Below are 144,179 nucleotides of genomic sequence, written 5' to 3'. Positions count from 1 at the left end.
TCTAAGTTTGTCATAGCTTTTCTTCCAAGGAGTAAGCATCTTTTAATTTCATGACTGTAGTCACCATCCACAATGATTTTGGAGCCCAAGAAAATAAAGTCTGTCACTGTTTCCCCATCTATTTGACATGAAATGATGGGACCGGATGACATGATCTTAGTTTTCTGAATGTTGAGTTTTAAGCCAGCTTCTTCACTCTCTTCTTTCACCTTCATCAAGAGGCTCTTCAGTTCCTCTTTGCTTTTTGCCATTGGGGTGGTGTCATCTGCATACATGAGGTTGTTGATATTTCTCCCTGCAATCTTGATTCCAGCTGAGTTTCATCCAGCCTGGCATTTTGCACAATGTACTCTGCATATAAGTTAAATAAGCAGAGTGACAATATAGAGTCTTCATGTACTCCCTTCCCAATTTTGAACCAGTCTGTTGGTCTGACTGTTGCTTCTTGTCCTGGTTTCTCAGGAGGCAGGTAAAGTGGTCTGGTGTTCCCATCATTTAAAAAATTTTCCACAGTTTGTTGTGATCCACACAATCAAAGGCTTTGGTATAGTCAATGAAGCAGAAACAGATGTTTTTTTCTGGAATTCCCTTGCATTTTCTATGATTCAGTGGCTGTTGGCAATTAGAAATTAGATCTCTGGATGTACAAGCTGGATTTAGAAAAGGCAGAGGAACCAGAGATCAAATCACAGCATGGAAGGAAGGAAGGAGTCGCTCAGTTGCGTCCGACTCTTTGCAACCCCATGGACTGTAGCCTAGCCTCTGTCCGTGGGATCTTCCAGGCAATAGCACTGGAGTGGATTGCCATTTCCTTCTCCAGGGGATCTTCCCGACTCAGGGATTGAACCCAGGTCTCCTGCATTGTAGACAGATGCTTTACCATCTGAGCCACCAGGGAAGTGTGCCAAAATTACTCAAGATTTGGGCATTAACGATCTGAAAGGATTAGAGGAACTCACACAGGGCCAGGAACTAGGCCTGTTCCTATTAGCCAAATTGGATAGCCTCATAATTTATGGCACACTGGGTAGAGTGCTTAAAAGGATCTTACCTCAGGAGTAAAAAATAATTAACCTTTGACTACACATGGCCCTGGTCTCACCCAACAATTGTAAATTGAAAGGATCAAAGTGTTTCCAATTATCTTAACTGCATTCCAAAACAAAATTCAGAGATATACACAAGGATAAAAATAGCCACCTCCCAACAAGGCAAAACTCGTAATGTCTGGCATCCAATCAAGAATTACTACACATACAAAGAAGCAGGAAAATATGACCAATGATGATGAGGATTGAATCAATAAATCAAAACCAAACCAGAATTTACAGTTGTTAGATTAGCAGTCAATGACATTAAAGAATTATTATAACTGTGTTCCATATGTTCAAAAACTTAAGTTGAAACATAAAATAAATTAAAAAAAATACCTAATTGAACTTGTAGAGATGAATACTATAGTGTCTGAACTGCATGTCGTTAATGGCAGATTATAAACTAACAAAAAGATTAGTAAACATCAAAGCATAGTAATAGAACCTATCTAAACTGAAGCATAGATTTAATAAATAATTTAATAAAAAAGGAACAGAAAATCGGTGATCTTTAGGGCATCTTCTAGTAGCCTAATATAAAAGTAACTTGAGTCCTCAACAGATAGGATTGGGGATCTACAAAATACTTGAAGAAGCATTGGTCAAACATTTTTTTTCACATTGATGAAAACTATAAATTCAAAGGTTCAAGTAGCTTGACAAACCCCAAGCACAAGAAATACGACAATAACTGCACCAAGGTACATCACTGAAGTGAAGTCGCTCAGTCGTGTCCGACTCTTTGCGATCCCATGGACTGTAGCCTTCCAGACTCCTCTGTCCATGGAATTTTCCAGGCAATAGTACTGGAGTAGATTGCCATTTCCTTTTCCAGGGGATCTTCCCGACCCAGGGATCGAACCCAGGTCTCCCGCATTGTAGACAGACACTTTACTGTCGGAGCCACCAGGGAAGTCCTAGGTACATCATTATCATTTTACAAAAAAAGGAAAAAAAAGTGATTAAAAACAACCAGAGAAAAGATACAAGTTATGTAGAAAGAAACACCAGGTTTCTCTTTGGAAACAATACAAGTTAGATGGCAGAGAGAAGCATGTTTAAAATACCGAAAGAGGAGCTTCCCTCGTGGCCAGTGGTAAAGAAAGAGGTTAAAGCGTCTGCCGGCAATGCAGGAGACCTGGGTTCGATCCCTGGGTCAGGAAGAGCCCCTGGAGAAGGAAATGGCAACCCACTCCAGTATTCTTGCCTGGAGAATCCCATGGACGGAGGAGCCTGGTGGGCTACAGTCCACGTGGTCGCAGTCAGACACGACTGAGCAACTTCGCTTCACTTCACGTCAGTGCTGAAGACAAAGGTTCCATCCCTGGTCCGGGAAGATCCCACGTGCTGCAGAGCGACTGAGTTGTTGGGGCACACTACTGAGCTTCAGCCACTGAGCCTGCGTGCCCTAGAGCCCAAGAAGCCTAGGCACAACAAAGAGAAGCCCCTGCTCACTGCAACTGGAGAAAAGTCACGCAACCAAAAGTAAATAAATATAAAGAGAGAGCTCTCCTGTACCATGACCTAATCTCAATTTATAGCTGAGGAAACAAAGTCACAGAGAAGTAAATGTCTCACCCTATGCGAAGGGCCAACTCATTGGAAAAGACCTGATGCTGTGAACAGTTGAGGGCAGGCGGACACGGTGACGGAGGATGAGATGGTTGGATGGCATCACTGACTCAATGGGCATGAGTCTGAGCAAACTCTGGGGGTTAGTGAAGGAGAGGGAAGCCTGGTGTGCTGCGGTCCATGGGAACGCAAAGAGCTGGACATGACTGAGCAACTGAGCAACAACGACAAAGGCCCAACGAGTGGGAGAACTGGGCTGGAACCCCAAACTTTTGACTCATGTTCTGTGCCCTCTGTACTTCTTCTTCTTCCACTTTCAACTATGGGCTCTCGATTTCTTTTAAAAGGCTCTCTGCTTAATCTCTCCCATGATTTGACACTGATACTTTCATTAGTTTTTTTTCCCCCCTTTTATTATTTGCTATGTTGCTGCATGGGAGGAGCAAACCCATGTGGTCTGAAGAAAATTTTAATAGCCTTTCCTCCCATCCTGAACATGACTTGTTACAATGACCTCTTTTGATAAGACCACCCTATCCTAATTTATAGTTCTCAGGTCTTGTTTTGCTTTTGTTTTCTTCCTGTGGATTGAGTTGCTTCAATATCATTGTGGTTCTTATGATCTTTTTTTCATTTTTTCCCTTTTCTTTGGGCCCTTGAGGATAAAAATTCTTTCCCTCATCCCTATTTTGCTTTGTAAATTCATGTCTTGTTTAAGTTCATTTTGCTTGTTTTCCGTATTCCTACTGTTATATTAGTGGATTTTTTTCAAAACATTCATATTCATTCCATTTTCTTTTTAGAACCCTCCTGCTTACAAATTTCAAACTATCATGTGAAGTAAATCATGAGTAGAAATTGCAATGGTGATGCTGGTCTAATTCCAGTTAGTGAACCATCTCACTGAGTTTTAATTGTCTCCCTAAAAGGATGCAAGCTTTTTGCCAGGCACAGGAAACAAAACTGATACGACATCAAATAAAAAAATAAACTTGAAAATAATTGTTTTAACTTAAAAAAATACTGGACAAATAAGACATCATCATCAGGATTATCCATTAACTAGCATTACTGATTAATTAACTAATGTTGAACTTTAAAGTAAACCATAAAGGATGGTTACATGTATATTATAGTTAAATTAAATGCTGTTTTGTTGGTGACACAGAGTGGATCACTGTCCTAGAATTCCTTTCCCAGAATCACATTCCAGAAGATAGTTTTAAAAGTTAGAAAACAATTGAAATGATAATAAAACGCATGATATATTCTGATTAATGTAATGTTCATGTAAAATAAAACGTGCTTACTTTCTTGCAATATATAAATTATATGTATATAATTATGTATATAACACATACATATCTATTTTGTTGTTGCTGTTTAGTCATTAAGTGGTGTCCAACTCTTCTGGGATCTCATGGACCTTAGCCTGTCAGGCCCCTCTCTCTATGGGATTTCCCAGACAAGAATATTGGTCTGGGTTGCCATTTCCTTCTCCAAGGGATCTTCCTGACCCAGGAATCCAACCCGAGACTCCTCTAGTGCAGGCAAATTCTTTACTGGCTGAGCCACTGGAGAAGTACCGGCTGGTACTTCAGGAGCCTTGGGTTGGATCTCTGGGTAAGGATGATCCCCTGGATAACGAAATGGCAACCCACTCCAGTAGGCTATAGTCCACGGGGGTGGCAAAGAGTCCAATTCTTTGCCACCCCCACGGACTGCAGCATGCCAGGCTTCCCTTCACTATCTCCTGGAGTTTGCTCAAACTCATGTCCACTGAGTCAGTGATGCTGTCTGTCTCATCCTCTGCCGCTGTCTTCTCTTCTTGCCCTCAATCTTTCCCAGGGTCTTTTCCAGTGAGTCAGCTGTTTGCATCAGGTGGCTTCAGCTTCACTGTCAGTCCTTCCAGTGAATATTCAGGGTTGATTTCCTTTAGGATTGACTGGTTTAATATCCTTGCTGTTCAAGCGACTCTCAAGAATCTTCTCCAGCACCACAATTAGAAAACATCAATTCTTTGGCACTCAGCCTTCTTTATGGTCCAACTTTCATATCCTTACATGACTGCTGGAAAAACTACATATATGTATATGTATATACATATACATATATATATATAAATATGTGTATATATATATGTGTGTGTATTTATATATATATATAAAACTTATTTTTAAGACCCTAAGCCAGAATCATCCAGTTAAGCCACTCCTGGATTATTTAACCACAGAAATTAAGTGGAACAATTAATGTTCGTTGTTTTAAACTCTTAAGCTTTCAGATAATTTGTTATATAGCAGTAGATAACTAATACAGCACCTCTATCATGACACTTCCTCCTAAGCCCTTCTGGGTCCAGGTGTCTGAGTAACAGAAGACCAGCCCAGGAAATTGTTGCAGAGTTGTCATTCTTGGGAGTTTTTGGATCAAGGCTTTATCACTTCTTCTCTAACAGTGTGTTGAGTCTTGAATTTTACTGTTAGTGTGAAAGCGTTAGTTGTTTAGTCATGTCTGACTCTTTGTGGCCCCATGGACCATAGCCCACCAGGCTCCTCTGTAGATGGAATTCTACAGGCAAGAATACTAGAGTGGGTTGCCATGCTCTTCTCCAGAGGCTCTTCCTGACCCAGGGATCAAACCTGGGTCTCCCACATTGAAGGCAGATTCTTTACTGTCAGAGCCACCAGGGAAGCCTCCTAAGGAAGGCAGATGCCAGGTGTAACACTAATGCCCTGACTTGGAGTTGTGGCTCGGCCGGTAAAGAATCTGCCTGAAATGTGGGCGACATGGGTTCGATCCCTGGGTTGGGAAGATCCCCTGGAGAAGGGAATGGCAACCCACTCCAGTATTCTTGCCTGGAGAGAATTCCATGGACACAGGAGCCTGATGGGCTACAGTCCATGGGGTCCCAAAAGTCGGACATGACTGAGCAACGAAGCACAGCACAGCACTATACTACGTAAACATTGTGCTAAGTTGGGAGAAGTGAAGGAAAGAGAAAATTTAAAAGAAATCTGTAATTTAGTTATGGAGTATGATGAAATCAGCTATTTTTCTGTTTCCCAAAAGGGATACTGTCGCTTTAAATGTAGTATGATGCAAACCACTGAAATCACACACACACGTACAAGCTCAAGTGCTATAACTTGCCAAGGAAAAAAGTTGTTACACTGGTAACTTAGGTCAGTAAATAAAAATTGCCAAACAGACTCCCTGCCTGAGATGGCCATGGGAAAGGGTAAAATTAAGATGAAGTTTTCTAACTGGCTGAATATCACCTTCTGTTTGGTGGGAAATATATAAGAAGTTATGGCTGCTGACTATAAAAGTGTCCTATGTATATTATACAGAGAAATGACTGGAGAGCAAAGTAAGAGCGAGGTTGAAAAATTCTGGAAGAAGTTTCCCAAGAAAGAGGAATAAAACCTGTCACCATTATAGTTTACTTCAGAAGTTTGTAGATGTTTTACTTCTGAGCCCAGAAGTAGTCACATAGAACCCTTGCCAGAAAAAAGTAGTAAACTTGACAAGCTGCCCATAAAAGGACTTTAGTGTAAGCAAAACTCCAGGGAAATTTGAAAATTGCAGAGTTTCACAAGTAAGAAACCACAAGGCAAGGAATCCTCATGTATCATGGAATACAGAGACACAAATGTATACACAGGCACATATACTATATATAATATTTTTAGTAAGATATGCTCTAGAAATATCAACTCTAGGTGACTTGAATTTGAAGCTGTTTTAGTTTATTTCTGCATTGTGATCTGGATGTCTAATTTTAATATTTCAGGCAGAAACCTACCATGTAATTCAGGAAAGACACATTCTTCTGCTCCTGCCGCCTTCGACTTCAGGAATACGCAGCACTGTTCACCACCACCTGGTAGCACTGTACAGCATCTGCAGAAAAAACTCCCACTTTACAACCTGCTCATCTCCATGGGCTTTGAAAACTGAGAGCAAATATCATGACAAGATGGCTTTATGATGGACACACAGAAAATGTTAGATGATAACTTTAAAAAGAATATTTGTTTATGAACCAAAATAAGCGGTGACAAATTTTATCTGCAAGAGTAATCCGCAGGTGACCTACTGTGGAGCACAGGAAAGTACCCTTTCCCACCTAAATGGGGAGGAAATCTTAAGAAGAAAGGATGTATGTAGTGACAGATTTTCCTTTCTTGGGCTCCAAAATCACTGCAGATGGTGACTGCAACCATAAAATTAAAAGATGCTTGCTCCTTGGAAGGAAAGGTATGATAAATCTAGATGGTGTATTAAAAAGCAGAAACATCATTTTGTCGACAAAGGTCTGTACAGTCAAAGCTATGGTTTTTCCGGTAGTCATGTATGGATGTGAGAGTTGGACTATAAAGAAAGCTGAGTGCCAAATTGATACTTTTGAACTGTGGTGCTGGAGAAGGCTCTTGAGAGCTCCTTGGACACAAAGGAGATCAAACCAGTCAATCCTAAAGGAAATCAACCCTGAATATTCATTGGAAGGACTGATGCTGAAGCTGAAACTCCAGTCCTTTGGCCACCTGATGCAAAGAGCCAACCTACTGGAAAAGACCCTGATGCTGGGAAAGATTGAAGGCAAAAGGAGAAGAGGGCAGCAGAGGATGAGATGGTTAGATAACATCACTGACTCGATGGACATGAGTTTGAGTAAACTCTGGGATAGTGGAGAACAGAGGAGCCTGGCATTCTGCAGTCCATAGGGTCACAAAGAGTTGGACATGACTTAGCAACTGAACAACAACAAATAGCTGATTCACTTTGCTGTACACCTGAAACTAACACAACATTGTAAAGCAACTTTACTCCAGTGAAAAGTAATTTTTTTAAAAAAAGAGTAATCCATAGGAGACAGAGATCCAAGAGGGTCCCCATGGTGTGGGGAGGCTTCAAGGAAAAATCGTCATATAAGCTATTCTCTGAAGGGTAGGCTCAGACTTCAGGGGATTAAAAAGGGCATTAGATTAGCAGAGAGGTGTGGGAGGAAGCAAAGACAATGTGAGCAGAGAAAGTGAGGAGACCCACTTAGATCAGAACTGAAGGTTCATTCTGGGAAAGAATTTCAAGAATAAGCGGGTCAGTAGTGAGCAGGACAGGAAGGTTATCAGATTTAGTAAGTGGGCATTGCTCAGAAATTCCTAGAAGTGTTATTTCAGGAGACTGGCAGTCATAGACAGAATTAGTTATTATTTATAATATATCATTTGGTTTTTCATAAATTATATTCTTCATTGCTTCTCAGGAAAAATAAAACTACTATCCTGAAGATCTCTATAGGTTTTTATTCCTGTGTTTGGGAAGGAGTAAATATGGACAGGGGCTTTCCAGGCGGCACTAGTGGTGAAGAATCTGCCTGCTAATGCTGGAAACTCAAGAGACTCGGGTTTGATCCCTGGGTTGGGAAGCTCTCTTGGAGTAGGAAATGGCAACTCACTCTAGTATTCCTACCTGGGAAATTCCATGGCAAAGGAGCCTGGCAGGCCCCAGTCTATGGAGCTGCAAAGCGTCAGACACAACTGAGCGACTAAGCACACACAACACAAATAAGAACAGGGTACCAGGACCTTTTTCTTTTTTTTAGTTATTATTATTATTATTTAACAGAAGGGAAATTTTAAACTGAAGTGACTGTAGAATTTAAGAAACCATATTCCTTTTCATCTAATTAGAATTTTTAAATGGTTTCTTGTATCAAAGCTAAACTCTCAAAGCTAAGCTAATACGTCTCAAGGACAGAGAGCAAGTTATGTCACATACCTACTTCATGCTTGTTTCGTATCACAGGTGAATGAATGCACTTATAGCTAGAGATTGGAGAAATGCCCTAGAGACGATTGAATAAGAGTTGTATTTGTTTTTATAATTTTATTTATTTATTTATTTTTGGCTGTGCTGAAACTTCTCTTGGCTTCTCTTGTTTAGGAGCATGGGCTACATGGCATGAGGGCCTCAGTTGCTGAGGCACATGGGCTCGGTAGTTTCAGCTCCCCGGCTCAGGAGCACAGGCTCAGTAGTTGGGGTGCACAGTGTTAATTGCTCCGAGGCATGCAGCGTCTTCCCGGATCAGGGATCAAAGCTGTGTCCCCTGCATTGGCAGGCAGATTTGTACCACTGAGCCGCCTGGGAAGCCCAAGAAGAGTTCTATTTGAATGCAATGCTGTGTTTTATTTGGTTGTACCTTCTTGGACAACCATAATCAGGAGTTGTTTTGGAAAAGAGAGTTTAAATTATCCACATTTCTTGGCATCATGAATCCAACTATAAATAGACAAGATAAAAATTACGTGGATGAGCTTATTGAAATTTAAGATGTAAAATTAAATTTTACCTCCTGATCTCTTGGAATAGCAACACACTCAAACCAAATATGAGAAAAAAATTAAAATGATGGATGTTTAAAATTTGTGTAATTAGAAAATTCTCCCAAAGGTTTCAGGGCACTCACAATAAAGACTCAGAAAAATCTTGTTCTTTATTACATTTTTATTTATAGAATTTTGTTCTAGCTTAAGTTTTAGTGACAAATGATTCTATACTTTTCCTTCACAACACAGAAGAAAGTTTTCCTTTTGTTTGAATCTGTAAGAAAATGTGGCTGTAGTTACAGTCCCTGCCTGTAATGAGATGAGACTTAGGGAAATAACGAGTACAATTTGTACATGGGAAGAATGTGAGTCACTGAACAGGCAGCCTCTAAAATGGGCTCCAGGGAGCCCTGCCTCCTTTCATTCTTGCTTTTGTGTAATCCCCTCACCTTGAGTGTGGGCTGGACCTAGTGTTGTGCGTCTAACAAATAGAAGGCAGGAAAGGTGAAGGATGTCACTTCTGAGATTAGCTTAGAAAATCAGGGTGAATCCTCTTGCTCAGCCTATCTCGCTGGTTCATTCAATGAAAGCCAGCCACCGTGTTGTGAGCTGCCCTGTGGAAAGGAACTGAAGGTGGCCAACAGGTAGTGAGGAATGAGACCTGGGTCCAACATCCATGAAGAATTTAATTTTGCCAACAACCACAAGATCCTCCCCTAGTGGGGCCTCCTCCAGCCGAGCCAACACCTTGACTTCAGCCTGGTAAGAAACCTTGAACCAGGGGAGCTACCTAAGTGTTTCCAGATTCCTAACTCACAAAGCCGTAAAATTATGTTTGTTGTTTTGATCGTAAAATTTTGGTAATTTGAATATAGCAATAGATAACTTACACTGCCCTCAAGTAGTTTATGGCCAATTAAACATATAAACATATAAATAAAATAAACATATAAATAGGGAAAGAAAATAGGGACTTCATCAGTGGTCCAGTAGTTAAGATTCCACCTTCAAATGCAGGAGGCTCAGATTCAATCCCTGGTTGGGGAACTAAGCTTCCACATGTCATATGGTGTGGCCAAAAATTTTAAAACAGAAAATAGTTAACACATAGTGCTTATTACTTGCCAGATGCTTTTTAAAGCATTTTACATGTATTGTTTAATTTCCTTCTTACAACAACTCTATGAGGTAAATATTATTACTATCACCATTTTATAAAAGAGGAAATTGAGGCAACAAGAAGTTAAATAACTTGGTCGTGGTCACACAGCTAGTGGAACTGAGATTCAGTCAGTTTGGTGCCAGAGTTCAAGTTCAAGTTCTTGATCACTGTATTGCACTGTTTCTGTTCCACTTTTTGTGCCACAGTAGAGGTATGTTGCTTCTGCAGGAGTAGCATTTCATTATCATCAACACGTGCTCAACCGTGTCCGATTCTTTGCAGTCCCATGGACTGTAGTCCCCCATGCTCTTCTGTCTGTGCTATTTCCCTGGCAAGAACACTGGAGTGGGTTGCCATTTCCTCCTGCAGGGGATCTTCCCAACCCAGGAATAGAACCCGGGTCTCCTGCATGTTTTGCTTTGCAGGTGGATTCTTTACCACTTGAGCCATCAGCATAGGAAATGATTATATCTGTAAGATCAAGAAAGGGGTCAGAAGGATTCAGACACCTGGGCAGTGTTTGAAAGATGGAAGTAAGGCATTCCAGGCAGATGGAATAGCATGTGCTGAGGTATGGGGCCAAAAGACTTGCCCCCAGGACACATTCCATTCAAATGTTTCAAATCAGTATATGCACTTCCTTATATCCTGACCTTTATTTCTACTGGTAAACATTAGTCTCTTGGAGTTTTAATAAACTGTTACTCTTTTCCAAAAAGAGTAATGCCTGATTCTCAACCAAAGGTAAAGGCAGGAGTTCAGAATAAATTGAGCTTGTTTCAACAAACAAGATGATTTAGGGGATTAGTAACCAAGTCATTGGTCTTTAGCAGCAACAGAAACTCACTGTTTACATACTTCCCACATGCTGTCCACTAGGGAGTATGATGCTCTCCCTGCCCTTGGGACAACAAGGAAAATCAATTATAAGTTTGAGAACTGCAATCAGAGTTTCTATATTTAAATGTAATAACTTTAAATAACCTGGGCTTCCCTTGTGGCTCAGCTGGTAAAGAATCTGCCTGCAATGCGGAAGACCTGGGTTTGATCCCTGGGTTGGGAAGATCCCCTGGAGAAAGGAAAGGCTACCCACTCCAGTATTCTGGCCTGGAGAATTCTATGGACTGTATAGTCCATGGGATCGCAAAGAGTCGGACACGACTGAGTGACTGAGCTGAACTGATGCAGTTATAAGAAATAATGCAGAGAGATCCTACATAGTGCAATATCACAACCAGGATACTAACACTGGTTGCTGCTGCTGCTGCTGCTAAGTCACTTCAGTCGTGTCCAACTCTGTGTGACCCCATAGATGGTAGCCCACCAGGCTCCCCCGTCCCTGGGATTCTCCAGGCAAGCACACTGGAGTGGGTTGCCATTTCCTTCTCCAATGCATGAAAGTGAAAAGGGAAAGTGAAGTCACTCAGTCGTGTCCAACCCTCAGCAACCCCATGGACTGCAACCCACCAGGCTCCTCCGTCCATGGGATTTCCCAGGCAAGAGTACTGGAGTGGGGTGCCATTGCCTTCTCCAACTAACACTGGTACAATGTATCAAATTTACTTAGTTTTAACATGTATGTGTGTACGTAAATGTGTACATATGTATGATGAATCCTATTTCTATGCTAATTTATCACAGAAGTAGAGTTGTGTGGCTACCAGAAGCAAGGTCTAGAACAGTTCTATCGCAAAGGCTCCTTAAGGTCTCTTTCATAGCCACAGGCACCCTTGCCCCTCCCACTATCTCCAGTCCCTGCCATCTCCAATCAGTTCTCAATCTCTATAATTTTGTCTTTCAAGAATGATATATACAAATAACTTTTAAGACAAACTGAGTTTCAGCAAACTCAGGGAGATAGTAAAGGACAGGGGAGCCTGGCGTGCTGCAGTTCATGGGGTCACAAAGAGTTGGACACGATTTATCAACTGAACAGCAAACAACAATTTTTGAGACTGGCTTTTTCTTCACTCAGCCTAATTCACTAAGATGTATCCATGATGTCATGTGTATCAACAGTTCAGTCCTCTTAACTGCAGAGTAATATTTCGTGGTATTGGTGTACCACAGTTTGTTTAATCCATCATTTGTTGAAGGGCATTTGGGTTGTTTCCTATTTGGGGCTATCACAAAAGTAAAGCTTTATGAACATTTGCATACAAGTTATTTTTTGTGTGGATCTGGAATAAATGCCCCAAGGTAAACTGCTGGGTCACAGGATAAGCAAGCTCAGTTTATAAGAAACTGCCATAGTCTGGTCCAGAATGACTGTACCTTTTTTCCCATCTTCAGTGTGTGGGTGATCCAGTTTGTCTTCATCCTCACCCGCATCTGACATTTTGCTACATTTTGTTTTAGCTATCCTGATAGGCATAAAGTGATACCTCATTGTGGTTTAAATTTGTATTTTGCTAATTGCTAGTTTTTCCTCTTTCTTGTTTTTTTAAAAATTTTATTTTATATAGGATTAACAATGTTGTGTGAGTTTCAGGAGGACAGCAGAGTAAAGTGCTCAATTCTCTGCGATAACCTCCATAGGAAAATAACTTGAAAAAGAATAGATACATGTATATGTATAATTGCTAATTATTTTTGAACAGCTTTTTATTTGTTTATTTTCCATCTGTAAATCCTTTTCAGTAGCATGTATATCCATGTCCTTTTCTTCTCTTTAATATTTACTTTATTTATTTGGCTGTGTTGGGTATTCTTTGTAGCATGGTCATGAGAGATCTTAGTTACAGCATGCAGGATCCAGTTCCGTGGCCAGGAATTGAACCCAGCCTTCCTGCATTGGGAGCAAGGAGTTCTAGCCACTGGACCACTGGACCCCCTTTGCAGTTTTTCTGATTGGACTGCTTTTTCTTTTTAAAACTGATGAGTTCTGAGAGTTCTTTATGTATTCCAGAAACAAGTCCTTTGTCAGATACAAGGTTTGCAATTATATTCTCAGTGTAGTTTGTCTTTTTATTCTCTTCGCAAGATCTTTCCAAGAGCAAAAGTTTTTAATTTGATGAAGTTCAATGAATAATTTTTTAATTTTATGAATTATACTTTTGGTGTCAAATAAACATTCTTTGCTTATCCCTGTGTCCCAAAGATTTTTTGCCAAGTTTTTCTTTTTTTTTAAGTTTTAGATGACCTGTTTAACATTTAAGTCCAAGATCCATTTTGAGGCAATTTTTGTAAAAAATATTTGACTTAGATTGAGATTCACTTGTGTTTGGCCTATGAATGCCCAATAACTCCAGCTGTATTTGCTGAACAGGCTATTCTTTCTCTTTTGAATTTTTCCTAAACCTTTGCTAAAAATCACTTGGGCATATTTGTGAGTCTATTTCTGTTCTCTATTTGTATTTCCTGAACTATCAGTCTATCCCTATGCCAGTATCATACAGTCTTGGTTACTATAGCTATATATTTAGACTTAGCATTGAATAGAATGATTTATCCTAGTTCATTCTTTGTTTTCAAAATTATTTTAACTAATCTAGGTGCAGCACTTTTCCATATAAATTTTGTAGCAAGCTTGTCTATGTTATACCGTGCTGAGATTTTGATCAGAAGCACACTAAATCTATAGTAATCAATTTGGAAAGTATTCATATCCTTACTGAGTAATCATACATTACACAAACACAGTGTGTTTATCATCATACAAACACAGTAAAAATACATACAAATATATCATACAAACACAGTATGTTTATCCATTTGTTTAGGTAGCTATTCAGTTCAGTTCAGTTCAGTTGCTCAGTCTTGTCCGACTCTGCGACCCCATGAATCGCAGCACGCCAGGCCTCCCTGTCCATTACTAACTCACGGAGTTCTCTCAAACTCATGTCCATCGAGTCAGTGATGCCATCCAGCCATCTAATCCTCTGTTCTCCCCTTCTCCTCTTGCCCCCAATCCCTCCCAGCATCAGGGTCTTTTCCAATGAGTCAACCCTTCACACGAGGTGGCCAAAGTACTGGAGTTTCAGCTTCAGCATCAGTCCTTCCAATGAACACCCAGGACTGATCTCCTTCAGGATGGACTGGTTGGATCTCCTTGTAGTCCAAGGGACTCTCAAGAGTCTTCTCCAACACCACAGTTCAAAAGCATCAATTCTTCGGCACTCAGCTTTCTTCACAGTTCAACTCTCACATCCATACATGACCACTGGAAAAACCATAGCCTTGACTAGATGGACCTTTGCTGGCAAAGTAATATCTCTGCTTTTTAATATGCTGTCTAGGTTGGTCATAACTTTTCTTCCAAGGAGTAAGTGTCTTTTAATTTCATGGCTGCAATCACCATCTGCAGTGATTCTGGAGCCCAAAAAATAAAGTCTGACACTGTTTCCACTGTTTCCCCATCTATTTCCCATGAAGTGATGGGACCAGATGCCATGACCTTAATTTTCTGAATGTTGAGCTTTAAGCCAACTTTTTCACTCTCCTCTTTCACTTTCATCAAGAGGCTTTTTAATTCCTCTTCACTTTCTGCCATAAGAGTGGTGTCATCTGCATATCTGAGGTTATTGATATTTCTCCCAGAAATCTTGATTCCAGCTTGTGCTTCTTCCAGCCCAGCGTTTCTCATGATGTACTCTGCATAGAAGTTAAGTAAGCAGGGTGACAATATACAGCCTTGACGTACTCCTTTTCCTATTTGGAAGCAGTCTGTTGTTCCATGCCCAGTTCTAACTGTTGCTTCCTGACCTGCATATAGGTTTCTCAAGAGGCAGGTTAGGTAGCTATAGGGCTATTCAAATGATCTGTTTAGGAAATTCCCTTGCTGTTCAGTTGTTAGGACTCTGCACTTTTACAGCTGAGTGTGGGTTCAGTCCCTGATTGGGGAACCAAGATTCCACATGCCAGGAAGTCAAAAACAAAAAAGAGAGAAGAGAGAAACATAAAACAGAATGATCTATTTCACACTGCGCAAGTTGTGCTAGTCTGTGTGTTTTGAGGTTTGTTTCATCTAAGTTGTTAAATTTATATGTATAGAGAGTAGCATTTCCTTATTATCTTTTTTGAGGGGGCCGCACAGCATAGCATTTGGAATCTTAGTTCCCTGACCTGGAATTGAACCCACGTCACTTGCAGCGGAAGCTCAGAGTCTTAACTTCTGGACCACCAGGGAAGTCCTCTTACTATCTTTTTAATGTCTGCAGAGTCTTTAGTGATATCCAGTTTCATTCCTGATACTCTAATTAGTGTCTTCTTTTATTCCTTGTCAATTTTATTGGAGGTTTGTTAATTTTCCTTTATGATTTTCTCTATTGTTTTCCTATTTTATTCATATCTGCTTTTGTATTTATTATTTTCTTCTTCCTGCTTGCTTTCAGTTCATCTTGCACTTCTTTTCCTGGTTTCTTGAGGTAAGACCTTTTTTTAACCCTGTATTATTTAGAAGTGTGTTGTTTAGTTTCTGAGTTTTTGGAGATTTCCTCTTATCTTACTGTTATTCATTTTTAGTTCAATTCCACTGTGTTTGGATAGCATACTAGGTATGATTTCAACTCTTTTAAATTTATTGAGAATTATTTTATGGCCCAGGATATGATCTATCTTGATAAATATTTCGTGGACATTTCATAAGAATGCATATTTTGCTATTATTGAGTTCAGTTCAGTTTAGTTCAGTCGCTCAGTTGTGTCCAACTCTTTGCAACCCCATGAATCGCAGCAGGTTGGGTATCTATAAATGTTGATCAGATTCTGCTAGTTGTCAGCAGTTTGCTAGTTGTAAGTTCTTTCATATCTTTGCTTACTTTCTATCTAGTTGTTTTACTAACTATTGAAAGAAGGTTGCTGAAGTCTCCAGCTATTAATGTGAATTTGTCTATTCCTCCTAGTTCTATCAGTTTTTGTGTCACATAATTTGTAACTCTGTTGTCTGGTGCAGGCGTATTTTGAACTGCTGTATCTTCTTAGTGGATTGATCTTGTTATTATGATATAATGCTCATCTCTACCTCCAGTAGTTTTCTTTGCTCTGAAATCATCTTTATATGATATCAATATAGCTACTCTTACTTTCTTTCAATTAATATTTGTATGATAGGTCTTTTAAAATACTTTTATATTCAGCCTGTCTATACGATTATATTTGAAATTAGCTTATTGTTGATATCATATAAGTTAGGTCCTGGTTTTTAATCCACTTTGCCAATCTTGTCTTTTAACTGGTATATTTAGACCATTTATATTTAATGTAACTAATGATATGCCAGAGCTTCAGTTCAGTTCAGTTCAGTTGCTCAGTTGTGTCCGACTCTCTGTGACCCCATGAACTGCAGCACGCCAGGCCTCCCTATCCATCACCAACTCCCGGAGTTCACTCAAACTCACGTCCATTGAGTTGGTGATGCCATCCTGCCATCTCATCCTCTGTCGTCCCCTCCTCCTCCTGCCCCCAATCCCTCCCAGCATCAGGGTCTTTTCCAATGAGTCAACTCTTCGCATGAGGTGGCCAAAGTACTGGAGTTTCAGCTTTAGCATCATTCCTTCCAAAGAACACCCAGGACTGATCTCCTTTAGAATGGACTGGTTGGATCTTCTTGCAGTCCAAGGGACTCTCAAGAGTCTTCTCCAACACCACAGCTCAAAAGCATCAGTTCTTCGATGCTCAGCTTTCTTCACAGTCCAACTCTCACATCCATACATGACTACTGGAAAAACCATAGCCTTGACTAGACGGACCTTTGTTGGCAAAGTAATGTTTCTGCTTTTGAATATGCTGTCTAGGTCGGTCTTAACTTTCCTTCCAAGGAGTAAGCGTCAAGTTTGCCATTTTATGTTTTGATTTCTGTGTCTTTGGTTTTCTATTTCCCTAGTTTCTTTTCTCCAGCCATACAGTGGATTACTTGAACACTTTTAAAGAATTCCATTTTGACTTATCTACAGTATTTTTCCCCAGCTTCATTGAAATATAACTGACATATATAACATTGTGCAACTTAAGAGGTGCAACATACTGATCTGATACATTTATATGTTGCAAAATTATTACCACTGCTATCTTTTTAAATTAATTATTTTAATTATTTGTGTTTAAGATTTTGGCAAAATATACACTAACATAAAGTTTACCATATTTAATCATTTTAAGTATGCAATTGAATAATTCACCGTGTTGTATAGCCATCATCTCTATCCATTTGAGAACTTTTTCATCATTTCAAACAGAAACTCTGTACCCCTTAAACAATAATTTATTGTATTTTTAATAGTATTTTTAATTTTACTCTTTGCATATATTTTTCAGTCATCACTCTAGGTATCACATTATACATCCTATTAAATTCTTGTTTGTTGTTTAGTTGCTAACATGTGTCCGACCCTTTTTGTGACCCCATGGATGGCAGTCCACTAGGCTCCTCTGTCCATGAGATTTTCCAAGCAAGAATACTAGATTGAGTTTCCGTTTCCTTCTCCATATCACAGTTTACTTGCATCATTTTATCAATTCAACTTCAGCGTAGAAACCTCACCTCCCTTTATGTCTTTGTCCTCCCTGTTAATACGATTGTCTTAAATATTTACTCTACCTACATTTAGAACCACATCAAACAGTGTTATAATTTTTGCTTTCAGTGCCAATTTAGAAATTTAGAAAACTCAAGAGAAGGGAAGTCTATTGCACATACCAACATTTTTGCTTATTATATTCTTTCTTCCGTATGTTCCAATTTTTTTTTGTTTGGAAAATATTATGTATGTCTGTGGGTGATTTTCAATGGACATAGAATTCTGGATTGACAACTTTTAGTACTTGAAAAATGTGCCACTTCCTTCTGACCTTCATGGTTCAGATGAGCAATCTGCTGTAATTTATATTGGTTTTCCTCTGTACAAAATGGTGTCATTTCTTTTTGGCTGTTTTCAAGATATTCTCCTTATTTTTCAGGAGTTTAATTGTCACGTGTCTTGAAGTGGAATTCTTTGGGTTTATCATACAGTCTTTGGTATTTGTTCAACATCTTGAAATTATAGGCTTATATCTTTGCCAAATTAGAGAAGTTTTCAGCTATTATTCCTTTGAATACATTTTCAGTCTTACTCTCATTCTCCTTTTCTTCTGTGACTACAATGATAGGATTGTTACTTAAAAAATAATATCCCACAGTCCCTGAGACACTGTTTATTTTTATTCCAGACTATTTGCTGTTGTTCAGATTCAATAAGTTCTATTGGTCTGTTCCTCAAGTTCACTGATCCTAACCTATGTTATCGTCACTATGTTTTTGAGCCCAAACAGCAAGTTTTTAATTTTACTTATGTATTTTTCAGTCTATAATTTGCTTCATTCTTTTAATAATCTCTATATCTTTGCTGAATTGTCTTTGTTTCAAGAAACTTTGTCAGTGATTGCTCAAGTATTATCATAGATTTAATGTAATTATCATGGGCTTATCCAGGTGGCGCTAGTGATAGAGAACATGCCTGCCAATGCAGGAGATGTAAGAAATCCAAGTTTGATATCTGGGTTGTGAAGACCCTTTGGAGAAGGAAATGGCAAGCCACTCCAGTATTCTTGACTGGAGACTCCTATGGACAGAGGAACCTGGCAGGACAGGATTGCAAAGAGTCGGACATGACTGAAGCAACGCAGCACTAATGTAATTATCAGATAATTCCAACATTTGATTCATTTCGTTGGCATCTATTGATTGTCTTTTCTCATTCATATTGTGATTTTTCTAGTTGTTGGATGAGTAATTAAAAAAAAATCACATCGTGGATATTCTGGATAGTATATATATTAACAGTGCTCTGGATCCCATTTAATCTTTTTTCCTTTAGAGCAGGCAGTCCCCTATTGAGATTTAACACATGGGCTGCTGGGTATGCATGTTTAGCTTCCAAGCCCTACCAACACACTTTGGCAAAAGCGGAGCCCTGACTCATACTGCCTTGTTGCAAAGAGGTGGGGTGGAAGTTCAGCATTCCCCTTGCTCCCAGTGGAAGGGTGGGGGGTGACAACTCCCACTGTCTTGTTGCCTCTTAACCAGGGGTATAAACTCAGCTCCCTGCTCAATCTGTTGGTACCACCTGCTGGGGGAACTGGAGCACCACCTGCTTTTGCCAGGCAGGAGACAGAAGGTCAGCTCCGTACTCTGACTTGCCAAAACCATCCTGCAGAGGAACTGGAGCGCTGCCTCCAGGTCCCTGGATTAAGGGGGGTTGAGTGGAAAATTATGTCCCTGCTTAGCTCTGCTGATACCATGCTGGGGGGAAAGGATGCAGTTTTTCGTGTTTGGCTGGAATTGGATGGATATTGCCAACAAAGGTTTCAGTGTTAGGCCATCCCTTTTCCCATGCTTTGGTTAGAGAAAATAGGCTTTCTTGGAGCCTTTATTGTGTGTGCCTGTTTGTGGTGCTGAGTGGGAGTCTTTTGCAGTACCCCATCTGAGATATGGGGGCTTCCCTGATAGCTCAGTGGTAAGAACACACCTGCCTATGGAGGAGATGCAGGTTTGATTCCTGGGTGGGGAAGATCCCCTGGAGAAGGGAATGGCAACCCACTCCAGTATTCTTGCATGGAGAAATCCCATGGACAGAGGAGCCTGACAGGCTACAGTCCATGGGGTTGCAGAAGAGTCAGACACGACTTAGCAACTGAACAACAACGACAACAACTGAGATATTGGAGAAAACCTGTGAATTAACCACCAGGTCATTTTTCAAGTCCTAAGATCCCTATACTGCCCAACTTGTTTCTACCTTTCAAAATATTCCTGTTTGTGTTCTGTGCTACGTCCAGGGTTGTTTTTTTTTTTTTTTTTTTTTTTTTAGAAACAACCTGGAGGAATGGGATTAGTTTGTGTTTGTGGAACTGGAAGTCTCAAAAGGCCACGTTTTAAGCACTTGCTTAGTTTACTATCTGGAGTTTCCCCCAGGTTGTCAAAAGTCATGAATCTTGTACGTCAGCAATTTACAGCCTAGACTCTGCCCTGCATAGATGTGGTAGGAAAAGGCAACCCACTCCAGTATTCTCGCCTGGAAAATTCCATGCAGAGAGGAGCCTGGTGGGCTACAGTCCATGGAGTGGCAAATAGTCAGACGTGGCTGAGCATGCACGCATGCACACAAGATACATAAACAGATGCATCAAATAGTATCATACGTAAGAGGAAATAACAGCACTCTGGATTTTTATAGGGCTTCATGGTTTATAGAGAACTTTCTGTGAATCTATACATATATATTCTTATACATTTGCTAATTACATGTATACATTTACCGTATAAAACACATTTAAATTACTTTAGAAATAAATATATATAACTCAGTGATGTTGCAAGGTAGGTGGAGTAGAAATTGTTATTAAAAAAAAATAAGACTGTTAGGTTAAGATTGTTGCCAAAGGTGTAAAAGCTGGCAAGTAGAAGTGTTACAATTTCTGTGAATTTTAGCCCTAGACTCCTATTACCTAACCACACTACTTAGAGTAAATGATCCTTTGTGTTATTAGGAACCACATGCTTAACAAGTAATTATGTAGCATAATTTTGCTTTTCGTAGGTAGAGTGCTAATGGGTTTTGGAGTCAGACAGATTTTAATTCAAATTCCAGCTCCACTGTGTATTAGCTGTCTGATCTTGCAGAAATCCCTCTCTGCTTCAGTTTATTCCTTTGTAAAACAGAGATAAAATAATATTTACTTCCAAAGTTGCTTCTGATAACCACATATTTAAAGCAAAGTGCCTGGCATACTGTAAGCACTCGATAAATGGTAGGTATTATTATTACTGGAATAAATGAACAAAGCCAAAGGGGGGAAAAAACACCCATTACATTTTTGCAATGAGGAAGTAGTGATTCAGCATCAAAATTTTCAAAAGCAAGGAGGGGGAATTCCCTGGTGGTCCAGTGGTTAGGACCCCAGCTTCCACTGTAGGGCACACGGGTTTGATACCTGGTCTGGGAACGAAGACCCCACAAACCACAGGGTGTGCCCCTCCACCCCAGAAAAAAAGCAAGGAGGGTGTATCTATCCATTCCTGCTTGGTTGTGTAGTGCCTCACATGTTGTCTAGTAAACACTGGCATCTCTGTAACTTTAGAACTGGAAGGGACTTAAAGGTCATCTATTTCAAGCTTCTTATTTTATAAACAAGGAAACTGAGGCCGGGCGGGGCTGAGTGAATTACTTCAGAATTACAGTGCTATCACCCTTCCTGCTATACCTGTAAACCACACAAAAGGGTGAGCAGCAAACAAAGTAAAGAAAGACACCCAGATTCCAGAAAGGGTCACAAAGGAGTCAGACACAACTCTGAGACGAAACAACAACAAAACCAGAAGGCAGCCAATGAGAAGTGCCCTGGCTTCCAGAAGGGGTGAAGACCACTTTGGGGATGGCTTTGCTGTTGAGAGAGGCTGTCTTAAACAATCTTTAGTGGTGCTGAAAGAAGGTGGTAGTGGATACAGAAGAAAAGGCATTATTGTCAACACTGCCTACCAGTAGGTCATAATGGCAGGCAAGGTATAATCCAGCCAGCCAGCAAACAGGCATTAAGTGGCAATATGCCCCAAACCACACAGGAGATATAAAAGAACTGAAAAACATTCTGATCAATACTTTTGCTGGTAGTTATGCTTTCACCCATTTCTTAAATTAGTCTTAGCAGCAATTTCCAGAAATGTCTCATGTGGAGATTTCTTTTTTTTTTTGTAATGGCTTGAGAATGATGAAAATTGATTTTTAAATAAATGATGAAAAGGAGTGTTATTTTCAAAATTTGATATTTCATAATAACACATTTTGTCAATTTAACCTTACTTTTTTGTATTGGCTGTCAGCTAGAACAGTTAGGAAATTAGCAAGGTCTCTTTCACAAAGTTAGTTTTTTTTTTTTACAATTATAAACATAGTCTTTCTTACTCATATCTGAAAGTGCATTTTGCATAAAAAGCATATTTTAAAAGTTTTCTTTATAGATTCTCAAATTTGAAAGATGAAATTTTTACTTTTTCTATCGGTGTCTGTCTACTTTCAAGCATCTAAGAACAAGTCAAGAGGAAAAAAAATATGTATAAGATCTACTGAATAAGGGTGAATGCTAAGCTATAGTTATGTATAACAGTTACTAAACATTTCGAAAAGATCTCACGAGCAGTTCTGAAAACTTTTGTTAGAGAAATGTGTGTGCTTAGTCACTCAGTCGTGTCTGACTCTTTGTGACTCCTTGGACTGTAGCCCACCAGGTTCCTCTGTCTGTGGGATTCTCCAGGCAAGAATACTGGAGTGGGGTAGCCATTTCTTTCCCCAGGGGATCTTCCTGACCCAGGGATTGAACCCAGGTCTCCTGTATTGCAGATAGAGTCTTTACTGTCTAAGCCACCAGGGAAGCCCCAAAGAAATGTTGAAGACAATAAAAACAGTCTACAAAATAATTCTAAATAATGAGGAACATCCTTCACCTATGGGCCTATCTGTATATTCAAGAAAAAGTCTGGAAATTCATCCCAAGTGTTAAATCTAATTTTTTTTTCTGGGTCTTGGGATTTCACTGGATGATTATTTCTGTTAACCTATTTGTATTTTCTAATTTTCTAACAAAGATGTATTTTGCTCATAAAACAAAAAGGGTTTTTTCTTCCTTTCTTTGGATTGTTTTCTTAAATGTTACAGAGAATGGAGTTTGGGGTGGAGGGGAGGACCAATGCAAAGTCTAGAATGATTGCAAATGAAATGGTCCCTAGATTGAACAAATTATGGGGGCAGGAGCTCAGTTGATACTGGATGGGGTTTTTGTTTGTTGGTTGGTGTTTGTGTGGGTGATTATTTTTTGCTGTGTGGTAAAAATGTAGTCATAGAAAAATAATTTGCAGTTGTTCTGAAAATGGAATTTTTCTGCTGTTACTTCTGGAGACTTTTCTCTGAGAAATCAAGGTTTAGGCTGAAAGCAATTATGCACTAGGTAGGAAGGGCCAATACAAAGGAAGAAGGTAACAAAGATCTCTGCCCTTACAAGTACTATTTTTCTTTCCCTGGTTAAATTTGCATTCTCTTCTCCTCTTGTTGGGCTTCCCAGGTGCCACTAGTGGTAAAGACCCTACCTGCTAATACAGGAGTTTGATCACTGGGTCAAGAAGATGCCCTGGAGAAGAGCAGGGCAACACACTCCAATATTCTTGCCTGGAGAATCCCACGAACAGAGAAGCCTGGTGGGCCACATAGGGTCGCAGAGTCGGAGAGGACTGAAGCAACTTAGCAAGCACACACTCCTCTTGTTTATCTTCTTTCCTTTAACAAGTACCTAGGGCACTTTTTCTGCGCTGATTAAATCATGGGAGAGAAAAGAAAATCATCTATGACCTAGGAGCTAACAATCTAGTTAGAAAAGAAGGTACATTTTGGAAAAGTTAACTAAAAATATGAGGGCAGTATGCACTTAAGCATTAAATGGCTTAACAGAGAAGTCCTCCAGCAGTTAAAAGAGCGGCTGGTAACCCTTAGGGTCATGGTCTAGATTAGAACTTTTCAACTGAACTTTCTACAGTAAAAAAAAAAAAAATGTTCTGTGCTGATTAACACAGTAGCCACTAGCACCTGTAGTTACTGTGCAGCTGAAATGAGGCTGGTACAACTGAGAAAATGAATTTTAAAAATTTAATTTAAATAGCTACATAGGGGGACTTCCCTGGTGATCCAATGGCTAAGACTCTGCATTCCCAATTCAGGGAGACCAGGTTTGACCCCTGGTCAGGGATCTAGATTCTGCACGCCACAACTAAGACCTAGTACAGCCAAATACATAAATAAATCTTTAAAAATATAGCTACATATCGCTGATGATTACCATACTGAGGAGTGGCAGACCAAGATCTAGAAGGTATCAATAGCAAAAGAGATTAATAGTAATAGGATTTGTCTTATTACTTGAAGAAAGGGAAGGATTTGAGTAGCTGAGGATAAAGAAAAGCATTCTAGGAGAAGAAAGAGCATGACGAAGCTGTGCTTAATTCACCCTCAAAGTGTGAAAGTGCCCAGTGTTTGGATGGGGGATTGTGATGTTCTGCTATGCTGGGCAGACCACACAGCTAAGATTCAGGATTTGAAGCTGCAGGTAATGGGAAGTCTTGACTATTTCTCATTGAAATTGAAGTTGCTCAGTTTTGTCCGACTCTTTGCGACCCGTGGACTGTAGCCCACCAAGCTCCTCCATCCATAGGATTCTCCAGGCAAGAATACTGGAGTGGGTTGCCATTTTCTTCTCCTTTCTCATTCAGTTCAGCTCAGTTCAGTCGCTCAGTCGTGTCCGACTCTTTGCGACCCCATGAATCGCAGCACACGAGGCCTCCCTGTCCATCACCATCTCCCAGAGTTCACTCAGACTCACGTCCATTGAGTCCGTGATGCCATCCAGCCATCTCATCCTCTGTCATCCCCTTCTCCTCCTGCCCCCAATCCCTCCCAGCATCAGAGTCTTTTCCAATGAGTCAACTCTTCGCATGAGGTGGCCAAAGTACTGGAGTTTCAGCTTTAGCATCATTCCTTCCAAAGAAATCCCAGGGCTGATCTCCTTCAGAATGGACTGGTTGGATCTCCTTGCAGTCCAAGGGACTCTCAAGAGTCTTCTCCAACACCACAGCTCAATTCTTCGGCGCTCAGCCTTCTTCACAGTCCAACTCTCACATCCATACATGACCACAGGAAAAACCATAGCCTTGACTAGACAGACCTTTGTTGGCAAAGTAATGTCTCTGCTTTTGAATATGCTATCTAGGTTAGTCATAACTTTTCTCACAAGGAGTTAGTGTCTTTTAATTTCATGGCTGCAATCACCATCTGCAGTGATTCTGGAGCCCAAAAAAAATAAAGTCTGACACTGTTTCCACTGTTTCCCCATCTATTTGCCAGGAAGTGATGGGACCAGATGCCATGATCTTCGTTTTTTGAATGTTGAGCTTTAGGCCAACTTTTTCACTCTCATCAAGAGGCTTTTTAGTTCCTCTTCACTGTCTGCCATAAGAGTGGTGTCATCTGCATATCTGAGGTTATTGATATTTCTCTCAGCAATTTTGATTCCAGCTTGTGTTTCTTCCAGTCCAGTGTTTCTCATGATGTACTCTGCATAGAAGTTAAATAAGCAGAGTGACAATATACAGCCGTGACATACTCCTTTTCCTATTTGGAAGCAGTCTGTTGTTCCATGCCCAGTTCTAACTGTTGCTTCCTGACCTGCATACAGATTTCTCAAGAGGCAGGTCAGGTGGTCTGGTATTCCCATCTCTTGAAGAATTTTCCACAGTTTATTGTGATCCACACAGTCAAAGGCTTTGGCATAGTCAATAAACCAGAAATAGATGTTTTTCTGGAACTCTCTTGCTTTTTCCATGATCCAGCGGATGTTGGCAAATTGATCTCTGGTTCCTCTGCCTTTTCTAAAACCAGCTTGAACATCAGGGAGTTCACGGTTCACGTATTGCTGAAGCCTGGCTTGGAGAATGTTGATCATTACTTCACTAGCATGTGAGATGAGTGCAATTGTGCGGTAGTTTGAGCATTCTTTGGCATTGCCTTTCTTTGGAATTGGAATGAAAACTGACCTTTTCCAGTCCTGTGGCCACTGCTGAGTTTTCCAAATGTGCTGGCATATTGATTGCAGCACTTTCACAGCATCATCTTTCAGGATTTGAAACAGCTCAATTGGAATTCCATCACCTCCACTAGCTTTGTTCGCAGTGATGCTTTCTAAGGCCCACTTGACTTCACATTCCAAGATGTCTGGTTCTAGATTAGTGGATAATAATAGCTCTTATCATATACCCAGCATTATATTGAGTGCCTTACATGGACTGTCTGATTTAATTCTTATAACAACTTTTTCAGGAGAATAAAGATTATTATTATTTTTTAAATATTCATTTGATGGCACTGTAGAGGTAAGAGAAGCGATTATAATCTTGGAAGGATGACAACAGTACTTATGAAGGGACTTCTCTGGTGGTCCAGTGGTTAAGAATCTGCCTGCCAATTCAAAGGACATGGGTTCGATCCCTGGTCCATGAACTAACATCCCACCTACCATGGGGCTACTAAGCTCATGAGCCACAGCTCCTGAAGTCCACACACTGTAGAGTCTGAGTTCCACAACAAGAGACTCCACCTCAGGGAGAAGCCCATGCACCACAACTATAAAGTCTGCTTGTAGCAACAAAGACCCAGCACAGAGAAAAAAAAAAAAAAAGTACTAATGAAGGTGACGCTCAGATGGTTAAGAATCTGCCTGCAATGCAGGAGACCTGGATTTGATCCTTGGGTTGGGAAGATCTCCTAAAGAAGGGAATGGCCACCCACTCAGGTTTTCCTGAGGTTCCTGGTGACTCAGACAGTAAAGAATCTGCCTGCAATGCAGGAGACCTGCGTTCGATCCCTGGGTTGGGAAGATCCCCTGGAGGGCACAGCAACCCACTCCAGTATTCTTGACTGAAGAATCTCCATGGACAGAGGAGCCTCGTGGGCCATAGTCCATGGAGTCAAAGAGTCAGACATGACTGAGCGACCAAGCACAGTGGGGGTGAAGGAAGTAGAAACTGAAAAGCCTCATTTAAGACATTAGGAAGTTAGACTCAATACAGAACATGCGGAGAAAATGTGGAGGGTGGATGGAAAAGGGAGTGAGACAATCTGTATCCCTAGGGAAACTGATGAGGACATCTGGAGAGCACCAATAATTCTGGGGTGACTGAAGGCAGGTTACTTAGTGAAGGGATCTTGAGAAGGATACAGGTGGCAATGGAAACAGGTCAATGGAGTCAAGGAATCTGATGAGGGAAAGGTTTTCAAGAACCCTAGAGATAAGTTGAGGGCTTCCCAGGTGGTGCAGTGTAAAGTATCTGCCTGCCAACGCAGGAGATGCAAGAGACATAGGTTCAATCCCTGGTCAGGAAGATCCCTGGGGGAGGTAATGGCAACTCACTTCAGTATTCTTGCCTGGGAAATCCCCATGGACAGAAGAGCCTGGTGGGTTGCAGTCCATTGGGGTCGCAAGGAGTTGGACACAACTGGGCAATTGGGCACACACACATGCGCATACACACACACAGAGGTAAGTTAAAGATGAAGATGGTGAGGTGGCACAGGAACATGGGAAAATTAAGATAATGCTGACAAAAAATGAAGAGTCAAGAGGAGGAGAGTCAGTTTTGGAAGGGAAATATGGATTCTGTTTTTGACATGTTCATTGGAGGTAACAAGTTCTCTGGATGATGATGTCTTGCTGCTGCTGCTAAGTCGCTTCAGTCATGTCCGACTCTGTGCAACCCCATAGACGGCAGCCCACCAGACTCCCCCATTCCTGGGATTCTCCCGGCAAGAACACTGGAGCGGGTTGCATCTTGCTAGTTGGGGGAAATGTGAAGCTAGTTTGTGAGAACAGATCAGGACAATTTTAATTTTAATGTGCTCTCACAGGACAGCAGGTAGAGAGAAAACAAGGTTGAGAATAGAACCTGGGGCAAACGCCCATCCATATAGGTGACTAACTGAGAAAGAAGAGCCAGTAAGAGAAAAGGGGTGACTGAACCATACCATGGCAATGCCCTGGAGGTCATGGAAGGACTTTAAATGGGATGGTGATTTGTAATTTTCACGTGTTGCAGTGAGATCAAGGGAAACAAGAGCGAGAAAAGGGTGACTGAGCTTATCAAGGTGATCCTTGGAGAAACAGGAGGAACACATGTAGAGGCTCTGTTTGGGTAGTTTGGCCTTGAAAGAACTGAGGAAAAGGGAAACAGATTGAGAAGGGTTAAATGAAGGTTCCCCCTACATGATCAGGTCAGGCGGCAGCTTAGGAAGGGAGAAGGGACTCTTCTTCCTTCTGGCACTTGACAACAGTTCACCAAATGGACGGTATCAATAGACATATTTTGAGGAGAGGATTCTCAGGGAAGCAGGACTCAGGGTCACCTGCCAAGAAAGAAGGGAAAATGGGCAAGGGAGGGAAGAGAAAGGAGGTATGTAACAGCCACAGTTGGGGCTGCCCTTGAGAATCACCAAGAAATAAAGGATTGGGTGCAAGATCAACATGATTCCCTGACTAAACTGCCATCTCAGATTTATTCCTGGGAACTGACATCAATAGTAACAACCACCACCACCATTCATCATGTGGTTATCATGTGCTGCTTTCGGGGTGTTTTCATAAGTTACTTCACTTAACTTTCCTAACAATGGAGTTCAGTATTATTAATCCTAATTACTTCCGAATTATAAAAAAAGGAAATTGAGGCTCAATGAGGTTTTACCTAAATTAAAAAAGGAAGATAGTATACCATGTCTCCCGGCAGTGTTTCCTGCACAGAAAACACAGGCAAGGGGGCTGCCTTATTGGAAATCTATAGAAAAGCAAACGAATAAAACTAGGAAAAGGTCTTTTTTGTTTCATTACGCATTCTTTACTTGAGAACCAATGGGATACAAATTATTCCCCATCAGCACTAAAAATAAAAGCATGCTGTGAGCATGTTTTCCCTTCTACAACTGGAACAATTCCGGGAATCGGTTAGTTGCTTGTCTGAGTTAATAGTTTCCAACTTAAAGAGTTTAATTTTCAGATTAAAGAAATCACTGTCACCTAATCTGCGGAATAACATTTTAAGTTGTTAAAATGATAATATACTAAATAAAAGTGAAAAAGAATAAGCCATTGAATAAGAATAAAGGCTCACCTATGTAAAAAAAAATTGAATCAGATCATTTCAGATTTTAATAATGGTGCGCAAAGAATAAAACTGATGATACAATTGGTATAATAAATGACATATCAATAGAGGAGGGAGTGCGGTCTTGGGAGGACCCTCAGTGGGACAAGGGAGCTCATTTTAGGACGAGAAGGTAGAGAGTTTTCCAGGTCAAAGAAAATGCAAGTACAGAGGCCCCGAGGCAAGCAGCAGCGTGGCTCCTCCTCAGCTGCAGCTCAAGGAGCGAGTAGGTTTAGGCCAAGGTTGGAGGCACCATCGTCAAGTCAGGGAAGGATTTACGCAAAGGGGTAATTCCAACCTACTCAATGGAATAAGGCGCCGCAGAGGCGGGGGCGAGACTGCCCCAATCTCCGACTAGAGTTTCCTGTCCGCGAAGCTGCCCGTCTTACACGCGGGGTGAAGCAACCTGTCAGGAAAGGCTCCAGGCCCAGGGGCCAAAGGGCCGAGGCCTGCGGGGGTGAGGTGTGTGTGTGTGTGTGTGTGAGGCGTGTGACCTCCTAGTGTCGCAAGAGTCGAGGGAGCACCGTAGGCTACGCCCGGCCACCCCCTTCTCCAGCCCCACAACCACCCCCGCCTTTCATGCTCGTTAGAGACCCTCGTCCGTAGCACCTCCCACCCCGTCCGGCCCAGCTGGATTTCCGCCTCCCCCCCCCCCCCCGCCCCGGGGCGGCGAATCCGTTTTCCAAAACTTCGGAACGACCGTACCCCCTTGAGTGATGGGGAGAGGAAATAATACAAGGCTAGGGCGAGGTCCTACAGGAAATAGACCTCTTTATTTCTGCCTTGTTTTTCCTTATGGTTTCCCCAAAACGCCTAGCTTCCCGAGATGCTCTTCAAGTCACCCCCTCCAACAACGAGTCTATTGGTTTGGCCCTTAGTCCCGGATTGGCTTAAGGGTTACGCCTCGGCCTGGGATTGGAGAAAGTTGGGTCCTTACGTGTTCCCGGCGCCCATTGGCTCGTTTTCCCCGTTTCTGGGCGGAGTCGCTAGGGCCGGTTTCCACCCACTTGTTTACGGAGCGCATAGTTGTAACGCTCTCGGAGCTCTGGGGCTGTCTCTAAAGTTCCCAATTTAGCTCTTTGGACCAATTGGGCGCTGGCTCCACCCTCTCCCGCTCCCTCGCACGCCTCCCGCGTGGTACGGCCCACACTTTTAGAGCGGCGGCGCGAGCGGCTGTGTTCCTCCGCCCGCGCTCGCCTGGCTGACCCCCCTCGACGGTGCGCTTGGTACGACCCGCGCCGCCTCCTTCTCTAGCTGGGGTGGTTGCCCCCCTTGGGTCGGCGGCGCTTGGTGCCGCCCGGGAGAACCAGGTCATCGGTCGGTTCCCTTGAAAACAAAAACAATCGGCGGCGCCGCGGCGGGCAGCCGAACGCGGCGAGCGGGGAAGCCGGGGCGCGGGGCCGAGTCTGACCAACTAGCGAGAGCAGCGGCTACGCGCCGGGGCCGGGGCGCCATGGGGCAGGCGGGCGCGGGCTTCGCGAGGCTTCCCTGGCGTCGGGGCTAGCGCCTCCGCCGCCTCGGCCTCTCGCGCCGCCCGCCTGGGGGACGAGGAGCAGGACGCGGCCTCGGCCGGGCCCGGGCCGAACGGCTGCGGACACTCGGGAGCCGAGGAGCAAAACACCGCCACCGCCGCCTCCGGGATGGATCAGTGCGTGACGGTGGAGCGCGAGCTGGAGAAGGTGCTGCACAAGTTCTCGGGCTATGGGCAACTGTGCGAGCGCGGCCTGGAGGAGCTCATCGACTACACGGGTGGCCTCAAGCACGAGATCCTGCAGAGCCACGGTAAGGCGGCCCGGATGGTCGCGCGCGACCGGGCCCACCCACCCCGAGCCCCTCGGGCCCAGGCGGGCCAGGAGGGTGCCTCCGGGAGGCCAGACCCGGCCTTCCCCGGGGCGCCGAGATCCCCAGGCCCCTGTGACTTTTCCTTCTCCTCTCCCCCCGATCTGTCTTGAACCTACCCAGACCTTGTTGTTAATTAAAAGTGAGCGGGAATCCATCCGGAAACCAATTCTGGAGCCACGGGTTCCATCCAGGGTTAAACCCGGGCGCGGGGCCGGCTCGTCGCACCTGCAGATTTCCTCCCTCCCGGGGTGGGCGCCCCTAGTTAATTGCCTTGGGCCGGAGGATCCGGCGAAGAGAGGGTCAGTGCAGAGAGCCCCACCCCTCCTCCTCCTCCTAGCCCCAAACATTTAGCCAGGGACTGACTTTGCTCGTCTTTCTTCATTTTTTTAAAATTAGAAACTCGCATGTTATTCTTAGCTGTGGGTTAACAAAACAGCCGCTGCTTCAACTCCATAATTTGACTCTGTAGAAGAAGCCTTTCTTTCAACTCCGCAGCGGCACTAATGTGATTCCTAAGAAACTAGCTAAATCAAACTTAAGCTCTCCCAGTTGCATTCTGCGATGAGACGGGAGGCAGCCTCCCCAGAAACACCTTGTGGAGCAAGTTGTTAGTTACATGCCTTACCTGGTCAAGTTTTTACTTGTTTTCCTTTCAGAAAGCAGGTTTTCAATGGAAGGTGTATCTTCTCTATTATTATAGCCCTAGGCCCTGGGGGAAGATACTTGGCTGCATTAACTGGTGGAAGCTGGGTGGGATTCTTTGGGTTTGGGTTCTTTAAATAACATGAAAAGTCTGGTATTCTTTAGGTTAAAATGTCTCTAGTGACGATTCTTTCTGAGCAAGAAGTAATGGACTTCATGGAATGGATTTGTTGAGTTTGGGGGCCCTGCTCAACTCAGAGGTTGAACAGAAATCTTTGATAAGGAAGGTTTGGTAGCTGGGGTCACATGTGGATACTGGAGCAAGTGTGGTTGAGGACAGTGGCACTGGCTGAACTTCTCTCCACCTCTCTTCCTTCCTGTACACTTTCCTTTCCCAGGCTGTTTTCAGTTGAGATTTAGTGCTCATCCATGGTGCTTGTGTACGTGGCTCAGTCGTGTCTTGACTGCGCCTCCATGGACTGTAGCCCACCAGACTCCTTTGTCCATGCAGTTTTCCAGGCAAGAGTAATGCAGCTGGTTGCCATTTCCTCCTCTAGGGAATCTTTCCGACCTAGGGATCGAACGCACGTCTCCTGCACTGGAAGGTGGATTCTTTACCACTGAACCACCTAGGAAGCCCCATCCACGGTGAAAGAGTCTTATAACAGCATCTCATCCTGGACACGGCAGTCACTTGTGAACTCCAAGAAAGAAGGAAACCCAGTGACCATAGTGGGGTTAGGACTTGAAGTATGAATATGGAAAAATGAGCAGACCTAGACGGCTGCCTGCAAGGGGGAAGTAGATGTGGGGTAGGATGGGTCTCCTGGGAAGGCTCTGGTGAACTTGGTTTGCGACAAGTGAGAAACTGACGGACTAATGAAGATAGTCAAGGGCATCATGTTTCCTGTTGGCTGAAGATGCATAGATGGAGTTTGGGAGCAAAGAAAGGTTTAAGATGGTGTCCTGGTGTCCTTCTACAAAGGAGAGTGAAGGAGATCATTAGGTTACACAGAGGAAAGACAGTAGGGTCTAACCACAGCCTTGAACTCCCCTTGAAGAGCGGAGGTCCTGGAGGTGCCAGCAGAAACAGAACGGGCAGGCTTAGAGAGGTTGGTCAACTGGTGTTTGGCTACTGGGAATCAGTGACCCTCTTTGCAAGCAGTTTCATAGAATTGATAAACTAGATCACTAGGAGTTAAGAAAAATAATAGATTGAGGTGAGAGAGGCTGCTTAAGTAAGGGAGCTGAAGGTGTGCCCCTTCCGCCCCTCATCTGGAGAGGCAATCTTTTTGTATCGTTAAAGACTGAAAAGGGACTTCCCAGGTGGTGCTAGTGGCTTCTGCCTGCCAATGCAGAAGACAGAAAAGCTGCAAGTTAGATCTCCGAGCCAGGAAGATCCCCTGGAGGAGGCTATGGCAACCCCCTCCAGTATTCTTGACTGGAGAATCCAAGGAGCTTGGTGGGCTACAGTCCGTAGGGTCCCAAGGGCTGGGCCTGCTTCACATGCAAAGACTGAAAAGGGTAGGAGTAGGTGAAGGGTATAGACTTGGAGAGGTTGAAGGAAGGATTTCATTTTTAAGGAACAGGTTGAATATTGAGGGCTTGTAGAGTTTGAGAGAGAGAGAAGACAGAAACTATTTAAAAATCCCTTTCTTCCATGAGAGAGAGAGAGAATATTAATTGAAGGCGAATGATTTGAATTTCGTTTTAGGGGATTTCGGGCCCATCCCAGATGGATAAAATAATTTTGAGAACTTGCTGAAGCAGAAATGTGTTTTAGACCTCTTTCCTTGGGACTTTTCGAGGAACTTATGGTCAGAGGGATATTAGCCACAGAGTTTGCTGTGGTGTTCAAACAGTCTGATGTGAATTGTGGCGTTCTGCCTATTTTTTACCTTCTTATCTAACAAATTGCAGTTTTATATTGATAATCTCTTTGATTTTCTGTAATTTTTTAAGAATAGGATTAAGAGACTAAGGAATTCTCCAGGCAAGAATACTGGAGTGCATTGCCATACCCCTCTCCAAAGGATCTTCTCAACCCAGGGATCGAACCCTGGTCTCCTGCATTGCAGGCAGATTCTTTACTGTCTGAGCCACCAAGAAAGCCCCTAAGAGACTAAAGGCAGCAATAAAACATGAAAGAAAAATAAATACCACAAGCACTAGGTCTAGTTTTCAAAATAAAATCTTTCTTCTTATGATGTTCTATTGTATGAAGACAACAGATATCATGCCTTAGTGTCTGGAAGATGGTATTTTTCAAAGCAGATGATTTCTAAAGTTCTCTGCAGACAATGTGGGTATTATACTGAGTCTTAAGTATACCCTTCTTAAAGCTGTATGCACTGAAATCTGATTTTGGAACTCCATTTTCAAGTCTAAAGGAAGTTTTCAAAGCTCTGAATATGCCTGTCTGGGCAAGTGATCTGGTGGTTTCTCATGACCTGATGGAGGGGCTCCAGTTGGCACCCTCTGTAATTAGGCTTATTATAATAAGCTTATTCTTTGGGTTCATTTGTGATGATATTCTTGTAAGAATGTGATATTAATAAAGTAGAATCATGGGGACTCTATAGATCCCCCAACATTGCATCACAGTGTTGGTGAGTGACTGCCTGATTCAGTAGTGTTCTTTAGTGAGGGCCAGGGGGTCAGGTTAGTTTTTGAGGTTGAATTATATTTTCTTTACATTTAAATTTCTCTTTTCTAAAGTTGTGAGCAGACAGCTATACCACGTGAGGATGGTTAGGATGGCTTGTGGTAGAAACTGATCAACCATCAAAGGAAACCCATTGACAACTGTGGTCCACTCACACCACCCTTGTTGCAGATCGTGACGTGACCTCTGCCCAAAGGGGGCTTGCCTGATCTCCCCTAAGATCCTCTCATCTGCTCTGAATTGCCCCACATGACATTTCCCTAACTCTGAGGGAAGAGGAGAGCACTCTTGTCATTTAGTGTATCCTCCTTTCAGTGAGAGTTTCCCTATGAGCGTGAAGTTTGCTGTAAGGTTTAATACAGTCGATGCTGTTGGTGATTGTTCTCACTCTGCCCTTGATCTCATTTGGATGATGCCCTGGTTCTTCTCAGACTTCACTTACACATGCACACTCATTTTTCAGGTAGATTCACAGTTTCCCTTCAGTAGATTTATCCTCATTCTGGGCAATAATTGCGAAGTCATAGATTTGGTATGTTAGGTATAATCAACCTTATATTACCTATGTTAAAATACTTCACATACAGCTAAAGTCACCATTTACATCATTGGTAGGGGAACCACACTTTGGACAGCCCTTGATTAACAGATAAGTGGTATTAGATACATTTTGGTGATTTGCCTTGTGGGTTTTTATTGTTAACTTTTGGGGGAGGGCAAGTGTATGTATATTTTGTTAATCATTAGCACTTCTGTGGTGTGGAAAGGAGAACATAAAAGAACCATAAATGGTGTATTGCTAATATTCTAAATTCATGTTTGGTGATAGAATATTAGGCTGGAACAACTGGGTAACTGTTTTATTACGTGTATATAGTATACTTGAGAAAAAATTACAATGTTTATGAGTGTAAAGGATGTCCAGTATTTAATGAAAGTGTTACTTTGGAGCTGTTATTAAAGGGAGTTCGAATATGGTTTCTGAAAGTGATTGTCAAGGAATTTTCTAAATTTAAAATTGTATTTCTTTTGAATGGATAATACATTTAAATGGTATAAATTCACATGATAAGAAGGATGTCCAGTAAAAAAAAAAAATCTCCCTCTCAGTCATTCTTATTCTCGGACCACCTAGTTGTCCATCTTGCAACGAAAGATTTGGCTGTTTGCAGAAAAAATTTAAGAAGATTCAGGGAAATGATAATTTATCACTGTTTATTTTTTCTCTAAAGCATTGGACATGTAGTTCTACATACTGTGATTTAGGCTTAGTATTATCACAATTTGCAAGTTGGTAGAGATTGTTTCATTTGTGGGTGCAGCCAATATATATTATCAGCTAAAACTCCATGTGTTTCTGTGTGGTCTAACACTTAGAGTATGATCTTCTACCTTCATCTCTTTGGTGAATCAAAGAGAATTTAATTACTAATTGCAGAATTGCTTCTTTTTTTTTTTTTAACTTGAGAGTGATGAGAAGTAAGCAATTAAACATGAAAGAAAAAGCAAAGTAGATGGTCACGTTTTAAACTAATTTTTGTGATATAGTATTGGGTCAGTAGACAGAAAAACCAGAGGTCCAGGGTTACATGTTAGGTATAACTAACTTTACATTCTAGAATTTGAATTGTATATATTACATATATATATTGGAAAATATGTTTATTTATGTATGCAGATTCTCTGCTTTTCACCGTCTACCAGTGTTGAGTGTCTGTGTTGAACTAATTGTAAAAGGATCAGGGTTTGGTGGACTAGTGGTATGTCTTAGTTCAGTTCAGTCACTCAGTCATGTCCGACTCTTTGCGACCCCATGAATCGCAGTATGCCAGGCCTCCCTGTCCATCACCAACTCCTAGAGTTCACTCAGATTCACGTCCATCGAGTCAGTGATGCCGTCCAGCCATCTCATCCTCTGTTGTCCCCTTCTCCTCCTGCCCCCAATCCCTCCCAGCATCAAAGTCTTAGTTATCCTTATTCTTTGGCGTACTTTGAGTAGGCTGCATAGCTTGGTCCCTCATTTGTTAACTAAACATTTTGCTAAGTACAAGACACTCTTGAAAGAATTAATGCCGTTCAAGTTTTAAATAAAATTTGGTATCTCCATTTAGCATTTAATCTGGAAAGTAGCAAGATAAGTAGGTCAAAAAAGTTTGTGTGAATTAGCCATTATTCAGAAACTCGAAGAAGGGAATAGACCAGTCACCAATCTACTTGGGCTGTTTTATAGATGGTGAGAATCATGATAATAATAGGCTAGCGTTGGTGTTTCCAGTTGGGTTTAGAAGCAGATTTAACTTTGTCAGCCCTTCCTTTCCAGGCTCATTTAGGAGGTAACTCTTGTCATCTGGCACCTTACTCATTCAGACTGCTGTACCACTCAGGATCCTTTTGGTTGCAGGTGGCAAAATGGTTTTAATTAAAATGGAATTTGTTTACTCATAACTAAAAAGGCTGAGGATAGGCCAGCGGCTCCCGGGGCACAGAGGGTGTCATGAGGACTGGTTTTGTTCTCTTCCTCTCTTGGCTGCGCTTTCCTCCACGGTTGGCTTCATCCTCAGCAGAGCTTTTTCCACATGGAAGCAAAGATGGCCCGTGGACTCATGTCATTCTTGTGCTGCTTGTAATCCCAGAGACAGGGACGTGCCTGTTTTCTGTATTTCCAGCAGAATTACTGGGGAATATTTCATTGTCCTAGTTCAGATCAGTAGCAGGGGCTGCTGGGTGGAGTCCATCAGCCACCTTGGGCTGCGCTTCCCAAGTGCCGGATGATTCATGACCCTGTGGCGGGCTGTTGCTCAAATAAAGGAGAGAGTTCTAGAAGGAAAGCTTGCGCCAGACAGAAATGATAGATGCCCATTGTAGTCGAGCCAGCTGTAAGTTACATCGGTAACAGCATTCTTTGAGATGGTTTCTTGATTAGCCCAATCTTTACTTCTCAGCTTTCTCCTTGACTTCTAACTGTAGTGTTCAGATAATTCAAGCCCTGAGTTGCTGGTAATGACTTCATGTGTAGACTCTGAGACTACAGCTTGATTCATGTTACCTTTGGGAACTTACTTGAAATTACTTTAATGCTTGGTGTAATAAAATCATTTTTCCTAAGGTTATCTTATCTCCTGAGTAGTTTCTAATTCTGGATAATAACCTCGGTAAGGGGGAAACTTGCCAACACTTCTGTGATACTGTCTTACTAGAGTTAATAGAGAAATTTCTGTTGTTTTCATGTTGCGGTCACTTAGTAGCTAGCAGAGTGAAAGTGGTGTTTTAGGCAGACTGCTATTCACTTGGGATATTGAAACTTACTTGTTTTTATTTGGGGCCCTGCTTCTTCATCTGTAAAATCTTTGAAAATGACCCCAAGAGGCAGTTGTGGGGAGTCCTGGCCAGAAGCTATGTACTTGGAGGCCTGTGGTACTCCTATGTTACTCCTCAAAGTTGAATACTGGGGAGGTGATAACTCTCAACCAAGCATTTCTTCTGGCCTTCTTAGATTACGTGCTAGTCTAACGGCTCAGAGAACAAGAGACTAGAATCTCTGGCAGCACTTGAGGCTTTTAGAAATAAGCTTCCATTCTGTCTTGGTTTAGTGATCGTATGGCTGAGCTCAAAGTGGTTCTTTGGGAATATTGTTTGGGAAATCCATATGTCTTCTTTTGCCGAGTCTTTCTCCACCTAAGAGGCCTGGGGCGCAGTATGTGCTGTATCTGTACAATCCATATAGATTTAATGTCTTATTATTGGTCTGCGAAGACGTTTGGGAGGACATAAAGGGAGACTTTTAAAAAGAGAAGCATGGTGTGCATGGCCTCAGTCCTCCAGGAAGGTAGAGGCTAGTTGAGGAGATAAGATGTGGCTGTGTTTGTGGAGAAGAACATAAAGTTTTGCCCTTGAGCTCAAGAGATCTGGATTTGAGTCCTTGTTCTATCACTTCATTGCGTCTCCGTGTGTGTGTGTGTGTGTGTGTGTGCCCCCGCACGTCTGTGCGCACGCACATCTGTGCGCAGTTGCGTCCAACTCTTTGCCACCCCATGGACTGCAGCCCATCAGGCTCCTCTGTCCATGGGATTCTCTAGCCAAGAGTACTGAGTGAGTTGCTATTTCTTCCTCCAGGGATCTTGCCGACCCAGGGATGGAACCTGCATCTCTTGTGTCTCCTGCGTTGGCCAGTGGATTCTTTACCACCAGCACCACTGGGGAAGCCCTCTGCTTCTACAGTCTCACTTAACCTCTTTGCTCCTCAGTAGACTGATAGCTTATGTCATGGGTTGTGGAAATTAGATGGTATGAATTGGCTTTGAACTCTGTAAAACAAGGTTTACTTGTTTTTAAGGTCCGTACCTTTAAGCAGTGTCTTAATTGGGACCCTGGGTTTAGATATCTTTATTACTGGTGTATGTTAACTGCCATTGTGTCCAGTGGTCCGCTTAACACTCTTAGGAATATTCAAAAAGTATAACACAGCAGTCTTCAAGGAACTTTATTTGGATAATGAGGCCAGAGTTTTACAATTGAGAGGGGAAAAACCATGGCTGTGGAACAGTACACAGCATAATACTAAGGGCTTCCCTGGTGGCTCAGACAGTAAAGAATCTGCCTGCAGTGCGGGAGACCTGGGTTTGATCCCTGAGTTTGGAAGATCCCCTGGAAGAGGGTATGGCAACCCACTCCAGTATTCTTGCCTGGAGAGTCCTCACGGACAGGAGCCTGGGGTTGCAAAGAGTCGGACATGACTGAACGACTAAGCACACAGCACACTTAATGTTACGAGATAACAGTGCTTCTGGTTGGTGTAAATACTATCAGTTTAGAAAAATGGGAAGAGAAGGAGCCCTTAGAACGAACTGCTTAGAGGTGGGCTGTTTCAGTTACACTGTAGAGCACTTGGTCAGTAGTTACTAATCCCCAGTTCTATGTGAAACTGGGCTAAATCTCGTGGGAGTTACAGAGGACGAGCAGTCATCCTCATGCTCCAAGCACATTCTGAGTAGTTGGGGAGGTGAGCCCAGTATGTTTTTACAGTGCGAGGCCATGTGTATCCGGTAAATGCTGATTGAAGGATACCAACAGCAGGGTGGGATTTGAGACAGGGACAGGCTCCTCCAACCTGTGGGCAGTTTCAGGAACAGAGACTGAGTGAGGAGAGGAGAGAGATAGGATGAGGTGCTGGGAGAGGAGCTGGCAGGAACAAAGATGCAGAGGAGTGAGAGTACAGGAGGCATCCTGGGAACAGTGAAGCATCAGAGTGGGGAGGCAGGAAACAGAAGAACGAAAAGGAAGCTGGGCTCAGGTTCTGTATAGTCAGGGCTGTCAGGGAAGGTGGTAAACTGAGAAGATACTGAGAGACTTGGGTTGGAGGCGGTGAACAGGGAAGGACAGGGACATAATCTGAGACCAGTGAGCATTTTGGGTGATTGGAGTGGGAGTGAAGTTTGACTAGAGGCAAGAAGACTAGTTAAGGTTCCTTGTCAGCGTGCGACTGATGAAATAGGGGCCTGTTCTGGAGTAGTGGTAGAGATGTAGAGACCCAGCCATGGAGTCTCCTGCGGGAAGAAATTACCAGGACATGGTGCAGAACAGGAGAGAAGGCCCCCAAAAATCAAAGGTTCATCTAGGGTTCTGAGCATGAATGACAGACAATTACAGAACCAGGAGGGATATGGGAAGTTCAGGAGAGGGGAAGGTAGAAATTTGGGCTTGATTTTTAAATAAGAAACCCACATTCAAATGCTATAAGAAGCCCTATCTGGTTCACCCATTCATTTCAGAGATAAATAGATGTCTCGATTAATTCTCTGTATTTCGAATTTGAAGGGAGTGAACAGGCTCTCTCAAAATACCTTGTTTTTAGTCACTAAGTCTTGTCTGACTCTTGCAACCCCATGGACTGTAGTCCGCCAGGCTCCTCTGTCCGTGGGATTCTCCAGGCAGGAATACTGAAGTGGTTGCCATTTTCTTCTCCAGGGGATCTTTCCAACCCAGGGATCGAACCCGGGTCTCCTGCATTGGCAGGCAGGTTCTTTACCACTGAGCCACCTGGGAAGCCCCTGAAAATATCTAGCAGACATTTAAAAACTTGTTCCCACGTCTTCTTCTCTTCTTCTCTGGCCATTTCTTGCCTCACAGACTACTGTAGAGTCCTGCTTTCTTCCCCGTGCCCGTCACACTGGTCTGGCTCTCTGCTCCAGGAGGACTGTTAGTCTGTGCCATGTCACTTAGCTCTTAAAGATAAACTGAGGTGATTTGTTTTCTCTTGTGTTTGGACTTGCACCCCCCTCGGCTGTGACTTGGTGCAGTGGATCCGAATACCCATCTGTGACTCTGCCATTGGGGTGGACGAACAAATGCTATACTTTCCTTTACTGTGTACATTTGCCAGCTGTTAATTTACCAAAAGTTTATTTTGTTTTCAGGTTGTACTGCCTCTAGGGGGGAAAAAAAAGAGTGTTTTCTATTTGTGCCTTTTCTTGCTTCCTCTGAGTATATCTCAGTTGAGTGGTCACTGTGTCCTAAGTGCCAAGATAGCTCATGAGAAGCCCAAAACCTCAGTAGGCCATAGTTTGGCTTGCTACTCGGGTTTCCCTGGTGGCTCAGACAGTAAAGAATCTGCCTGCAGTGCAGGAGACCCAGATTCGATTGCTGGGTTGTGAAGATCCCCTGGAGAAGGGAATGGCTACCTACTTCAGTATTCTTGCCTGGAGAATTCCATGGACAGAGGAGCCTGTTGGGCTGCAGTCCTTGAGGCTGCGAAGAGTCAGACACAACTGAGTGACTGACACTATGGTTTGCTACATACAGTGTGAAATAGCCCTTTATTATTATTATTTTTAATACCAACCTTTTTAGAGTTTCAAGTTTTTCTGTTTTAATATCTTGCAAGCATATCCATGTTCACCTTGTCAATGACTTTTAAAAAAGTTTTTAATGGGAGGATAATTGCTTTACAGTGTTGTGTTGGTTTCTGCCATACATTAACACAAACCAGCCATAAGTATACATATATCCCATCCCTCTTGAACCTACCTTCCAACCCTGCCCTCCATCCTACTCTAGGTCATGACAGAGCCAGAGTACCAGGCTGAGCTCCCTGTGTTATACAGCAGCTTCCAGTTAGCTTCCTATTTTACACGTCAGTGACTTCTTTAGAATCAGTCTTATCCTTGAAATTGAGACAGTATAGTACACAATCTATTATTTTTCTACTCATTCAGTAAATAGTTATTGAATGCCTAATATGTGCTGGTTTCCATGCTAAACATGGGAAATTAAATACTTATGTTTTCTACCTTCAAGTAATTTCATGGGAGTGATAAATAAAATATTTACAGTGTAGTGTGAAACCCTGGTAGAGAAGTACAAGAAGCTATGCAAGCAAATATTTTTCTAATTTACTGTTGCCAGGTAACTAATGGACATAAATCCTGAAATGGATAGGCAGTGAAGCTAAGAGCAGAGCTTGAAGTCTTAACTGGGTTCTATAAAAACAACTTAATGTTGTATGCTTAGTTGCTCAGTCGTGTCTGACTCTTTGTGACCCCATGGACTGTAGCCTGCCAGATTCCTCTGTCCATGGGATTCTCCAGGCAAGAATACTGGAGTGGGTTGTCATTTCCTTCTCCAAGTAATCTTCCTGACCCAGGGATCAAACCCATGTCTCTTGTGTCTTCTGCATTACAGGCAGATTCTTTACCACGGTACCACCTGGGAAGCAAGGTAAAATGAATTTAGGAGTTAGCTCACATATGTGTAATTTAGTTTGACAGATGTCTGATTTTGGAGGAGACTATGCCTATTCTAATTTCTGAGACTATCATGCTTAAATTTTTGTTTGTAAAGGGTACTATTCTATTGCACTAAAAGGAAAAGTATCTTTAACTTAGACCAACTGTGTATGTTGATTCTTTGCTTGGATTTAAGATTGATTATTGCCATACTAATTGTTTTGCTTGTTGACTCAAGTCAGATAATAAAAGTGACCTTAAAAATAGTACTTTTGTGTTATAGCCACTTTGAAAGATGGTTTGGTGTTTTCTTACAAAACTAGACATTATTCTTACAATAAAAGGCAACAGTCAGTGTTCCTTGGTATTTACCCAAAGGAGTTGAAACTTAGCTCCACACAAAAACCTGCGCCTGGATGTTTATGGCAGGTTTATTCATAATTGCCAAAACTTGAAGACAGCCAAGCTGCCCTTCAGTAGATGAATGGCTAAAGTGTGGTTATACCCAGACAATGGACTAAATAAAAAGAAAAGAACTTTCAGGCTGTACATGTGTGGAGGCGGGGTATACTGGGAAATCTCACTGCCTCCCTCTCAATTTTGTTGTAAGTATAAAACTGATCTTGAAAAATAGTCTTTGGGAAAAAAGTATTTGTGGCGGCAGTAAAAGGTGAGTGATTTCTTTCATACTTGTGTACGGGTCCTGAGTCCAGGGAGGTTATTGCATTGCCAGACACACTTGGCACCGGACTTCATCCTGGGTAAAAAGTGACCACTCTGCTAGTGGCCAGCATGGCTCCCAGCGTTCACCTTCCGCTCTGGTTGTTATGGTAAACGTGGCTGTCACAGGAACTGCCCAGTTTTACTTCTAGGAACTGAATCCTATTAGTTTTCTTCATAGAGAAGCAGATTTCTGTTTCTCTTAGAGGCAGGTTTTGTTTTCAGACAAGTAAATGGAAAGAACATTAGGCCTCTCCCTTTAGGACTTAGAAGTTTGGTCTCAGTCCGTTTGGTGATTACAGTGATTTCCAAACCTGTTTTTACCTTTGGCTGCTTTCCACCAAATCCATTTGAAAATGCATTAGTGGAATCCTTTTCTCTGAACAGGGCTTTCCTGGGGTTCTCTTTCAGATTATGCCATTATACTTTTCTTGTGCTTCCAAATACTTTGTAGAAATTATTCTCCTTGGGGCATACTGAAAACCGTGTTAATTAATTGACCTTATATTCCTCACATCTATGATTTATAAACATAGCAAACTGAGTCACTAAAATTCGAAAATGTCAATGGATTTTGAGGTTGGGGCATAGAGATTCAACTGGCAAATCCCAAATGACCTCTCTCCAGCTTGAGCTTTGCTTTTGTGTTCCTTAACCTTTTGTTTGTTGTCTCCTAATTGTAGAAATAAACATGTCCAGCTGTTAGGGTTTGCATTTTTAGGCTTTTTAAAAAATTAAGTTAAAGTTCACATACCACAAAATCACCCTTTGAAAGTGTCAAATTCACTAGCTTTTAGTACATTCAGATGGTTGTGTAGCCATAACCATTATCTAATTTGAGAACATTTTCTTCACTCCAGGAAGAAACCTCCTCTTATTCACAGTCATTCTCCATTCCACACTTCTCCAGCTCTGGCAACTATGAATCTTCTTGCCTGTTCTGGACATTTCATATAAGTAGAGTCAAACAGTCTGTGGCCTTTTGTGTGGCATATTCCAGCTTAATCTTTCCAGGGTTCATCCATGTTGTAGCATAGATTAGTGCTTCCTTCCTTTTTACAGCTGAATAATACTCTGTTGCATGGATTTGCCACATTTTGTTTATCCATTCATCATTTGGGTATTTGAATTGTTTCTATTTTGAGGCTGTGAAAATGCTGCTATGAACATGTACGAGTTTGTGTATGGATATATGTTTTCATTTCTCTTGGGCCTGGCGCGCTGCAATTCAGGGGCTCGCAAAGAGTCGGACGGGACTGAGCGACTAAGCTGATGTACCTACATGTGGAATTGTTGGCTCATATGGTAACTTTGTTTAACTTTCTGAGGAATGTTTTCAACAGCTTTTGCACTATCCCTCAGCAATATATGTGGGTCTCAATTCTCCACATTCTTGCCAACACTTATTATTGTCGTCCATCTTTTTTCATTATAGCCATCCCAGTGGGTGTGAAGTAGTTTCTGACTGTAGTTTTGGTTTGCATTTCCCTATTGATTAATGATGCTGACTACCTTTTCCTGTGCTTATTGGTTACTTGTATATCTTTTGTTTTGACCATGCCACACGACTTGTGGAATCTTAGTTCCATGATCAGGAATTGAGCCTGGCCATGGCAGTGAAAGCACCAAGACCTAACCATTGGACCACCAAGGAATTCCCACTCTATCCTGTTTGGAAAAAAATCTATTCAAATTCTTCGCCTATTTTTAATTGGATTGTTCATCATAGAACAACAGACTGGTTCAAATAGGAAAAGGAGTACATCAAGGCTGTGTATTGTCACCCTGCTTATTTAGCTTATACACAGAGTACATCATGAGAAACACTGGGTTGGAGGAAGCACAAGCAGGAATCAAGATTGCTGGGAGAAATATCAATAACCTCAGATGACACCACCCTTATGGCAGAAAGTGAAGAAGAACTAAAGAGCCTCTTGATGAAAGTGAAAGAGGAGACCTGACCTGCCTCTAGAGAAACCTGTATGCAGGTCAGGAAGCAATAGTTAGAACTGGACCTGGAACAACAGACTGGTTCCAAATAGGGAAAGGAGTACGTCAAGGCTGTATATTGTCACCCTGCTCATTTAACTTATATGCAGAGTACATCATGAGAAACACTGGGCTGGAAGAAGCACAAGCTGGAATCAAGATTCCCGGGAGAAATATCAGTAACCTCAGATATGCAGATGACACCACCCTTATGGAGGAAAGTGAAGAGGAACTAAAAAGCCTCTTGATGAAAGTGAAAGAGTGAAAAAGTTGGCTTAAAGTCCAACATTCAGAAAACGAAGATCATGGCATCCGGTTCCATCACGTCCTAACAAATAGATGGGGAAACAGTGGAAACAGTGTTAGACTTTATTTTTGGGGGCTCCAAAATCACTGCAGATGGTGATTGCAGCCATGAAATTAAAAGACGCTTACTCCTTGGAAGGAAAGTTATGACCAACCTAGATTGCATATTAAAAAGCAGAGACATTACTTTGCCAACAAAGGTCCGTCTAGTCAAGGCTATGGTTTTTCCAGTGGTCATGTATGGATGTGAGAGTTGGACTGTGAAGAAAGCTGAGCGCTGAAGAATTGATGCTTTTGAACTGTGGTGTTGGAGAAGACTCTTGAGAGTCCCTTGGACTGCAAGGAGATCCAACCAGTCCATTCTGAAGGAGATCAACCCTGGGATTTCTTTGGAAGGAATGATGCTGAAGCTGAAACTCCAGTACCTTGGCCACCTCATGCAAAGAGCTGACTCACTGGAAAAGACTCTGATGCTGGGAAAGATTGAGGGCAGGACGAGAAGGGGACGACAGAGGATGAGATGGTCGGATGGCATCACCGACTCAGTCGACATGGGTTTGGATGGACTCTGGGAATTGGTGATGGACAGGGAGGCCTGGAGTGCTGCGGTTCATGGGATCACAAAGAGTCAGAAATGACTGAGTGACTGAACTGAACATCCTGATATTGATGCATTCTTTTTGTATACTAGATACTAGATCCTTATCTGATGCATGATTTGCATATTTTTCTCCCATTCTGTGGGTTCTCTTTTCACTTTCTTGGTAGTGGTAGTGTTTGGTAGTGTTTGAAGCACAAAAGTTTTAAGTTTTGATGAAGCGAAAATCACTCCGTCGTGTCCAACTCTTAGCGACCCCATGGACTGTATAGTTCATGGAATTCTCCAGGCAAGAATATCAGAGTGGGTAGCCTTTCCCTTCTCCAGGGGATCTTCCCAACCCAGGGATCGAAGCCAGGTCTCCCACATTGCAGGCGGATTCTTTACCAGCTGAGCCACAAGGGAAGCCCTTGTTTTGATCAAGTCCAATTTAATTATGTTTTTGTCTGGTTGCTTTTGGTGTCATATCTAAGAAACCATCACCCAATCCAAGGTCATGAATAAACCCATTTTCTTCCAAGAGTTTGATAGTTTCAGCTTTTAATTTCTGTCTTCATTCCATTTTGAGTTAATTTCTATGATATGATTTTTTTGCAAATGACTAGCTAGTTATTCCAGCACCGTTTGTTGAATATGACTTTCTTTTTAACTGTTTTCTCCCCCTTACTTTCTTTACCATCAATCTGTATACTTATATTAATAGCACCTGCAAATGTGTAGGGTATATAAGACTGTGGAGGATACAGTTTAAGAACTTGTCTTCCCTTTGGTTCTTACATCTAGTTGAGGCTGATGATGGTGTATATATCTGAAATTGTTAACTGGTGTTTGATTCTGTGCCAGAGGAGTGGTAGAGAAAACAGAATTCATTAGGAATTGAGAAGACTGAGTAAGTCTGTGGGCATAGAAGTTCAAAGAGAAGATAAAGCCATTGAGGTTAGATAAGGGTTAGATACAGAAAGAGCAGAAATGGCCAGAACAGAGCTTACTGAAGCAATTAGGTTCTTTTGGCCCAAAGTATGTATAGGACATGTTTTAGACAGATTTAAATTTTTTTCCTGGATTATCAGGTCTTTCCTTCGCCTAACCTGCATCACTAGAAATTGGAAGCACCTGATACATACTTTGTGCAGTTGTATTTAGAAATAAGGGCAATTTCTGTTTTGGCCACCCCGTATTGAATTGGGTACCTTACGGATACATTCTTCTGCTTACTTCTCTCAGTGGTTGTCATAAATGCTGGAATGCTTTCCTCTGTAGGGAAGGAAAAGTAATTTTACATCTACCCTTGCAAGTTCTTGGCTGAGAGACTCCTATAATAAAAAACAGACTGACTAGAGAAAAGCAGTTTGTTTACACGTATACCTCATGTGCGTGTGGGAGGTGCACTCTGTATTCCAGGGAGTAGTGAGTGACTCAGAGAGGTGGCTTAGAACTCAGGCTTACAGACCAGCTTCAGCTAAAGACAAAAGAAAGGTAGGTGTGGGTAGGCCAGTAATGGGGAGGTTAGCAGGAAAAGCACAGTAAACAGGGGTTAGGTTTTTTATGTAAATCTAAGTCTGAGCTTTCATAAAAATTTCTTGTGATTTACGAGGAGGTAATGGCAACCCAGGGGTGATCTTCTTTAGAATGGACTGGTTGGATCTCCTTGCAGTCCAAGGGACTCTCAAGAGTCTTCTCCAACACCACAGTTGAAAAGCATCAGTTCTTCGGTGCTCAGCCTTCTTCACAGTCCAACTCTCGCATCCATACATGACCACTAGAAAAACCATAGCCTTGACTAGACAGACCTTTGTTGGCAAAATAATGTCTCTGCTTTTGAATATGCTATCTAGGTTGGTCATAACTTTCCTTCCAAGGAGTAAGCGTCTTTTAATTTCATGGCTGCAATCACCATCTACAGTGGTTTTGGAGCCCCCAAAAATAAAGTCTGACATTGTTTCCACTGTTTCCCCATCTATTTTCCAGGAAGTGATGGGACCAGATGCCATGATCTTCATTTTCTGAATGTTGAGCTTTAAGCCAACTTTTTCACTCTCCCCTTTCACTTTCATCAAGATCAGCCCTGGTTGTTCTTTGGAAGGACTGATGCTAAAGCTGAAACTCCTGTACTTTGGCCACCTCATGCGAAGAGTTGACTCACTGGAAAAGACTCTGATGCTGGGAGGGATTGGGGACAGGAGGAGAAGGGGACGACAGAGGATGAGATGGCTGGATGGCATCACCAACTCGATGGACGTGAGTTTGAGTGAACTCTAGGAGTTGGTGATGGACTGGAAGGCCTGGTGTGCTGCAGTTCATGGGGTTGCAAAGAGTCAGACACGACTGAGCGACTGAGCTGAATGGCAACCCACTCCAGTTTTCTTGCCTGGAGAATCCCAGGCTCCTAGAGGAGCCCGGTGGGTTGCCGTCTGTGGGTCGCACAGAGTCGGACGTGACTGAAGCAGCAGTCACTCTTCTCTTCCTCATATAGAGATACCCTTAAAATGGAGGGTTATTTGATACATTCAAATTTCCCTTATAAAAGGGTCACTTCTACTCTGTTTTCAGAGCTTCTCCTGTGTTTGTTGTTTTTCAGAAATAATCAGCTCAAGATCATCCTTGTGCCAAAAGGCTATTTGGGGGTGACATATTCTGCTACCCTTCTCCCCCTTCTTTCAAGTTTTTGCCCAGGTGTCACTTCCTCAGTGAGGCTTACCATGTCCACCTGTTTAAGATTACAGTGGCTCAACCCACAAACACTCTCCATTTGTTTTACTCTGGTCCCCCGCCCCTGCCAGGAGCACGTATCCTCTTTTGCAGTATTGTGTAATTGACTGACTTTGTATTTATCTTGCTCACCAGAAGTTATGGTTTGCTGGGATTTTTGCCTGGACACAGCTGTACCTGTCACATAATTGAATGCTCAATAAATAGCTGTTTGATGAATGAAGCTCCTAAGACTGCTTTTACTTTGGGGCTATTCTCTTTCAAACTCTTGGGCCCTATTCCAGACCTCTTGAATCAGAAACTCTGGGGGTGTGGATCTATCTACTTTGTCTTAACTAGACCTCCAGATCACTCTGATGTAAATTTATCTTTTAAGAACCACTCAGTAAGATTTCAGGAGCTAGGTCTGTTGCTTATAGGTGTGGATGTGTAGGTCTGTGCTTGAGGTAACTGACAAGTATTACTGAATACAAATTCAGAGATAAAGAGAATACAAATAAAGAGAGCAATCTCTTTTTTTTGAGGAGATGGCACAAGGAAAGGATATCAGCTGTAGTAACTTTCTGTTGACCTATCAAGGAAGAAGTGTCCCCACAACTACTTTGTTGTTGTTTAGTCCCTAAGTCGTGTCCGACTCTTTGTGACCCCCATGGACTTCTGCACACCCCACTTCTCTGTCCTTCACCATCTCCCAGAGCTTGTTTAAACTCATGTCCATTGAGTCAGTGATGCCATCCAACCATCTCATCCTCTGTTGCCCCCTTCTCCCGGCCTCAGTCTTTCTCAGTATCAGGGTCTTTTCCAATGAGTTGGCTCTTTGCATCAGTTGGCCGAAGTATTGGAGCTTCAGCTTCAGCATCAGTCCTTCCGATGAATATTCAGGGTTGATTTCCTTTAGGATTGACTGGTTTGATCTCCTTGCAGTGCAAGACTACTGTAGATTCCACTAATACAGGAGGAGGCACTGGACTCAATAGGTAGTCACACTCATACTCATGGCTAACATTTGTTACAGCAAAAAGGTACAAGACAAACAGCAAGGGGAAAAAGCACACAGGGCATTGTCTAGAGGAAACCAAGGGAAAGCTGCAGAGAGTCCTCTCCCAGTGGAGTCACACAGGGCAGCATACTTAATTCCTCTAGCATCAAACACTAACAAGTATGAAGTGTTACGGTATTCCCCTGGAGACTCAGTGGTAAAGAATCCAGCTGCTAATATAGAAGACACAAGTTCGATCCCAGGGTCAGGAAGATCCCCTGGAGAAGGAAGTGGCAGCCCACTCCAGTATTCTTGCCTGGGACATCCCACAGACAGAGGAGCCTGGCCAGATACAGCCCATGCGGTTGCAAAGAGTCGGATACAGTGACTAAACAACAACAACGTGAAGTGTTTATCTCCGAGGGACGCTCATTTGGAGACATAGTCTTCTGGTGTTTACTGGGTACTGTCGTGTAGGCAGGCACCCTCTGTCTAGCAGATACCAAAATTCCAGACTCCCAGAAGAAAAGCAGTTCAGCACAAACCACATTTTACAAACAGTTTAGGCACAACAAGCCATCCTTAACCAGTTAGAGTAGTAGGAACCCTCCTGAAATCCAAATTCCCAGATGCCCACCAGAGACCAACCTTGCAAGCCAGTCTGAGATTGCTAATCCTTACAAAGACCTGCTTGCAGGGTGGGCTCTTGGCCAGCACCTGGGAACTCGAAGTTCTAGAGAGTTCCTCCCACCCTGACTGGTAGGGATGGCTCACTGAGGCTTACAGGTGGGGATATGTAAACTCTTTTCTGCTGTGTTCACTGTTTCTCCATGTTATCCAAAAAAGTTTGTTTTTTCTTCTTTATGTAGAACATAAAGCAATTAGACTTCTCTCTTCTTAGGAAATTTAGTAATAAAATGTTGTGAGAGTGACTTGGACAGTTTACGTGGATTGAATAAGTGAGTTTATTCACTTAGACATATTTTCTTAAAAACGCCTTGGCAGTATTATTCAATTTAGTAATTACATAAGTGATTTATGTCATAGTAAAATTTTTAAATGTATTCCAAATGATGCAAAAATTAAAATAGCTTTCTTACTGTTCCTTTGAAAAATATCGCCTATGGCTGTTACCATCGGTTTCAAAGTGGACAGCTGATTTTTCTTCACATCTACCTTTTCATCTTCCAGAGGGCGAATGTGATAACTTGCCATCTTTGGGTTTGCTTTTTTGAATAGCCAGTCGTCTTTCTTTCTTTTTTTATAGGTCAAGATGCTGAATTATCAGGGACACTTTCACTTGTCTTGACACAATGCTGTAAGAGAATAAAGGATACTGTTCAGAAGTTGGCCTCTGACCACAAAGACATCCACAGCAGCGTTTCTCGGGTTGGAAAAGCCATTGATAAGGTATGGTGTTGTCGGGAGTGTTCAGTGTGTTCTAGCATCAGCCACCATTTTCCCATGACCGCTTTCGCCACAGTAGCTTTCTCATTGTTTATACTATTTCTTTTGTCCTTGCTTTCAGTAATATGGTTTTACTATGGTACTCTTAAAGTCCCGTGTTGCTGTTATTTCAAAAAAAACCAAGAATAAAAGCAAACCAAAAACCTTCTCTTTTTATAGCCCTTTTTTTTTTTAACCCATTTTCTTGTGTGATGACCACTCCTAATGTCAAGGTGAGTCAGTTTCCAGTTTCTAACTTCCTCTGAGGGAGTTTGTTTATAGAAGGAACTTTTCCTCCTTGCTGAGTAATTCCCGGGGTGTGACTCGGCCTCTGTTACAGGATGACTGGGGTAACGAAGCTTGCGTCTGCCTGCCCTGCATCATCCTAGTCTCCTTGTCCTCCTATGAGCTTGCTGGTCACTTTGTTGCTTGCTGTGTGAGCGGGTTGGTTGCTAGCCAGCAGAGCCGGTCACTTGAGTGATTTTCTTGTGACATGTCTTAAATCTTTGACTTGGAGGTTTGCTTATAAGCAGTTACTGTTTTTAGCACTGGGCCAGTTTTGCCCTTGGAGTTCTTGTTCTTAGTAGAGCCCAAGAGAAGTGGCTTAAGGTTACTGTGTGATGCCTCGGAATGTTTCATCTGTTAGGGAGTGTGTGACTGGTTGTGGACATTTTTGTTCACACATTGTAAACTTTTGGGAGAGTAGGAAGAAATTTTGGGGAGAGCTTTTTGTAGCAAAACATGTCTTATGAGCTGCTCCATCTGTGTGCATGAGGACAGTAGCTGTAACATGGAAACTCGTGGAATCCAGAGAACGGCTCTTAACTCATGTGCAAGCCTAACTGTCAGAAATAATCTGACAGAGTGGTAATGTTGGCCGGCTAGACTCAGGGCAGCCCAAGTGAGAACTATAACACGGGTGCTTTTAAGGAGGTCTTGCCGTCGTGTAGGTACGGTATGACAGGACTGAACGGCTGGGGCTCTGCAGATCGTTTGGGTAGCTGGGCCTTCAGAAGTGTTAGTGACCTTTGGGAGAGCTCTCACCACTCCCAGTGTGCTGAGGGCTTCGACTCGGTGAGAGAGGCCAGAGAAGTGGTGCTGGCTGCAGCGGCCCCATTTTTGGGTCTGTGATGGCAGTTGCCAGCAGAGGCTGGAAGTGTTCTCTGAAATAGCTCTGAGGTTGGGGGGCCTGTCTGTTAACTCTGAGGATGGAAACAGAGCTTTGGAAGTGGCTTTGGCCTCAGACTTTTTGGAGACTGTGGTGTCGTATGTCTTCAGTTGGTGCCTGAAGAGATTATTAGTGTGAACTGATTCAAGGACCTTCTGGAAGAGTGGGGTTGGGGGTGCTTTAGAGATGATCTTAAGTCACTGTGAGTGAGGAACCCTCTTTAGGGTTCTTTAGGGTGAAGTAACTACTGGTGATGTTTAGGAAGCTTCAGATATTGGCGGCTGCCAGTGACCAAGGTATTCTAGTGAAGGTTCAGACCCCAAGAGGTTCCTGGCAGTGACCATTGGGCTACCCGCAGTTATGATGGTGTGGGGACAGGCGGGACCAGAAGATGCCAGGACAGCAAGAGTAGTTGAAGCCTCCGAAGCAGCCAGTCAGAGAAAAGATCCCAGATTCCAGAATAGGTGGGGATGGCCTCGCAGTCATACCTAGTGGGTGTTTTCCTGGCTACCAAGATCTGGGATACAGGGCTTTGCATGGTGCCGCTGGTAGGGGGCCATGTGTCCTCATTTCCTAGCTTATGTCTTGTCTGATCCTAATTACCATCGGTGTTAGTCCCTCCATCTTGTCTGACTCTTTGCACCCCCATGGACTGTAGCCCGCCAGGCTCCTCTGTCCATGGAATTCTCCAGGCAGGAATACTGGTGTGAGTTTCCATCCCCTTCTCCAGGGGATCTTCCTGACCCAGAGATTGAACCCAGGTCTCCTGCATTGCAGGTGGATTCTTTACCGTCTGAGCCACCAGGGAAGCCAGTTATCATCAGAGCCCTCTTTTACTCTTGTCCCCCAGCTGCTGGTGACTTGCTAAACACGTCTTCTTCCAGATGTGGCAGGTCTTTATACACATTTGTAAGGTTGTCATGTTTTGGCTATTTTTTGAGACAAAAGCATTTAAATGTGTTTGGCACTGGAAATGGAAGTATCTTTTTGAAAGTGGACGACAAGGGATCCACATAGTGAGTAACCTACATTCTGACCTTTTTAGTGGGGAGGTATTTGAGGCGAATATTGCTGATTAAATATTTTAATTTATTCATTTCCCTTTGGGTATATTTTTCATGTACTTGGAAGTTATAAGGACTTTTACAGGTGTTTTGGGGGGAGGGGGTAGTTTTATGTGTTCCTGTGAAAGTAGTTTAGTTTCTAGGTGACCTGGCTTCTAGATTCTTCTGATCTATCATGAAATGACACCGTTAAGTTGATGCTGGGGTAACTTGTTGAATTATAGTTCTGAGGCACAGCCGAAAGCTTGGATGTCTTAGCGGAGTTCTATAACATTTTTCAGTGTATTCTCTTCCCTTTTGTGGGGTTTAAGGGGCGGCATCTACTTAGCCTTAGCTGTAGAGGAAGCTGTTACCCCACTAGAACTACCTAGACCTGGTGCATGAGCTTCTCGCGCACCTGAGGAATTCTGTGTTGACTGATGTTGTCCAAGATTCCATTGGTTTGTAAAGTCTTCCTGCCCTTCTAGCTTGCACCTCATAAGTTTGTGCAAGCTTCCGGGGCCACCTGTCATAAAGGCTGGGTGGACTCGTGGGTTGGCGAACAAACAGGATGAAGCTGAAGCCACTGTGGCTTAAGCCTTTAAGTATCACAGTAAACAGCCTTGAGTAATAAACTGGAATGTCGTCCAGCAGCCTGTGAGCACCATGTTATGGGGACGTGTTCGCACCATGTTATGGGGAAGTGTTCCCACCCTGCTGAGAGGAGGGCAGTAAGGAAGCTGGTGACTCGTATATGAGCAGGCTGGTGGTTGAGTGAGGAACTTGAGTAAATTTTTGACATGCTTAAAAAATTTATTTTTTCCTTTAATGTTTCAGTGCTTCCTTTAAACTTTTTGGTCATCACTTCCCTGAAAACGTATGCAGAAAAGTTTATGATGTTAGGCAGGACACTTTCTGGCTTTTAATTATTGCCAGCATAAAAAATTATTGAAGATTTCTGCTTTAATGTGTTGACAGTTTTCAGATGCCTGTAGTATAATCACAGTTTAAAATAAATATCAACTGCTGGGTTCTGTAGCCAAAAAAATGTTTTTTGTTTTTTTTTAGTAAAAACAAATGTTTTTTATTTCCTTCTCTATTTTTAAGAAAATCTAGAATTCTTTCCTATTTAGGATATTTTATTTAGTGTTTTACTTAGTCTTTTGACCTTTTTTAAGTTTAATTCCTAAGTAAGAAAAGTCAGTAAAAATAATTACTGCTTTAGACTTCTGTGTGTGGGTGGATGAAATAATGCTAAGATTTAAGTATCTAACATTTGCTGTGGGACAGTTGAAAGTGAAAAACATAGTACATGTTTTTTAGAAAATTGAGGCGTAGTTTATTCGTTTAAGGGTGCTTTTTGTACACGTCAAAGAACTGGAAAGATTCTGAGACAACATAAAGTAAGTTTGCTTAGGACAGACTCTGCTTACTAATAAAAAGTAAAGAGATGATCATTGAATTCTTGATATAGAGTTGATATTTTATTTATTCATTCATTTATTTTGGCTGCTCTGGGTCTTCGTTGCTGTGAGTGGCTTTCTCTAGTCGCAGCAAGTGGGGGCTGCTCTTCGTTGTGGTGTGAGGACGTCTCACTGTGGCGGGTTCTCTGGTTTCAGAGCACGGCCACTCGGCGCACAGGCTTTGGTGGGTGCAGCATGCAGGCTCAGTAGTTGTGGCACGTGGGCTTAATTGCTCTGAGGCATATGGAATCTTCCCAGACCAGGGACTGAACCTGTGTCCCCTGCATTGGCAGGCAGATTCCCATCCACTGTGCCACCAGGAAAGTTCCATTTTGTTGTTTTAAATTTTAAAAAAATTTTTTATTTTTTTGGCCACCCCACAAGGCATATGGGATCTTAGTTCCCTGACCAGGGATTGAACCTTTGCCCCCCTGCATTGGAAGGCAGGGTCTTAACCACTGGACCGCTGGGGAATTCCCTGGAGTGGATGTTTTTACATTTGACTTGTGAGAGTGGGTAAGATTTAGTGCAGCAGAGCAGTGAGTTGTGGTCTTCCTTGGGGTCAGGCAAGGAACTGAACAGTTGAGAAAATGCTTGACTCCAAGACTCTCAGGGACTGACTTGACGGGAGTGGCTGCCCCTGTCAGGCAAGGTCAGGCTGGGGAAAAGGCAGTGATGAAAGGCATAAAGATTTGATCCAAGGAGATTAGGCAGAAAAGGGAGGGAATGATAAAAACATTTGAGGATTTGCCTACCTCCTTAAATAGGATGAAATTAGACTAAGGAGAAGGGAGAAAATATAGCTGTCACTTATGGAGTATTGACCATGTTTCACATGCTGAGCTGAGAACGTTACATACATTTAGAGGGCTTCCCAGATGACGCTAGTGTTAAGAGAATCCACCTGCCAATGCAGAAGACAGAAGAAACTCCAGTTCCATCCCTGGATCAGGAAGATCCCCTGGAGGAAGGCATGGCAACCCACCCCAGTATTCTTGCCTGGGAAGTCTCATGGACAGGGGAGCCTGATGGGCTATTGGCCACAGGGTCGCCAGGAGTCGGACATGGCTGAAGCGGCTTAGCAGCACATACACACATAGCCCGCGATGTGTGTTAGTCGCTCAGCCGTGTCGGGCTCTTTCCAACTGCGTGGGCTAGTCTGCCAGGCTCCTCTGTCCATGGAATTCTCCAGGCAAGAATACTGGAGTGGGTTGCCATTTCCTTCTCCAATAGCCCATGATACAAGCCCATGATACTCCCTTTTCACATGTGAGGAAACTAAGATTCAGAAATATTAAGTAACATACCTTAAGGTATGCAAGTGGTAGATCAAGGTTTGGGAAAAGGTTTCACTCAAGAGTTTGTTCTTAAACATTGTGCTGTACTAGGAAATCAGGCCATTGCAGGGCTGGTAATGTTTTAAGGGGGCAAATAATGGTTTAAAAAAAACCCTTTTTGTAAACCACTTTTCCTAAACTGATCTTCTGCCACTAGATGGAGCATATGCATTGGTGAGGCAAAATGATGACTGTGTTAAAAAAAAAAAATGGTGTAAGGCTATAAAAAATGAAATAGAGAACATTGTAAAATAGTTCTGAGTGAGCCTTTTATATAGGTCTTGCTGGGGTGTAAGAGGAGGAAAAAGTAATGGCAGGAGAAAATTTTTTGCATTTAGCCTTAAACAATAGTTAGAATGGGTGAGGTCAGCTAACTCTGAAGTACTATTATTATATAATGGATAAATCCTTATGTAGTAGAGAGATGTTACTGTTCATCAAGGAGGGAAATGAAGAAGGCTAGAAAACTTACTCTGAGCAAGGCAAAAAAGAACTGAGTTCTGAAATATAGGCAGACAATTTGATACATGTATTGGGTAGATTTTCAGAATTACTGAAAAGGAATGGCTAACAAAGCTGTAAAAAGATCACAGTGATTGGAAGCTAGGAACCAATTCCCTAAAAATAAAACATCAGACTAACCACACCCCCTAAAAAAGTTACTAGTAAGACATTTAGTAAAAGTCTCATATTTTCTCCCATTCTGAGGGTTGTCCCTTTGTTTTTGGTTTCCTTTGCTCTGCAAAAGCTTTTGAGTTTAATTAAGTCCCATTTTCATTACTTTAGGCAGTAGATTGAAAACCATCCTTCTGTGATTTATGTCGAGTGTTTTGCCTATGTTTTCCTCTTTACTGTAAGTTTTATAGTATCTGGCCTTGTTGCATTCAGGTCTTCAATCCATTTTGAGTTTATTTTTGTGTTTAATGTTAGAGAGTGTTCTAATTTCATTCTTTTACTTGTTGCTGTCCAGTGTTTGCATAGTATCTTTTTTTTGTTGTATGTGAAGTAGTAGATAACTTTAACCAGGCTGCATGGAGCCAGAGCCCAGGTCGTCGTCTTCTCAGTTAAATGTCCTCTGCAGTAACCCTTTCACTTCTGCTAAGTAAACCAGATTAACTAGGTGCTTGGATGGGAAATTGATTCCTGGTAGGTGCAACAAGAGCACATTGTTAGGGTCACATGCCAGTTTTTCTACCAAAGTCAATGGAGAAGTTTTAAAAAAATTAGCAGTATTAAAGAATTGGCAGGGACTTCCCTGGTGGTCTAGTGGGTAAGACTCCTTGCTCCTAATGCAAGGGGCCCAGGTTCCATCCCTGGTCAGGGAACTGGATCCCACATGCCACAACTTAATAGTTCTCATGCTGCAACTAAGACCTGATGTAGCCATATAAATAAATATTAAACGAAAAAAGAATTGACACTTAGGCGTTAAATCAAATACTGTGTTTTATCATGTACTTCTTTTGTCAGTACTTACTCAATAATTATAATTTCATACAATGTATTTCAGAAAGGGATTGATTTTGGATGGTGAGCAGTGAAAGCCAGTCCTTAAGTCTAATCAGTTCATAAGCATGTTTAAGCAAACAGGTAGGGTGGTTTGTTTAGATTTCATAGTCTTGTAAGTAAGGATCGTCTAAGTTATTTACTTCTCCTCTACCTAGCCTCCAGACTTTAAAACCTTTAATCCGTTAAAAATGTGAAGGATACTAAAAGTACATGAGATGGTATACAGATTTGTGTGTCCTGGATTTCTCTTTTTAAGCTGTAATATCTTCTCTAGACAGACACACCCTTGAATATGTGCTTTTTATCTTTTGAGAATGTGCCTTCACATTTAAGAACATCCATCCATGCTTTTTCTTTTCTTTTCCTTTATAAAAGGAAAAATGGAGTAAAACAGAAGTGCTAATAGACAGGTGTTTGTCTTCACTATCTACTTCTTGGCTGGTTTGCGATGCTGCTGATTTCCTGGGCAGCCATGCAGATGAGTTTGGTCACCTAGCAACAGGGCCTGGAACTGATCCTTGCTCTGATGCAATAGTAAGAACGTGCACTTACAACAAAAGGAGTTCTCATATTATATTGCATTTCCTCGACTTCTTTTTACAATTTAAGCTTTAATTTTTCCTACATGTGAGCAGAAAATAAGCTATGAAAAAAATTTACTCATCCACTTTAGTGGTTTAAACTGTAAGATCTAAATGATAGAAGGGAGCTCAGAAGTTTTCATCTAATGTTTTGCTTAGTCATGCTTAGTTGTGTTTTCCAAGACTAGCAAATAAGTTCTAGAACTTGAATGTCGTACAGATGTCTTGAGTGTAAGGGTTTTTGATTTTTCTTACCACCAGTATAGTAGTGAAATAAAATTATATGAAGAGCATCCTTGTAAAAGAAAGTGTTTACATTTGTTTCAATGTTAGACTGTTTTAAATTTTTCTAGATGATCAAAATTTACTTTTGGTTTAAGTATGTGAAGGAAAGATTTGGAGGAATTGTTTTGTTTTGAGTTTTCATATGATCTGTCCTTTGGAGTTGACCATGTGTCTACTTTCTTTCCTGCTGAATAATAGATACCTAATTTGTTGGAGGTTGATGCGATTGGGGAATAATCAGTAAATGAATCATTAGAAATCTGAAGGTTGTGTTTGGATTGAATGAGGTTGATAGATCAGTGAGAAATCTTAGTCTCAATGATTCTTGCCTATAGAGTGCATGCAGACATTTAGAGAGTTATAGACAGATTCTTGAGTTGGTAATAAATTCTGTCATCCTCTGATACCATTCCTTTATTCATTTGATTAGCTTTTTATCTGGGGGAATACAATATGGGAGAAATCTGTGACATTGTTACTGAACCCAGCTCTGACTGTGTCCCAACAAAGAGGTTTATGAGAAGGAAAGTTTGGTTTATTTTAGATGCTGGCAGTGGGAGGTGGGGATTGCTTGTCCAAAGGCTGACTCCCCACCCCCAATCAGGGGCAAGAGCTTTTATAGACAGAGGTAGGGGCTCCATGCAGAAACAGCGCAATCAGCTCTGACAGTCATCTTGGTCATCGGTGGTCTAATCAGCGTCATCTTCATTGTTTTAGGAAAAGTCAGTCTTCCATTCCAGGATTGGTTGGTTCCTGTCTTCTTGAGGCCAGTTCTTGGAATTGTGCAGCTGTGTCGTGGTTAGTCTGGTCATCATGTAGTTAACCTCTCTACCTGCTAGTGGTTTCAGTATCTACAAGGACAGCTCACAGGATGTGGCTCAGAATGTTATCTATAGCCTTTGAGAAGAAACTAGCGGTCCCTGACTGTGCTTAATGACTAAACTATTATCATTCGGTCGCCTTTGACTGTTTTCCTCCATTTCTGCATTTTCTCGCTTCTCTGATGAAACTTAATTCTTTGGCTAAAGTTTTTCCATGGGCAAAAGGCAGGCTGAGGACATGGGGGGGCGAAGCCCTTGGGTCCTGCTCCGTTTCACCATCAGTCACCCTAGTAAGGCCTGTATCCCACCCAGTCCAGAGGAGGAACAAGGTAGCAGCATCTTTACTTCTGGTGTTCTGATTGTCATAGACAGCATAAAGATGTAATAATTAGCTTAAAGGTATTGATAAACTGCTATAAAGTCATCTCTCAACAGGCAGAATCTGGTAAGCAGATTGGATGAGGAAAGTAGAGAGTCACAACCAAGCAATCCTGATTTTTTTCAGGGCTAGATACAGTCTCTTCAGTATGGCCATGGACGCTATTGCCTTAGCATCTAGGTACTCTGTATTATTTCATTCTTTAGATTAAGTACTAGGCCAAGAAAGAGGTCTATAAAAAGAAAAGGAATAAAAATTTTAAGATTCTGAGAGTAATTTTCCTTTTTTGTTTTTTGTGTTGAGTAATTCCAAATGTTAAATGTGTATATTTAGTTTTAGGCTACTGACTTGACATCTAAGAATAGAGAGATCTTTAAAGAAAAGTGGGCTGAGTTTTGAAGAGGAGAGCTGTGCTGTGTTGTGATGATTGTAAATAGCATGTGGTTTGGAGTTCTATTGCAGGATTACTTACCACCTGTTCTTATGTGCACTGTAAAATAACCCTGTGTTGCTTGTACCATGCTTAAGCAATGATTAAGGATTGAATTAATAATTTCAGTTTAATCTAAACATTAATTAAATTTATGTGCTTAAAAAACAATTCAAGAGGCTTATCAGGTTAACATAGGTTAACACCTGTGAAAGATAAGGGAGTGGAAGTGAAATTGGGCACAGAAAGCTTTCAGAGGTAGATTGGCCAATTTCTTCACTCTTGATGTTTCGAGTTGCCTTCTGCTGAGGTGATTTCCCCTTTGTCAGAAGAACTTCAGCAGTTCTTTTAGAGCAGGTCTTCTTTCAACAAATTCAGCTTCCCTTCATCTGAGAATGTCTTTTATTTCATCTTCATTCCTGAAGGGTATTTTCACTTGATATAAAATTCTGGGATGTCAGTTCTTTTCTTTTAGTACTTGAAAAATGTGTCACTTCTTTCTGGTCTCTGCATGGCTTCTGTTGAGAAATCTGTAGTCCTTTTTTGTTTTTTAAAAATATGAAAGTATGATAACACATTTACAGGAGACTTGGAAAATACAGAACAAAGTTGCATATGGTTCCTCTATATATTACAATTATTTTTAAAGTATGTAAATTAAGATTTTTAGTTGAGAAATCTGTAGTTATTTGAATTATAGTTTCCCTATAAGCAATGTATCACTTTTTCCTAGTTACTTTCAAAATTTTTCTTAGTCTTTAATTTTTAGCAGTTTGATCCTGAGATGTCTGAGTTTGGATTTCTTTGAACTTATCCTTTTAGGAGTTTGCTGAGCTTCTTGAATCTGTAGATTTCTGTCTTTTAACAAAGTTGGGAAATGTTAAAAAAATTTTTTTTGTCCTACACTACACTCTTCTCCCTCTAGCAATCCATTGACTTAATGTAAGATCTTTTGTTATTTTCCTACAGGTCCCTGAGATCCTATTCTTTTTTTTTTTCAATTTTTATTTGGTTGATCAGATTAGATCATTTCTGTGGATCTCCACTGACTTGTGCTGTTCACCTCTATTCTGCTGTTAATTACATCCTGTGAGGTGTTTTTTTTTTTTTTTTAATATTTATTTATTTGGCTGTGCTGTGTTTTAGTTGCAGCATGGGAGACCTTAGCTCCCTAGCCAGGGATTGTACCCGGGCCCCTTGCACTGGGAGCAAGGAGTCCTGGCCACTGGACCACCAGGGAAGTCCCCATCCACTGAGTTTTTTTTTAAGTTTTGTTTTAGTGGTCACTACCTTGTTGGGCTCAGACTACAAGTTCTGACCAGTCTTCTCTGAGTTGTAGTTTCAATGTCAGCTTATTTCCAAAGCCATTACAGAGTTGTTCAGATATGTCTTGTTAGTGTGCAAACCAGTGGCCATTCTAGGACCTGGAAGCTAGGTCTGACCCCCCTAGTTCCTCTTTCAAAGTCTGTGCTGTGCCGCCGAGGGTCAGACCCATGCCTGTGCCACTTGAGGGCAAGCCCAGGGGTTCATAACCAATCTGAGTTTCTTCCCCTCTCTCTGATCTCCCTGCTACTTTAGAGTTCTCTGGAGCTTCCTGTTTAGTCATCCAGCCAGAGAACTGATCCACTCAGTCGTGTTTGACTCTTTGTGACCTCATGGACTGCAGCACGCCAGGCTTCCCTGTCCATCACCAGCTCCCGGATCTTAACTCAAACTCACGTCCATTGAGTCAGTGATGCCATCCAGCCATCTCATCCTCTGTCGTCCCCTTCTCCTGCCTTCAATCTTTCTCGAAAGCATCAGGGTCTTTTCCAGTGAGTCAGTTCTTTGCGTCAGGTGATGTACCCTCATCCCCTGTATTTTATCATAATTCTGCCTGTGTCTGGGGCTACAAGGTAGAGGGACAGAGAGAAAAGATGCGAGAGGAGTTTTGGCCCCTCCTTCTTGGGACCATCGCTCCTCTGATTGGAGAGAAAAGATCCCTTCCCTCAGAGTTTTAACTTGCCTGCTGTGGTGGATTTCCCAGGTGGTGCTAGTGGTAAAGAATCCACCTGCAAGTGCAGAAGACATGAGAGAAGTGTGTTCGATCCCTGGATCAGGAAGACCCACTGGAGGAGGGCATGGCAGCTCCAGTATCCTTGCCTGGAGAATCCCCATGGACAGAAAAGCCTGGTGGGCTACTGTCCATGGGATTGCAAAGAGTTGGACATGACTGACTTAACACGTGCAGAGTTCTGAAGATCTGCCGAGTCGTTTCCTGCTTATTCAGTCAAACATAATCTTGGTACTGCTGTGAAAATTACACCATTTCTTTTTTTAATGACACCATTTCTGTTGGGAAAAAAAAAAAAGAAATAAGAAATAAGAATGCTTCTTATTCACAACAGAAGCTTAACTGCAGACTGCCTTGTGCTAGGGGTGCAAGAAAATGGAGGGAAAAAAGCATGTGATTTCTTTCCATCCCCTTCTACATGATAGGAAAACCCGCTCCTGTTCCTCATGCCAGCCCTGGAGGGCTTCTCCTGGAGGTGCCTGCCCTGTTGTGGGTTTCGGTTGTACTATCTCCAGAATGAGAGATAGATGTTGGAGGGAGGAAAGTAGTAAGCTCATCTTTGGTTCTTTGCCTTCCTCCCCAATCCACTTACTGCTGTTCAGAGTTGCCTCAAGTAGCCACTCCGTTCGGTCCTGATCTGGAACTGCATTCAGAGAGACAGGGTGGGGTGTACTTGCTTGATCTTACCCAGAACCAGAACCTTCAGCACTCTCTCTTTTTGTAATAGATTTTGACGAAATCCTTTAGCTTGCTATAAAAGGAATGTTTGCTCTTTGTGTAAGAGTGGTTATTATCTCCAGTGATAATCTCTGCTAGTACTTTATATATTCTTTTCACATTTGTTCTGTGAGCATTTGTAAACTCTTTTTAAACAGCAATGGTGTCATTAAAAAATAGAAACGGTGTCATAATTTTTGTAGAAGTTGCTTTTTTTTTTTTTTCACTTAAGGATAAGAACATTTTTCCATGTTAGTAGATACAGAGCAATGAACCTTTACTTCTTAATTGTGAATAGTAATACTAACAGAGTAGTAACTACCATTTCATTGCACTAATAAGGGAGCATATTAATTTCCAAGAGCTGCTCTGACAAAGTTCCACAGACTGGGTGGCTTACACAGACATTCTTTTCCCCACTGTTTTGGAAACTGTAAGTTCCTGATCAAGGTGTGGCAGGCAGGGTTGGTTTCTTCTGGGGCCTTTCTCCCTGATTTGTAGATAGCCATCTTTTCTTCATGTCATCAGGTGGTGTCTTTATCTGCTTGGGCTGCCAGGACAAAATTCCAAAATTCCATTTAAACAACAAAAGTTTATCTTCTGGTTGTAGAGACTGGGAAATCCAAGATCAGGGTGCTGGGCAATTCACTCCCTGTTGAGGGCAGGCAGCCTTCTTCCTGGCTGGCAGATGAGCACCTTCTCCCTGGGTCCTCATGTGGTGGGGAGAGAACAAGCGAGCCCTGGTGTTTGTTCCTTGCCTCATAAGAACACTGGCCCTACTGGATGAGGGCCCCACCCTTACGACTTCATTTAACCGTTATTACCTTCTCCCAGACTCTGTCTCCAGACAGTCACACTGGTTTCCAGGGCTTTGATGTAGGAATCTGGGAGGGACACAGACACCCGGTCTGGAACAGGTGGTCTTCCTTCTGCACCTGTCTCTGTCCTGCGTGCACGTGTGCTTGGTCGCTTCAGTCATGTGCGACCCTTTGCAACCCTGTGAACTGTAGCCCGCCTGTCCGTGGGGTTCTCCAGGCAAAGATACTGGAGCGAGTTTGCCATTTTCTCCTCCAGGGGATCTTCCCAACCCAGGGATCAAACCTGTGTCTCTGAGTCTCCTGCATTGGCAGGCAGGTTTTTCACCCACTAGCGCCACCTGAGACATCATTCGTATTGGATTAGGGCTGAAAATGGTCTCATTTTAACTTTATAAGGTGCTGGGAGTTAGGACTTGAATGCTGGAATTGTGAGAGGATACAGTTAAGTCCATAAAAGTATTTTCTCTACTTAAGCTGAGGCTCAAATATCTTGAGTGATTTGGCCAAGATTACACAGCTAGTTAGATGGAACGAGGATCCAGACCCTGGTGGATTGGCTCCAGAGCCTGCTCTCTGAGCCATCTGTCCAGTCTCTTTTTCCCCAACACCCACCTTGGCACTGCAGTTGTTGGGATGGGCCAAGGATTATTGAATAATCCTGTGTTGGATATAATGGCTCTTTTTTTTCCTATTAGACGGCTCTGCATTGAACATGCTTTTACAATTACCACTGCACACCTGTGAAAATATTGCTGTCATATAATGCCTAGAAGTCAGTTTATTTACAGAATCATTATAAAGTTTATTTTTCCAAAATACCCTCAAAAATGAAAACATTTACCCTTGCAGCAATAATGAATGAGAGTGGGGGTTTCAGAAAAGAACAGTGGAAAAGACTGCTTCCTGTCATAGGCTGCAGACAAATTGGAATTGGGGACTTATTGGAGGTGTCACAGAGTTTAAACAAAGATGGTGGTTTCTGTTAAGATAGGTGGGGTGAAAACGTATCAAGTGATGCATCCTGGTCAGTTCATGACTCGCTCTCTTGCCTTTCAGAATTTTGATTCCGACATCAGCAGTGTGGGGATAGACGGCTGCTGGCAGGCAGACAGCCAGAGGCTTCTCAATGAGGTGATGGTGGAGCACTTCTTCAGACAAGGAATGCTAGATGTTGCTGAGGAGCTCTGCCAGGTGAGTGAAATGAAAACAAGGGAGATCCTTGTGGTTTTTAAGTCTTCTAGCTGTAGGTAGGTTGTTACATTTTAATCACCAGTGCTGACCTCAGTTTACTAGGAAGTCTCTCTCTTTTTTTTTTAAACTTGGTTAAAAATTATAGTCCTAGAACTTCCTATTCAAATTATTTCCTTATTCTTGCCCCAGAATGTTGGTCCCAGGTCATCAGTCAAGGGACAGAAGTGGTGCTACTTTTCCAAATATCTCCTCTTTTGTTTTTTGGGAGGGAGCCAGTGCATTTTACTTAATTTTTTAAATCAGTTTTGTTTTTTAATTGTACAGTTGATTTACAGTGTTGTGTTAGCTTCTGCTGTACAGCAAAGTAAATCAGCTACATATATATCTCCACTGTTTTCTAGACTCCATTTCCATATAGGTCATTACAGAGCACCAAATAGAGTTCCTTGTGGTATGCAGTTACTTGTTACCTCTTACATATAGTACTGTGTGTGCTCAGTCATTTTAGTCACGTCTGACTCTTTCTGACCCTGTGGACTGTAGCCCACCAGGCTCCTCTGTCCATGGGGATTCTCCAGGCATACTGGAGTGGGTTACCATTTCTTCCTCCAGAGGATCTTCCCGACCCAGGGGACTGAATCCTTTTCTCTTACATCTCCTGCATTGGTCGGGGGGGTTTTTCACCACTAGTGCCACTTTGACAGGAAGGTTAGTATAGCAGAGAAGAGGACAAAGAGGATTATATTTGCTCTAATCTGGCCCAGCTTAAAGAACTTTATCAAATGAATTTCAAGCTAAAATTTACTTTAAGTGGGCAGCTTTTGTCTTTTATTCCTATTAGACATGAACTTAGAACAGTTTACCAGTACCACATAGTCATAATATCAGCAATATGTATTAAGTATTTACTGCCAGCCAAGCCCTTACTGCAACCCTGTGAAGAAGAAATTATTTCCCCCATTCTACAGATGAGGAATCTGAGGTCTAGAAAAATAACCTGCCCAAGGCCATACAGGTTCTTTGTGGAGGATCTTGGATTCAGTTCCAGTTCATGTGTCTTCAAACTCTCTTCTGTGGCTTACACTTTGTGCTGTTGTATTTTTCATTTAGAAGAATGAAGGACCATAAGGTTTAAATAATTTAAAGCTAGTCTGTAAACCAGACCTCTGATCTAAGACTTTGCTATTTTAAACAATTTAGATAAGTATTAACTCAAGTCTTTCTCTATACATTACAGGATTCTGTGTCCGTATAAATTTCCTAAAATAAATTGTGTCATTTAAGATTGTTTGTTTACAAGTATCAGAGACCCAAAATACCAATGGCTTAAACAAAAATGAAGTTTATTTCTCTTACACAAGAATAGGAGATAGTAAGCCATCCGTGACATATATGGTAACCACACACCATGAAACTCTTAGGGATCTCAGCTCCTTTTAGCTCTGCTGTTTCTAAGGTGACCCCTGACCTCATGGTCCAGGGTAGCCAGAACCCCAGCTTGACCTCTTTGTATTCCAGGAAGGGACAAAGACATATGTTTGTGTTTCATTGGCCAGAACTTACATTTTGCAAAGCCCAGCTTTATTCCATATGCTTACGTGCCCAGCTAAAATATGGGGTTTACTACTATCATAGGAGGAGGAAGAGGGATACTGGGGCTTAGTCCTCAGTTTCTGCCAGAGAATTATATGTTAAAAAGAAACTATCTTTAATGATTTACCTCACATTTTATAATGTAGAATATGCTTTTACCATATCTCTTTACTCTGACTTTTGCTAACAAAAGTTCTTTTGATTTTTTTCAGGAATCTGGTCTTTCTGTAGACCCAAGCCAGAAAGAACCATTTGTGGAGTTAAATCGAATATTAGAAGCGTTAAAAGTCCGAGTTCTGAGACCTGCTCTGGAGTGAGTTACTGAGTTTGTTTTCCTTTTAATATTTTGCGAGAACTCTGTAAGAAAATGGAATTAGCAAACACATTGAAGATTTTGAGATCTCTCTCTTAATCTCATGTGGGGTAGACTTCAGAGTAATCAAGGGAGAATTATTTTATTTCTTTTAGTCAAGTGAATTTGGGGGATATGCAATTTGAGAAAATGGTTAACACTCATTTCACTTACCAGTTAGTCTGAATTCCCATGAGAGAAGAGGGTTTCTTGTAGCCAGACTAGCTTTATAACTGAAGTACTGTTGTTCAGGGCATCTGAATTTGATATTTGAACTTGCATAATGTGTGGGGTTTGGTGTACATGAAGAGAACAAACGTTGTGGAGTTTTACTCTAATTACCATCATAAAATAGTTCACTGTGAACTTGTCATTGATGTGAATTCTATGAAATTACTGGGTTAGCTCTGTTAAGTATTATCCTAGAACAGGGTCAAGGGAAGTTTTTCATAAAGAGCCAGAGAAATATTTTAGGCTTTGCAAGCCATGTATGGTCTCTGTTGCATGTTTTTCTTTATTTCATTTTATAACCTTTTAAAAACATTAAAAAACAACAACAACAACAACAGAACCCACCTTGGCCAGGTGGTATATGAAATAGGCAGCAAGTCCTGTTTGGCCTGTGGCCATGGTTTGCTGACCCCTGTCCTAGAATTTTTTAATGTGATGATAATCACATTATTTGTTTTAAAAAGGAAGAAAGGAAAGTTACAAAGTGAAAGAAAAAATCTGGGTAAAAGCAGTGATATTGTTGTGAGGGCGCAGCCTTAGAACTGTAGTATTTTAAAACTGGAAATATGTGAGCGCATTGTTATCAGGGGGGAGATGTAGTTGGGCAGATCCTTGATGAGTTTTATAAAATACACCTTTTTTCCTTCTGCTAACCCATTTAAATCTTCATAGCTTAGTTTTTTCTGTTTCTCATCATTTCTCAGTTCTTAGGAAATTCAGAAAGTTCTAAAACCAGCCTAGATGAACAGGCAGAGATAGTAAAAGTCGCTCAATTGTGTCCGGCTCTTTGCGACCCCATAGACTATACAGTTCATGAAATTCTCCAGGCCAGAATACTGGAGTGGGTAGCCTTTCCCTTCTCCAGGGGATCTTCCCAACCCAGGGATGGAACCCAGGTCTCCTGCATTGCAGGCAGATTCTTTACCAGCTGAGCCACAAGGAAAGCCCAAGAATACTGGAGTGGGTAGCGGATCCCTTCTCCAGCAGATCTTCCTGACCTAGGAATTGAACTGAGGTCTCCTGCATTGCAGGTGGATTCTTTATCAGCTTTCCCTGAGCTATCAGGGAAGCCCCGACAGAGATAGAGTCCTATGTAAATTTATAAATTACAAATTTCTATATTAATTATAAATATCAGGTAGCTCATTTATTTTAATTCTTTAAAGATATAAATGTCACCCAGCACCACTGTGTACTATGCATATCACTTTTCAGTTTATTTTTATAATTGATTTTTTAGCAGGTTTTATTGTGATACACCCTTATAGGATGAAATTTAATCAAATGCCTCAAACACCCTCTTAAATATGGCAGTCACTCTTGTCTCTACTTTCATACTCCACCTAAATGGTTAAAGTCTAAAGGAGAGTGAGGGAGCCTAAATATAAAAATGTGATGGGTTTCTCAGTTGTTTTATAGTGATTTAGAAATGATATGTAAGTTGTTAATTGAGGTAATATTCATTCATCCATTAATTTCTCAGATTTTTCATCAGACTTTTGTTGAGTGCTTATTACTATGTATCAGAGACTATACTAAGTATTTGGACTGCCTTAGCCCTCAAACTACTCAAGGTTTTTACCTTTTGGACTGAAGAAAATTCATAAGACTCTCTTAACTGTGTACTTTTTCTTTAAGAGCTCAAGTTTCTTACTGATAACTATATTATATATATCAGTTATTTTTGTAAATGTCTTTCGTTATTTGTAGCCTTAAGCAGTGCCTCTCAGGCAAAGGAAGGACTCATTCCATCTGCCTGGCAGTAACAGTGGAAATTTCTCTGCAGTCGTCTCAGTATCCATGGGACATTGGTTCCAGAAGCCTCTGTGGATACCGAAACTCACAGATGCTCAAGTCCTTTATGTAAAATGGCTTGTTACTTTTGGCCCTTTGTATTTGAGGTTCTGCAGCAGTGGATGCTGAGGGCCAACTGTACAATAAAAATGTTCCTGTTACATTTTTCTGGGAATAGTGCCACATTAAATATCTGCACGTGGGATATAGTGATAATTACGGTTACCTCTCTTGGAGTGCTTATTATTAATATATGCCTCACGTTGTTCTAAGCAGTTTGTATGTATTAACTTATCAGTGCTCATAATAACCCTATGAAGTAAGTACTCAGTTTACAGAGGAGGAATTGAGCCTGGAAGATGCTCCATGGGAAAAAAAGGATGTGGGGTCAGAAGGTTAACTGAGGAAAGCTTCATGTGATAGTCTCTAGTACTCTCCTCTAAAAGATTCACTTTAGCATACTAGATGGGCCATCTGCAGTCCTACGATAAAGAAACACATTTAACTCTGTGAAATCCGTGTTTCCCGTGCATATTTAACCAAGGAATCCTTCTCTCCTTTCACCCGCAATAACACCTACTGCATAAAACTCACAAAATTGGAGATCTGTGGGACTGTAGGGGTTTCCTTAGTGGCTCAGATGGTAAAGAATCCACCTCCAAATGTGGGAGACCATAAATTTGCAAAGTGTTCATTTAACACAAATATCCATTACAGAAACTCAAAATTTTCCAATTCTTGCCAGTTATTGGTGGATGCAAAGCAGACATTTACTCAGCATCTTTTATGGGCAAGGTTTGGACTTCCCAGGTGGCTCAGTGGTAAAGGATCAGCCTGCCAATGCAGGAGACGCATGAGATGCAGGTTCGATCCATGGGCCAAGAAGATCCCCTGGAGGAGGAAATGGCAACCCACTCTGGTATTCTTGCCTGGAAAACCTCATGGACAGAGGAGCCTGGTGGGTTACAGTCCATAGGACTGCAAAGAGTCAGACACCACTGAGCCTCTAAGCACGTAGCACCCACGTGGGCAAGCACACACGTACTCAACTTGAATCAAAAATTTAAAAATGTGGGACATGAGTTTCCAGGATTCTGGTTCAGAAACACTGGAGAGAATCTTTCATATTTCACGTGTGGCAGCTTCTCTTTGTGCCTGGAAGCATCATGGAAGCACCCAGGAGAGGAAGAAGAAGGTGAGAGACTGCACCAGCTCCTTCAGGCAGCCTCGGCAGTTGAGGCAGAGGCCAGCCAGAAAGATTAACATGGCTGGAGTTGACTAGATGGGAGGACTAGATGAGGAGGAAGTCTGGTGAGCATTGTTAGCTATTAATTGCAACCAGGAAAAGACAATGGAAAGAAGGTGGTACAGAAGGATGATACGGCAGAGAGAAGCAACAGAAGAACAACCAGTTATACATACAGTCGGGATCCTGCATAATCTTTTGTTCCTGCCCCTGTATTTCTGAGTTTGTGTGCAGATTTTTCGCCTCATTCAGATCACCCTATTTTTTGAGTTCCTCTTGGCACCTCGCAGAGTGCTTATTTCATTGTAGGCATTCAATAAATGATGGAATAATTTGAAGAAGAACTTTGAACAAACATGCCCTCCTCCTTCATGTGGCAGATAGAAGCAAAGTCAAAAATAACTAGAGTGGATGGGAGAATAACAGTAACTTAATATGACGAGATGGAGAAAATTAGAAAAATAGAAACTGTCCTTGTAGACATGTACCAGTTGTTGACATTTTGAAAGTGCTATCTTGAGGGGAAGCCAGATGGTTGCCTTCCTAAAGAAGTTTCAGAAAGTAATACAGCCTTGGTAGATTTGCCATGGTCTAGAATATGACTTTCAACCTTGCATACTTGGAAACCCATTTTCTTTTTCCTCGAACACCCAAAGCAGGCCCAGGGGGCTCATAGCACTTGCTTAGAGGAATTTGAAGTTCTGTTTGCAAAGCTTCAGGGAATGCCATAAGGAAACAGAAAGTAACTGAATGATTATAATAGAGATGTTCTAGAATTTTTTTCACAGAAGAAAGAGTATTTCATTAGTCTAGACCACTGCAGAGTTTTAGATTGAATAGACCATGAACAGTACAGGCAAGCTTTGAAATATGAGAGGACTCCACCTCTAAGCCTAGCAATTAGGTGGAAACCACAGAGGGGTGTGAGGTGAGCTTGCCGTTGTGGTTTCTCGGCGGTGTGTGTGAACAATGCTTTTGAAGTGAAGAAATTACTTTCTGGAATTAGAGAAATTGTGGTGTCAGTGAATAAAACACTGTTTATAAGCAGAGAAAAGTTTTAGAATATGGAGGTTTTAGAAAAGTTTTAGAGAAGCCAGCAAGGATGTCTGGTCATGGAGCCTTGGCTACTAGAAAAGAGAGTGGCAGTGATTAAGCTGTTTCTGGTGTCAGTTCTGTTATTACTTTTGTCTTCCTGCAGGTGGCAGTCTTGCTGACTCAGGTACTTTTAATAGCCACATAGAACCGCAGATACAGGCTCTGATAGGTGTTGCCTGTACCACTGGAGAAAAGGGATCAAGGTTTAAATAAGTTGGGTCTTTCTCCCCTCTGTTTGAGCGTTTTTGGTTTTGTTTTCTTCGTTTTTGGTTATGTTCAGTAGTGTGCGCATGCTTAGTTGCTCAGTCACATCCGACTCTTTCCACCCTCACGGACTGCAGCCTGCCAGACTCCTCTGTCCATGGGTGTTCTCAGGCAGGAATACTAGAGTAGGGAGCCATTCCCTTCTCCAGGGGATCTTCTCAACCCAGAGACAGAACCCGGGCCTCCTGCATTGCAGGTGGATTCTTTATCGTCTGAGCGCTGGCTCTTTTTAATTCTGAATGGGCCAAAGAGGTAAGTTGAGGAATGGGGTGCAGTTTTAACTCACTGTGTCCATGCATTGAATCCAGTGGAAAAAGAGCAACTCTGTTAAAAAGAAGCTAATTGAAAGTGGAAAGAGGTACCCAGTGGAAAGAAGACAGAGAGAAGAAAGGTCAATGGAATGTAAAGGCCAAAAGGGGGGAAAAAAATATCTGGTGTGAGGACATCATTTTCTGTTGTCTGGCCAAAGTTTGCATGAAGTTGCAAGGACAGTCAGTGCTTCTCAGGAGGAAGAGGAGACATCTCTTATCTGGATCCATCGTCACCAAGGACTTGAGGATTATTGGAAACAAATGGGCAAACCATGGCTACAGAGAGACTGAGAATCTTCTTTTTAAAAAAAGGGAAAATTGAAATAAATTATCCCTGAGAGGAAGTGTTTAAAAAGAACAAGGAGCTGAACTAGGCCAGGAGGGGAGCTAAGGGAGACTCTGGAATTTGTTCTTATAAAATGCTGATGTGTTATTAATTTAGGCTTATCAAACACTTGGTTTTGTGGTGGAAATTAGCATTAAATAAGGCAATGTCATATTTAAGTACTTTATTAAAAAATCACCAGTCTGTAGAACTGTGCTGTCCAACATGCTGGCCACACATGATGTCTGTTAGGCATGCCCGCCACAGTCTGCGTGACTAAGACCTCTTGTAAAAGTTAAGTGTGAACGTGGTGGTTTAAAGAGGTTCACATGTGAATCATTGCCCTTTGTGTGGTTTCTTAAATAGCATGTAAGAAGGACAGAGATTCACACCAGCTCTGAGATGAGTGAAATGTTAGTAGTTCCAGTGATGGATTCAGCTTATACCTGAGGAGCTACCATTTGCCAGTAACCTCAGAAATGAAATGTTTAGCTATCCTAAAGCAAAATGATAGGGTTCCTCACTGTTTGGGGCTGAACTTTGGTTTTTGCCAATCTCTGAATTTTTTAACCCCTTGATTTGGTCACCAATAACATTCACCCAAGTCTACCCCTGTGGAGTAAACGCCTGCCACTCATTTCCCTGACTTTCTGCTTTTACCCCCAGGAAGATAGCCCCGAGATAGATAGAAAAAGAAGATATTTGTGAGCGTTTTAAAAAATGCTGTGAGACTTAGAGAATGAACTTATGGTTGCCGGAGGGGAGGGATAGTTAGGGAGTTGGGGATGGACGTGTACACACTGCTATATTTAAAATGGATAACCAACAAGGACCTATTGTACGGCACATGAAGCTCTGCTCAATGTTATGTGGCAGCCTGGATGGGAGGAGATTTGGGGGAGAATGGATACATGTGTATGTATGGCTGAGACCCTTCACTGTTCACCTAAAACTATCACAGCATTGTTAATCAGCTCTCAGTTCAGTTCAGTCACTCAGTCGTGTCCGATTCTTTGTGACCCCATGAATCGCAGCACGCTAGGCCTCCCTGTCCGTCACCATCTCCCGGAGTTCACTCAGACTCACGTCCATTGAGTCCGTGATTCCATCCAGCCATCTCATCCTCGGTCGTCCCCTTCTCCTCCTGCCCCCAATCTCTCCCAGCATCAGAGTCTTTTCCAATGAGTCAACTCTTCGCATGAGGTGGTGAAAGTACTGGAGCTTCAGCTTTAGCATCATTCCTTCCAAAGAGATCCCAGGGTTGACCTCCTTCAGAATGGACTGGTTGGATCTCCTTGCAGTCCAAGGGACTCTCAAGAGTCTTCTCCAACACCACAGTTCAAAAGCATCAATTCTTTGGCTCTCAGCCTTCTTCACAGTCCAACTCTCACATCCATACATGACCACAGGAAAAACCATAGCCTTAGTTGGCAAAGTAATGTCTCTGCTTTTGAATATACTATCTAGGTTGGTCATAACTTTCCTTCCAAGGAGTAAGCTTCTTTTAATTTCATGGCTGCAGTCACCATCTGCAGTGATCCTGGAGCCCAAAAAATAAAGTCTGACACTGTTTCCACTGTTTCCCTGTCTATTTGCCATGAAGTGATGGGACCAGATGCCATGATCTTCGTTTTCTGAATGTTGAGCTTTAAGCCAACTTTTTCACTCTCCTCTTTCACTTTCATCAAGAGGCTTTTTAGCTCCTCTTCACTTTCTGCCATAAGGGTGGTGTCATCTGCATATCTGAGGTTACTGATATTTCTCCCGGCAATCTTAATTCCAGCTTGTGTTTCTTCCAACCCAGCGTTTCTCATGATGTACTCTGCATATAAGTTAAATAAGCAGGGTGACAATATACAGCCTTGACGTACTCCTTTTCCTATTTGGAAGCAGTCTGTTGTTCCATGTCCAGTTCTAACTGTTGCTTCCTGACCTGCATACAGATTTCTCAAGAGGCAGGTCAGGTGGTCTCGTATTCCCATCTCTTTCAGAATCTTCCACAGTTTATTGTGATCCACACAGTCAAAGGCTTTACCCCATTACAAAATGAAAAGCTCAAAAGGAAAAAAAAAATGCTGTGAAAGATTGTAGTGGAATGTGCCGTAGAAACTGGCAAGAGGCATTTTTCATTGGAAAAGACTCTGATGCTGGGAAAGATTGAGGGCAGGAGGATGAAGTAGTTGGGTGGCATCACTGGCTTAGTGGACATGAGTTTGAGCAAACTCAGGGAGATAGTGAAGGACAAGGAAGCCTGGCGTGCTGCAGTCCACGGAGTCCCAAGAGTCAGACACGACTTAGCAGCTAAACACCACCACCAGCCAGAAATAGAAACCAGCGCAGGCCGGCAGGATGGTGGGAGGAGAGAGGTAAGCAGACCAGTGCTGTCAGTTAGTCCTGGGAAAGAACAGCTAGCTTGAAGGTGGAATCTCGTTTTAATTATTTTGGATTAATAGGAAATGCTAAACATGGAACGAGCAATGGGCCAAGTCCCTTTGGAGGCCTGACAGTGAAGATAATGAATACTTCCCGTTTCTGTGTGATAATTGTGTGGATGTGGGTTGCCTCTGACTCCATCGCCTAAGTGAATGGTGGTGTTTTGGGGTCTTTTTATGCGCGAGGCCCAGAGGTCTCCTGACTAGCGCTGCAGTGAACCGGAACTGTGACACGGGCGACCTTACTGGGTGTCATTGTGTTTGGTTTGCAGTGCTTCTCTAAACCCGGAATGGTTCCACAGTTGCCGGTGCTCTTGTGGTGAACACTGGGAGACTTGGGAGCAGACTTTTTTTTTTAGAAACTACAGTAAAGCTAATAATTTACCTGAATGTTTACATTTAGCTTGCTGCTCGTAGTGTGCGTGCGTGTGTGTGCTGGTGTGTTAATGTTAGTCGCTCAGTCGTGTCCGACTCTTTGTGACTCCATGAGCTGTAGCCTGCCGGCTCCTCTGTCCATAGAATTCTCCTGGAAAGAATACCGGAGTGGGTAGCCATTCCCTTTTCCCGGGGGTCTTCCTGACCCAGGGATCAAACCCCAGACTCCTGCATCGCAGGCGGATTCTTTACCGTCTGAGCCACCACGGAAGCCGGCTATAGTGGAGTGGGTGTTAGTGTTTTAAAAAATGAGAGATCAGACATCTTCTGCCAGAAGTGCCATGAACCAGAATACAGTGCCCCGTTCCTTCATTAACTGTTTCGTTTTTGTTTGTTTGTCTTTCTGTCGTGTGTCTTCGGTGCTGTGTAGACAAGCAGTTTTTGGTGCCGATGTAGTTTTGTGCTTTTGTGGTTTCATGTGCTTCATTGTTTTTGGATTTGATGATTTTCAGGTTAATTAAGGTGGTAACTTTCTTCTACCCCTTACTCCTGCTCAGTGAATCAAACACCCACATGTTCAGTGTGAGCTTCTAGCGAAGAACACTTCAAAAATTTTTAAAGGGAGTTAGCTGATACATGGAAAAGGCAATGGCAGCCCACTCCAGTACTTTTGCCTGGCAAATCCCATGGATGGAGGAGCCTGGTAGGCTGCAGTCCATGAGGTCGCTAGGAGTCGGACACGACTGAGCGACTTCACTTTCACTTTTTATGTTCATGCATTGGAGAAGGAAATGGCAACCCACTCCAGTGTTCTTGCCTGGAGAATCCCAAGGATGGGGGAGCCTGGTGGTCTGCCGTCTCTGGGGTCACACAGAGTTGGACACAACTGAAGCGACTTAGCAGCAGCAGCAGCAGTAGCTGGTACATGCTGATTCCCAGAGAGTTGTTTTTAGAAAAATCAAAGTAACACTGAGTATTGTATGGAAGTGCCCAAGTAACTTTTAGATTGTCACTTTCTTGTTAATGATTTTAGAGAATATTATGCTTATCTATTCAGTAAACACATATTAAGTAGCTGATTATTGTCGATTTGTGCCCGTCTCTGGGCTCACTGCTTTAACTGGCCCCCTCATTTAATGCTCATAACACTATGAGTTGCCCCCATTTTATAGTAGGGAAATGGATGTGAGTGCATTAAGTAACAGGTTGCCACGATTCACACCACAGAGCCAGCATTTAAATCCATGAGTGCTTGGAGAAGGAAATGGCAACCCACTCCAGTAGTCTTGCCTGGGAAATCCCATGGACAGAGGAGCCTGGCGGGCTATAGTCTATGGGTCGCAAAGAGCCGGACATGACTTAGCAACCATAACGACATTTGGCTCTACTGACCTGCTCTACCTTGTGCCCCTTCAAAGTAGGTGGGGTACTGAGCTGAGCAAGGCAGAACCCCCACCTTAAGAGACCATCTTCCCAAGTGGACTGTGAGAGGTTCGAATAAAAAACATCTAGAGTTCAGTGGATGAAGAGATTATTAGGAAACTTACAGAAAATGTGGTAATTGAGCCTGGGCCTTGAATTTTTCAGTTCCGTTCTCAGCTACTCAGTTTGTTCCATTGTACTTTTGTTAAAATACAACTGCCCCGTACACTGGGAGAAGGGACCATGGCTTCTCATTTCATGGAAGGAACAAGCATTCTCTCCACACCAGCTGTGTTTCACCTAGATGCATCGCTGTTGATGGGATGCGGGTTGCGAGTCAGGGTGTCTGAACATGTTTGCATGTTCTTCTTGGCATGCGCTTCTCTCTGCCTCCATTCTGTTCTCAGCAGCGCTCTTAATTTCCTCCTTTAATTCTTCACGCCACATCACACATGCCTCCAGCTCACCCTATTGGCCCGCCACTGGGTTCTCCTCCTTCCCTACGTTACGTAACCTCCCCTCTGGGTTTTTCAGTCTCCCATCCTCTCAGAAAGAAGAATGGATGGGGCAGAGACCTCAGTGATGATAGACCCAGTTCCTCAAACTTCTTTCTTCATTGTACCACTCCGGGCCATCTTTGTCTTTATAAAGTAACCTCTTGCCTCTGAAATCCTTATCTTTTTTCTCTCCTGTTTCTTTTCTCTACCGAACCTATGGGCAGTTCTCGCTGCACAATTCCCAGTATGCCCAAATTTCACCACAGTTTAGTGAGAGGACACCGATTCCCCAGCAACACAGTTCAGATTTCAGTCACTGAGGTATATTGCGAGTAGGCACATAAAGTACAGACTTCCCCGCCAGCTTTTCAGCCGTGGTCACAACACAAATGAGAGCTGTGCAGCCCGGCCACCGCTCCTCAGTCTCGTGGCGCTGGGCCACAGCGTATCCGTAACTCAGTTCACCCTCAGACAGCAAGTGTGGGGCCCTGTTGCCTCCTCGGCTCCTGGTAATAAGCCCACGCGACATATTACAGAAAGGGATCACTGAGAGACAGGCTTGGACAATAAGGGTGAGTCACTAGACGTGAAATTGGATGCATTGAGGATGGTTTGAAAATGATGACAGCAAGGGGAAGCTGGGACGAGAGCTGCTAGACTTACATGGAGCTGTGGTATGAGGCATATTGAAAAGTCCTATGGGGACTTCCCTGGTGGTGCAGTGGCTAAGATTCCATGCTTCCAGTGCCGGGGGCCTGGGTTCAATCCCTGGTCAGGGCACTTGATCCCACATCCAGCAACTAAAGATCCTGCATGCCACAACTAAGATCTGATACAGCCAAATAAATAAATAAATATTAAAAAAGGAAAAAGTCCTATGAATGTAAAAACCAAGTTGAAGTTGCTTCAACACCTTTTAATGTAAATTGCACTAGGAACAGAAAGCTGCTTGTGGTTTAAATGATGGAGCATTTACTTCTACTTTGGGTTGAAGACTGTAAAAATAAACAAACAAAAACCCCAAAAACCTCTCCATTCTGGGGACTTCCCTGGTGGTCTAGTGGTTAAGAATCTCCTTGGTGTTACAACTGGACTGCATTAACCTTAGTGCCAGTTAAGGATCCAAGGCTTACTTAAATTTAAGTAAATATTTCCAAGATCCAAGTGATTTTTAAAAATCACTTTGATTTTGAGGTCAGAGGCACCTCATGATTAGACTCTGAGAAGCGGCTGCATCAGCAGATTGGTTAGAATATTGATATGTGGGTTTGCAGCCCTTTGGGGAAGGATGGGATCCAGTGAGGGCTTCCCTGGTGGCTCAGACGTAAAGAATCTGCCTGCAGTGCAGGAGACCTGGGTTCCATCCCTGGGTGGGGAAGATGCTCTGGAGAATGGGATGGCTACTCCCTCCAGTATTCTTGCCTGGGAAATCCCATGGACAGAGGAGTCTGGAGGGCTACAGTCCAGTAGGTCGCAGAGAGTCGGACGTGACTGAGCAACAAGCACACATACAGGATCCAGTGAAAGTGCCGTCTGTGAAGTCTAATGCCAGTCAACTGATTCATTACAAGTAACTTGAAACATTTTACTCTCGTATTAGGTTGACCCATAAGGTCATTTGAGACTTCCATAGCATCTTAATGGAAACACCCGAACAAACATATTGGCCAACTCAATAGTAGAGTAGCTCAGTTTAGATTCTGAGGGTCCTTAGTGAATTGGGTTAAATGGGGAATATTTAAATGGGGAATGTCTAACTGAAGATCCGATTAGAGAAGAATGTGATACTGGCATCTTCTACATATTAATATGTTTAGAGAAATAAAGCAGTGTTTCTTACCACTGGCTTGCAAATTTGATTTTAACAGCTGGCTGATAGATCTTTCTGCTTTAGTGCTCCCCTTTAACTGGTATTCCCGGCTCAAGATAGTTATTCCAACTTTTGTACTACAGAGGGCTGATGTCACTGAACTTTGGATCATTCAGAACTGCATATTGTTCTTTCTCTCGTTAGCACTGCTGGTACAGACCTTCCTGGCACTGTGACACACTACATGGTATTTTTATAGCTTTGTCTGCCTGATTAGATCAAAAGCATGTTGAGGGTGAATCCCTGTGTTTACTGTTTTCAATCTGAAAGCAAGTAGCACAAAATTTGGCAGCAGTGCAGTGCTGTGTTAGTTTCTGCTGTTCAGCAAAGTGAATCAACTCTGTGTACACATATCCCCGCTTTCTTCATTGAAAATTTAAACATAGATGATTCTCCTTCAGAATCTTCTGATACATTTATAGACGTAACAGTTGAGCAGGACGAGTAGTGGATCTAGACAGCCAGTAGCGAATCTCATGAGTGACGTCGGCTTCAGCGTGTGGCCTTGTACAGTTCCAAATATGTCAAATCAATCTTGTCGTGATGTAAAGACCTTATTAAATAGTAATTGTCATCTAATTTAATGTTTTTCTTTCTTTCACTGGCTGCAGAGCATCTTTTGGTATAGTTTCTTTTCTTTACAAAGCCTCTGGTCCTAAGGGTTGATGTTACCACCAACTTCCACAAGATGGCAGACTAAACCCATTTTTGTTGTTAGGTTTCAAACCACTTTTAACATACATGCCTGTGCTTTTTATCACCGTTAAATCTTTTTTTGCTTTTTCTTTAGATGGGCAGTATCAAACCGAGAAATGCTCATAGCCCAAAACAGCTCCTTGGAATTTAAGCTACACAGACTCTATTTTATTAGCTTGTTAATGGGTGGAACTACAAATCAGCGAGAGGCGTTGCAGTATGCTAAAAATTTTCAGCCATTTGCCCTAAATCATCAAAAAGGTGAGTCTAGAGTCTGAGGGCTTTAATGGTTGAAACAGGGCTAAAGCTGCCACTGGAATTTGTTTGTCTTAACTAGATGTAACATGTATTTGTAGATGATGATCACTTAATTAAAAAGCTCTTGACTGGCTCTAAAGCCTCTTGATTGAGGGAATTCCCTGAAGGTCCAGTGGTTAGGACTCCTTGCTCTCACTGCCAAGGGCCCCAGGTTCAATCCTAGTTGGGAAACTAAGATTCTACAAGCCGTGCGGCAAGGCTTGAAAACAAAAAGTCTCTTAATTGAAAAGCCAGAAAGAAACTTAACATTTTGGAGGATTCTGTTAAACTAAGAGGAAATAAAGTGTGTTCTTGCTCCCCCGCTCCCCCGCCACCCGCTGTGCCGCTGTTGTCACACAGCCAGACGTCTGAAGGCCCACCAGCGTGGCAGCACTTAGCCCCAGGGATCGGTGTAGGGGCTGGCTGGTTTCACAGCCAAAGATAGTAATGGCCCCATTTTACGACACAGTGGTTACCCCTCCGGATGATGGTGATCACGCTGTGCTGTAAGAATAAAATAATTATACATTCAGTATTTAGTGCTTTCCTTTTCTTGTTTTCCTCTGTGCTGTTTCTTTAAAAGACAGCGAGCTTAAGGACCAGAATTTTTAAAAGACATTGTTAATAAGTTATTTTATGCCATGTCCACTGGGGAAATTCTTGCCTTTTTCAGTGTATAACTTGCAAACTCTTGTTTCAAGTGTGAGCATTCATACCTCCAAATCGCTGCTGCTTCTGTTTAGACATTCAGGTCTTGATGGGGAGCCTCGTGTACCTGAGACAAGGGATTGAGAACTCACCATATGTTCACCTGCTTGACGCAAACCAGTGGGCTGACATCTGTGACATCTTCACCCGGGATGCCTGTGCCCTCCTGGGGCTCTCCGTGGAGTCCCCGCTCAGTGTCAGGTATGGACACTGTCCTGTGTAGTTTTTTTGTTGTTGTTGTTTATTTTTGAGGGTTCCCTGTGCTCTATAGTTGGTTCCCATTTGTTAACTATTTTTACGTAGTAGCATGTATATGTTGATTCCGATCTCCCAGTCCATCCCATCCCCCATTCTCCCCTTGGTATCCGTAAGTTTGGTCTCTACACCTGTGACTCTTATTTCTACTTTGCAGATAAGCTCACCTCTACCATTTTTCTAGATTCCATATATATACATTATATACATAGTATATTTATATATAATTATGTATAATATATGTTATATATAATATATATAAATTACATATAATGCATTATTTATATATATACCATATTTGTTTTTCTAACTTACTTAATTCACTCTGTGTGACAGTCTCTAGGTCCATCTGTGTCTCTGCAGATAGCACAAGTTTGTGCTTTTCAACAGCTGAGTAATACTCCATTGTGTATACGTGTCCTGTCTGTTTTTGAAACATTCATCACATCAGTCAGTTCTGCTTAATTTGCGGTCTAGTTCCTGATGTTTAAAGCTGAGAGAACGTTTGTCTTTCTAAAGAAGAGTATAGTTGGTATTTCAGGAGATGGTCACACTTGGCAACAGTTTTAGAGGAGCAGTTAGCAGAGTGTGATCCTTTGGGGGTCTCCGAGAGCCTTTCCCACTGTGTTTACATGGTGGGTTAAATAAACTCCTCCAACCCTGGCACAGATGAGGGCAGTGGTCCCAAACGCCTCAAAGACTTGCTGTATTCCTCACCACTCACACTTGCAGATATTTTAGCTTTACTTAAGAATGTTCTTGACAAAACGTTAAAAATCATTCACTTTATTTGTGTGCCTGAATAGGAAGTTCAAATAAAGCTCTTCAGCTCATGCTGGGTCATGAGATAATATGATGATGTCTCAAGAAAAAGTATGTGTATGATGTTTGAGTTATGAGCTAAAGAACTAGTTGCTTTTTCCTAGAACACAGTTTTTACTCGAAAATACTGAAACACTACAGTTATTCACACTCAGGCTTTTGGCAGACATCTGTTCAGATGAATGAAGTGGGCCTCTCATGTCAGGGAAGGCAACTGATGGTGTCTTTTGCCACAGTGATGGAATTTTTAAGCTAAAATAGAAATTTGGGGAAACTTGAACCCACCACTGTGAGGTTGACAGCTTCCCAGTGCTTAAAGACATTTCTGATGAAATTGGTGGTGAGGATAATTTTAATTTTTCCATATATAATAAAACGTAGTAGCTCTTAGAAGAGTAGTATGGTCTTACAAAATCATGCATGAGTCAAGGATTCATTCAGAGTTCAAGACCATTGGGTTTTAGTAGAGCAGAGTAAAAAAAAATACTCTCATAACAGCAAGGATTCAGATTCCATTTCGCAGCTAACCTTTTTAACAGACTGCTACTTTGTGGCATTTTAGTGAGGCATTAAAGAATATCCGCAATTACATGAAAAGGCAGTTAAAGTGCTACATATCTGTGTGAGACTGGATTCTTTTCCACTTCAACAGAAAGAATGCATTGCAACAGACAGTGCAGAGAGGGTGTAAGAACCCAGTTGTCTTCTGCTAAACCGGAGGTTAGGAAGATAGGTGAAAACAGAGAACAGTGCGGCTCTTCTCGCAAGGTTATTTTTGGTTTGGAAAATATAGTTATTTTTTGTGAGAATCTTATCTATCTCATGTAATATATTTATTATTTTCAACATTTAAATTTTAAACATTTCTCAGTTTTACTTTCTAATACAATAAATAATGGTGGAACTCACAAAACCAAACACCCTTTGAGATCCTTAATGTTTCCGCCTGTAAAGGGGCCCTGAGATCAAAAGGTTTAAGAACCTGTTTTAAGAACTGACCCTTGCAGCTCTTTGATTCCTTTGATTCCTCTAGTGTTTTGAATCCCTGCTCCATCCAGGCGTCGTGTGGGACACGGAGATGAATCAGGTGCAGCCTGTGTTCACAGGGGTCAGAGTCCTACGTAGGAGACAGTGCAGCTCACTTTAACGTGCTGTCGGGCTGCAGGGTCAGGTTCCCTGGGACAGACTTGAAATGGGGGGAGACAGACGTGCAGGAGGTCAGGATCAGGCAGAGAGGAAGGCTGAACTCTGATGCAGTGTTGCTAGAGGCCTCAGCCCACCCTTGTGGCACTCCGGAGCTCTGGTGGCTGGTGGGGTCATCCCAGTTGGGACAGCTTTTGTGTCATCAGGTGGAGCTGTCTTAGAATGTGACCCTGGTCAGGTTGCTTCCTTCAGGTGAGGGCAGTCTTGAAGAGGGACTCAGCAGAAAGTTGACCGCGAGCACTTGCAGATCTGAGAAGTGTGTACTTCTGCCCTGGCTCTCCAGGGTGATCCAGGTCTGGAAGGGGCTGTGCAAGGAAACGTTTCAGAGTGTCATTAATGCTAAGAATTCTGTGGGGGGGCCGCAGTTCCTGAGGCACTAACCTGCCGTTTCCCCTTTGCGTGGCAAAGAAATCTACTCTCCTTCTCCTACACTTGAAATGTGTACGCTACTTTAGCAAAACAGATGGCTTTATCGTACCTAGAATCCAGTGGGACCCTCTGCACACAGCATGCAGGCTGGAGGAATTGGTGTTGCCCGGGACCAAGCTTTCTGCCACCTGGCCTGGCTTTAACATTTCCTCTTCTGCCCTCCAGTTTCTCAGCAGGTTGTGTGGCGCTGCCGGCTTTAATTAACATCAAAGCTGTGATCGAACAGAGGCAGTGCACTGGCGTTTGGAACCAGAAAGATGAATTACCTGTGAGTGCCATTTCCTGTTGGTTATTACCTCTCCCGTCAAGATAAGAACGTGGATGCTATGGATTTTAAATGCTTATTTTGCCTTTTAATCAGGAAATATTACTGTAGCCATTTGACAGGGATTCTTTTATCTGTACGGAGACATGATTAAACAGTAAAAGCAGAGTAGGTGGTAGTGTTAGCCACTCAGTCGTGTCTGACTCTTTGTGACTCCATGGACTGTAGCCTGCCAAGCTCCTCTGTCTGTGGAATTCTCCAGGCAAGAATACTGGAGAGGGTTGCCATTCCCTTCTCTGGGGTATCTTCCCCACCCAGGGTTTGAACCCTAGTCTCCTGCATTGCAGGCAGATTCTTTACTATCTGAGCCATAGGTACATTTTGGAGGCACTGGAGTTTTCTTACCATTTTGACTTAGAGCAGCAGCGACAGCTGGTGAAGGAAAAGGTCAGAAGGGGGAAAGGTGGATATACTGAAGCATGAGCGGTGTTCTAAGTGCTGTCGACTTCAAAAAAAAATGTATGAGAGTTGTGAGTTAAGTTTTACTGGGAACAGAATGAGGACTGCAGCCTGGGAGACAGAACCTTAGATAGATATGAGGAGATGCAAAGACTGGGCTCATAAAATCAATTTCTGAAAATATTTAACTATCTGAAGACCTGTTGCACCAGTTTTCCTGGAGCACAGAGTGCCTCACTCCTGTTCTCCACCCTGCACTACCCTTCAGAGCGTCTGGAAGGTCAGCATGTACTGTAGTCAGTTGCTAGCTCTCTCTCTTCTCAGAGTGGTAGTTTGTCCCTGTCTAAAATGGGGACCATCCTTCTCTTTATGAGGCTGTTAAAGGCTAGATAGAGATAACAGGAATGCTTAGAAAAATACGGGACACACAGTAGGTAGTCAGGTTTTGTTGCCATAGGAGTTATGACATGGAAGCATAACATAGGTCATCGTGTGTGTGCGCGCGCGCGCGTGCGTGCGTGTGTGTGTGTGTTTCTACTAGGCCTCTGACAGTAGGCACTGGATCTTTGACAGGAATTCTCATTCCTGCGTGACTCCTGCCACCTCTGTGTGCAGGTTTATCTGCAGTTCCCTTGTAATTCCAGCTGATAACTGTCAGTTGGTTGCCCTAGCTTCTCAGAGATCAGTTCTGATGAAAGGCGCAGGTGCACACCCAGTCCTGAGTGTGGTCAGGACGCAAGCAGTGGTCCACGTGGCAGCTGCTTGTTGAAACAAGTGAGAAGAACTCGTGCCTTCCCTCTCTTTGCTGAGGCAGGTGCCTGCAAGAACTGGCAGTTTCCCAGCTGTGTTGTCAGTGTCTGACGCTTGCATCCTAGAACAGAGCACACTGAAGTCTGAATCCACCCAGCACCCGGGTGTCAGGGGAATAAAGCAGTTGGGGGTGGAGGGGAACGAGCTGGTTGTTTTATCTCGGGATCATTGTTACACTCTGCCAACTTGTTTGGAAGAATCTGGGCAATACAGACTTTTCTGTTGTTAGCCATTTGAGATTTAGAAGAAAAGAAAGCAGAAAGAACTGCTGTTTGTGAAGCCTGTCACATGCTAGCCACTACGCTACGGTGATTTCATAGCTTTTGTTTTGTTAACTGCAGAGAGAGAGAGCTGATAGAGTGCTATGGGCGCAGATGGATGGGGTGTGAATTCTCCAGCTGAAATTTAGTTTGAAGCCCTTGTTTCAGGTGGTTTCTCTGGACAGTTGCATACAAAACACCGGAAACCCAGATCTAAAGCCCACACAGCAATAAAGAATATTTAGTCTGCCTTTAATGAATTAGCACCCTGAATTGTATCGATGTGTTGTGAAAACCATCAGCATTTCTGGTGAGTTTATTTATTTGGCCATGCCATGCAGCATGTGGGATCTTAGTTCACTGACCAAGGATCAAACCCCTGCCCTAGCAGTGGAGGTAAGAGCTCTAAGCACTGGACTGCCAGGGAAGTCCCTTGGTGGGTTTACTCTTTCATATATCTTGATGAGTCTTTAAGAGTTTGACTTCCAGAGTATTGCCTTGCCTTTGACCTTTGCTTTCAGGCATTAGAATTTGGTTTGCTATATCGTGTTATAAATAATTTTGAAGGTTGATTTAGAATGATGAGGTAATACTTTGTGTCCCTAAGACTGTCCATCTTTGAGTTAGTTTAGAAGAGTGCTGTAAAAAGTTACCTTTGTATGAGCAGGTTTGATAAATGTTCTTTGCTGCAGAGTACATACTGGCATGTGGATGGTTTCCTGAAATATAACGTGAGTCCTTTACCTTTTTAAAAACAGATTGAAGTGGACCTTGGTAAAAAGTGCTGGTATCACTCGATATTTGCCTGTCCTATTCTTCGTCAGCAAACAACAGATAACAATCCACCCATGAAATTGGTCTGTGGTCATATTATATCAAGAGATGCCCTGAATAAAATGTTTAATGGTAGCAAGTAAGTGTCTTGAATTTTTAAATGTTAGTGATATATATATGTGGAACTTGTTGGGACAATAAATAATAAGGATAAATAAACATAGCTAGAGTTTAGAAATATATATCTTTACTTGTTTAGTGGGTGGTATGTGATCTCTCAATCTCAAGACTGAGAAATTTGTTCAAGAGTTTATTAATTAGATTTTAAAAAACAGTTTCAAAACCCTATTTCTAGCATAGGCAGCTAAAGAATTTCTCATTGGAGCTCATTTCAGACCCATTACAGTGAAGTCTTTTCTTTGAAGAAAAGGCCCTGAAGCTGTTTGTGCCCTTCTCAGCAGCTGAATGCAGGTGGATGACAATTTGGTTCAGACCATGCTGGTTTCTGATGCCACCGCAGCATGTCGTGTGCCACCACGGGCATGTAGGCCACTCTGGGTTGGCTGCGTGCTGTGTAGGCCTAGCAGCTGGCACCAGTTTTGCTGCACGTGTGTGGATTGTGACTCAAGTACATCTGAAAGTCATTCTGAGATGGGTGCAAGCTAAACCTTGGAGAAAAAAAAATTGAATTTGCTTCTGAAACCCCAGAAGCAGTTTTCAGAACAGTTGTCTTTGTTTTGTTTTCAAAATACTTTTCACTGATTGCCACTGAAGAAGAACTGTGCAATTTAGGGTCTGGCTTGGACGTGTTTATTTTTAACTCTTCATGGCTGTTCTATTAAGGGAAAGCACAGTTATAGATGTGCACAAGCAAGCATATCTGTGAGTGTAATTGTTACAAGATACTCTGTAACTAGACAAAAATTGAATGCTCAGTACTGATCCTGTTTCTTGATTCAATGTTTTCTTTCTTGTCTTTAGATTAAAGTGTCCATATTGTCCAATGGAACAAAGTCCAGGAGATGCCAAACAGATATTTTTCTGAAGAAATAACTTTAGTTTGCAATTTGTAAGTGAAACTGAATCGAGGGTGCATTTCAGAAGAGAACGTTCCATTTAATGCAGCTAACCAAGGACTCCCATGTTTCTATAAGCTAATGCTCCAGAAACTTTGCCAACATCTTAGTGTGTACGCACGGTGGGGAGTGCTCCAGTTGGATATTATCATAGGGCTTTATTATATTCTTGGTCTTCATTTCTGATCAAGTAAATACACCAGCAGTTGTCATTCAATGCAGGTTTTTGTACTTAATTATATGGTGATTTTTTTACTTTTTAAGAGCAGAAACAGAAATTTACCTTCCTGCCATGTGTTTAGTAGTGCTCCTGCTTTTACTTTTGCCATTCTCCCGATAACTGTAAGCCTTGAGAATGTTTGTGAAGAAGTTTTATTTCCTGTTATGTAACATAATTAAATGAAAATCCTTCAGAAAAAAAGTTTGATAAACTGAATTGTGGTTATGAAACTTATCTGCAGGGTTTTGTTTTTGTTTTGCTTAAGGAAGAAAGCTGTGATAAATTGCGAATTTGCTTTCTGATATTTTCCTCTGCTCTAGCTCTCACTGAGAAGTCAGCAGACCTGCGCCTGAGCTGTGCTGGTAGCCCCAGCAGGCTGCCTGTTGCAAAATTCCTTAATGAATTTACTGGCAGGTCGGCGTGACCAGTCTTCCACTAGAACAGAGTGGAAGCAGTACTTTTGTTTCTTTGCTTTTATTGCCAAGCGATGCTTGTTTTAAGAGTGTGTTCAATAAAACAACATTCTGATGTTAGAAGTGTTAAGTTGACATTTGCTCTCTTGGTCTTGGTAGCCCTCTTCTCTGAAATCTGCCTTCAGGACTTGGCTGTGTATATTGCATTTGTATATCATTGCAGACACAGTGTTGTGCATGTGTGTGTACATATATATATACATGTGCACCAGCATCAAACATTGTGTATCTGGAAGGGAAGAAGCATGTTCAGTCCTCAGATGCAGTTATCAGACTCATCACTTTCAGTCCTTAAAGTTAGAAGTTAGCAAATTTTCTGTTTGCTAACTGTTAGCACAGAATGTTTATTGCTGTTTTTTTGTATTTGAATAGCATCCTGTTCAATGCCTCTCTTCTGCAAAACGTATCATCTCATTGACTGTGAATCTGTATATTATTCTGATGGATACAGATAATGATCGTTTCTCTTGTGAGGTATCGTCATTTAATGCACTGTCCGGAAATAGCCATGCGTGAGAATCTTTCTCTGTATGATGAACTACAAGGAAAAGACGTCTGTGGACGCACTTCTGACTTAAACCCATGAAATTACTTCATTTTGAGGAGAATGTCATATGGAAATCACCAAATACTTTGCAACTCTATATCATCTGACTCAGAACTGACTATCAATATAGGAAAACTTCCACGAGAAAATGAAGAAAGGAGACGACACAGAAGCAAAGAGAAACGTGGCGCTTCACATTTTAAACTGCAGACTGACTTTGTTTGCACGGGCGGGGAGGAGGGTGATACCGGATTTGGTGCTCAGTTATTGGAAACTGGCAGCATTTGCTGTTATATACCAGCCGGGATGGTTCGTCCTGAAATGTTTACCAGGGAGAGCTTGGATTTATTTGTAAATGAAGGGGATACTGCTTGGCTGCTGTGTGTGGTCAGGCTGACGGTGAGGGTTGTTACTGTATGCTGTGGGGCTGAGCCAGGATTTGATTGGCCGGCTCAGTGCTCGCTTTGCCTGACTTCCTGCTTTGGCCAACTTCCGGCTCAACTCCACAGCTCTCCTGTTGGAACCCACTGTCTGCTAAAGCAGTGAAGGAAGAGAGCAGACAGTAGCTCCTTGGACTCCAGGAGAAGGTAGAGAACTCCAGGCAACGCTTGGGCCAAGGATGTAAAAGTGATTTATCTTTTTTTCTTTCAGTTAAACCCAGAGTGTCTTTTTATTTTAATTTTTTTTTAATTTTTTTTTACCTTTTGCTCACTAGGCCAGATTTAGTTTTAGTTACAACTTATTCTCACCTTTTCACCTCAAACACCCACACAATATTGAGGCTTTGTGTAAGGTTCCTACATTACTGACATTGCTCTGGAGGCTGGTGATAGGTGTTTTTGACAGCCAGACCCCACAGCAGCTGGCTTAGGCCCCTTTCAAGAAGAGAAGCCAGAAAAAGCTCCGCTTTGTCCCTCTCACAGTGTTGGCAGCCCTATTGACAGTTTTCTGTGCAGCTCGTGAAACTTTAGAAAGAATATGCTTTAATGGAAGCATCTGATTTTGCATTTGCCCATGCAGGGTCCTTGTGGTTCCCGCTGGGCAGGGTTAGGGCCAAAAATTTGAAACTGTTGATCTGATAATTTAACATGCAAATGATGTCTTTGACCTTCTATAATGAAACATACAGACTTAAAATTCACTGGTGACTAAATGTGAAGGAAAGAGGTGGATTTGAAGAGACCAGAGCTTAACCAAAGATACGGAAATGCAGCATGCTGACCTTTCAGCTCCAGAAACACCTTCCCCAGTGGTGTCAGGACCAGGTCGTCGCTGAGACTGTCAGTGCAGTCGTTGCACTCTGCTTTCTCTTGAAGAAGGTCGTGATAGAGCCAAGGTTTTTACAGTCAGATTAATGATAACAGTGCGCATTTAAAACAGAATCTGAGTGATTTCTTAAATCTCTTGGAATCTATTTCCATTTCCCAGGCTCCGACAGAGGCCATGGAACTATGCTAAACCAATAAAACCTTATCAGATCCTTACATTCTGATTTAGAGCCACTGCGCTTTCAAGTACACACTGAAGTGCAGCGGCAAAGGTTGTCTTTTGATCTTTTTTCTCCTTCGTGCAGTCATCACTGATGCCATTTCTGTCATATTAGTGGTGATTTTATGATACTTCTAATACATAAATGAACGGGTATTGGTGCCTCTTGATTTTTAAAATTTTGAAGAGAAGAGCCACCTCATATTCATAGGGTGTATGAGTATCTTGTGAGTGTATGAGCATTTGATTGAACCTAAGAAAGTGATGAAGCAAATCTTACTGATTTTTCTGTAGCAGCTGATGTATACGGACACACGTCTCATTATGTGGGGAATGAAGATCCTTTTTTTTTCTCTCCAAGTAGTCCCACAGGTTATGCAGTTTAAGTTCAGTATATTGTATGCTGTGAGTTATTTTCCACCTCGGTGATTTCACCCTCTGGGACAGTAGATTTTGCAAAAACCAAGAACTCTTGGTTTATCTGCACAAGACAAGCTGCTGGTAGACATTAACCCTCCGGTTTTCCAGCTCAATCTCTGATTAAGTGGATTGACAGGCTGGCCAGTCTGCTTAGTCAGCTGACTCAGGTTAATTTCAGGGAAGGCATGGAGGCATGTTTGGTTAACTTCATCGCTAGGCTGTGTAAGGTGAAGACACAAACCAAATACCTTTCATTACTTATCTCTACTTGCATCATCTTTGGGAACACTAGAATGCTGTGGTCTTGAGGAAATGTTGTTGGCAAAGAACATGCAGAAGATTTGGTGCTTTGTAAGGCCATCCAGCGATGGCAGGTGTTTTGTGGCACAGTGGTGTTTACCATAAACAGATACAAACTTCACAAACTGTGCTTATTGAAGGAGAATTGAATAGATACCAAAAATAGAATGACAAATGTATTTTAATTGCAGATGAGGCAGTTAGTTTTAGGGCAGGTTTTTCTGCTATTGATTTTACTTCAAGATGTAGGGAGAGAAAACGGTGTAGTTCTCAAGACATTTCCCCCTACAGTTTTAAACTGTAGTGAGCATATGCTTCATTTACTTCCAAAGAGGCAGAAACAGCTGGAATTGGCTTACAGCACATGCTTTGTTTGCTATTATGGGTGATGACCTACACTCTTATTTTAGCAGTCACTTAATGTTCTCCAGCAAGGCAGATGTGGGGTTCACTAGGACTTAGTGCCTGATGTTTTTCTTTTGGGAAGGGGTGGGAGTGAATGTATCGGGGATGGGAGGGTAGCAGGAGAGGAAACGGGAGAATGAATGAGTGTGCATGTGTCTGAAATTCACCATTTGCCCCCACCTGTGTCTCGCTGAACAGGTATTTAATGTATTTGGCTCCTGGCTGCAGTGTGCATGTATTTTTTTCCCCATCTCCATGTTTTCTAAACCTACACTTAAAAGGATTCATCGGATCATCTTTTTCAGATGGCTCAGGATTGCATTTCTTTTGCTTACCCTGTGCTCTTGGGTTCTATAGTATTTCTATAATTATGTAACAATAGTGTTGCACTGTAATCTATCATATAGAGCTATATGTATGGAAAATCTTGATCAGTTTTTTTTTTTTTAAGAAATGTATTCTGTTTGCAAAGGCACAATAAAGTTGCATCTAATAGACTACAGGCAATAAAGCTAACAATAAACCTTATTTAACACAAACCATATTCACATTCTCTGTTCATTTGATCTTGAGAAAAAGTCGAGCGTATCTGGTAGTTTCAGGGATCTCATTTTAACTTAAAAGGTTCTGATATATTTAATTTATAAAATTCAGACATATAATAGGGTTTTGGGAAAATATAAGAAATGCTTTGTTAATGTGTTTATTCCTATGTAAAACACATGGCTTCTCCTGTGTATATTTTTCAAAATTAAAGAAATGCACATTTGAAAAGTGTTTTGTGGAACCAGTCTGTATAAATGTGACAGGTGCCAGAGGCAGGAGGGAGGGAGGGAGCATGGAGGTGAGAGAGCATTGCTGTCTGCCTCTGCTGAGGGTCTGCATGTAAAGAGTTTAAGAAAATATCTTTGTCACCATCTCATCCTTTTCCTGTTGCCACTAGCAGTGTGAGAGGAGGTGTTGGCTGGGCACCGTCCCCAGCTTCTAAAGAAGGGGGATTGGGTTGATAATTACAGGTTCCTGCCCCTCATGCTCATCCTGTGGGTGCCTGGGACCCCCTGACCAAGCAGACAGCTACTGGTGGAGGAGGGTGGCTACACCCAGCTTTGCCAAGGAGGAACAGAGGATGCATTGTCCGTCTTCCTCCATGACACCCTGAGGTGGTAGAGACCCAGAATCTCTTTGTGCCGCTTCTGTATTTTCTGAGAGAGAAAGACTCATTCTCATCTGAGATTTTCTGTTGAATCCCACACCCAGTGGCATCTGGAGTTAGGATGTCCAGGAGGTATAGATGAAGCCTGGCATCGCCACCTATCCCTGCAGCATTTGGGGTTTCTCCAAATTCAAAGTGCAGCCTTCCCTGGTGGCTCAGCGGTAAAGAATGAGCCAGTGCAGGAGACATGAGTTCAATCCCTGAGTCGGGAAGGTCCCCTGGAGGAGGAAATGGCAACCACTCCCAGTTGTCTTGCCTGGGAAATCCCGTGGACAGAGGAGCCTGGCGGGCTACAGTCCATGGGGTGGCAAAGAGTCAGACACAATTTAGCAACTAAATAAGACTCAGCAGCAGCATCACCTGAGAGTGTTTAGAAATGCAGGATTTTAGGCCTCAGCCCAGACCTACTGAATCCGCATCTGTGCTCCTGAGAAAACTTTCTTCACGATGAGTTCCCTGGATGCTCCCTTATTTTGTCTCATTGACCTGGGGGCTTTTGCAGAAACTAACAAACTGGCCAGCAATTTGTTATGTAAGTGAATATTGAAATGTCTCCAGTGAATAACGTTTGGATAACAAAAGCAAGCCCAGGGAGATATGATGGACAGAGAAGCCTGGTGTGCTGCAGTTCATGGGGTCACAAAGAGTCGGACATGACTGAGCAACTGAACAACCACCACCAAAGATGTGTTACTGTGCCTCTGGTCACTAATGTGCTGTATGTGCGTGCATGCTAAGTTGCTTCAGTCATGCCCAGCTCTTTTTGACCCCAGAGACGGTAACCCGCCAGGCTTCTCTGTCCATGGGATTCTCCTGGCAGGATTACTTGACTGGGTTGCCGTGCCCTCATCCAGGGGATCTTCCGAACTCAGGGATCACAACTGCGTCTCTTACATCTCCTGCATTGGCAGGCGGGGTCTTTACTGCTAGTGCCACCTGGGAAGCCCGTTATAAAGTATTGATTGATAGTCGCTCAGTCTTCTGACTCTTCGCAACCCCATAGATTGGGGCCCTCCAGGCTCCTTCGTCCATGGGGTTTTTCAGGCAAGAATACTGGCGTGGGTACCTGTTCCCTTCTCCAGGACATCTTCCTGACCCAGGGAGCAAACCTAGGTCTCCTGCGTTGCAGGCAGATTCTTCACCATCCGAGCCACCAGGGATATATATTACTAAATATCCTCCCTCTTAAATGTGGCAGATAAGGGTCACATGTACTGAACAAAATTTAGCCTTGATGACTAAGTTATGAGTCATGGAGAAAAGTTAAATTTAGTGTGCTTAGAACTCTCTTGGTACAGTTATCTTATAAGTCAGTGTATTTCGTTAGGCATCCAGGTAACTGAGAGACTATTTGTTGTTTGTTGTTCAGTCACTAAGTTGTGTTGATTCTGTGTGACCCCATGCACTGCAGCACACGGCTTCCCTGTCCTTCACTATCTCCTGGAGCTTACTCAAACTCATGTCCGTTGAGTCAGTGATGCTATCTAACCATTTCATCTACAACCCCCTTCTCCTGCCTTCAGTCTTTCCCAACATCAGGGTCTTTTCCAGTGAGTTGACTCTTCACATAAGGTGGCCAAAGTATTGGCGCTTCAGCTTCAGCATCAATCCTTCCAATGGATATTCAGGGTTGATTTCCTTTAGGATTGACTGGTTTGATCTTGCTGTCCAACAGACTCTTCAAGAGTCTTCTCCAGCACCACAGTTCCAAAGCATCAACTTTTTGGCACTCAGCCTTCTTTATGGTTCAACTCACATCTGTGCACGACTACTGGAAATTTGCAGCATGGCGAAATGCATTTTCCACCCCTTTCCACCAAAACAGGGACGAATGAGCACCAAAGATGTAAAATACTGGGGTTTTGTCATGGCAAAATAAAGACTGAAAAATGCACCCTCTAATGAACAGCTTGAAGCCCCTCACCCCCTACCCCCAGAGAAGCTTGAAGATAAACGGTATCCCAGCAAGCAAATGTCACTTCCCAGAGGACACTCTTTCGTACTTTTTTTCTGGCAACCAGTAAGAAATTAGTATAACGCTGTATACATGTAAAATTTATAATTCTCAAAAGTCTTGCAAGAAACTACCTAGTGCTTATTATTTGGTTTATGCTTATCAAGACAATTGATTTCATGACTCTAATGGGTCAGAATCCACTATTTTAAAAAGCCTTGCATTGGGAATTCCTTGGCGGTTCAGTGGTTAGGAGTCTGCATTTTCGTTGCCAAAGTCCCACAAGTCATGAGGCACAGCCAAGATAAAAAATGAAGCCTTGCACTAAGGGGTGATAATGCAATGATCCATTCACAAAGCTTCGTTGAAATTGCTGTTAATATGTGTGATAATATATTTTTCTTTTTCCTAAAACCTTTTTCTTGCAGTGGGATGTGCTGCTCCTGTGAGTCTTCCATACTAGCAAATGTAAAATAGCTAAACATTAGAAGCACTGTCTTAAGCAAGGGCACTTGCATGTCAGGGAATTTCCTGTTTCCTTAGCTATGTTTTCCTCCAGCTCAGAAAAGCGCAAAGTGCTTCAGGCTAAATATCTGCTTGTGCAACAGAATCCATTAGTAACTTAGGCAGATGTGTGCCTGTGAAATGCAGAAAGTAACATAGTATGACAGCTTCAGTCATTCAACATAGAATGTTTTTTTCTTCTTCTTAAGTGCCAGGCATTAGGAAGAAGCAGAGTCCTGGGCCTCCAGGAGCTTATGGACTGCCAATAGGTGCAGAAAAGTAGAAGAGAACCAAGATCCTGTAGTGTGGTTAATGCCCACCAGTGACCTAACTATTGCAGGATGATGGGAGGGAAGAGAAAGGCGAGATGTAATGATGCGAGAGAGGGTGGCAGGGTGGGAACGAGTGCAAAATCTTAAGTTCCCCAACCAGGGATTGAATCAGTGACCTCAGCAGTGGGAGCTTGAAGTCCTAACCACCATCTGGAAATTTCCTGATTTGTGCTTTTTAACTTATTTTAATTGAAGTATACTTGCTTTACAATGTTGTGTTAGTTGCTGCTGTACAACAGTGTGAATCAGCTGTAGGTGTTCATATATCCTCTGCCTCTTGAGCCTCCTTCTCACCCCCACCCCCATCCCACCCCTCTAGGTTGTCAGAGAGCGCCGAGCTGAGCTCCCCGTGCTCTATAGCAGGTTCCCACTAGTTACTTATGTGTTTTTAAGGTCCACTCTGGCCGCAGTGGGATGAAAGGTGGCTGGGGAGAGGATGAGGTTAGACCCTGGGAGGGCCTGTTTGGTAGGTGATGAAGGCGAGTGTGAGTTTTTGTTGAGCACAGTAGGTCCTGGTGGGCAGCATGGTGACAGACAATCTTGGTGTCTCCCCTCAATGAGGGTAATCTGAGAGAAATTAAATGAAAATACAGCAAGATGATGTTTTTGTCACATACAATGCTCAGAAGTCTCTTTCAATATAGTGAAGCATTAAAGTGTTCTTGTCTCTCAAGTGCTGGGACTCCTTGCTCTGATTGTTCTAAAAATCATTCCCGTTTCTTCCTATTGTCTTCACTTCTGGGTGGATTTCTAACTTCTCCGCACTCTCCTTACTTCATTGGCTTCCTACACTATGTGACCTTAGTGATGTTCTGCCAGTCTCCTGTAGGGATTCACCTTTTCACTCCGTTTGGAGACCACATTCAGCCACCGAGCAAGTGCTGCTTTTCAAATGAAGGACTTTGGTGTCATTTCCTGTCAGAAGCAAAGATGTACCTTAAAAAGAAGCTTGTTATTTGTTAGCATTCAAGACTGTTTTCGGAGCTTTCCCTTCTGAACAGATTAGAAATGACATACATATACCACTATGTGTAAAATAGATAGCTAGTGGGAAGCTGCTATATAACACAGGGAGCTCAAATCAGAGCTCTGTGATGGGGGTGGAGGTGGAAGGCTCAAGAAGGAGGGGATATATATATATATCTGAATCATGTAGAGCAAAAACCAATACAAGACAATGAGATGGTTGGATGGCATCACTGACTCAATGGACATGAGTTTGAGCACATGCTGGGAGATAGTGAAGGTCAGGGAAGCCTGGCATGCTGCAGTCCATGGAGTCACAGAGTCAGACATGGCTTAGTGACTAAACAAAGCCCAATTAAAAAAAAATGCATTTCAGGTTTCCTGTCATAGCACAAGACTGTGTTGCTTTTAGTTAATTTAGATCAGTGAGCACATCAGCCCTGCAGAGGAATTTCACAGGAAATTATTACATTGTCATGAAAGCTTTGAGAGGTGGTTCTGGAAGTTTGGGCTGAGGGCCTGTGTCTGTTGGTGAGTATCAACAGCACACATGCAGTAGGCTGTCAGGTTTGTGTGGTGGCTTCATGCCACCAAGGGACCCACAGTCTTGCCGTGTGGCCTCAGTTTCACCTCTGATCATGTCTGTGTTCCAGGCAGCAAGGAGGAAGCAAGTGGGGAAAGAACAAGCTTCCACCTAGGTTAGCCCTTTTGAAGTCTTTCCTGGAAGCTCTACCCAGTGACTTACTAGCCACACTTGGCTGCAGGGAAGTCTGGGTAATGTAGTCTTTGAGCCGGGCACATTGCTGCCTATAATAAAAGGAAGGTTCTGTTAGGAAGGAAGAAGGGGTGAATGGTTGTTACAAAAGTAAGTTGTGGTCTCTGCCACAAGATGCACTTAACTGTGCATCTCAGCCAGGTAACAGGTGAAATTTCATTCATAGAATGGAATTAAGTCATCAATTCAGCTCAGCTCAGTCGCTCAGTCGTGTCCAACTCTTTGCGACCCCATGTAGTCAATGCAACTTCTCACCTGTCCTGAGATGTGAGACAAACGAGTTTGCTATTACTAGAATATCTCCTTGACATACATTTCTTGGCCTCTGGTGGTATTCATGGTAGAAACAGGAACCTCACCCTAACTACAGACAGAAGCCCTATTCTATACTCGTTCTAGAACATTCTTGCCATGTATCAAATTTCAGAGCCAATGATGACCTTTGTTTTCTATCTTGGTATCTGCGTAGGTAAAAAGTGTGCACCTTGGTTTTGAGATGCTTATAAAGCTTTAAAGCATTTTTAAATGCTTTATTGGAAGACCCTATTTTTTTGTATTTTGCTTTATTGTGCTTCACAGATGCAGTGCTTTTTTTTATTTAAACAAATTGAACGTTTGTGGCAACCCTGCATCTAGCAAATTTACAGGTGCCATTTTTTCATGAGCATTTGCTCACCTTGTGTCTCTGTCACATTTTGGTAATTCTAGCAATATTTTAAACTTTTTCATTATTATATGTTATGTGATCTGTCATCAGTAGTCTTGGATGTTACTGCTGTGACTTGCTGAAGGTTCAGATGATGGTTAACATTTTTTAGCCACAAAGTTTTAAAAATTAAAGTACGTGCCTTTTTTTAGACATATAGTATACATTTAATAGACTATGGTATAGTATAAACATAACTTTTATATGCACTAGGAAATCAGAAAATTCTTGTGATTCACTTTATTGTGATATTCACTTTATTGCAGTGGTCTGGAACCAGATCTACAATATCTCAAGTATGCCTGTATTTGCCTAATTTAAAAATTAAAGACAGACTATAAAATAATCAATATAGCAGGGTATTTAAGAGTTTGGCGTATGGAATTAGATCTGAGTTCAAATCCTGATTCCACCAAATTCCAGTTGTGTGGTCTTGGGCAAGTGATAGAAACTTCCATCCAACTTCCCTGGTGGTCCAATGGTTAAGAATCTGCCTCCCATTGCAAAGGACACAGGTTCGATCCCTGGTCCAGAAAGATTCCACATGGCGTGAGGCAACTAAGCCCATGAGTCACTGCTACTGAGCCCACACTCTAGAGTCTGCTCACTACCAGTAAAGAAAGGCCTGCACAGCACCGAAGACCCAGCACAAACATAAATAAATAAATAAAGTCTACGCCTTAAAAAAAGAAAGAAAGAAACTTCCTATCTGTGCCTTAGTTGACCCATCTGTAAAGAGGAATGATAGTTTCCACCTCATGGTTGTGCATGCGTGCTAAGTTGCTTCAGTCGTGTCCTACTGTTTGTGACCCTATGGACTGTAACCTGCCAGGCTCCTCTGTCCATGGGATTCTTCAGGCCAGAATCCTGGGCTGGGTTGCCATGCTCTCCCTCCTCCAGGGCATCTCCCCAGTCCAGGGATGGAACCTGCATCTCTTACGTCTCCTGCATTTGCAGGCAGGTTCTTTGCCATTAACACCACCTGGGAAGCCCCACCTCATGGTTTTGAGGAGGCCTAAATGAGATACCTGGCCCATGGTGAATGCTGAATAGCCGGTAGGTAGGTTTTATTTCATTAAGCCAATAAAATGTGGGACCCATGACATACGCAAATCATAGCCAGCTCAGAGAGAGCAGAAAAGGGGAACTGGTAGCTGGCGTCTCAGAGGTGAACTGGGCCCACAGGGACGCGGCCTTCAGTAGGTGCTGAGATGACCAACAGTAGAGCACAAGCTTTTCATACTGTTTCTGCTGTACAAGTTCACATCTGCCTTGCTGGAGAATATTAAGTGACTGCTAAAATGAGTGTAGGTCATCACATGAAACAAAGCATGTGCTATAAGCCAGCTGTATCTGCTTCTTTGGAAGTAAATGAAGCATATGCTCACTACGGTTTATAACTAGAGGGAAATGTCTTGAAAACTACACTGTTTCAAGGATGGTAAGACTCACCACACAGACAGGGTGTGGTGCTCAGGATGCCAGGCTGAAGGGAGCTTCTCATCACGCAGTGCAGAGGCCGTGTCCGTCTGAGACTGAGCTCTTGTGAGATGTGTATGACAGAGATCCCTGCATATATATAGTACATGGACCCCTCAGGAATGACTATTGTGTACCCCTTTTATGGATATAAGAGAAGTTAGAAGAATCAGACACGAGTGGCTGTGTTCAGAGTGTAACTGGTACAACAGTAATTTTGACGTTTAGTACATGTTCATTTTTTTCAGGATCCATTTGTTACTGGATTCCAGAAGCTGTTCTAGGCACGGAAAAAAATGCATATATTCTTGCAAACAACGTTTTGAGATAGGGACTATTGTTACCCCCATTTTACAAGTGAGGAAACTGAGGTATCGAGGCATTGTCATTTGCTGGAGAATGCACAGTTAATTTCTAGCACAGCCAAGAAGCTGCTTTCAGTTCCTCTGCATTTAACCTAATCTCTGGTAACTGAGGCCTCCTGCAGTTCCCTTTGGTGGAGAAGAAAGACTCAAGTCTGCTTTTAGGAATAGCTTGTAAAATCATTGTTATGCCCAGTGTCCAAGTCCCCAAAACTGAGAGAATAAGACGTCCACAGCAATGCAAAAGCATAAAGGGGTTTATTGCTAGCTCGAGCTAGGGCCCAAGTCTCATCCAGCACAGTGGAATCTTGACGAGAGCCCCAAGCTCTGAATCACAGCTGCTTATATACAGGTGGTCTTTTGTCTCAGCAATAGTGTAGTTGGCATGTGGTGATTGACTCAACCTTGGGTCATTGTGGTGATTGACTTAACCTTGGCGTCATCAGGGGGGACCTTGGTGTCATCAGGGACCTTGGTGTTATCGGGGACCTTGGTGTCATTGGGGACCTTGGTGGGGCTTCCTAGAATTATGACTCATGCTTACAAGAACCTGAGGCCTAGGCCCAGTGTGGCCTGTCGAGCCTGTCATGGCTTAGGTCAGGTCCCAGCAATCATGGCTGTCGTAAAATTGGCTATTGCAAAATAATGTGCAGGAAAGATTTGCACACAGGCCCAGCGCAGAAGGGAGGGGCAGCTTCTTGCTGGTTAAAAAAAAAAAGAGAGAGAGAGTTCTCTTTGACCTACTTGCTGAAGTGTCACAGGGGATTTCCGTAGGGTGGGCTCTCTTAAGGCAGTTTAAAAGCTAGGAAAAAGAAACAACCAATTTCTCTTTTTCTTCAACAATTAGGCTATGGTCTTGATAGAAGAATGCATCCTTACTAAATGTTGAAACTGGATTCTGGCCAGCTGAACCAAGCTTACTGCATAGTACAGAGATTTCTCTTAGTTCCTGTATTTTAGTATCCAAAAATGTGTTGTGGGCGTCTTTCACATAGGAAAGTTGGTAAAAACCAGTGCTTCAGGCTACAGATTGGCAAGTGAAAAAAAAAAAAAGACTGTTGGGACTGAGGCCTCCGGCTCTGAACTGTCGGTCCTCCTTCTGCACGGGTAGAACAAGCAGGCTGGAAGTCTGCGGTCTCCAGTGAGCCCTGAGCCTAGATTCACAGCCCACCCCTGGCGTGCCTGAGGCCTCCTGCTCCGTACACGGCTGCTCTATTTTCTTTCTCGAGGGCCAGTTCTAATGATTGCTTTTTCCTGTGTTAATATTTTTAATCTCCAAATTGTTGTTTTACCATTTTATTTGTGGTGAGTGAAGAAATCCTTTCATGTATGTGTTAGTTGCTCAGTCGTGCTGACCTTTGCAATCCCAAGCACTGTAGCCCACCAGGCACGGATTCTTTACTGTCTGAGTCATCAGGGAAGCCCACCCCTTTCATGGGGGATATGAAAAAAAAATCAGGGAGTATTTAATCCTTTCTGGAGCCTCATGGCTCCTGGTTGCTCACACCTGAGCTGCAAGTTGGAGAAAAAATGTAGCAGAATGTAGCCCAGAAAGAACGTGGCCCTTTTACTGTCCCTCCCTTTGAGGAATGCTCCTCCTCACCTCTTTCAGGAAACACAGAGAAAGCCCAGAGCCTGCAACCCACTCCAAGCTAGGCCTCTATCCCTGGGTTGTGCCCCCTCCATCTGCATTCTGGTTAGCTTGATAGGTTTGGGAGGAGGGTTCAGAGCCAGATTTTGTCTTGAAGAAACCTTCCCAGTTTCTCTTCTGCTTTCCCACACTGATACTTTTTCCTTTAGATTTTTGTTCTCTAAAAGTAGACTGCTTTTTAAAATTAAGGCTGTGGAAGGCCATTTCTAGAGGGCAGGGAAAGTTCTGTTTCTGATGTGGTGCCGGCTATGTGAGAGTTCACTGCATAATGACTTGGAATTGCACGCTTACAGTTGGTGCACTTTTCTGTATGTCTATTTCACCTGAAGGACAGAATGAAGATTTTGTGATTCATTACAAGAGGAGTAGCAATTTGTCTGTTACCAAGGAAGAACAAAGTGAAGGAAGATGATACAAGAAGAGATGAATTGATTTTGATTGACGTGAAAATGGGGAGTCTGAGGTGAAAGTGAGCAGTGACCCAAGAATTTTAGGTATTTGTCCTCAAGATGTCTGCAACTTTTAAGTAGTATTTGTTATTACAGTAGTGGAAGATTGGAAACAATGAAATATCAAGTCATGGTTAAATAATGGCACAACCAAAAATGAAATATGACTTTGCTATTAAGAAGTAAGCCATAAATGTTTGTTTATTAAAGCCACTTATAAAAGCATAGTGCAATCCCATTTTAAACAATTATATATTTTATATTGTAGGCACAGAAAATAATCAGGAAGAATGTAGCCCATAATATTAACAATGGATTATCCCTGAGGTAAAGAATTACAGATGATTCTTACTGCCTTCGCTACATTTCTTCTTCCAGTGAGCATGCATTTTTTGCAGAACACAGTAAGAAAGAAAATGCCTTGTAGGGCTGTAGCTGGGCTCGTAGCCTCCTCACCAGAGTTTGTCTGCATATCCCCTCAGCTGCTAGCCTGGGGTGGCCAGGGCCTGTGCCAGCTGCTCAGTCACAATTCTCCCCTTACAAACTATAAAAACTCACCGATGACCCAGGAGCATGTTTGAATATGGAATCTCAATGTTTAGACAAAGTTGTACTCCATTAAACTTTCGAAACATTCAAATCATGCTTGCAGAGGGTGGCCTCTCCTCTTTCATGGGTCCTTCCGCAACACAAGGGCTGGGAGACCCATCTTGGATCCAGGCTGGGATTTCCCAGAGATTTTCTTCAGAGGTCAGGTTGCTCATTTTCCAGGGTTCAGTTCACTCCTTCCACTTCATTGGAAGAATTCCTATTATCTGTATAATTTCACGCTTGATTATAAAAATATAATCTGATCCTGTTCAGCAGTATCACAGAACTCTGTCAAGTTTTCTTGTCCTATTTCATTACCTCATAGAGGCTCTAGGTACGGTCATGGGTCTATCACAGGTGCTTCAGAAATAACTAGTTCTCTTGAGGCTTGAGATCCAGCTCTCCACGCTGAGACAGAGGCCTCTGGAAGAAAGACCTCAGTTGTGTGGAGCCCCGCTAGGACTCTGATCCAGCTGTTCCCCATCTCTGGGCCTCAGCGTCCTCCTTTGTAAATTGGGTGGAGGAGAGGTTGGGGCTGAGTGGGTGCCGGGGCCCCCACCAGTTCTCACAGCCAGGTTCTGAGAACAGAGCTTGCGGTAGCTCTGGCCTGCCCGCCCTCTACCTCAGTATGGGAGCACAACAGCATGATAACCCTTGTGGTATGCCTTAGACATGAGAGTCTTGTTTTGTATCAAAGTAAATAATAAAGAAAAAGTAACTCTTCCCACCCCACCCCCATGAAAAAGAAAAATAATGAGAAGGAAGGGAGCACGGGAGAAATCGAAAGGGAAGGATTCTTGCTCCCCGTCAGGAGAGTTCTCAGGATGAAGTCTTGTAGTGGCTGTCACACGGGGCCCGTCGCCATGTCAGACATATTTATTTGAAAGGTTGGGCTTGCCTCCTTGTCGGACCACGGGCCTGTAAGAGAGGTGGGTGACTGTCAGTGCAGCGGGAGCCCCTGCAATTCGATGCAGCATCCACTCAAGTCTACCCGCACACACCCCCACCAGCTTCCCAGCCTTCAGGGGGCTCTGAGGACTTGTCCCCAGGCCACCAGCATGGGACTAGGTGAAGGACCTCAGCAACCCTGCCAAGAACTTTCCTTGTGCCATCTTGAGATGAGAGGCTGGAGAATGTGCCCAAGGTCACGTGGCTAGGACGGGCTGGAGCCAGCATCTGAAGCCAGTTAGTCTAGCTTCTTGGAGACTTTGTCAAGGTCCCCATGGAGGTGTGAGAAGCAAGCTGATAACCAAGCCATCATCTGAGTTGATTTTCAGCCCTTGAGAGGATCACAGCGATAGAGGAGGATGTGAATGAACCACCGTCTGTCAGTCAAGTAGAGCTATTTTACCTAAAAGTCCCTTTGATGACCCAAATTTGATGTGTTAATTCACTACTGGGCTAGCACCTTCTAAATGGGCTGATTCATCGTGAGTGCCATGTCTACACACACCATCCTCCAAAACCTCAGGGTTGAAGCTGAGCTGCCCTTGGTCATCACTGAGCTTATTAACTCAGGTGTGTGAATTGCTCATAGTTTTAATCTGCATGGTTTTGTATTTTGGGACAGAGTTTTATTCTCAGTTACTCATTTCAAAATTTCAGAAAAGATAGAGATAATGGATGGTTCTCCTGCAAAATCTTTCCAATACTGAAACTGCTAAAAAATCCTTCTCTGCTCTTAAAGGGTATCCATTGGTATATCACCTTTAGTATATTCATTGGAAATTCATTACATTTCCATTGTTAAAAAATAACAATGTATAAGACACTGAACTTGGGTTTCTGAAGAGAAATATCTAGGGTGAAATGCAAACCTCAGGTATAAAACTTGAAACATTTTCATCTACTGAAAGGAATTGGTGAAGAGAGTTGGTTATCGTTAACCCCCTCTGCCCTGGCTCCCAACCACAGAGAGGAGCCTGGGCTTTGAACAGAAGTTACAGCTCTCCTGCTTGCTAGCAGGATGGCCTCAGACAAGTCACTAAAGGTCCTAAGCCTCAGTTTCCTCATCTATAAAATGGTAACCACACTGACTACTTTAAAGGTTGTTATGAAACTTGAAACTTAAAAACTTTATATATATTCATATATATAAAGCACTGGTAAACTTTAAGGTTGTTATGATCGAGTTGGCCAGAAAGTTCATTTGGGTTTTGGGAAAAACTTGAATGAACTTTTTGGCCAACCCAATATTATTGATGGGTGGCTCAGTGGTAAAGAATCCACCAGCCAAACAGCAGATGTGGGTTCAATTCCTGGATTGCGAAGATCCTCCAGAGAAGGAAAAGGCAACCCACTCCAGTATTCTTGCCTGGGAAATCCCATGGACAAAGGAGTCTGGTGGGCTATAGTCCATGGGGTCGCAAAGAGTTGGACACGACTGAGCAACTAAATAACAGCATTATTGATAGCTAACGTGTAGGCGTGACTCTGCCACCTTGGCTAGATTTCCTGATCTCTGAGCCAGTGACCTGTGAGATGGCACTGTGGTGATCCCCTATTGGGTTGCTGTGAGCATAAGGAATTCCCTGGGTGTGACCCCCATCACTGTGCTGGGCTAGAGAGGGCACTTGCTAGATGTTAGGGCAGTGCTGCCTCAGACTAAGCTGGAAGGAGAAAGGAGACTGAGGCCTCTCTTTCAGACACCGTTTTTCACTTATGTCTTTTCCCGATCATTTCAGAATGATCATGGGCTGGAATTGGATGAGGGAGTCACTTGAACTGCCAGATAGTTCTTTGCCTCTCTCCCTGACTTCCCCTTCTTCCCCCTCCAGTCCTTGGCAGTAAATCAAGGCCCTGAGTTGCCACAGGGAAATGAGCAGCTGAGGCCATTTTTTTTTTAATCGAGTGATATTTGGTTCAGGTGATAAAACTGACTCTCCCCTCCCACCACCCAAAAGCTAGACCAAACCAATGGGAAAATAAAAAAGTTTTCGTAAGAAAACAACAAGACTCGGACTTCCTTAGTAGTCCAGTGGCTAAGACTCTGTGCTCCCAATGCAAGGAGCCCAGGTTTGATCCCTGGTCAGGGAACTAGATCCCACATGCTTGCAGCAAAGAGTTCCCATGCGCTGCTAAAGATCCTGTGTGCCACAAGGAAGACCCAGTGCAGCCAAATAAATAAAAACTTTAAAAGAAAGAAACCAATATTTATGAAAGAAAGAAAGAAAACAAGACTCTGACAGAATCGTCCAGATAAAAGAGCCTCGGGTCTTTGGGGGCTTCCCAGGTGGCGCAGTAGTAAAGAATCCGCCTGCCAGCGCAAAAGACAAAAGAGAAGTGTGTTTGAGCCCTGGGTTGGGAAGATACCCTGGAGGAGGAAATGGCAACCCACTCCAGTGTTCTTGCCTGGAGAATCCTAGGGACAGAGGAGTCCGATGGGTATCCACGGGGTTGCAAAGAGTCAGACATGACTGAGCACCGCGTGGATATGGGATTAAGTGGGGGAATACTTCAGGTTAGGCCAAATAAGATGGACATTTCCTGAAACCACACTGCTCTTTCCATTAGTCCAACTTCACCTCTATCTCCTCCCCTGTGTCAGCCTTCTGCCTGCATCTGTTCAGACACTATAGTAACTCCCTGGACCTCAGGACTCTGCTGCCATGGCCTCTGTCTGGAAAAGATCCCCACCGTCTGCTGCCTGGGATGAGCAGGTCCAGAGATTATAAGAGACTCACCTGGGACATTTGCAGACACGTCTTCGGTTCCCTGGTTAAGGAAAAAGAAGGGGTAAGATGATTATCTCACCATGGCCAACAATTCCAAACATGATTTCTGCTTCACTTCTCCTGTTTATTTAGGATTATAAGTTTTTTCTAGTGTGGCTATGACTATTTTTTTCAAAGCAAACAAGAACTACATCAACGTTTTTAAAAATACATCATAGGTGTTTGGTGGTCCAGTGTATAGGACCGCACACTGCCAATGCAGAGGGCCAGGGTTTGATCCTTGATCAAGGAACTAGATCCTACATGCTAAAACTATTAATAAAAGATCCCACATGCTGCAACTAAAACCCAGCGCAGCCAAATAAATAAATATTTGGAAAAAATACATCATAATAAAGTAAACTTGTAAAATGACAGTGCATAATAATGATTGACACTGAAAAGATTAATTTACTAAAACACAAGCTATAAAGCATAATATATTTACATTTTATAGTTTTAATAATTATTATTAAAAGTTAAAAATTACAGTTGATTTACAATATTGTGTTAGATTCAGATGTATAGTAAAGTGATTCAGTTTTTATACATGTAAATATATATATATGTAAATATATGGGGCTTCCCTGGTGGCTCAGATGATAAAGAATCTGCTTGCAATGCAGGAGATCCAGGTTTGATTCCTGGGTCAGGAAGATCCGCTAGAGGAGGAAATGACAACCCACTCTAGTATTCTTGCCTGGGAAATTCCATGGACAGAGGAGCCTGGTGGGCTACAGTCCATGGGGTCCCAAAGAGTCAGATGTGACTGAGGGAATAACACATATACATATATATGTAAATGTATATATACATGTATATGTAAATAAATATTTCAGATTCTTTTCCTTTATAGATAATTACAAGATATTGAATATAGTGCTATGCAATAAGTAGCATTTAACTCTTGAGAACTGAGGTGAGGTCTTCTTTCCCACCCTTCTTCACATCACTTTAAAAAGCATTGCAAATACAGACGTGGGTGAACGTGGGTTAGTACGGCCACCTGCAGTAGGATCCAAATGGGTGGGGGCTCACAAGGAGGGGGCCAAGGATAAACCACTGCCTGTAGTAGTTTTGACCCGGGCTTCCCGGGCTCTGGTGCCCAGGCCACAGCCGGGCCCCGCCCTGCTCCCATCCCCATCCTGCTGCTGCTGCTGCTGCTGCTGCTGAGTGGCTTCAGTCGTGTCCAACTCTGTGCGACCCCACAGACGGCAGCCCACCAGGCTCCCCCGTCCCTGGGATTCTCCAGGCAAGAACACTGGAGTGGGTTGCGATTTGCTTCCCCATCCTAGGCGTTTGTAATAAGCCCAGGCCTGCGGGCTTTGCGGGTGGAACACCCCACCACTGCCGCTGCCGCTTCGGGGATGGGGCTATGCCTTCCTAAAAACTTCCCGGGATGTGGAAAGAGAAGGGGTTTTCCCTGCGTTCTCTCTCCAGGAAAGACATAGGCAGTGCCTGGCCCTGCGGTGCAGCTCAAAGTTCCAGAAATCCGAACCGAACTGCCCGCAAGGGCTGCCTAAGGCAAAGCGCTGCAAAAATCGGGCTGAGTCTTCCCGCGCGATTCCCCAGGACTTACGGCGGTAGCAGATGCATGTGATGACCAATGAGAGGAGAAGGACGGCGCAGGTCCCGGCCAGGGGAGCCCAGATGTAGATATCGCAGGCGAAGGCCAGCCCGCTCGTGTCCACTGACGACACAGAAGACGCGGACATTTAGGACACGGCCCGGGAGCCCCCCCACCCGGACCCCACCCTGGGGACCCCCCCCCCCACCAACCCTATCCCACCCCGTTGGTGCGGGCACGTCCCTTTCCCCGTTCCGGCTTTCGTTTCCCCACCGCTTGGGCTGCTAGGAAGATCAGCGTGGCCCCGGCGAGGGCCTTTGCCGCGCCCGCCTCACCTGTGCTGCCCGCCGAGGGCCGGCACACCTCTGAGCGCGGAGAGACAGACCTAGTCTGCGGCGCGATGGTGGGCGCGCGCGTGGATGGCCGCATCGCCGGCGTGGTGGTGGGCTTCGCTGCGGGAACAACGGAGAGTGGTTAGGGGCCGCGCTGGAGCTGTGCCCGCGAACCCTTCCCACCTCTCCGCCAGCCTTTGCTAAGAGGGCACTCCCTCCGGATTAGCCGCTGGAGGAGCCGTAGAGGCTCAGCGGAGCTCGGCGCTCAGCGCAGGGAGATGCTGAAAGACCACCTGGTCGTCTGAGTACACTGGGTGCCTTGGACATGAACACAGAGGCTCGTGCCCCTCCGCCCAGCCTCTCTCCAGGGCCCCACCAGAAACCTCGAGGGCTTGGAGGAGGCAGGGGTGGGAGGGTGGATACCGGCCTTCTACTGACCAGCAGAGGGAAGCTCAGATAACTGAAGTGCAATAACTTGCCCAGGATCATACTAGCTCGGAACTCGAGCCCAGATCAACCGGACCTAAAAAGTCACCTTGAATTACTACCCAGTCGCACCCTAGCCTCAGTTTTCTCCTCTGTGAATTGGGAACAGTATCTAAGTAGCCCCCAGAGGCTCGAACACCAAGAGACTCGAAAGTAGCGGTGTCCCTGTGAAAAACGGACTCAGACGCGAACCCCAAAGCCGACCCGGGGCGCCGAACCTGGCAAGAAGACAGGCACGAAGTTACTGAAGTACAGGACAGAGTTGCTCAAGACCGAGCAAAAATAGTAGCCTTGGTCCTCCTGGCGGAAGTTTCTCAGGGTGAGCTGGAATTTGGAGCCGGTGACCCTGGCGCCGGAAATGTGGTCGGGGTCCAGTCCCTGGGCTAGCTTGACCCGTTGGGACGAGAGATACATTAGGAAGGTGGGTCTGGGGTCGTCCCCGGGTATCTGGCGGAGCCAGGAGCACCCTGACGCCATGCCGGACTGCACCACCTCGCATTGCAGCTCCACGGTCTCGCCCAGTCTGGTCTCCTTCTGCGTCGGCGACATCCGGAACGAGAGCGACCCTAGGACCTTGGGGGCATCTGCAGGACACGGGTAGCGAGACTTAGCTGGGAGCCCGGCGCCGACCCCCCCACCTCCCCCAGTCCCATGCCAGCCCCGCCCCCGCCTCCCCCAGGGGTCGCCAACTCACCGAGCAGCTGCAGGGCCAGCGGCAGGATCAGGGCGGTCAAGAGTGAGGCCATGGCGCGCTCCCCGCCGCGGAAACTCCGAGGCGCGCAGCAGCCGGTGGATCACCGACGGGCGGGCGAAGTTTCGCCCTTCGACCGGCCTCCGAGCCCGATTTCGAATTCAGAGGATGTGATGTCACTTGAAGCCCCGCGGAGAAGAGAGTCGCCCTCCTTTTCGCGGTTGTCACCCTCCAGCCCAGAGAGGGGTGGGGGTGTGGGGGTCCGTGAATGGGGGCCGTCGAGGCAATCTAGCCAGGTGGAGAACAAGGACAAGGATGGTTGGACGTGGCCCTTGGAAGGGCTAGCTTGTGGGTGTGACGGAGGCAGATAACAGATTTCTAGAAGGGAGGGTGAGCGAGCAGGAAGGAGAGAGAAATGTCCACTTCCTTTGACCTCATTCAGAGTGGCCCTGGCACTGACAACTTGGGGCTTTAGGTCCCGGCGAAGTGGGCCCTGAGGGCTGAGACTAAGAGGAGTTAGTGACTGGCCCACGTCTGGGGGACTCGGACAGGGGCGTCCGGGTGCCCACAGAGGAAAAAACCTTCTTCCTTCCATTGAGGAGACTTCCACCAGTCAGCCGGTCAAACAGTGTGTGAGGTTTGTGATTTTCTGCTTCTCATCCTCTTTCCTCAGCAGTTAAACCTGGCCACCACAGCCTCATTCCTTCGAGGCCACTGCAGCAGCCTCCACACTAGCTCCTGTTCCGGCCAGTCCCCCAACCACACTGCTGTGAACAGTATTCTCCAAAAGGGAATGTGATAGTGTCACTCTTGAAGCCTCCTGGTGACCTGCAGGTCTGAGAGGAAGCTCTGCGTGGAAGCTCAGCCCTGCCTTGGCTTGGAGCCTCTGAGAGCTGGTTCTGCCCAGCCTCCTTCCCAGGCCCCTGTCCTGGTCTTTCCTATTCACCCCCACTACATGCCCATAGGGTAATCTTATGGTGCGCTCAGTCATATCTGACTCTTTGCGACCCCATGGACTGTAACCTGCCAGGCTCCTCTGTCCGTGGCATTTTCAGGCAAGAATACTGCCAGTGGGGTTGCCATTTCCTCCTGCAGGGGAATCTTCCCAAGTCAGGGATCAAACCCATGTCTCTAGTGTCTCCTGTGCTGGCAGGCAGATTCTTTACCGCTAGCACCACTGATGATCTGAACTGTGCGCTCCCCATGCTGGAATGCGCTTCTGTTTCAGCCCCTGGCCAGCTCCCAAGCCTTGGTATCTGAATCTCATTCTTCTGGCTCTGGGTGCTTGGCAGGCACATGTGTCAGCCTGGGCGGAGACGTTTCTTCCTGTCTGAACCTGATACACACTTGGCCCCTTCCTTTTTTGTCTGCTGCTGTCCTGAAACCTTCCACCCCATAGTGGGTCCCCTCTCTCATTTCTTCCCATTTTGCATCCCATAGTGAGTGCAGCGATGCCCAAACTTTTTGACATCAGGGACCAGTTTAGTGGAAGACAACTTTTCCACCGACTGGAGGCAGGGGATGGTTTGGTGATGATTCAAGCACATTTTATTTATTGTGCACTTTATTATTATTATTACATCAGCTCCACTTCTGATCATCAGGCGTTAGAACCCAGGGGTTGGGGACCCCTGCCACAGTGCCTGCCCCTCGTGCTGCTGCCCCTTGTTTCTAGAGACAAACCACCTGGTGTTATCTGTTCCATGTGCCTGCCCCATCCATGAGTTCTGCCAGGTGGTGAGGCCTATGTCCCTGACACCCTCCCAGATGTCGCATGTCATATCACGGCAGGCTGAGCTGTGTTTGCAAAACTGCAAAACTCCCTTCATGGAGTCTGAGCTTGAGTCTTGGATGGGGATTTTTTTTTTTTAAACTTTGATGTCAACACTCTCTCTCACCCCTCTACCCAAGGCGTCCGAGGTACTTACTCTAACACACACCATTTAACGTTATATATTTAGAGATATTTTTTAAGTGTCTTTTAAATTACAAAAGTTATATATTATTGAAAAACTTCAGACAATACAAAAAAAGAGTATGGGGAAGTTTCCCTGTCTCAACTCTCCTCCCATCGTCCATTCTCTAGAGAAAACCACTTATGTGTGCCCCTTATATATAGTCTATGCACAAACAGATGCTTATACATCATTTTAGACACATGGTTGTACTATACACATATTTTTTTGGCAACCTGCATTTTTTATCTAACAGTAGAAGAGGGAAGCTTTTCATGTCAGCACCTGTAGATGCACCCATACTTCTAAAGAGTGTATTTTATATGCTTAGTTGTGTTTGACTCTTTTTTTTGACCCCAAGGGCTGTAGCCCACCAGGTTCCTCTGTCCATGGGATTTCCCAGGCAGGAATACTGGAGTGGGTTGCCATTTCCTTCTCCAGCATTTTATATGAGTGTTCCATAATTTAGTTTCCCTATTAACAGACATTTAAGGAGTTTCTCAATTTTTAAAAAAGCACTTCTTTACTTATTTGGTTGTGCTGGGTCTTAGTTGCAGCATGTGGGATCTAATTCCCTGACCAGGGATGGAACCCCAGGCTCCCTGGATTGGGAGTGTGGAGTCAGCCACTGGGCCACCAGGGAAGTCCCAGCAGTTTCTCAATTTTTGCAATTACTAGTAAAGCTGTAGTAGATCCAGTGCATCTATATCAGTGAGCAATCACTCATGTTCATGGAACATTTTCAAATGGAGGACTAGGGAAGCTGAGGAAGGAAAACCCTTTGTAATGATGGCTATGACTGTGGCACAAGCAGTGGTTCCCCTGGCATACCAATACGTGTGTGTGTTTGTGTCCCTGGCTGCATAGACACAGAGCTGTGCCTTAACTCACATGAGTGAGGGTCACAAGGAAACAGCCAAGTCCAGATAGGCCCCTGACAAGGCAGTCCTCATTTTAAATAATTTCCCATTTTGCTTCATCTCTGTTCCCACTGCAGGAGTGTTAAATGGCCCTTTTGGCCAAAGGATGCCATCAGGAGGGAGGTGAAGAGGATGACCGGCCACGAAGGTACACCTTGCTGGTGGAGGAAGCATTGGAGGGAAGCCAGAGTCAACCTACAGATATTTGGATCTTGGGGACCAGGTTCATGAGGATGACAATGCCCAGGTTCTGGGGTATAAAGCTTGAAAATAGAATCATCCTATCCCACTCTCCCGGAAGTGAGCTGTAACTAGCGTGGAGGTCTTCTAGCCTTGCTACTTAGAAAAGTGTCAACCAAGGGGCTGGCAGCCCCCTTGTGCAGAGCATGACAGAGGATGGGGGGATGTCAGGGCAACATGTCAAACCCACCGAGGAGGCTCTGTGACCCCAATGTTATTTTTCAGAGAGCTGGTAGATTTTCGGCGTAACCACAGTGGCATCCGCCCTGTCGCAGACAGAACAGATGCAACTGTGCACGTTCTGGCGATGCTTGTTTCCTGCAGGGCCAGGTGTGCAGAGGGCTGGGTGAGGACTGCCAGGTGAGCTCCGCATCCCACACTGGCACTCGCATGGGGTAGATGAAGAAATGGGAGCAGCCTCACTCTCAAACTCCTTATTTTTAAACACACTCAGGGAGTGACAGGGTAACAGAGTCACCAGTTTCTGTGACAGAGAGGCTGGCACTCTTCCAGCGCCTCTGGTCCCTTTCTGTGAAGACCTTGTCCTGCTCACCTAGTCTGTGCTCCATCCTGCCAGGGCTTTCCATGGTCCCTTAGAAAACACCAGTTTTTATGCTGGTTTAAACAGGTCACCAGTTTCTAGGCCGAATTTAAGCAGGTCTTTGCTTTCCTCAAGGTATATGTTATTTTTTTTTAAGATTTTTTTTTTTAATGTGGCCCATTGTAAAAGTCTTTATTGAATTCGTTACAATATTGCCTCTGTTTTATGATTTGTTTGTTTTTTTTTTTTTTTTTTGCTGATGGGGTATGTAGAATCTTAACTCCCTCACCAGGAATCGAACCCACACACCCTGCATTGAAAGGCAAAATGATAACCAGTGAACCACCAGGGAAGTCTGAAGGTATATGTTCTTAAACTACGGAACTACTCAGCGGTAAAGACACCACTTGCCAAGGAGGAGATACAGGTTCAGTCCCTGGGTCCGGAAGATCCCTTGGAGAAGGAAATGGCAACCCACTCCAGTATTTTTGCCTGGGAAATCCTATGGATAGAGGAGACTAGTGAGCTACAGTCCATGGGATCACAAAAGAGTTGGACACGATGGAGCATGCACACACATACACACATTAATTAAAGACCTATTCAGAATGTATAACTGGGTGGGGTAGTGGTAGGAAATTAGTCAGGGCCCTGGGCCCCAGCTCCTAAGATGCTGACCCAGGGCCAACCTGGAATCATGGTGTTGGAAGTTAGCTGTTGTCTCCCCTTGCTGGTCCAGGAGATATTACCATCTCCTGGAAAAGAGTTAGCTTACTTGGGCCTAGAAAGGCCTTTGAACTCTAGAATTATCAGGGCCTTGCTTTATCTCAATCACAAACACCTGTTATTTCTATCTCACTTCTGCCATTGCCACTTTTCTCTACCCTCAACCCCCCAAGTTCAACTAGGCAACCGTCATCTCTTACCTTGACATTTGGCAGTGGTCTTCTAACTGACCACCCCATTTCTACTCCAGTCTCTTCCAGTGCTCCTGGTCCCGTTCAGTGAAAATCTTGTGCTGCTAATCCTGTGCTCCATCCTACAAGGGCTTCCTACGGTCCCAGGGGGGACACTGGGTGATCCTGAATGTTGTTGGAGGCCCTGCACACTTGGGTCTGCAGCTCCATCTTCATCTTCTCCTGTTTGCCTTATTCACACCTCCTACGCTTGGTGTCTCTTGGCTTCTCAAAGAGACCTTGCTCCTTTCCACCTCAGTGTCATTAAACATGCTATTCCCTTAGCCTGGATTGTTCTCAGCTCTGCTGTCTGCTTAGTAATCTTCTCTTCCTCAAGTCCCAGCCCAAGCATCTCCTCCTTCTGGGGCTCAGTACCTTACCCACCCCTCCCCCTGCTCCTAGAAAGTATGGACCATAGGCTTCTTGGTGTCACCTGGACCTTGGGCATTCCTAGACTGAAGCACTTACTCTGCCCAGCAGTGGTTTATTTGTTCATCCAGCTTGATGACCAGAACCTTGGTCCCTTGAGGAAGAGACCTCATCTTGTTCATGGTTTTTATCATGGTGCCTAACAGGACTTGCTACACATTTGGTCTTCAAAAACCCTGTTTGGTAAAAGCTAAATGCAGGTAAAAGTAGAGTAGAACAGACAAGAAGATGTGGAGATAGTTCGTTTCAGATAAGAGTGCTCAGGTAAGGCTTTATGAGGTGGCTGGCTATAGATAAAGTAAGAATAGGGAGAGAGGTTATTTTTAATGAGGCATTTAACACATTTCCCTGGTGGCACAGGAGACAAGAATCTGCTGGCCAATGCAGGGGACACAGGTTTGATCCCTGGTCTGGGAAGATTCCTCATGCTTCAGAAAAACTAAGTCTGTGTGCTGCAACTGCTAAAGCCCGCGTGTCTAGAACCCGTGCTCTGCAATAAGGGAAGCCATCACAATGAGAAGCCCACGCGCTGCAACCAAGATAGACCCCCCCTTGCCACAACTAGAGAAAGCCCGCACGCAGCAATGGAGAGCCAGCACAAGCAAAAATTGAATAAATGAATATTAAAAAAAGAAGAATGAGGTACTTGACTCCTAATCAAGATGCTGCTAATACCATGTTTTAATACGTAGTAATGGTATGCTTGAAGGGAGAAGGAGGAGAAGGAGGAAGGGGAAAAGATGGACTCATTCAAAAGCAAGGTGAATATGTCCGCAGTGTAGGGGTGAAGCAGGGCTGAAATCAGGAGCCAGGGGCTCTGTTCTTGAGCCTGTGTCTTGAGGGTCCATCTTGAAGCAGTGGCACTGAGGGTTTGACTTCTTCAGCTAACAGGGTCCCAAAGTGCTTCATCTATGGAGAGAGGCTGAAGCCAGGCTCTCTATTTGAAACAGGGGGTTGGGTCAGGATTCCTCAGTGAAAGGCTGGAGAAAGCTGTGCATTTTTCCATAGTCATGGCTCATATGGGGCTGTGTCCCTACAGTGATGGCAGGGCGGGCCAGAGACTGCAGTCACCTGATCTCCAGCGTCACCACCGAACAGAGCCCAGAGCCACCAGAATAAGGCCTGGTTCTGACTGTTGCCCTGAAAAAACTAGGAGGATGGAGTATAAAGAGAGAGAGAGTTTTGCTTTTTGTTTTTTTAAACTTTCATTGTGTCACTGAACTTTATTACCAGTGTCACCATTTCTGCCTACATCTGCTGAGAAAAGGAGAAACTGACATTTACTGAGCACCCTCAGTGGTCTAGAACTTGGCAGGACTTATTCTAAATCTCATGGGCCCTCTGAAGTGGGTGTAGTTCTCCCTTTTTTCAGAGAAAGAAACTGAGGTTCAGAGATGTGAGAATAACTTACCCACGGTCGCACAACTAGTAAGTGGTGGAGATGAGATGGAAACCCAGCCTGGCTCCTAATTGATCCTTTAGTCCCACATTTCCTCTCTCTCTCTCCCTCTCCAAAAAGAGAGATTTTTAAAGTCCCCATTCAAGGTGAGATTATAGACACACTGAAAATTCAAAATACATGTAAAGAAAACTTACTAAAATTGGGATGGGAGTTCACTTCAGAAGAGATACAAATTACAGAGCAATCTGAAAAGAGTTTAAAACAGAGAAAAAGAAGGTGTAGAAAACGCAGAAATTAAACAAGAACAACTGAATATGATAAATACTGAGAATACTGGAAATAAAATCTATATATAGTTTGGATATAAACTAGGATACACCCTACACTGGACATAGTTGAAGGAATAATTAGTAAAATGGAAACTAGCACTGCGGAACTAACAGATTGCAATGCGAGAAGATACAGAAACAGTTTGAAAAGCTGCTCAGATGTGGACGAGCACTGAGAAATATTTAATAGAATTTCAGAAAGAAGAGAATAAAGAGAGTGTGGAGAAGGAACACTGGAAGAGATCTTGGCTGAAGATTTTCCACAATTAAAAGACACAAGCGCTCGGATCAAAAGGGCTCCCAGAATGCCAAACAGAATAAGTAAAAAGAGGTTCATCTCTGAACATACCAAGTTGAACCACAAGACTTCAGAAGCACAGAGAGGAAGGCAGCCCAGGAGGTCAGAAGAAGTTGAGATAATATTTAAAATACCCTTGGGCGAACCTTCAGTCACAGCTTGGATGGGGTGAAGAGAGTAAGAACCTGATCTGTGACGGGAAAAACCCACACGTCTGTTGACAACTTATAATGATGCTGTGTCATTCTCTTGGTGCAGACACACGCTTGCTGTAAAGTTGGGGGCCAGCTTGCTACAGATCTTTAATGTCAAGAACATTCAAACGGAAGCATCCTGAATGCAACTGGAGAGGCAGGATTTGAGTCTGAGAGAGGGACCAGGGCTGGGAACCCAGCCTGGGCAAGGCTGTCTTCATCTAAGTTTTGAGAGTGGGTCTGATTGCAAAGGCAGGCAGAGCGGAAAGGAGAAGCAAAGGAGCATATTGAACCTTTAGGGAAGGCGCATTTTTAAGGAGAGGGAAGAAAACATTGGCAGTAATTCAGGTGGTGTAGGGACTTCAGGATGGGGCTTGAGAGGTGGCAATCCTTTATGGAGAGGTGGCTGCTGTGGATTTGGGCTATAAAGGAGCTTTGGGGGGACATGGAAGCTTGGGACGACTTGAATGCTGCCTCTGGCAGGAAGAGATTGTAAGCCTGTGTTCAACACCTGGCCCACTAAGGACATCGACTCCCACGTGTTTGTCAGAGGAAGACTCCCAGGTAAAGAGGGAGGTGGGGGCAGGAGGGTAGGCTGGAGAGCGTTAGGGAGCTAGAGGAATATTGGATGAGGTGATGTTGATGTCTGGATTTCATTTATTGTTCATTCACTTAAATGTGTCTTCCATTCACCCTTTAATTTTAAAGAAAGCATTTGAACACAGAAAAATAGAGCAAATAATATAAAAACACCCATAGGCTCCCCAGAAAGCACCTGTCAAAATTAATGTGTTAGCATTTTGTCACATTTGCTTCAGATGAACATTACAGATAAAATTGCACATCCTCAAATACCTTGCCTCCTGTCCAGAAGCAGCATCTGGGGTCTATCAGTTATGAAATTTGGATGTTACATTTCCAGTTATGTTCCTGGATTTGTCTGTTTCTCCCTTTAACTCTGTCCATTTTTTGCCTATCACATTTTGAAGCTTTGTTGTTGGGTACAAAAATTAAAACATGCTTACTCCTTGGAAGGAAAGTCATGACCAACCTAGACAGCATGTTGAAAAGCAGAGACATTACTTTGCCAACAAAGGTCCGTCTAGTCAAGGCTATGGTTTTTCCTGTGGTCATGTATGGATGTGAGAGTGGGACTATGAAGGAATCTGAGCACTGAAGAATTGATGCTTTTGAACTGTGGTGTTGGAGAAGACTCTTGAGAGTCCCTTGGACTGCAAGGAGATCCAACCAGGCCATTCTACAGATCAGTCCTGGGTGTTCTTTGGAAGGAATGATGCTAAAGCTGAAACTCCAGTACTTTGGCCACCTCATGCAAAGAGTTGACTCATTGGAAAAGACTCTGATGCTGGGAGGGATTGGGGGCAGGAGGAGAAGGGGACGACAGAGGATGAGATGGCTAGATGGCATCACTGACTCGATGGACGTGAGTCTGAGCGAACTCCGGGAGTTGGTGATAGGCAGGCCTGGCGTGCTGCGATTCATGGGGTCGCAAAGAGTCGGACACGACTGAGCGACTGAATGAACTGAACTGACACACACATTTAGGATTGTACTGTTTTCTTGGCAGATTGACCCTTTTATCATTACAAAATGTCCCTCTTTATCTTTGGTGATACCTTGTTTTGAAATCTAGTGTGATATTCACATGGCCATTCCTGCGCTCTTATGTTTTCTGTTTTGTTTTATTTTGTCTTTAGTTTTTAATTGGAGGATAATTGATTTACAGTGTTGTGTTGGTTTCTGCTGTACAATGTGAACCAACCATGAGTATATGTATCCCCCTGTCTGTTTTCTGTTGAATTTTTTAGTTTTTGAGGAACCTCCTGACTGTTTCCATAGTGGCTGCACCAGTTTTCATTCTCACCCACAGAGTATACACATAATTTTAAGGGGGCTGTTTTCCAGATCCTCAAAGCCTGTTTATCCTTTTTCCTGAGATGGATCTGCCCAAGAACAAATAGCTTTGTCTAGTTTTCACAGATTCTCTTTCTCCACTCCACCTTTCACGATTGCTCTTTTTTCCTGCTTTAAAACAAAACAGCAGACCTCCCAACCTCCTGTATCTTACTGTGGTGCAAAGGAAAGAGATACATGCACCCATATGCCAACAAATATTTTTCATTTAATGTCTGTTTGCTTAGAAATTGACAAAGAATGCATTTCTTTTGAGAAGAGTCTCTGAGATGCTGGAAAACAGGACATTGGGCAGAAATGCTGGAGGCTGAGCTCCTTTATGGCCATCTCCTGAGCTTCATCACTCTACCAACCTCTCTACTGTAGAGCTGGAGTTCAGAGGGAGACGGTATTATGGGATGCACATTAACATGTTCATTGGAGAACTTCCCTGGTGATGCTGAGGGTAAGAATCTGCCTGCCAATGCAGGGGACACAGGTTCGATCCCTGATCTGGGAGGATTCCACATACCACAGAGCAACTAAGCCAGGGACCACAATGGCTGAGCCCATGCTATACAGCCTGAGAGCCACCACTACTGAAACCCGTGCATCTAGAGCCTCTGCTCCACAACAGAAGAAGCCATCGCAATGCGAAGCCCGAGCACGGCCATGAAGTGTAGCCTCTGCTCAGCGCAACTAGAGAGAGCCCGCGCAGCAGTGAAGATACAGCGCAACCAAAAATACACAAATTAATTACTTAATTTAAAAAACATGCTCCTTCGAATTGCAAAAGGAATCAGACTTCTTTTTTAACAGAAGGTAAGCTTGATTTGCTAGTTGGTTTGACATTGAAGCCTGTGCCAATGAGGATAGTTGGCAGTTGTTTTTTTTTTTTTTTTTTTTGTCTATGAATCAAATGAGAGAAACCTTTAGATCCAAAGTTTTGGTGAAAACAAAGTGGAAAGCCTTTGATAAGATAAAAATAGTTTTTTGGTAAATTTGCATGGTAATTAAAAATATTTATATTTCCCCAACCGTTTCTAAGTTCATCGGGGTAGGCAACTACTTTTCAGTGAGAGAAGGACAGTGGCTTTGTCAATAGCTACTTGAGAGGCTATAGTATAAAGCCTATTTCAGTGACTCCAGAAACTGAGAAGTGAATAAGTCTAAAGATCATGATCAATTTACGTGTAGGTCTGTGCTTCCTGAGTCTTTGATTCCAAAACAATTGAAAGAGGACCTGCTAGAATTGGTAAGTGTTATAGATTGACTTATGTTCCCTGTTCCCTCCCCACTACCCACAAAAAATTTACATATGAGTGAAGTCCTAATCCCCAGTACCTCTGAAGTTGGTCTTTTTTGGAGATAAGGTTTTAACAGAGGTAATCAAGTTAATGGGTTTCCCTGGTGGCTCAGACAGTAAAGAATCCACCTGCAGTGTGGGAGACCTGGGTTAGGAAGATCCCCTGGAGGAGGGCATGGCAACCCACTGCAGTTTTCTTGCTTAGAGAATCCCATGGACAGAGGAACCTAAGTGGGCTACGGTCCATGGGGTTGCAGAGTCGGGCACAACTAAGTGAATAAGCACTAATCAAGTTAATGGCCTTCCAAGGAGGCACTAGTGGTAAGGACTCTGCCTGCCACTGCAGGAGATACAAGATTGGGTTTGATCCCTGTGTTGGGAAGATTCCCTGGAGTAGGAAATGGCAACCTGCTACAGTATTCTTACCTGGAAAATTCCATGGGCAGAGGAGCCTGGTGAGCTACAGTCCCTGGGGCCGCAAAGAGTTGGGCATGACTGAGTGACTGAGCACATACACAATTAAGTTAATATGAGGTCACTAGGAGGGGTCTTTGGAGAAGGCAATGGCACCCCACTCCAGTACTCTTGCTTGGAAAATCCCATGAACGAAGGAGCCTGGTGGGCTGCAGTCCATGGGGCCGCTGAGAGTCAGACACGACTGAGCGACTTCACTTTCACTTTTCAATTTCATGCATTGGAGAAGGAAATGGCAACCCACTCCAGTGTTCTTGCCTGGAGGATCCCAAGGACGGGGAAGCCTGGTGGGCTGCCGTCTATGGGGTCGCACAGAGTCGGAAACGACTGAAGTGACTTAGCAGCAGCAGCAGCAGCAGCAACAGGAAGGGTCTTAATCCAGTTTAACTGGTGTCCTTAAAAACGGGGAAATTTGGATACAGGCACACAGCCAGGGAGACCATCAAGTGGAAATAAAGACATAGATGGGATGGCTCTTCTACATGTTAAGGAACCCCGAAGACAGCCGGCAACCCACTAGAAACCAGGAAAGAGTCGTGGAACAGATCTTCCTTTCAACGTTCAGAAGGAACTAATGTAGCCAGCCTCTCAATCCTGCGTTTCCAGCTTCCAGAACTGTGAGATAACACATTTCTGTTGTTTAAGCTACTTAGTTTGTGGTACTTTGTTAGTTGCAAACTTATGAAGCAACTAATAGCTCATTAAAACTACATTTTGATGATATATCACTATTACGGGGTTATTGTTGGTTTTCTTTGGCCAAAATTTTTTGGAAAAAGTGAAAAAACTTAATGACTCTGCTGTAACAAAGTGTTAGTCAGTCAGTCATGTCCGACTGCAACCCCATGGACTGTAGCCTGCCAAGCTCCTCTGTCCATGGAATTCTCCAGGCAAGAATACTGGGGTGGGTTGCCATTCCCTTCTCCAGGGGATCTTCCCAACCCAAGGATCAAACCTGGGTCTCCTGCATGGTAGGTGGACTCTTTACCATCTGAGCCACCAGGGAAGCCTGTTGTAACAAAACCAACTGTTTATTTGTGGGAACAAAATTTCTCAGTGCTTACACTGTGTGAAAAAACAAAACAAAAGAAAACTAATTGATGCTGAATCCTGTCTCATTCTAACAATAGGTCATGTTATCCCATGGGTTCATAAACTAATTGGACCCTATTCGTCTCATTAAGAGCTGAATTTCCCCTCCAATTTACTTTTAAATAAAGCTTATTATTTTGAGATGATTATAGATTGACATTGTAATTGTAACAAATAATATAGACAGATCTTATGTATCCTCCACCTATTGGTAACATTTTGTATAACTTTATAGTACTTTATCACCATAGGTTACTTTTTATGTTTAATAATTATTCTTTAATAATTTAAACTTTTATAATTTATGATTATAATTAATAATTTATAACAAATTATTTGTAATTTTTTATTTTTAAGTAATTGTGTACTATGTTGCAATGGTGGCATAATCTAAATTCTTAGTACTTAGGAATTTATGGTTCTAGAAATTTAAAACTTCAATTCGTTTGCTTTTGTGGGGGCAGACAAGTATGATCAATAAAAGTTCTTCAAGCATAAGAACATATCAGAATAAATGTCCATGGAAGAAGTGGGATAGAATTTGTAAGTTTGAGGGGGGAAAAAAAAATGATGGAAAATTTCCAGAATTTAAAGAACTTGTTCTTATATTTTCAAAATGGGTGATTACTGAAATAAAATTGATATATAATTTGTTCTATTAGGAACAAAAATGGTGATGTAAAGTTTTATTTTAAAGTATTTATCGGGAATTCCCTGGCAGTTCAGTGGGTAGGACTCCTGGCTTTCACTGTCAAGGGTGAGAGTTCAATCCCTGGTTGAGGAACTAAGATTCCAAAGCCTGTGTGGCCCCCCCCGAAAAAAATCAATATTTATTTACAACACATTGGAAATTATGTACTTTACAAGTATTTATGATGGAAAGTGTTTGATATCAAGTTAAAACTGAGTGAAGAAGTATACCATATTCACAGCAGTATTATTCACAATAGCTAAAATGTGGAAGTGACCTAGATGTCCACTGATGGGTGGATGGATAAGCAAAATGTAGCATATACATACAATGGAATATTATGCAACCTTAAACTGGAAGGAAATTTGACATATACTACAGCATGGATAAACCTTAAGGATGTTATGCTAAGTGAAATAAGGCCATCACAAAAAGACAAATACTGCATGCTTTACTTAGGGCTACCCTGGTGGCTTAGATGGTAAAGAATCTGCATGCAGTGCAGGAGACCACAAAGTACCTGGAGCAGTCACAATCAGAGACAGAAAGTAGAATGGTGGTTGTTAGGGGCTGGGGGGAAGGGGAAAGGGGAGTTATTGTTTAAAGGGTACGGAGTTTCAGTTTTGCAAAATGAAAACTTCTGAAGGTGGATGGTGGTGATGGCTGCACAAGAATGTACTTCACACTGCATGTTGAACTGTACACTTAAAAATGGTTAGGAGGGTAGATATTACGTTCCGTGTATTTTACTGCAATTTTTTTTTTTCATGAGTGGAGCACATAGTCTTTCATATTTGGGGGGATACAAGAGAAGTAGTCAATCTGATTTTGGTATTGAACATCTGGTGATGTCCATGTGTAGAGTCTTCTCTTGTGTTGTTGGAAGAGGGTGTTTGCTATGACCAGTGCCTTCTCTTGGCAAAACTCTATTACCCTTTGCCCTGCTTCATTCTGTACTCCAAGGCCAAATTTGCCTGTTAGTCCAGGCTTTTGCGTTCCAGTCTGCTCTAATGAAAAGGATATCTTTTGGGGGTGTTAGTTTTAGAAGGTCTTATAAGTCTTCATAGAATCGTTCAACTTCACCGTTCAACTTCAGCTTCTTCAGCTTTACTGGTTGGGGCATAGACTTGGATTACTGTGATACTGAATGGTTTGCCTTGGAAACGAACAGAGATCATCTGTCGTTTTTGAGACTGCATCCAAGTACTGCATTTCGGATTCTTTTGTTGACGATTAGGGATATTCCATTTGTTTTAAGGGATTCTTGCTCACAATAATAAATATCATGGTCATCTGAGTTAAATTCACCCATTCTGATCCATTTTAGTTTGCTGGTTCCTAAAATGTTAATGTTCACTCTTGCCATCTCCTGTTTGACCACTTCCAATTTGCCTTGATTTGTGGACCTAATAGTCCAGGTTCCTATGTAATATTGCTCTTTACAGCACTGGACTTTACTTCCATCACCAGTCACATCCACAACTGGGTATTGTTTTTGCTTTGGCTCTGTCTCTTCATTCTTTCTGCAGTTATTTCTCCACTGATCTCCAGTAGCATATTGGGCCCCTACCAACCTGGAAAGTTCATCTTTCAGAGTCATATCTTTTTTTGCCTTTTCATACTGTTCATGGGGTTCTCAAGGCAAGAATACTGAAGTGGTTTGCCATTCCCTTCTCCAGTGGGCCACGTTTTGTCAGAACTCTCCACCATGACCTGTCCATCTTGGCTGGCTGTACACGGCATGGCTCATAGTTTCATTGAGTTAGACAAGACTATGGTCCATGTGATCAGACTGGTGACTTTTCTGTGACTGTGGTTTTCATTCTGTCTGCCCTCTGATGGAGAAGGATAAGAGGCTTGTGGAAGATTCCTGGTGGGAAAGACTGACTGATGGGGAAACTGGGTCTTATTCTGATAGGTGGGGCCATGCTCAGTGAATCTTTAATCCACTAGAATCTTAAATTGAATCTTAAACTTTAAATTAAAGGTTAACAGAATCTTTAATTCTGTTGATGGGCAGGGCTGTGTTCCCTCTGTTATTTGACCTGAGGCCAAACTATCGTTGGAGGTAATGAAGATAATGGCGACCTCGTTCAAAAGGTCCCGCGCATACACTGCTGCACTCAGGGCCCCCAGCCCTGCAGCAGGCCACTGCAGACCCACGCCTCCTCCGGAGGCTCCTGGACAGTCATGGGCAAGTCTGGGTCAGTCTCTGGTGGGGTCACTGCTCCTTTCTCCTGGGTCCTGGTGCACACAGGTTTTTGTTTGTGCCCTCCAAGAGTCTGTTTCCCCAGTCCTGTGTAAGTTCTGGTGGCTCTGTGGTGGTGTTAATGGCGACCTACTCTAAGAAGGCTATGCCATACCCAGGTCTACTGCACCCAGAAGTCCTTGCCCCTGTAGTGGTCCACTGCTGACCCATATCTCTGCAGGAGACACTCAAACACCATTCTGTCTCAGTCTCTGTGGGGTCTCTGGGTCCTGGTGCATACAAGGTTTGTTTCAGCCCTCTGAGCATCTCAAGTGGGTATGGGGTTTGATTCTAAACATGATTTCACCCCTCCTACTGCCTTTCTGGGGCTTCTTTGCCCTTGGACATGGGGTATCTCCTCAAAGTCACTCCAGCACTGCACAGCTGCCACTCCAGTTGGTGATAGATATCCCCAAGAAAAAGACTCTACACATGGACATCACCAGATGGTCAACATCTGAATCAGATTGATTGTATTTGTTGTAGCCAAAGATGGAGAAGCTCTATACAGTCAGCAAAAACAAGACTGGGAGCTGACTGTGGCTCAGATCATGAACTCCTTATTGCCAAATTCAGACTTAAATTGAAGAAAGGGAAAAGCACTAGACCATTCAGGTGTCACCTAAATAAAATCCCTTATGATTATACAGTGGAAGTGACAAATAGTTTCAAGGGATTAGATCTGATAGACAGAGTGCCTGAAGAACTATGGATGGAGGTTTGTGACTTTGTACAGGAGGGAGTGATCAAGACCATCCCCAAGAAAAAGAAATTCAAAAAGGCAAAATGGTTGTCTGAGGAGGCTTACAGATAGCTGTGAAAAGAAGAGAAGTGAAAGGCAAAGGAGAAAAGGAAAGATATACCTGTTTGAAGGCAGAATTACAAATAATAGCAAGGAGAGATAAGAAAGCCTTCCTCAGTGATCAATGCAAAGAAACAGAGGAAAACATCAGAATGGGAAAGACTAGAGCTCTCTTCAAGAAACTTAGAGACACCAAGGGAATATTTCATGCAAAGATGAACACAATAAAGGACAGAAATGGTATGGACTTAACAGAAGCAGAAGATATTAAGAGGTGGTAAGAATACACAGAAAAGCTATACAAAAAAGATCTTCATGACCCAGATAACCACGATGGTGCGACGACTAACACAGAGCCAGACATTCTGGGATGTGAAGTCAAGTGGCCTTAGGAAGCATCATTACGAACAAAGCTAGTGGAGGTGATGGAATTCCAGTTGAGCTATTTCAAATCCTAAAAGATGATGCTGTGAAAGTGCTGCACTCAATATGCCAGCAAATTTGGAAAACTCAGCAGTGGCCACAGGACTGGAAAAGGTCAGTTTTCATTCCAATCCCAAAGAAAGGCAATGCCAAAGAATGCTCAAACTACCACACAATTGCACTCATCTCACACGCTAGTAAAGTAATGCTCAAAATTCTCCAAGCCAGGCTTCAACAGTAGGTGAACTGTGAATTTCCAGATATTCAAGCTGGATTTAGAAAAGGCAGAGGAACCAGAGATCAAATTGCCAACATCCGCTGGATCATGGAAAAATCAAGAGAGTTCCAGAAAAACATCTACTTCTGCTTTATTGACTATGCCAAAGCCTTTGACTGTGTGGATCACAACAAACTGTGGAAAATTCTGAAAGAGATGGGAATACCAGACCACCTGACCTGCCTCCTGAGAAATCTGTATGCAGGTCAAGAAGCAACAGTTAGAACTGGACATGGAACAACAGACTGGTTCCAAATCAGGAAAGGAATATGTCACGGCTGTATATTGTCACCCTGCTTATTTAAGTTCTATGCAGAGTACATCATGAGAAATGCTGGACTGGATGAAGCAAAAGCTAGAATCAAGATTGCTGGGAGAAATATCAATAACCTCAGATATGCAGATGATACCACCCTTATGGCATAAAGCAAAGAACTAAAGAGCCTCTTGATGAAAGTGAAAGAGGAGAGTGAAAACATTGGCTTAAAACTCAACATTCAGAAAACTAAGATCATGGCATCCGGTCCCATCACTTCATGGCAAATAGATGGGGAAATGGTGGAAACAGTGACAGACTTTATTTTTGGGGGCTCCAAAATCACGGCAGATGGTGAGTGCAGCCATGAAATTAAGACACTTGCTCCTTGGAAGGAAAGCTATATCCAACCTAGATAGAATATTAAAAAGCAGAGACATTACTTTGCCAACAAAAGTCTGTCTAGTCAAAGCTATGGTTTTTCCAGTAGTCATATATGGATGTGAGAGTTGGACTATAAAGAAAGCTGAGTGCCAGAAAATTGATGCATTTGAACTGTGGTGTTGGAGAAGACTCTTGAGAGTCCCTTGGACTGCAAGGAGATCCAACCAGTCCATCTTAAAGGAAATCAGTCCTGAATATTCATTGGAAGGACTGATGCTGAAGCTGAAACTCGAATACTTTAGCTACCTCATGTGAAGAACTGACTCATTTGAAAAGACCCTGATGCTGGGAAAGATTGAAGGCGGGAGGTGAAGGGGACGACTAGGATGAGATGGCTGGATGGCATCACCGACTCAATGGACATGAGTTTGAGTAGGCTCTGGGAGTTGGTGATGGACAGGGAAGGCTGGCGTGCTGCAGTCCTTGGGATCACAAAGAGCTGGACACGACTGAGAGACTGAATTGACCTGAAGAGAAGATCTGATGACCAATGCCGCTGTTTATTTCTCTAGTCTCTGTGCCTGACCCTTTTGCTTGTTGATAGGTTTGGCCATTGTAAACAAGATTGCAGGGAACACCCTTCCACATATACTCCCTAGAGGCCATGCACAAGATTTTCTCTAGTGTATCAACCTGGAAAAGGAATGACTTAAAGAAGACCCTGGCCTTGAGAGGAAAGATGACTTGAAGCATCTCCTTCTGTTACCCCTGTGTGTGTGCTCAGTTGCTCAGTCGTGTCCAACTCTTTGCAATCCTATGGGCTTGTAGCCTGTGAGGCTCCTCTGTCCAGGCAAGAATACTGGAGTAGGGGGCCGTTTCCTACTCCATCTTACCGCCATGGCTATTCACAAAGTTCTTTCCAAAGTAATGGTACCTGCTTATACTCACACCAAGCTATGGATGAATTTCTGTTTGCCCACATGCTAATTCTTGTTTTTGCCAGTCTTTTCAATTCAGCCAATCTGATAAGGGTGAGTTGGTATCTTATCGTTGTTTAAATCTGTATCTCCTTAAACATGGTTGAGATTGAATCTTTTGTCAGATTTTGGCCATTTAACCTCTTTCCCAAATGGCCCATTTGCTTTCCTTGTCTTTGAGTGCCAACAATGTTTAAGTAACTCCCTCACATCAGGTGCTGTCCCTGCCTTCCAGAACTCACATCACTTAGAATGCTCATATCATTGGTGCTTAAAGAACCTGCTTTCTTTTCAATCAGTTGTTTACTACTAATTTCAACAGTCAAATGAGACTTCAGCTCTTCCGTCTGTTCACAGAATCCAGAGTCCTGCTGTATTCACAGTTCAGGCTCTGTGAAAAAAACTTGGTGTGGCAAAATAAACTATTAAAAGGCTCCTTTCTTTCTGTCCTCTCCCCCACTTCCTCCCCCCACCTCCTCCTTTTTCACCTCCTCTTCCTCCTTTTTTTTTTGGTGAGATGATTTGTTGCCTGGAAACAGTTTACCCAAAATAGAAACTTTAAAAAGGCAGTGGAAATTTTTCTTTTTACACAAGAGGGTTAATTCTTTTATTTGGCACATCCGTGAAGTAAGCTCAGCTCAACCAGTAAGTTTTACATGGTCACATTTTACAAAATATTACTTTGCGGGTGGTCAGTGTCCTGGCAGCTTTCAGGGGGCGGGGTCCGAGTTGTGTTCTTGAGTCATCCGTGTGGTGAGCTGTGGAAGCTGGAGGGCCAAGCAGTGGAAACACTGCAGGAGGGGGAACAACTGTTTCCAGAGCTAACCACCAGAACCAGAGGGCGGGCCCTCTAAAGGCCCCCAGCAGCGCCTGCAGCATGGAGACCCATTTATCAGAGCCTTCCCAGGGAAGAAGAGGAGGGAGGTGTGGACCTGGAAAGAGGGGGGAAAAGGCAGAAAGGGGGGAGCTGGGAAAGGAAAGAAAAGGTGAGGGAAGTTGAAGGCATTCCCCTCCATTCTCTACTGGTCCTCCAGCTTCCCCCGCCCCCGCCCCCAAGTCCCCTGCTTTTGTTGGGCTTCAAATGATGGGGTTTAGAGGATTTCTCAGGGTGGTTTGCCCTTCTCGGTTTAGCAGGAAGGAGAGATGAGCTGTTCCCTCCACACCTCAGACACTGGGGTAAGGCGCCCTTCAGGAATGTCCCTGCTTATGTCCAGAGGACGACGACGTATGAACTAGGATCTCCCCTGAGCTCCAGTCAGGTTCTTACTGGGAAGGCAGAGCCGGAGCCCCCCGCCCCCCCTCCCCCACGGTTGTGCAGTGGAGAAAAGTACAGGGAGCTGGGGTGTGGGTGGGGTTTGCCGTGGGTGTGGGGACAGACAAGGGAACACGTGATGATACCACGATGAGGGTGCCAGGATGTGGTGGGTGCAGCCCCCGGACAGGAGCACTGGGAGCCCAGCCGCCTGCCGCCCGCAGCCAGGTGGGGTGGGGATTGGGGAGGGCGATCAGGACGACTATAGCCAGCTGTGCCTGAACTCAGTCTTCCTGGAGGTGAAGAAGCAGGCGTGATGGAATTGGAGGGGTGGGTGGGGAGCCAAGCTGCAGGCAGGCAGTGTTGCCAAGGCACTACGCCGAAACAGCTCTGTGTGTCTGGGGAAGCCAGCACCTCGGAGGGCTGTTGAGGCATAGCTGATGCTCGGGAGGAGGCGGGGTCGGTTCACACTTCCTTCTTTTCCTGGTCATTCTGTTCTATACAGTTCTCCGGGCCAGACTTGGCAGAGGTCTAAAAGAGCCACACCGATGGATCCAAGGTCAATCGGTGATCTCCCTCCACCGTTTCTCCTAAGAACCCCTTTTCTTTTTTTCTGGAGACGGACAACCCTAATCAGAGGCAGGCAGCACATTTATGTTCTTACTCCAGGAAAACAGTGGCCCCAAACGGGGGTCAAGTCCTGACCTTCTGCGGCTGCACGCATAGAGCACAGAGCCCAGCGCGCCGCACTGGGGTAGAAACTGGGGCTCTGTGGTGGGTGGGCAGGACCATGCGGTCGGAAAGATGAAGACTCGCCTGAGGGGCCCTGGGTGGGCCCGAGGTGGGGGCAGGAGAAAGGAAAGATCTAGAATCTGGACCTGGAAGTGAGCTCAGAGAAGAGACCCTCCAACACGTTTTTGTGTTACAGAGGAAGAAAATCGGAGGCTCAGGGAGGGTGAGCAATTTAATTCAGGAGGCAGTGACTGAGCCGGAACCAAGTAATCCATGACGCTGCCTACCAAGCCCGAGCATTGCTCTCTCAAGACAAAGTCTAATGCCCCACTCTGTCCTGCAGGGGGTGGCGTTGCTCTAGTTTGGTCCCGGTTGAGAGTTGGGGAGGGGAAAGGAGGGAGCTTACTCCTTGGAAGAAGAGCTATGACAAACATCAGTTCAGTTCAGTCGCTCAGTCGTGTCCGACTCTTTGCGACCCCATGAATTGCAGCATGCCAGGCCTCCCTGTCCATCACCAACGCCCAGAGTTCACCCAAACTCACGTCCATCGAGTCAGTGATGCCATCCGGCCATCTCATCCTCTGTAGACAGCGTATTAAAAAGCAGATACATTACTTTGTCTATGAAGGTCCGTTTAGTAAAAGCTATGGTTATTCCAGTCGTCATTTACGGATGTGAGAGTTGGACCATAAACAAGGCTGAATGCCAAAGAATTGATGCTTTTGAACTATGGTGTTGGGGAAGACTCTTGAAAGTCCTTTGGACTGCAAGGAGATCAAAACAGTCAATTCTAAAAGAAATCAACCCTGAATATTCACTGGAAGGACTGATGCTGAAGCTGGAACTCCAGTACTTTGGCCACTTGATGTGAAGAGCTGACTCATTGGAAAAGACCCTGATGCTGGGAAAGACTGAAGGCAGGAGGAGAAGGGGGCAACAGTGGATGAGATGGTTGGATGGCATCATCGACTCACTGGACATGAGTCTGAGCAAACTCTGGGAGATGTTGAAGAACAGGGGAGGCTGGCATGCTGCAGTCCATGATGTCACAAAGAGTCGGACATGACTGAGCAACTGAACAACAACAAAGGAGGGAAGACTTTTGAATTTAGTTCGTGCTTGCCCACCTGCAAAACTGAAGCTGGTTCATGTTCCCTCCCAGCCAGCTGGGGACCAGCCATCTTCAACGCCGCCACCCAGCTGTCCCCCATCAGTGATTTTGGACCTCACCTTTCTCAGGATTCCCACCCCAACTCCCAGGAGTCCTATTACTGCTGCTGCTGCTGCTGCTAAGTCGCTTCAGTCGTGTCTGACTCTGTGCGACCCCATAGATGGCAGCCCACCAGACTCCCCCGTCCTTGGGATTCTCCAGGCAAGAACACTGGAGTGGCTTGCCATGTCCTTCTCCAATGCATGAAAGTGAAAAGTGAAAGTGAAGTCGCTCAGTCGTGTCCAACTCTTAGCAACCCCATGGACTGTAGCCTACTAGGCTCCTCCATCCAGGGGATTTTCCAGGCAAGAGCACTGGAGTGGGGTGCCATTGCTTTCTCCTATTACAGACCCCTAGAATTCCTCTTTTCTTCCTCCCTTGGGGGATGGGTTGGAGTGGGATGGAGGGTAAGACTTGCATTTAACTGGGGATCAAAAGACTGGTTAAAGATGGAATTTCTGGCTCCAGATAGAGGGGGGCTTCCATATTCCTACAGGATATGCTTCCTGTAGACTCCTAACCTCCCCATTCCCTCAATATCTACCAGTAAGTCCCTGTCCTTAGAAATAAAATGTTGATGCTCTAAGGGTGGAATGAATGCATGCATGCATGCTAAGTCGCTTCAGTTGTATCCTACTCTTTGTGACCCTCTGGAGTGTAGCCCGCCAGGCTCCCCTGTCCATGGGATTCTCCAGGCAAGAACACTGGACTGGGCTGCCATGCCCTTTTCCATTAAGGATGGAAGTTCAGTTCAGTTCAGTTGCTCAGTCATGTCCGATTCTTTGTGACTCCATGAATCGCAGCCCGCCAGGCCTCCCTGTCCATCACCAACTCCCGGAGTTTACTCAGACTCATGTCCATCGAGTCGGTGATGCCATCCACCCATCTCATCCTCTGTTGTCCCCTTCTCCTCCTGCCCCCAATCCTTCCCAGCATCAGAGTCTTTTCCAGTGAGTCAACTCTTCGCATTAGGTGGCCAAAGTATTGGAAGGAGTCCTCAAATTGAGAACCTCTTTCTTCTCTGTGCTAGGCGGCAAGTTCTGCCAACTCTCCTTCCCCCACTTGTCAAAATGAAAACGGACCTGACCAGAGATCCTAGGTCATGCCCAGCTCCGGGAGCCCCGCCCGGGACTGACCCGACCTCTCTCTGCTGGACCTCTGGCACAGACAGTGGGACCAAGGAGCAGAGGGGACACGAATGGGGTACTCTCAACTGCTCATCCAGACCTGCATACCCGAGTAGGGGATCGGGCAGAGGGGAAGGAAGGAGGGAGGCACCGGGCAGGAAGCCAATGGGGCAGGGGGCTCGGGATGTCCTGGGGACAGGTGGAGCGCAGGTCCCTGGTCGCTGGCGCCCGCGGGACGCTGAGGCCGCCATGCAAGGAAAGGTCTAGGCAGCGCTGGGCTCGGGCTGGTCCGGAAGAAGGGAAAGGCTCAGAGCGCTAGGTGGGAGGTTACAGGGGCCAGGGCTTCTCTGAGGTTCCTTGGCCTGGTTCACCGATTTCGTTCGGCTTTTGGCTTTAGTTTACATGGAAGGCCCAGCCCCGCGCTTGTCTGGGCGGAGCTCGGAACCAGAGCCCCTCGGTCAAATCATGTCCGGCTGTCAGGAACTAGCAAGTACCTAGGCCCGGCCTGTTTCTTCTGGTGATGTCAGTCTCCTTTTCTGGTTCCTTACATGAACCCTGAGCTGATTAGATACAGAAATGGAGTAGGGGTCGGGGTCGGGGTTGGGGTCGGGGTTGGGTGGGTGCACCGGGTGCCTCCCCACCCCGCCCCCGCCCCCCTGCACTGACCTTGTGGCTCTAGCACACCCCTAAGTACTCTCTGCCTCAGATGGATGCCATCAATATTTAACCCCAGAAAGGTCTGCCTGTTTTTCTAGGTTAAAACTTCTTTTGGGGAGGGGGAGGAATACAAAAGAAAAGGTAATCGCTCATAGTGCCAGTATGGAACTATGTGTTTGTTGAGTCGCTCAGTCCCGTCGAACTCTTTGCCGCCCTGTGGGCTGTAGCCCACCAGACTTCTCTGTCCATGGAATGCTCCAGGCAAGAATACTGGAGTGAGTTGCCATTCTCTTCTCTAGGAGATCTTCCCGATCTAGGGATCAAACCCTGGTCTCCTTCATTGCAGGTAGATTCTTTACCGTCCAAGCCACCAGACAAGCAATCTGTCAACATTTTGGTGTATTTATTTGTGGTCTTTCGTTTGAATCCTATATTTATACATTAAAATTTTTTCCCATTATTGTCATATTTTCTATTTTATTGTAAAAAGGATGCTGTTTACAATTCTTTTGCCATACACAGTTCTCTTCTAACATGTTCCTTGTGAGTCTCACCTGATCTCTGCATAATATTCTGCTCATGTTTTGCCCAATCAGTCCCCAGTTAGTAGGCCATTTAGGTTGGGTTCATTATGATACAGTGGTTTCCAAATAGTGTGTAATTAAAATTTTTGTTTTTTAATCATCCTGAATGTTTGTTGAAAATGTTATAGTTTTTTTAAGTTTGTAGATTTTTTTCCCATTTGCTTTTCATTTTATTGTCTGGTGATCTGAAGATGTGGCTTGTATTTACACTTTTGGAATTTATTGAGCTTTTGATTGATGGTTAATTTAAAAAGTAACTTAAGGCATAGTTCTGACTGACTGAATACAAAACTATATTAGATCAAGGTTAGTAAATATATATTATCCATATTTGCTATGTTTTTGATTTTAATCTACTAGATTTGTTAATTTCTGAAAGAACTGTAAATTTTCAAAATATGTTTATGAATTTACCATTTCCTATTTACGTGTCTAACAGATTCTGCCTTATATATTAATTAATTAAATTTTTTTCTGTTCAAGCTTTATTGAGATATGATTGACATATAACATTGTGTAAATTTAAGATGTAAACAATATGACGGTTTGATATACATATATATTTCAAAATCAGCACAATAAAGTTAGTTAACACATTTATCACTTCATATAGTTACATTTCTTCATGTGTGTGTGTTGAGAACATTTAAGATTTACTCTCTTAGCTGCTTTCAAACATCCAAGATAGTGCTGTGAAGTATAGTCACCAGGCTGTACAGTATTTCCCCAGAACTTATTCATCTTATAGCTAGAAGTTTATACCCTTGACCATTTTATTTTCTTATTTTAAAGTAATATTCTTGGTGTAAAAACCACATGGTTCTTGAGCTGATAAAGAAATACAGTAGTGGTATATGTATCTTTTTATACATTTTGAGTTATTTTTCTTGGTCTGAATTTTCAGAAGGAAATGGCCTTGAAAGCCAAACTGGCCTCTTGAAGGATTTGACAAATGCACACTCTTGGCTGCGCATGGTCAGCAAAAGTTATAAAAAGAACACAAACAAGTAAGACAGTAAGAATCGCAGATGCTTTAAAAATTTTGCTTTGGTTTTTATTGAGGTTGACCTTTTTTTTTTTTTCCCTGTAGGTCTAATCAGTTCAGTTTTCTTTTTTTGTGACTGGATTGTCTCTTCTTGCCCTTTTATGCTTCTTTTTTTCCTAACTTTTCATTTGTGGAGGTTAGTCTCTTTCAGCTCTTGTGTGTGTGTGTGTGTGTGAAGTTGCTCAGTTGTGTCCGACTCTGAGGCTTCATGGACTGTAGCCTGCCAAGCTCCTCTGCCCATAGGATTTCCCAGGCGAGAATACTGTAGTGAGTTACCATTTTTTCTCCAGGAGATTTTTCTAACCCAGAGATCTAACACCTGAGTCTCCTGCATTGGTGGGTGGTTCTTTGCCACTATTACCACCTGAGAAGCCCAGAAATTATGTTTATTCTGCCATAAAACACCTTTTTGAAAAATAAAAATCCATCCCTTCAAACCTGATACCCTGAATCCACCCTGACTGCCTCTCTCCTTGCTGCCCTCGCACCTGAGCAAGTATTTCAGGGTGGCACACAAAACGGGTAGCGGTTCTGTGGGGCCCAGAACTTATACAATTGTGGGAGAGATTTCTTTAATTCATACTTAGAACACTGAGGGGACTTCCCCAGTGGCTCAGTGGCAAAGAATCCACCTGCAGTGCAGGAACCACAGGAGACCTGGGTTCGATCCCTGGGTTGGTAAGATCCCCTGGAGGAGGGCACGGTAACCCATTGCAGTATTCTTGCCTGGAGAATCCCATGGACAGAGGAGCCTGGCGGGCTACAGTCCAGTAGATCACAAAGAGTCGGGCACTATTGAAGCGACTTAGTATGCAGACAGGACAGTGAGATTTTAGGATTGGTTGAGCTGAAATACAGGGACAAGTGAAGTCCAATGAGATTACATGATTTTCCTGAAATTGATAGATTCCTGTTCTAATGGCCCTCAAATAAGGGAGTGTTTTTGGGGAAGTGGGGTAAGGTGTGAGCAACTGAAGTCCTTTTTTTTTTTTCAGGACTAAGAAAGAGGAGGAATGGCCTGGGTTGTCAGACACAAGTAATTCCATCGATTTAGAGTATCTCTTCAGCATCCCTTTAATGTCCATGTGCTCAGTAGAGATGACCCTGCTTTCATTTCTCTATTAGTAATTTGTGTTTGCTCTTCTTTTTTCTTGGTTAGCCTGGTTAGAGATTTATCAATTTTATTGATCTTTTCTAAGAACCGGCCTTTAGTTTCCTTGATTTTCTCTATTATTTCTGTTTTTAATTTCATTGATTTGTACTCTAATTTTATTTCTTTTCTTCTGCTTGCTTTAGGGTTAAATTGTTCTTCTTTCTCTTATTTCCTAAGGTGAAAGCTTAGACTTTTTATTTTAGATCTTTCTTATATGCATTTAATGTTATAAATTTGCCTCTAAGCACTGCCTTTGCTGCATCTCACACATTTTGATAAATTGTGTTTTCATTTTCATTTAGTTCAAAATATTCTTAAATTTCTGGGGACTTCCCTGGTGGTCCAGTGGTTAAGAATTCACCTCTAGTCAGAGGACATGAATTCGATCCCTGGTCAGGGAACTAAGATCCCACATGTCACGGGGCAATTAAGCCCAAGCCCCAAAACTAGAGAAGCTTGCTTGCTGCAAGGAAGAGCTGGTACCCAGCAATGAAGACCCAGTGCAGCCAGGGGAAAAAAAAAGAAGCAGAATATTCTTAATTTCTATTGAGACTTATTCTTTGACCCATGTGATATTTAGATGTATGTTGTTTAATCACCAAATAGAATATATTACTCAGGTATCTTTCTGTTATTGATGCTAGTTTAATTTCGCTGTCTTCTAAGAACATACTTTGTATGGTTTCTATTCTTTTAATTTTGTGAAGTATGTGTTATGGCCCAGAGTCAGGTCTGCTTTGGTGTGTATTCCATATGAGCTTGGGAAGAATGTGTATTCTGCTGTTTGATGGAGTATACTATAAATGTCAATTAAATCAATTTCTTTGATAGTGCTGTGCAAGTCAGTTAATTTATGATGGTTTTCTGCCTGCTAGCTCTACCAGGTACTTAGAGAAGGGCATTGAAATATCCAACTATAGGGACTTCCTTGGTGGTCCAGTGGTTAAGATTCCAAGCTTCCAAGGCTGGGGATATGGATTGGATCCTTGGTCTGGGATCTAAGATCCCACATGCTAAGTGGCTGTCAAGTCACTTTAACGACTCTGTGTGACCCCATAGATGGGAGCCCACCAGGCTCCCCCGTCCCTGGGATTCTCCAGGCAAGAACACTGGAGTGGGTTGCCATTTCCTTCTCCAATGCATGAAAGTGAAAAGTGAAATTGAAGCTGCTCAGTCATGTCTGACTCTTAGCGACCCCATGGACTGCAGCCTACCAGGCTCCTCCACCGTGGGATTTCCCAGGCAAGAGTACTGGAGTGGGGTGCCATTGCTAAGTGGAGAGGTCAATTAAAAAAAAATCCAACTGTAATTGTGGATTTGTCAGTTCCTCCTTGTGCCCGCTCAGTTTTTAATCTCAAATATTTTGATGCTCTGTTGTTAGGTACATTCGTGTTAAGGACTATTGAGTCTTCCTGGAGAATTGACCCCTTTAATAATATGTAATGACCCTTTTCAACCCTGTTAGTTTACTTTGTTCTGAGGTCTGTTGTGTCTGACTGCAGCTTTCTTTCGATTAGTGTTAGCATGCTAAAGCTTTTCCATCCCTTTACAACTCATCTGAGTCTTTTCATTTAAAGTAGGTTTCTTGTAGACAACATATGGTTGAGTCTTGTATTTTTATGCTCCGATGATCTCTAGGCAGTTTTGGAGGAGGGAATGGGGATGAAGTCAATCCTAATATTTATCTCTTGAAATAAAAAAAACTGAAACAAACTGGAAAAATGTTAAACTTTCTAAATCTAACAGGGGTCTCTGTGTATTTATTATATGACTTTCAGTACTTTTATTTGACATGTTATACAATTTAAGACAACATTTTAAAAACTCCATCCCCTTTAGATATTTAATAGAATAATTACATGTAATAAGTACTTTCTGTGTCCTATGAACTGCTTGAAGTACTGGAAATTCCAAGGTTAATGAAGCAGCTGTTTCCTGGCCTTGAGTGGGCGTGGGATTTAGGGTATTCAAAAACAGCCAGGGAAATCATATATCTGATAAGAGGTTAATATCCAACATATATGGGCTTCCCAGGTGGCTCAGTGGGTAAAGAATCTGCCTTCAGTGAAGAGATACAGTAGATGAGAGTTTGATCCCTGGGTCAGGAAGATCCCCTGGAGGAGGACAAGGCAACCCACTCCAGTATTCTTGCCTGGGAAATCCCATGGACAGAGGAGCCTGGTAGGCTACTGTCCATAGGGTTGTAAAGAGTTGGACACAGCTGAAGTGACTGAGCACGCATACATCCAACATATTTAAAGCATTCATACAACTCAATAGCAAAAAAATCGAAAAACCCTATTAAAAAATATGCAGAGGAGCACTGAATAGACAGTTTTCCAAAGAAGACATACAAACGGCTCATAGGTATATGAAAAGGTGCTCAGTGTTACTATATCAGGGAAACACAAGTCAAAACTGCTCTGAGATTTCACCTTGCTTCTGTCAGAATGCTATTATCAAAAAGACAGGAAAAAAAAAAAAGACAGGAGATAGCAAGTGTTGCTGAGGATGTTTAGAGAAAAAGGAACCCTTGTACACTGTTGGTGGGACTGTAAATTGGTACAGCTACTATGGAAAATAGTATGATGGTTCCTTAAAGAATTAAAAATAGAACTACAATAAGATCCAGCAATTCCACTTCCGAGTATTTATCCAAAGAAAACGAAACCACTATCTTGAAAAGTTATTGGTAACAAGTGGTGCTGGGAAAACTGGTCAACCACTTGTAAAAGAATGAAACTAGATCACTTTCTAACACCACACACAAAAATAAACTCAAAATGGATTAAAGATCTAAATGTAAGACCAGAAACTACAAAACTCCTAGAGGAGAACATAGGCAAAACACTCTCCGACATAAATCACAGCAGGATCTCTATGATCCACCTCCCAGAATTCTGGAAATAAAAGCAAAAATAAACAAATGGGATCTAATTAAAATTAAAAGCTTTTGCACAACAAAGGAAAATATAAGCAAGGTGAAAAGACAGCCTTCTGAATGGGAGAAAATAATAGCAAATGAAGCAACTGACAAACAACTAATCTCAAAAATATACAAGCAACTTATGCAGCTCAATTCCAGAAAAATAAACGACCCAATCAAAAAATGGGCCAAAGAACTAAATAGACATTTCTCCCAAGAAGACATACGGATGGCTAACAAACACATGAAAAGATGCTCAACATCACTCATTATTAGAGAAATGCAAATCAAAACCACAATGAGGTACCACTTCACACCAGTCAGAATGGCTGCGATCCAAAAATCTGCAAGCAATAAATGCTGGAGAGGGTGTGGAGAAAAGGGAACCCTCCTACACTATTGGTGGGAATGCAAACTAGTACAGCCACTATGGAGAACAGTGTGGAGATTCCTTAAAAAATTGCAAATAGAACTACCTTATGACCCAGCAATCCCACTGCTGGGCATCCACACCAAGGAAACCAGAATTGAAAGAGACACGTGTACCCCAATGTTCATTGCAGCACTGTTTATAATAGCCAGGACATGGAAACAACCTAGATGTCCGTTGGCAGATGAATGGATAAGAAAGCTGTGGTACATATACACAATGGAGTATTACTCAGCCGTTAAAAAGAATTCATTTGAATCAGTTCTGATGAGATGGATGAAACTGGAGCCGATTATACAGAGTGAAGTAAGCCAGAAAGAAAAACACCAATACAGTATACTGGCACATATATATGGAATTTAGAAAGATGGCAATGACGACCCTGTATGCGGGACAGCAGAAGGGACACAGATGTGTATAACGGACTTTTGGACTCTGTGGGAGAGGGAGAGGGTGGGATGATTTGGGGGAATGGCATTGTAACATGTATACTATCATGTGGGAATCGAATCGCCAGTCTATGTCCAACGCAGGATACAGCATGCTTGGGGCTGGTGCACGGTGATGACCCAGAGAGATGTTATGGGGAGGTAGGAGGGAGGGGGGTTCATGTTTGGGAGCGCATGTACACCCGTGGTAGATTCATGTCAAGGTATGGCAAAACCAATACAGTATTGTAAAGTAAAATAAAGTAAAAATAAAAATTTAAAAAATTTAAAAAAAAAAAAAAAGTTATTGGTATCCCCATGTTCATTAAGCATTATTAAAGTAGTCAAGATATGGAAACAACTGAAGTATCCTTAAATGAATGGATGGATAAAGCAAATGTGGTATATATAAACGATGGAATAGTATTCCACCACAGAAAACAAAGAAATCCTGCCATTTGCAACAACATGGATGGGCCTTGAGGGCATTAACAAAATGCAGTAAGTCAGAGAAAGCTAAATACTGTATGATCTCACTTATTTGTAGAATCTAAAAACACTGAACAAAGCAAAGATTAGCAATTACGAGAGGTGGGTAGTGGGGAAAATGGATGAAGGAGATCAAAATGTATGAACGTTCTGATGGAAGGATAAACAAATTCCAGGCATGTAGTGTACAGCATGGTGACTGTAGATAACAACACTGTACTATGTATTTGAAAGTTGTTATGAAAGTACACCTTAATTCTTATCATATAACCCTGTGTAGCAAGACAGCCAAAGAGACACAGATGTTTAGAACGGACTTTTGGACTCTGTGGGAGAGGGAGAGGGTGGGATGATTTGGAAGAATGGCATTGAAACACGTATACTATCATGTAAGAAATGAGTCGCCAGTCTATGTTCAATACAGGATACAGGATGCTTGGGGCTGGTGCACGGGGATGATCCAGAGAGACGATATGGAGTGGGAGGTGGGAGGGGGGTTCAGGATGGGGAACTCATGTACATCCGTGGCTGATTCGTGTCAATGTATGGCAAAACCAATATAGTATTGTAAAGCAAAATAAAGTAAAAATAAAAATTAAAAAAAAATCAAACAAACAAAAAAGTTCTTATAGAAAAACTTGTAACTGAGATGAGGAACCTTAACTAGACTTATTCATCATTTCACTATGTGCATATATCAAAGCATTATATTGTATACTTTAAATGAATACAATAATTTATGTCAATCTTATTTCAATAAAACTAAAGAAAAAATAGCCAGGATCACTTGCCCAGCATCACATGGCAGCCCAGGTCTGCCAGATACCAGCCTCTGTCTTAACTACTGAGCAGTTTTGTCTGCCCCCAGGGCTCCCACCACTTCCCTTCCAGTCTCACCTCTTTTCCTAAACCAGTCTGTGTAGCTGGACTTCATTAATTTGAAATTTGAGAAGTTGAAGATTCATTAATTTGAGAATTTCTTCTCAAATAATTCAATTACTCAGACTTTGATCAGGTTACACAGGCTTCTCCCAAGTTTTTCCACCAAACTTACAGCTTTGCATCTCCTCAACGTCTTAAAGAGCAGCTGGGTTATTTCTGGCACGTGTGTGTAGTAGGTAAAGCATTGGAGTTAGATCCCTGGGGGTTGAATCCTAGCACTTCAATTCATTAAACGCTGTGTGATTTCGACCATGTTGGGGAGCCTCTCTGAGCCTCAGTCTCCTCACATGTTAAAGGGCTCACTAAAAGTGCTGGCACCTGGGGGGACCCAGTGGATGGGAGCTTTATTACCCATCTTCATCTTGTGGTGATGAAGCAGCTGGGGTCTAGGCCCGCCAGGTCTCACTTGAGCTGAAGCGCTCCGGGGTTCCTTCACCCCCGGCCCACTCTGGGACACAGGGTGAGTTGGGGCTCACTGCCTTCGGGCTTGGTAACTGAAAGCTGGAGGACTGTTTTCAAACCAGTGTGGACCCCCTAAGTGGAACATCTTCCCTCCCAGGGCAAACCACTTCAGAACCCTTGGAAAATCACAGTTTCACTTTTAGCAAGACCGCGATGCAGTAGGGGAAAGCCCCCACGATAACGAGCCCTCCGAAGTCAGAGTCCACATATGGGGTAGAGTTGCGCTTGTTCTCTGCCCCTTGCTTCCGGCGCCCTTCCCTTCCCACTGCTAACCCCATCTTTATTATTCTTTTGCCTTTTCCAGCTCTGCTTCTCTCTTATTTTGGAGAACAACTGACTGCTCTCAAGTTCTGGGTTGTCCCTCTGCCCTCTGCTTGCATGGGGGTGGGTGCGGTTCTGACCAACAACTTTGGGAAGACTCCCTTGCTATCACCTCGAGCAACTCAGTGTAACCTACTTAGATTACCGCTAGTAAATAACCCTGCCCTAAGGGTTTGCTAATTTTGTTTACAGGCACCAGATACCCTCCTTGGTATGCAGGCAATGCAGCAAACAGGAAAAAGAAAAAACCTCAGGGTGGGTATCTGGTGCCTGGAAACAAAATTAGCAGATCCTTGGGGCAGGATTATTTTCAAGTGGTAATTTAATACAGGTTTCCCTGGTGGCTCAGACAGTAGAAAATCTGACTGCAATGCAAGAGACCAGGGTTCAATCCCTGGGTAGGGAAGATCCCCTGGAGAAGGAAATGGCAACCCACTCCAGTATTCTTGCCTGGAGAATTCCATGGACAGAGGGGTCTGGAGAGCTACAGTCCATGGAGTTACAAAGAGTTGGCCACAACTGGGTGACTAACACACACACACTGCTGCTGCTAAGTCACTTCAGTCGTGTCCAACTCTGTGCGACCCCATAGAAGGCAGCAAATATATATACTGGAGGGTAATTGCTTTACAATATTGTGCTGGTCTCTGCCGTACATCACCATGAATCAGTCATAATTATATGTGAGTTCCTACAGTGTTTCTAGCATAAGTTCTATGCTTTAGGTCTATAAATAGAAGAGCAGGAAGGTCTGTGTACTACAAGGAAAGCTGTTCCATCTGGGAAACAGAGTTTTAAAGTGCTGCATTCTAAGTCATGATCCTTGAAAGAAATAAATGATAAGATAGACTTCATTGAAATAAAACTTCAGCTCTGCTAAGACAATGTCGAGAAAGTGCTAAGACAAGCCACAGACCGGAAGAAGTATTTGCAAAAGATGCATCTGATAAAGGACTGTGATCCAAATTATACAAAGAACTTTAAAAACTCAACAATATGAAAATAAACAACCTGATTAAAATAAGGGCCACAATCTTAACAGATACCTCACCAAAGAATATATGAAGATGGCAATTTAGCCTGAGAAAAGATGCTCCACATTATACATCATCAAGAAAATGCAAATAAAAACAATGAGATACCACCACACACTTATTAAAAAGGCCAAAGTCCAAAATATTAATACTGACAACATCAAATGCTGGTGAGGATGTGGAGCAACTAGTGCGAATGCAACATGGTACAACCACTTTGGAAAGCAGTCTATCAATTTCTTTCAGAACTAAACATATTCTAATCCTATGACCCAGTAATCATATCCTTGGGTTTACCCAAAGGAGTTGAGAGCTCATGTCCATACAAAAACCTCACAGAGATGTTTATAGCAGCTTTATTCGTAATTGCCTGATTGGAAGCAATCAAGATACCCTTCCAGCTTCCCTGGTGGCTCAGATGATAAAGAATCTGCCTGTAATTCAGGGGACTCAGGTTCAATCCCTGGGTCAGGAAGATCCCCTGGAGAAGGGAATGGCAACCCACTCCAGTATTCTGGCCTGGAGAATTCCATGGACAGAGGAATCTGGTGGGCTACAGTCCATGGGGTTGCAAAGAGTCGGACATGACTGAGCGACTAACACAGACAAGATACCCTTCAGTTCAGTCAGGTCAGTTCAGTTGCTTAGTCGTGTCTGACTCTGTGATCCCATAGACAGCAGCACACCAGGCTTCCCTGTCCATCACCAACTCCTGGAGCTTACTCAGACTCGTGTGCATTGAATCAGTGATGCCATCCAACCATCTCATCCTCTGTCGTCCCCTTCTTATCCTGCCTTCAAACTTTCCTAGCATCAGGGTCTTTTCAAATGTGTCAGCTCTTTGAATTAGGTGGCCAAAGTACTGGAGTTTCAGCTTCAATATCAGTCCTTCCAATGAATATTCACGACTGATTTTCTTTAGGATGGACTGGTTGGATCTCCTTGCAGTCCAAGGGACTCTCAAGAGTCTTCTCCAACACCACAGTTCAAAAGCATCAGTTCTTCGGCATTCAGCTTTCTTTATAGTCCAGCTATCACATCCATACCCTTTAGTAGGTGAATGGATAAATAAATTGTACATCTATAAAATGGAATAGTATTGAGCACTACAAAGAAAAAAATAGCGCTAATAGGAAATGAACTCTCAAGACATAGGAAACAAATGCATATTACTAAGTAAAAGAGTCAATATGAGAAGGTTGCAACTATATAACATTTTGGAAAAGACAGAACTATAGAGACAGTAGAAAGACTAGTGGTTGGCAAGGATTAAAGGAAGGGAGAAAATTAAGGGAAGGGAGAGATAAACAGGAGCACAGAGGATTTCTAGTGTAATGAAGTTACTCTACATAACATTATAATGATGGATATATGCCATTACACATTTGTCCAAACCTATAGAATGTACAACACCAAGAGTGAATCCTAATGTAAACTATGGACTTTGGATGATAATGTTGTGTCCCTGTAGGTTCATTAATTGTAACAAATGCACCACTCTGGTGGGGGATGTTGATAAGAGGAGAGGCTAGTCTTGTGTCCGGGCAGCGAGTATGTGGGAAATCCCTGTACCTTTTCAATTTTGCTGTGAACCTAAAGTTACTCTAAAAATATAAAGGCTTTGAAAAAATGTGGCAGTCTTCTAATACCAAATCATATCGACACTGAAAAAATATTTCCCACCCATAACTTAGCAGGGGGAGAAATGATACCTATTGTGGATGAAAGTGGTGTAGAATTGTTGATGGTCTGAAAAGCAATTGATACCAAGTATTAAAAACTATAAAAAATATTTATACCCATATGCCTAGTAATTCCAATCTGGAAAAATTCTCCAGATTATATATAATCTTAGACTTGGTACAGTAGGATATGAACAGAAATGTTAAAGGTTGAAAACAACTGGAATGTTCAAAAATAGAGGGTCATTAAGTAAACTGTGATAATCTGTTGATACAATTTTAAGCATTAAAATTATGAATCATAATTATAAAATTGTATAAGAATAAGAAACTGCTTATAGTATAAAGACATATATAATAAATAAAATATAAAACATAAAATATGTATGTATGTACATATGTATAAATATACACATATACATATGTATAAAAATATGTACATGTGTATAAAAATATACATATGTATAAAATATATATATAAGTATATGTCAAATGAAAGCATACTCAGTATAGAACACAAACTCGTGCATGCTCAGTCTTGCCTGACTTTTTGCTACCCCATGGACAAGGGTTCCCCCGGCTCCTCTATCCACGGGATTTTCCAGGCAAGAATACTAGAGTGGGTTGCCATTTCCTTCTCCAGGGGATCTTCCTGACTCAGGCATTGAGCCCATGTCTCTTGCGTCTCCTGCATTAGCAGGCAGATTCTTTACCATTGGGAAGCCCACACTCAGCATGATTAAAACTAAAACGTTTAAAAGCATTGGATGAAAATACATCAAGATGCTTCTTCCTCACTCTTTTTTTCTAGTTTCTAGTCTCTGCCATGTATAGTACCACGATTGTATTACTTTTACAAATGGAGGACTTAAAAATAACTCATTTCCCTTCTTGGGAAGAGATGCTCAACACAAAGCCACACTCCGCCCTGAAACAGCCTTCAGAACTGGGCTCTGTCTTTTGGGGGCTTAATCACGTAGTACATGTGTGGCTTTTGCTCCATGTTGTCTGTGTCATTTATTCATATGTTGTTTCAGAATTTTCCAGCTTAGTATATTTATGTCTTTCCCACAACTATTATAAAATTTTAAAATTGTGGCAAAATGTATATAACAAAATTTACCACGCTAACTGTTCAGTGTGCAGTTCAGCGGCGGTGAGTACATTCACATTGCAACATTGGCAGCACCGATCTTCAGAACTTTCTCATGTTCCTGTTGAGCACTAACCTCCCTGAGCTTCTCCAGTGGCTCAAGGGTAAAGAATCCACCTGCTAATGCAGGAACCTCAGGTTCGATCCCTGGGTCAGGAAGATCCCCTGGAGAAGAAAATGGCAAGCCACTCCAGTATTCTTGCCTGGGAAATCCCACGGACAGAGGAGCCTGGTGGGCTACAGCTCGTAGAGTCACAAAGGAGCTGGACAAGACTTAGCAACTCAGCAACAACTAGCCTCCCTCCCCTCACCATTCTACTTTCTGTCTCCATGAATTTGACTACTCTAGGAATCTCATATATGTGAACCATGTAATATTTATCATATTCCACAATCATTTTTTAAAAATCCCCAATCGTTTTCAAAGCTCAGACCAAGTCTCTGATTTATTTTCATTTTAAACATATTTGATCTTTGCTCATTTATGTAAATACTGTAGTGCTAGGCAGAGCACTGAGCAACGGCTCAAGAAACACATGTGGTCTTTGAGGCTGATGGTGTAGTGGGGCAGAGAGAACAGGAAAAACGCAGAGAAAGATAGTATATGAGAAGTACACTGAGTGTTTGTATTTGGTCACTCAGTTGTGTCGATTCTTTGACCCCATGGACTATAGCCCTCCAGGC

At 43.2% G+C, this 144,179-nt stretch overlaps 2 protein-coding genes across 3 annotated transcripts; one reads left to right on the top strand and one right to left on the bottom strand.

Annotated features, from left to right (window-relative positions):
• Positions 29,922-90,758, top strand: RMND5A (required for meiotic nuclear division 5 homolog A). 2 transcript variants are annotated; one of them, XM_018055355.1, is made up of 10 exons: positions 29,922-30,645; positions 50,302-50,444; positions 64,141-64,275; positions 66,081-66,181; positions 78,873-79,039; positions 79,819-79,984; positions 82,658-82,760; positions 85,045-85,199; positions 86,042-86,129; positions 87,202-90,758. In XM_018055355.1, exons 1-9 carry the CDS (start codon positions 30,504-30,506, stop codon positions 86,103-86,105), a joined length of 1,176 nt encoding a protein of 391 aa, XP_017910844.1. In that variant the 5' UTR covers positions 29,922-30,503; the 3' UTR covers positions 86,106-86,129; positions 87,202-90,758. The 2 variants fall into 2 exon arrangements, with proteins under 2 accessions (XP_017910844.1, XP_017910843.1); XM_018055354.1 differs by having other exon boundaries at positions 29,926-30,645; positions 86,042-90,757.
• CD8A (CD8a molecule) lies at positions 100,549-108,172 on the bottom strand. The gene is made up of 6 exons (XM_018055353.1): positions 107,764-108,172; positions 107,288-107,653; positions 106,587-106,703; positions 106,264-106,374; positions 104,655-104,685; positions 100,549-101,889 (listed from the first exon to the last, which is right to left on the bottom strand). The coding sequence occupies exons 1-6, from the start codon at positions 107,813-107,815 to the stop codon at positions 101,838-101,840; spliced, it is 729 nt and encodes a 242-aa protein (XP_017910842.1). The 5' UTR covers positions 107,816-108,172; the 3' UTR covers positions 100,549-101,837.

The sequence above is a fragment of the Capra hircus genome, chromosome 11 (assembly GCF_001704415.2).
Source record: "Capra hircus breed San Clemente chromosome 11, ASM170441v1, whole genome shotgun sequence".
Taxonomy (NCBI): domain Eukaryota; kingdom Metazoa; phylum Chordata; class Mammalia; order Artiodactyla; family Bovidae; genus Capra; species Capra hircus.
The sequence above is the reverse complement of the archived record's forward strand: the minus strand, read 5'-3'. Positions and strand labels throughout refer to the sequence as shown.

Excerpts from the sequence above, each read along its gene's own strand:
- RMND5A (XM_018055355.1), top strand. The coding sequence starts at position 30,504 with ATGGATCAGTGCGTGACGGTGGAGCGCGAGCTGGAGAAGGTGCTGCAC. Across the intron at positions 30,646-50,301 it reads CGAGATCCTGCAGAGCCACG|GTCAAGATGCTGAATTATCA; the intron begins GTAAGGCGGCCC and ends CTTTTTTTATAG. Across the intron at positions 50,445-64,140 it reads TTGGAAAAGCCATTGATAAG|AATTTTGATTCCGACATCAG; the intron begins GTATGGTGTTGT and ends CTTGCCTTTCAG.
- CD8A (XM_018055353.1), bottom strand. The coding sequence starts at position 107,815 with ATGGCCTCACTCTTGACCGCCCTGATCCTGCCGCTGGCCCTGCAGCTG. Across the intron at positions 106,375-106,586 it reads GCCCTCGGCGGGCAGCACAG|TGGACACGAGCGGGCTGGCC; the intron begins GTGAGGCGGGCG and ends CTGTGTCGTCAG. Across the intron at positions 104,686-106,263 it reads CACATGCATCTGCTACCGCC|GGAACCGAAGACGTGTCTGC; the intron begins GTAAGTCCTGGG and ends TTCCTTAACCAG.